We start from the raw sequence: 144,179 nt of genomic DNA on the forward strand, positions 1-144,179 counted from the left end.
GGAGGCTGCCCCAGGAAGAGTGTGACCCCAACTCGACACTAAGGGGGGACCCTGAAAAAGGCCCAGCTTAAGGCTGTCAGCTCCCCACTCCTTGCAGCTGGGCAGACAGCCGTTTCTCAAAGGCAGGTCTGGCGCAAGAGTCACCCATATAATAAAGAAGAAAGAGAGAAACTTGCACTTCCTAGTATGGAACAGTCTCCGGGATGTATTGTTAAGTGAGAAATAATAAAGAGCGAAAGAGAACACAGTGTTTTGGAACTAGACAGAGGCCTTGGTTGCACACCAATGTTGTCACTGAATTGTATACTTTAAAATGGTTAATTCTGTTATGTGAACTTCACCTCAATGTTTTTTTTAAAAAGAGAGAGAACACAGTGTGCTACTATTGTGTTAATAAAAAGGGAAATGCATTTATGTGCACAGATAAGTGTGGACAATCTCTGGAAGGAGCCGCAAAACACTGGTGCTGAGAAGAGAGACTTAATTTTCACTGAACATCCTTGATGCTGCTTAAATTTTTTGCCATGTGCGTGTAATTACACCCCCTCTAAAAAGAACAGCATTAAAGGGGTTGTTTGATTGTTCTGATGAATGAATAAATTACTTGCCATCAGGAAAAACCAATAAAAAATTCCCCACAAGATTATTATTAGCAAGACACCATTACACTGATCTTTCCATTTCAGAAATTGCAGCCTCTGTCCAGATGCAGGGCCATCACAGGTTCAGTGCTGTCCTTTCTCTCGGGGTCAGAGGACTCCAGGAACACAGACACAGTACATTTCTGAACCACATGGCAAGTATCGATACTTGCTAGAAAAGGAGAAAAATTATATCTTGATGAAAAGTGTTCACCAGCTGCTATCCCACTCAGCCTGAGCAAATTAGCATGTCGTCATGGACTTCATTATTTTAAAGATGGTGAAACGGCCGAGCCACTGACATTTCCCCTTTAATCACCATGTAAAGGACTGGCTGCCCCTGGGTCTCTCCACCAATTGCCCAAGTGTGTCTTTTGAACCCATTTGATGGTGTCACTCAATAAGGGCACTTTTTTCATCTTGGCTGCCTCTTTTTGACCCAAAATAATTTCAACCATTTCTACAGCTCCAGGCTCCACTAGGTTTTCTATTATCACATGTACCTTTCACAGCGATTCTAAACTGACCTTGAATGAAGAGACAATTTTTTTATCTGTTTGTTTGACTGTACTCCTCATTGTACTGCTCCAAGCCAAGACTTTTCTTTTCAGTTACAAAAAACACGAGTGCTTGCTTTGCCTCCAAAGTCACACAAGTGGTTTTTCAATGTCTCTGCTAGCGTTTTGTTTCATGCAATCAGTTCTCAGACTTTTCTCGACGGAGACATATGGTTTGGGCCCATTTTAGCAACTCCATAATATAACCAATTATAAAAATAAGCATCTAAGAATATCTCATGTTTCTAAGATTGACACCAGCGCTCACTACTCGATTGCTGATTGTGGCTGGCGGTGCACTCAGCGTCTTTGTGGTCAAGTTCACTAGCAAACTCAGAAGCAAAGTCATATCCCAGGTCAGAAACAAACTTTGGGTTGTGTGGACATCCATCCTTCCATGTTACAAGTCACTGATTTTGAGATTTTGCTTCAAACTCTTATACGTTCTAGCTGCAAGTATAACTTTAAAATATTGCTGTTTAAGAAAGTAAATGAAAAATGATACTGAAATCCAAAAGCTAGAATTGTCAGCAATCCTACCTATCTTTGTTCATTCATTCATTTATTCAACAAATATTTATCGAGTGCCTCTTTACGTGCCAGGCACTGCCTGGGGTCCTGGAAATAAAATCAATGCTGGGCAATAAGAACAAGGCCCTGATCCTATGGAGCTTATGATCTAATAGGGAGATACAGATGTTAAACAAATCATCACAAAAAACAAATAATTACATATTGTGAAAAGTGTTCTGAGAAGAATATACCACTCTTACATGAGAATAGGAGGCCTGCTTTAATTTGGAAAGTTAGAGAAGTGATATTTTAAGGTGAGAGTGAGACCATGTCTTAGTCTGTTTGGGTTGATAAAATACCAGACATTGGCTTATAAACAACAGAAATTTATTTCTCATAGTTCTGGAGGCTGGAAATCCAAGATCAGGGTACCAGCACAGTTGAGTTCTCATGAGGGTCCTCTTCTGGGTTATGGATGGCTGACTTCTCGTTGTGTCCTCACACGGCAGAGAGCAGGGAGAGAGAGCAAGCTCTCTTGTGACACTTATAGGGCCACTAATGCCATTCATGAGGACTCCACCCTCCTGACCTCATCTAATTCTAGTTACCTCCCAAAGGCCCCACCTCCTTATATCCTCACATTAGAGGGTAAGGTCTCATATGAATTTGGGGGGGACACAGACATTTAGTCCACAACAGACCTGAAAGATAAGTCATTTCACTGGTCCAAAGTGGAAGGAAAAGTGTTGAAGCAGAAGGAAACACTTTTGGAAACACATGGTTGGCAGGGACCAGACCATGCTGGGCTTTACAGGCCACGATTAGAGTCTGGGATTTTACGGTAATGTTAAGGGAGCCTTTGATGGTTAAAATGAAGGGAATCACTTTAGCAGATATGTATTTGTTTGAGGTTTCTCTGGCTTTTGTTGAAAGAACAGCCCAGGCAGGAGACAAAATAGAAAGTGGAGGGATCAGGTGAGAGGCTGCTGCCATGGACAGTTGAGACATGATGGTAGCCTGGAGTGATGACAGAGGAGACAGAAAGAAGTGGGTGAATTAAAGGTAGGTTTTGAAGGGACAATAGACAATACTTGGAAAGACAGCGTCTGTTCAGAAGCAGAGGAGTGAGAGAGGCAGAGTGTCGTGAACGAAAGCAGAGCATATGACGCATCCCCTTTGGAAACCAGTCTTCCCGACCCTCTCCAACAGCATATCCAAGCCTCAGTTTCCTCCTCTATGAAACGAGGACACCACTACTTACCTCTTCAGGTGGTCATGCTGATTGAAGAGGATAATGCATGGAGAGCATCAATGGGCAATGCTCGAAAATGGTCTTCTTATGATTATCCCCTTTTTGCCCCATATCGTCAACTTTGCCCTTTGTAATATTGCTATTCTTCAAGTGAGCTAGATTTTGTCCTCTCTTTGCCCGTCCACTCACCTCCACCCAAACCTCCTCTCTCTATTCCATTTGTGCAATAATGAGGTTACCCCTTCTCGGTCCATAAGTGCCCCCATCATCAACGTCCACATGCAAGGCAATTTCTTCTGGGATGCTGAGCAAAGAGCTGGGTTCTCCTCTACCATCAGCAGGTCCTTTAGGTTCTATGATCTATTTAACAGTCCTTCATCTCTCATTATTTTTTATGGCAAGTGGGTCAGCTAGACTTGTCCCCATCATGGTTGCAAGAGCATTTACTCAAGAAAATGAAGAATAAAATATCCCCCAACAAGGTATTCTGGATATGCTCATGGCCCACACACAGTTCTCAAGGAAGAGTCCTCTCTGCCTCTTGAGGAAAATCATATCGGCTCCCTCACGACAAGGGGATGTCATCACGGAAATTTCTAACATGTAAGTTGTTGGCTGTTCTCATAGAGCTTAATTGCAACTCCTTGGGCCAGGAGTTACAGAGTTTGTGGTAGCTGCTTCTGGACAATACCCCAATTAAGTCAGTTAAGTAATTAATAAATAAATAAAGCTTAAAATCAGTTGGAATAGTATTATGCCAACATCAATTTCTTGTTTTTGACAATGTAATTGGATTACATAAGTATCATTGGGGAAGCTGGGTGACGAGTATTCAGAACATCTGTAACTCTTGTACATCTTACATTATTTTAAAAGAAGAGGTTATAATTTTAAAAATCAAATGCAACTTAAAAAATTAATTATGGCAATCTGGTTTTGAAACAGTCTGCCATTGTACTTCTGCATGCTCTGAGGAGGAACAAAATGCGTCACAGATCATCAAAGCTGCAAAAGCAGAATGGAAAGGCACATAAAAAATCAGGCAGACACAAGGCAACAAAAATACCTCACTGACAGAGTCTGAGTTTCAAGCCGATTATCACAGAAGCCTGAGTGGTAGCAGCGGTCCCCAGGTCTTGTGGCAAAGTTTATCTCCTATCCTGGGGCTCTCAGGACCCCAACGCAAGAGCCCTCCACCAAGCCAGCCAGCCCCAGGGTCGTCCCCACCTTCCTCAGCCTAAATCCTGAGAAGTTCACTGGGCTGAAAGGTCCACCACAAATTCGTTCTCCCATAACCCTTGGTACAAATGTCCCCAAATATGCCCGGTAAACTCACATGCGGGACTGAGAATAACAACAGTAGCTAACGCTGGGCACATCCATCATCTTAATTCCCATAACACAACCAAGAGTTAGATAAAAGAATCCACTGTTAAACCAGCAATCCTAAACCAGTGGCTCTTCCACATGGTTTCCAACTCCCTTGGTAATTAGGGCCTGTCTCCCCACCCCACCTTCATTTCTAACCCTTCTGGAAACCTTTGCCTCCTCCTCTGAGGTCAGAGAACTTATAAGTAAAAAAGCCCCATCTTTTGAGATGTGGAGGGAGGGGAACAATCACTCTTGCTTTAAACCAAGATTATGAAAAATAAACTCGAGAGAAATTTTAAATGCCTTTGAAAAGATTTATAAATTAAATAGCACTTGTCCATCTCTCTGCTCTTTAAAATTATCACGCATGCACCTGAAGTTTAAGCAAAGAAATCCATTAAACAAACAAGCCCCAAATCATACAACACAGATTTAGAGGTGTATCCCTTCACTCTAATGAATGTCCAGTTCAGAAAACCATTTTGTCTTCAAAGAGCCCTGAAGGTTCTTATCTTTGCTATCTTTCTGTATTGTTAGCAGAAATATTACATCTTTGAAAAGAAGAAAAACATTATTCCCAGAGCTAAAACAGAAAAGGCTTTGAACTATTTAGGGATAAATCAACTCATAGTTACCAATAAGCTGAAAAGAATGAAAGAGACTATTTCAAACCGAGTAGGCCCCTCTTACATATACAGTATTCAAGTGTTAATTTCCAAATCAGCCTTAGAATATGCACATATACATTCAAATTCTGCTGAAATGTCACACAAGCCCTGGTTCAATCAGATAAACAATTTAATTCTTTCTCTAAGGAAGGAAAACTCAAGTAAATCTTCTAGACCCTGATTCAGGTAGATATTACCGGTCCCATCTAACCTCGTTCACCAGGATGGCATTCCTTATAACTTATACACAAATTTACCTTAACTTCATTTAAATTTTAAAATGCTTCTCTCAGCTGAGTGGCTGAATTTTGTCATGAAGAGGAATAGAAGGTACCCGCCAGACCTTCAAGCACAGTTGGACTGTGTGTGCACTTCACAAAGGCACCTGACCAAGGTGATGAATGAGGTCAGAAGTCAAATCCTCCCTCGGATCACTTGTTAAGCCATCTGGCTTGGTCCAAAGAGTTTCAGCCAAAGAAAGGGATGCCTTTTGGTAACTGGTCCACTACACCCAGAGGAGGAACTTCTTTTAATTCACCTGTACAGAAGTGGCACCTCTCTGTAATTCACCTAAAGAACCATAGGTGCCAGGTGTGGCCCTGGGCTCCACACACTTGTAGTCTGCCACCCCCAGGTGATGCACATTCTACTGTAGGGAGAACCAGTCTTTTGTCCACAGCCCTCCCCAGATCCAGCCCTTCCCTGCTACTGTCTCTCAGCCTTCACCCTTATTTTAAACTTTGAACTTCCAGGTTCCACGTATTTCAAGACCCATTCTTTCTGATTCTTATTTTACCTAGAAATTCAAGCACAGCTATTTCCTGGAATACTCAGCCCTTGACATGTACAGACACATACAGTACAGGGCACCATACAATTATTTCAGAGATGAAGAAAATGTCACATTACAGATGAACACACAGAGTAGTCTGGTGCCCAGATGAACACCAAAGAACCCCAGTATCTGGAATTTAAGATTAAGTTTCTGTCTTCTAGGATCATATGAAAATAGCTGGACAGATTGCCAGCAAAGTTAGGGGCTATGTTTGTGATAGGTTCGATTTAAAATATAGGACACAGGGCACATGGGGAATTCACCTCAGGGGCTGCTGGAGAATCTCAAAGAGATAGATTGTTATGCTCTAGAGTTTTATGACAGGCCTCTCTGATCAGGAGACACATGCATATACATCAAGATGCTGTCAATACAGAAAATGAGCAGGGTTTCAAATAGAAGCCCCAATCTGTTGACTCGTCAGCCACTCTTTTTTTTTTCCTTTTTTTGTAAAACTTTTTTCCAGCTTTATTAGGGTATAAATGGCAAATAAAAATTGTATGTATTTAAGGTGTACAACGCGATGTTTTCATAGATGTACACACTGTGAAATGGTTACCACGATCAAGCTAGTTAACATATCCAGCTCCCCATATAGTCATCTTTTTTGTAGTGAAAACACTCAAGATCTACTCTCAGCAAATTTCAAATATACAATACAGTATTATTAACTGCAGCCATCATGCTGTCCATTAGATCCCCAGGACTTACTCATCATACATAACTGAAACTTTGAACCCTTTGACTAACATCTCCCTATTTTCCCCAACCCTTAGCCCCTGGAAACCACATTTCTACTCTCTGGTTCTGTAAGTTTACCTTTTTCAGATTCCACATATGTGAGATCATACAGTATTTGTCTTTCTGTGTTTGGTTTACTTCACTTAGCATAATACCCTCCAGGTTCATCCATGTTGTTGCAAACAGCAGGATTTCCTTAATTTTTTTAAATTGAATATTATTCCATTGTATGTATATACCATATTTTCTTTTTTTTAATTTATTTATTTTTGGCTACGTTGGGTCTTCATTGTGGTATGCGGTCTTCTCATTGCGGTGGCTTCTCTTGTCGTGGAGCACAGGCTCTAGACACACGGGCTTCAGTAGTGGCATGCGGGCTCACTAGTTGTGGCTCACGGGCTCTAGAGCGCAGGCTCAGTAGTTGTGGCACATGGGCTTAGTTGCTCCGCGGCATGTGAGATCTTCCCGGACCAGGGCTCGAACCCATGCCCCCTGCATTGGCAGGCAGATTCTTAACCACTGAGCCACCAGGGAAGCCCTGTATATACCATATTTTCTTTATCCATTCATCCATCAGTGGACACTTAGCTTGTTTCCATATCTTGCCTCTTGCAAATAATGCTGCAATGAACATGGGAGTGCAGATCTCTTCAAGATACTGATTTCATTTCCTTTGGATATATATATACCCAGAAGTGGGATTGTTGGATCATATGGTCGTTCTATTTTTAAACTTTTGAGAAATATCCATACTGTTTTCCGTAGTAGCTGAACTAATTTCCATTCCCACCAACAGTGAACTAGGGTTCCCTTTTCTCCACAGTCTCACCAGCATTTGTTATCTCTTGTCTTTTTGATAATAGCCATTCTGACAGGTGTGAGCTGATATTTCACTGTGGGTTTTTTTTTTTTTTTTTTTTTATTTATTTTTGTCTGTATTGGGTCTTCGGTTCGTGCGAGGGCTTTCTCCAGTTGCGGCAAGCGGGGGCCACTCTTCATCGCGGTGCGGGGACCGCTCTTCATCGCGGTGCGCGGGCCTTTCTCCATCGCGGCCCCTCCCGTTGCGGGGGCACAGGCTCCAGACGCGCAGGCTCAGCAATTGTGGCTCACGGGCCCAGCTGCTCCGTGGCATGTGGGATCTTCCCAGACCAGGGCTCGAACCCGTGTCCCCTGCATTAGCAGGCAGATTCTCAACCACTGCGCCACCAGGGAAGCCCCTCACTGTGGTTTTGATCTGCATTTCCCTGATGATCAGTGATGTTGAGCACCTTTTCATGTACCTGTTGGTCATTTGTGTCTCCTTTTGAGAAATGTCCTTCCAGGTCCTTAGGACAGCCACTCTTAATTGCAGGTGCTGATTTGGGATTTAGCTGCTTCTCACATGGGCAACTATTCCTGGGAGAAGAATAGCAAAGATTCACTTCTTAAATGATATCTAATGATTCTCCAGGCAATTGCCTGAGAGCTAGAGTGAAAAATAAGGGGATTTGGAAGCAACCTGAATGTCCATCAACAGAGGAATGGATAAAGAAGATGTGGTACATATATACAATGGAATATTAGCCATAAAAAAGAACAAAATAATGCCATTTGCAGCAATATGGATGGACCTAGAGATTGTCATACTGAGTGAAGTAAGTCAGACAGAGGAGGACAAATATCATATGGTATCACTTATGTGTGGAATCTAAAAAAAGGGTACAAATGAACTTACCTACAAAACAGAAATGGAGTTACAGGTGTAGAAAACAAACTTATGGTTACCAAGGGGGAAAGCAGGGGAGGGATAAATTGGGAGATTGGGACTGACATATACACACTACTATATATAAAATAGACAACTAATAAGAACCTACTGTATAACACAGGAAACTCTATTCAATACTCTGTAATGACCTATATTGGAAAAGAATCTAAAAAAGAGTGGATATATGTAACTGTATAAGTGATTCACTTTGTTGTACAGCAGAAACTAACACAACATTGTAAATCAACTATAATCCAATAAAAATTTTTAAATAACTGAATAATTTTTTTAAAAAAATAAAATACAAAAAGAATTTTAAAAATTTTTTTAAAAAAAGAAAGAAAAATAAAGGGAAATTGTACAAATAAGGGGATGTTTGCCTTTATATGTGTAAGTTACCCTCAAGAGTCTGCAATTTTAGAACACTTTAACCAATTCAGCAACTTGTGTGGCATCTCCCTGTATTCTTTGTAGGATGCTGGGGTCTCCTTACCAGCTGCTATTTTCCTGTGAACATACAATGAGTTCTTGAACACATGGTAGCATTCCATTCCTTCATTCAACAAAATTTATTAAGTACCTACTACATGCCACACTCTGTTTAAGGTCTTGAGGATACTGCAGTTAGCAAAACAGACAAAAATCCCTGCCTGGGGGAATTCCCTGGCGGCCTAGTGGTTAGGACTCCGTGCTTCCACTGCACGGGGCACAGGTTTGATTTCTGGTAGGGAACTAAGACTCTGCATGCCACGTGGAGTGGCAAAAAAAAAAAAAAAAAAAATCCCTGTCCCATAGAGCTTAGATTCTGGAGTAGGCATGGGGAGACAGACAGCAAACCCACACACAAGTAAACGTGTAATAGGTCAGATGTGCTACAGAGAAGAATGAAGCATGGAAGAGACGCTGAAAATGTCAGCAGTGTGCTTTTATATGGGCTGGTCACAGAGGTGGCCAAGCGGTGACATTTAAGCAAGTGAACAAGCATAGAGGCGGTGGTGTAAGCCCCTTGCTGGTAGGAGAACAGCCAGTACAAAGCCTTGAGGCAGGAGCGGGTCTGGAATTGGAGAGACCAAGAGGAAGCTGGAGTGGCAAAAGGAAGGACGGGGAGCTCAGACAAGTCGGGGGTGGGAGACCGCCCTGTGCCTTGTAGACAATATTAAGAACTTTAGTTTTGCCTTACATGGAAAGACATTGGAAGGTTTTGAGCAGAGGAATGTCTTCATCTGACTTACTTTTTTTTTCATACCTCCCTGAAACAACATCCTTTTGACCCTATTAGGCTCTCTGTCTTTGGAAAGGCTATGATGCATTGCTGGGTGTTGAGAATTGTTTATTCTTCAATGTACAGTCGCCAAACTGAATTTATTCTTACTCAAGACTGGACAGGGCCAGGCTAATTAAGGGCTCTCCAAAATTCAAGTTTTTCATACATGTCTTCTTTTTTCAACAACTGTCATTGAGATGTAATTCATATACGAGTTCTTTTTTTGTGATATCTTTTTTCTGGTTTTGGTATCAGGATGATGGTGGCTTTGTAGAATGAATTTGGGACTGTTCCTCCCTCTGCAATTTTTTGGAAGCGTTTGAGAAGAATGGGTAAGGATGGGTATATCATCTATAACCCATACTGCTCCCCAAAAAAGACGGGCTGTGTTGACAGAGAGGACGTTGTTCTGCTGGACACCTGGAGGAGTTTGTCAACGAGTTTGGGAGTAGATGTTAGTAAGAACTAAAAGTCTCTACAAAGTGGACAGAGAAAGAATTGAAAACCCTAAGGAAGATAATAGCCAATGAAGCGGGACACTGCCAAGTTGAAGAGTGCTATCAAGAGAGAGCAAGACAGAGGATTCCGCAGCACTGATGGGCCTGAGGATGCAGAGAAATGCCTGCTGGATGGGTTAGTTAGTCATTCATTGCGAGATGTGCAATACAAATCCGACTTTGGTCTCTCCATTGCAATCATCAGTAAAGTTTAGATTACTGTATTAGCTACATATCGCTGCATAACAAATCACCCCAAGACTTAATAGCTTAAGACAACACATCTTTATTATCTCACAGTTTCTGTGGGTCAGGAATTTGAGCCTGGCTTAACAGGGCCCTCCGCTTCAGGGTCTCTCACATGTTACAATAAAGGTGTCAGCCAGGTTTCATCTTAAGGCTACACTGGGGGACACGTTGTTGGCTGAATGCAGCTTCTCATGAGATTTTGGCAGAGGCTGCCCTCAGATCCTTGCCGTGGGGCCTCTCCCTAGGGCTACTTAAAACATGGTGGCTGGATGTATCAGAGTGAGCAAGAGAGAGCATGTCAGAAAGAAGGAAGTCCCAGTCTTTTGTAACATTATCTCAAGGACAACATCTTGCTACATTCTACTGATTAAAAACAAGTCACTGGACCCAGCCCACACTCAGGGAAGGGTGTTACACAAGGGTATGAATACCAGGAGGCAGGGATCATTGAGGGCCACCCTAGAAGCTGCCCACCACATTTATCCACTAGTGCTTTTGTGTGAATGGGTTATTTGAGATGATTCACACCTGGGCCAATGAAGTGCATAAATAGTATACAATTTAGGAGGATCCCAGAGGCAGTGATTCACCAGGAATTCACAGAAACCCAGGTGGGGCTTTGGTTTTTCCTTGGTCATGAAATTGGGGGGGCTCCTATAGCTGATTCATGTTGTTATAAAGCAGAAACTAACACACCATTGTAAAGCAATTATACTCCAATAAAGATGTTTAAAAAAAAATTTAAACCAAAAAAAAAAAAAAAGGAACTGGGGGGCTCCTCACAGGCTAGATAGGTTCAGCTGACCCTAGATTAATTTGAGAATTGTATCCAGGGTCATTAACGACAGGTGCAGTGCCCAGCTAGCTATTCCTGAGCCAGAAGTAAAAGGAATGCATCTTCGTGACATCAATAACAAACTTGATCAGATAAAATAGGGCAGCATTAATTGACCTGATTCATCCATGCTGGAGGTGGGCAACCACCCCAAATCAGAGGGACACTGGAGAAACTTCTTTGGGACTCCCTTTGCAGCCTTTGGAGAGTGCGTTCTTTGGCACTGCATGTTCTCAATGGATCAGTCTGGTCCTGGCGGGAGAAGGAAGGCACACTCAGATGAGGTATTTGAAGAGAGTTTAATGAAAAGAGTATTGCAGAGGTACAGGCAGGGTTAAGAGAAAATAAGGAACGCGAATTACCCTGGAATGGTCAGCAGTGGCAAGCCCTTACCCCCAGGCTAAAAGAGAAAGGGATAGAGAGGCTTCTGGAACCCAGAGAGCACTGTAGCTGTCAGAAAGAGCCGCCCAAAGGAACTGTGGCCTTCATGGAGGACGCGACCCTCAGGCTGGCAGAAGGGGAGTCAGGACCCTCCAGTCTCCTGCTTGGCCCCATTGCCCAATCCCAGCTGCAAGCCAGAGGCAATGGTACGAGTGGAGAGTGGATCTGGAGGTACACACAGAAAAATATCCAAACATAAACAAAACACCTGGCAGCTTGATCTGAGCTTCTAAAAAGTGCAGAAGTCATAGCAATTCTCCTAGGAAAGAGCAGACATCGGTAAGCTCTCCAAAGCTGCCATTCCAACCAGCATGAAGAAACACAAAATAGCTTTTAAAATAAAGCTACGACTGCCCAGGACTAGGGGCTTTATTGGGAAGTGTGATACAGGTTTTTGAGCCTGCCTCGGGATGCTGTAAGCGTGTCAGTCCTTGGGGAGGGTGGGAAGTGAGGAACCATAATATCGTATTCACAGAGATCCAGGCAGCATTCTATCAAGCTCCGTTCTTTCATTGCTTTAGCCAAGTACTTGACAAGACTGGTATGGGTGTTTGACTATGGGAACAGTGATGAACTATACACAACAAAGAGAAAAGCCTCCCACCCCATCTGTGCAAAGACCAGGGAGGCCTTTACCAGAAGTCATACAACAAGATGCTGCTGGCTGCCAGTTAGAAAATCGGACTCGCTAAGAGCAGGTTGCTGGGCCAGCAGAGCCAGGCTGTACAGGAGGACTAAAGGCCCCTGCCCTGCACCCCAGAATGCGTGCCCTGAATGATGCTAAATCAGGAGGGAGAAAAGCAGGAGATGGTATTGGCTGCCGTGGGGGGACAGGAGGCACCACCCCATTGGACAAGCAGATCCAAACTTGAGTACTTGGAGTCAGCCGGATATGACGCAGCCACCTGAGGCCAAATTCCCAACTAGGAAGGCCCCCGGAGGGTGAGAGGAGCAAATCTCCCACCTCCGATGAGTGTCATCTCCAGAATAAGCCTAGGGCTCAAGGCAAAAACCTTGACCATTAAATAGCTACTTCATCATCTGTGTAAAGATAGTTTTTAAAACCAGGGTCCCTGTAACCCATCAGACATTCAGGTGCATCTGAGCCAAATTCAGGCAAAAACAGTGTTGTTAGGGGCCCTGGGAAGCCAAGATATCCATAAACTATTTGTTAGAGAGAAAATGACACTTTGTGATCAGCTGCACCCACAATAAAAAACAATCTGCAGACATCCAAAAATTAAGAAAAAGGAAGGCAAGAGAAGCCATTCCAATGAGTTGTGAGCATCGGAAAATCCAACCCAATTTTGTTCATGTAACTGAATGATCCACAGGCAGGTATGGTTTGATCCAGGCTCCAGAAACTAGTACCAGAACCTGGGTTTTCTCACGTCATCCCTTAACTCCATTCTTCTCATTCCATTTCTTAATTCCATTCCTTCATACAACTTCTCACAATTTCAAGATGGCTGAACAGTTCAAGTTCAGAAGGAAAGAGAATCTCTCTCTCTCTCTCTGGCTCTCATTGGCCCATCCCTGATCAATCACTGTGGACTGGGGAATGAGAAATGCTGACTGGTTTCAGTGAATCAGAGCCCAGCACTGGAGCTGAAGGTGGGATTGATCCCACCTAATCCACGTGAGCAAAAGTCCCAGAGGAATGTTCCCAAAGGAAATTCACAGTATTGTGGGGAAGGAGGAACTGATGCTAAGTCACTATAAATGACAAATGCAAAAGATAAATAAAGATATCAGGCCTCCCTCCTGCCAAGAAGCAAAAGATCCTAGAGGGAGAGACAGAAAAGGAGTAGGATGCCCACCCAAGGAGACTTTGGTGGGGTGGAGGGAGGCGGCAGGGGGCGCTCATGTTCATGGACACATTTCCAGGCTAAGCTTAAATTCCAGAGCGGGTCTATGTCAACCAAAAATGGCCACCCAGCTCTCAGCTCCTTGTACACCTCAGTCACTGCCTCCCCTGCATTTGTTTCCCCTTATTCTGTGTCTTAGTTTTCTATTGCTGCATAATAAATGGACAGAAACGTAGCAGCTTAAATAACACACATTTATCATCTCACAGTTCTGTAGGTCAGAAGGCTCAGCATGGCTCAACTGGGTTCTCTGCTCAGAATCTCACTGGGCTGAAATTATGGTGTCACTGGAGCTGGGGGTCTCATCCAGGGCTGGGGTCCTCCTCCAGGATGGCTGGTTGTCTGCAGACTTCAGTTCCTTCTGATTGCATGGCCGAGGTCTCTGTTTTCTTGCTGGCCATCAGCCAGGGACCTCCCTCTCCTCCTAAAGTCCACCCTGGGTCCTTGCCCTGTGGCCCCCCCCCCATAGGCTGTCACATTCTGAACAATTCTGTCATCAGGAAGGTCCTGGCTCCTTTTAAGGGTGCACCTGATCAAGTCAGGCCCACCCAGACAATTGCCCTTTTGATTAACTCCGAGTCAACTCATTAGTAACCCATTCATGGCAGTGACATCCCCTCACATACACAGGTTCTGCCTGCCCTTGGGGGCAAGAGGTTACACGGGCCGTGCACACCAGGGAGTTTGGGGCCAGCTTAGAATTCTGTCTACACAGTTTGGTAATTGAACTCTTCTGGAATCAGCCCTTTCCTGTTCAGTCAGTGTGATTTGGGGTAGAATTTGGGGTAATCTCCTAACCTAGCCTCAGCCAACTGGTGTACTCCACCATCCCAGCCACAGTGGTCAGTTCAGAGATGTCACCTGCCCCCAAGCAGGCCCAATCAAAGTGAATCCAGGAACTTTTGCTGACATGACCAGGAAGGACCAAGTTCTCTCTCTCTCTCAATAATGCTAAAGTGTTAGGCTATGAGTCTAAAGCTGATGGTGGCCACCATGAAAGTAGAGCCTGCCTAGGAAAGAAGCCAAATCTAAAGTCAGAGTCAAAAGATAGCAAGAGGGAAGCCAACTCCTGGGGATGTTGTTGGAGCTCCTGGATCCAGCTAGGCCTGAATCCAGACCCTTTCCCAGCTCTCAGCAGGGATATAAGTCAAGAGGTTCCAGATACACCACCTACAGGTGACGTGGAAGGGCTCCTGCTAGGCTGACTGCTCACCCAGCTGTGTGGGGAGGAGGAGATGCCATCAGGAATCAGCAGCATGGAGGTGAGGGTAAGTTCTCCCCCCGTGTCTGGGATACAGGGAGGGGCCTGGAAACAAAATCCTAAGTTAAATCTTCTAAGATAATGTTCACCAAACTGAACTGGTACAAAGACCCCTTTTCAAGGAAGCAGCAGGATGGAAACCAAGGGAAGCCCAACAATATGTAGAGGATACAAGACGGGACCCAGAGGAGTTCTGGGAGCAAGAGCCACTTCTTCAAAGTGGCCCTGGTGTCACGGGAAGAGGGCGAAGATCCGTGGGGTTCCTCCTCTCGCCACTTTCGTTTCATTCAAAGCCACGAGACCAAGCCCTGTGATGCCTGCGAGGCCCTGCCTGCTCTGGCCCATGACCTCTCCAACCTCATCTCCTGCCTCTCCCCAGACACCACCCCTGCGTCACCTTGCTGGTCCTCAGACAACTGGAGCTTCAGGCCTGCCTCTGGGACTTTGCACTTGCTCAGCCTCGTTATCCTGTCTGGATGTAGATATAGATGTTGATATAGATGTAGATGTAGACGTAAGTATAGGCATAGGTGTAGGTGTATGCATGCTGCCCCACACCTCCTTCAAGTCTTTGCTCTGTCACCATCTTCTCCATGAGGTTTCCCCTGACCACCCAGTTTCTACCTAAAGCTTGTTCTCTGCCCCCACTCCCACCACCACCCAGAGTTCCCAATTCTTCCTCCAGATTTACTTCTCCCCATAGTATTTATCACTATCTGATTCGTGCGTGTGTTTATCATGTGCCTCTCCCAGCTCCCGGCAGAACGTGAGCTGCACAAGAACCGTCTTGTGTGTACTCTGAGTCTGTGGTGCCCAGCATGGGGGCTGGCAAAAAGTGGGTTCTCAATAAGTTTTTGTTAAATGAGTATATTCTTATCATTATCTCCCCAGCTCCCCTGGAGCTGAAGTTTCCCAATATTTGCCTGATCAAAGGTCCTACTGAGTTCAGTTTGGTGTGAGGAGGAAAATGAAACATTTACATATTCAACAAATATGTCATGAACACCAGCCATGACCCAGCCCACTGGGGACTCCTGAACAGGAGGAATATGGCAGTGAACAAGACGGTCAAGGTTTCTGCTCACAGGGGCTAAATGCTGGTGAGTTATCATGCCCATTCCTCCAATCCCAAATCCTTCCTGGTGTGAGAGGTCCTGGAGCTGACTGGACACTAATGGGAACCCTCCAGCCCGCCCATCAGTCTCAGCTTCCCTGACCCAAGATGTCATGGTGGAGAGTGGGGTATCAATGGGCCTGACATGACAAGGAGCAGATGAAGATGATGGGGGAGATCCGCAAGGGAGGGTAGCTCAAGGCCAGACTTGTTGACCTCGGTCACTTCAAAGTGTCTTCCAGCTTCCGGTGTGAATGGAGGAGATGACACACACCTGGGGGAGAGCTAGATGGCTTCTTCAACTGGGGCATTCTCCCCTGAGGATAGGCCGATGCACCTATGCCATGTGCTATTACTTGACCTGAAAATCCTTCTGGGAGACTCCAGTTTACACAGTCTTGACAGTACCAGGGAGTGTAGCTAAGCCGTAGGTTGGAGGGAATGATGTTGGATCAGTGAGTGCTCAAGGGGAAATAGTTCAATAAGTCATTAGATATGAAAGCTGCATGGCAGAGCAGGTAGAACAACCATGTTATGGGCATAGGCTCTGATCCCTGAGCATCTGGGACCTGATTTCTATGACCCCTGATCTTGAAAATGGGAAATAAGTGGAAGTTAGGGGCCATGACGATGTATCAAGTAGCACAGCACTTGACAAAGAGCTTCACAAATGGGCATGGGTACATGGTAAATGATGGGAATGTGAAGAAAGGGACAGAGTGCATCACCTTCCTATCCCCAGCATGGGACCAGCACTGTGCAAGGAAGGCATGTTGAAGACATGGAGTATAAGTCAGCTTTGGCTGCAGTAACAAATAACCCCCAAATCTCAATGGCTTCCCTTAACAAATATTTATTTCTTGCATATGAGTATTCAGGTTGGCTGTGGCTCTCCTGGGCTTGGCTGAGCTCACCTGGGTTCTGCTGATCTCAGCTTGGCTCCAAGCTGTGGTTTGGGCTCAGGTCTGCTCCTTATGTCTCCTCACCCACAGGTCTCCTCACATGAGGAAGCAATTGCCAAGAGGTCAAGCCAAATCACACAAGCACGGGTAAGACTGCTGCTGGAGGACTGTGTCATGTCTGCTCAACGGCCAAAGCCCAAAGTTAGCAGGTAGGGAATCAGACTCTACCTATTGAATTGCATGACAAAGCCACACAGCAAAGGCTTGGATGTTCCCTCCTAACAGAGGGAGTGAGCAGAAGATTTGAGAACAATCGTCTAGTCCTCCCACCCACCCACCCCGCAGCCAACAGGAGTGTTCCGGAGGGTCTCAGAGACTGGAAGGAATTCCTCAGGGCCAGAGTCCTCCTGGGAAAGGACAGCCCCTCCCTCCAGATTTCATCAGCATGTATCTGATCTGGCTCATAAAAAGCCAGGATGAAAGTGAAGGCAAACAAGGTAGGTTGCAGATGTCTCCAAGGATCAGACAAGCTATGTCCCTTCCTGAAACAATCAGTACCTGGGGCAGTGGAGGCTGAGAAGTGTAAAATGACCCTCCTGTGGCTGAGAATCCCAAGAATCGCTGCACGTCCTGGATGGATTTGCAGAGAGGACACTCACTTCTAGAAGGCTTCAAGACATGCACTTTGTAGACGTCCCACTTAGACACTGTGTGGTCTGGAATTCTGCCGGGCTTAACTGTTTGTTATATACATGTTTTATAGGGAGGCAATATAGATGTTTTAAAGGACCTCAGGAGGCAAGGGTGGGCAAAGAAACTTTAAGGACAAATAAATAAGGAATATTTAATATTAAGTTGTTTACTGTCTCTTCCATGACAGCATTTCTTCAGTAAAGCCAGGTAAACACACACACACACACACACACATTTGCACACACACCCACACACACAGCCACCTCTCCTTGGCAGTGGAGCCCATCCCAGCAGCTGTGGCTGAAGCCCTGGGTTCCAGGACTAGAGAGAATAGCTTAATTCTAAGCCCCACTGGATGGTAGGCTGAAGTTGCAGAAAGACTCCCACTCTCGTCAAGCCTAAAGGTGGGGTTCTGTAAAAGGATATAGCTGAGAGATATTCAAACATTTTAATAACCAGTACAGCACAGGTCCTGACCGATCAGAGCCATGGCCAGCACACTGTGACCTGCATGCCAGTGTCCGTGATCTCTGCAAACAGCTGGGAGAAGTTGCAGAAGGTGGAGGCCGGGAATCCAGTGGTACGGCTGACATTGAAAGGTGAACGGGAGTGGTACCTGCGCTGTGACCCGCTGCTTTCCTGTGTGCAGAGGACTAAGCATTTCAACCGTAGACCCCAGGGGTCCTGCAGGGCATAAGCTGGATTTGTCTTCCTGCCTGAGGCAACCACCAATTATATGTGCTGTGAGGCAAGCTGGCCTCCTGCCAGAGGAGGAGAGGATGGGATCTACAGAAGCTCTCTCTGATCTAACTCATTAGAGAAGTTCAAGAATACCCATCCAGGAGGCAGCACAGGGCAAGGTAAAAAGTCAGGATTTAAATCCTCACTACCTGAGAGGCCTCAGACAAGGGTTTCTTACCTCTCTCGGGCTCTGTCCCCTCATCTGGAAAAAGGGAACCAACAGCATCCACCTGGCAGGATCGTGATGACGATGACATGAGCTAACGACACAGCTAAAGCCCTCAGATGCAGACTTAGCCTCCAAAACAGGAGCTGTTATTGACATCCACGATGGGAGGAACAATCCAGGAATTAAACCAAAAACAAATGATCAGAAGGGAAAGTGAGACGCAAAGACTACATGATATTGGCAGTGTGAAGTCCGACTCAAAGGAGATTGTTGTGATTGTTCCTGCCCAGGATAATCCAAGGCTGGAAGAAAGAGGGAATACTGAGCGAGGTCCAAGGCCCCTCTGATGGGAATCTGGGCAGACACATTCTCACCCAGCGTCCCTCTCCAAGCAGCTGGTTCAGCCCAACTAAACTGGAGCTCGAGTTTGTAACAAGACAAACGATCTGTGCTAGAGAAGCAGCATTAGTTGCCACTTCCGTGCCAGGATGAAAGAAAACCAGATCAGACCCCAAGTAACACCCGCAGGGCCACACTCTCCACACCCCAGTCTTTTAATTTTCTGTAATAATCACATGTAACATCTGAAAACACACCAGCCTCCATAACATCTACCTATGATGCTGTTTAAGACCCACCCACCTCTGATGGAACACCAGAGATTTTTGGAAACTCAAGCAGGCTCTTCTTGTCTCCAGATGAGACGTCTACCGTGGATGTGACCAGGAAAAGGGCCCAGAACGTGCTGGTGGCAGCACAGAAGTACTCAGGATGCCTAAATTGCCACCTAAGTGATGTGGTGCGAAACAACTTTGTTGGCTGAATTTGAGAAGGCATAACACCTGGGAGGCAGCAAAGCACCCCTTCCTGAACTCTGCCTTCCTGAGCCAAAGGCCAAGAGCATCCTGCGAATTTCCAGAGGTAACTCCATCCCGGCCTCCAAAAGGACTGGGCCAGTGGGTGCGTTTGTTTTGCTGTACCATAATCACAGGAGTGACTGGCTTGCACAGTTTACTTTCTTTTATTTCAACCCATCCCCAAAGCCCAGAGCAACTTAAAACAAGAAGAGCCACCACCTCCATCAAGAAAGGAGTATTTTGAAAGTTTAACTGATAATTCCACAGCCATTCATTCAGCTGCCTCCCAAGGAAATGGAAGGCATCTGGAAAATGTATTTAAAAATTGATTTAACGTTGAGCCATGTTACCTGTTTTAATTTCCAAACAATGCAATGCCCGAAAAAATATCAATTAGTCCCAGCAATCAGGCAGGAATATTGGCGTCTGCTGCGGGATTCATTTATTTCAGCTCTGCGAAGTATCTAAGAAGGAGAAATCCAATGTGCCCCGTAGCTCCAAGGAAGGGAAATTAAGCCAGAATTGAAGCCAAATCAGGCCCTGGCGAAAACGACGCTTTTGCCTGCACCCACTCCTCTCCAGCGTCTCCCTCTGGAGGGAGGGCAGTCACTTGTACTAAGGTCTTCATGCTTTGACAGGAAACACCCCTCCCTCCCCAGCTTCTCTGTCTCCAAGCTGGAAAACTAGGGAGACTGAAATGAGGCTGAGAATGCCTCCCTGCTGAGGACACAAGCCAGGTTAAGAACGTGCGAGATCATTTTCAACAATTATTCTTCCTTTTAGCGCCTCTTCAATTCCAAGGCCCCGGGGTCTCCCTGCCCCCACTGAGGCTCTGAGTCGGGGTGCGGGACTCCCACCGTCTGCAGCGCCCTCGGTCTCCACGTGCCCTGGGCAGCTGCCTGGGCCCCAGGGCAATGCGCAAATGCCGCTCACCACACGAGCCTGGGCATCAGGACCAGCAGAGGGCAGCCCAGCCCAAGACCCTGGGAGACCCAGGCTCCTAAAAGGAAACAAGACAAGACAAGAGTGCAGAGGAGGTCTCAGCAGCCCGCGGAGGGTGGACGCACCACGCCAGCTCCCCGCGCCTCTCCCTGAACCACTCACTAGATCTCGCCCAACCTTGGTTTGCTCAACTCCTAAACGGGAATAATGACCCCAAATTGCAAGGGACGGAAATGCGAATTAAATGAGATTGTGTGAATCAGCGACTACCAGAGCTGCCTTAATCATAAGAATCACCTGGGGAGAATGCTAAAAATGCAAATTCTGATTCAGCAAGTCTGGTACCAGGCCCAGGAATTTGGATTTTTAAGTATCACTCCCAGATGATTCGGATAATGAAGCAAATTTAAGAAACGAGAGATTAAGTGCCTGGCCCACAGGAAGGGTTCACCCAGCTGCCAGCACCAGCTCAGGCCTGTGGGGTGAACGGAAGGAGAAGGAATCTAGGCTTCTCCTGCCTGCCTGAGTATCCATCAAAATTACAAATGCACAAACCCTCTGACCCAGCAATGCCACTTGGAAGAGTTTACCCTGCAGGTACACTTGAACGGATGCAAAGTATATAAGGTCATCCGCCGCAGCATTGTTCATAACAATATAAAAATAGAAACAACTGAATTGTCGTCTACAGAGGTCTAGTTAAATACAGTTATGCCGTAGCCAGAAAAACAACAATTGCACGGCTCCTAGGTACGGATATGAAACTACCTCCAAGGCATACTGTCAGGTGAAAAATGCAAGGCACAGAACAAAGTGTATAACAAGTTTTGTAAAAGTGCAGGGATAAACTATGGATATGCATAGAGTATCTCTGGACAGATACACAAGCTGGTAACATTGGTTGCCTCTGGGGAGGGGAATTGGGCGACTAAGGAACAGGGGATGGGGGAGATGGTTCACTGCACACCTTTTCAGACCTTTCATATTTTAAACCAGGTGCGTTGCCTACTGTGTGCATTATATAACACACAAAACACTGTAACATTTTAAAATAACTTTTAAATGTATGCGTATTATATTTCAATGAAAAGGCTTTAAGATAATAGTAAGTCAAAGGGCATGGCTCCGGTTTGCAGCTGCCATGTCTGGCCACTTGTGGCTGCAGAAATTGGGAATCCCCCAATTTGCTATTTCCCCAAGGGACGCTGGGGCGGACCTGGAGACAGCGAAGCACCAAGCTTCGCTCTCTGGGTTTTTGCACTCACTCTTCCCTCTACCTGGGACACTCTCCACCTGGCTGAGTCCATCTTCTCTTCTCTTGGTCTGCAGCTTAGGAATCACTGTCTTCTGGAGGCTTCCATGGCCGCTCCCCGTTTTCCCAAGCCTAGGTAGCTGCCTCTCCCGAGCATTCCCTGGGGGCCTGTGTCCCCCCTCACAGCACCCCTCGTACTGCCTCATGGTCGCCGGAGTGCAGCAGTTTCCCTCACCCCCACGCTGGACTGGGAGTTCAGAGAGGACAGAGGACACGCCTGGCTGGTTCACAGTTGCCTCCCCAGAGCCCAGCACCAGCTTAGCCCAAAGACGGTGCTCACTAAAGACAGAAAGGCACAAAGAAGTGGGAGAGTGAGGGGAAGGGGAGAGTAAGACAGGCAGGGAGGAAAGACGGGAAGGAAAGCCACACTCCCGGCTCCTCTGTCTCAGCTCAGCCCTTAGTCACCACCACCATCCTCTGCTGCTTTCCTCCCCTGGTCTTACCAGATTAGAAATCTTCTTTATTTATGAGAAAGCCTTACCTGCCTTACTCACCTCTGTATTCCCTGCTCCTACTGCAGGCTTGGCACATAGTATTAATAGGTGCCCAGTATACGTCAATTGAATTTATTAATTAATACTGGACGGTGAGGAGGGAGAAGCAAAGGAACCACCGACAGGACTTAAGTCCTAAGAAATTCTGATTCAGTGGGTTCTGGGTGGGGTCCACGGGACTGGCAGTTTTTAAAAGCTCCCCGGTGGGGTTTCCCTGGTGGCACAGTGGTTAAGAATCCGCCTGCCAATGCAGGGAACATGGGTTCCAGCCCTGGTCCGGGAAGATCCCACAGGCAGCGGAGCAACTAAGCCCGAGCGCCACAACTACTGAAGCCCGCGCTGTAGAGCCCGCGAGCCACAACTACTGAGCCCACGTGCCACAACTACTGAAGTCCACGCGCCTGGAGCCCGTGCCCCGCAACAAGCAATGAGAAGCCCGCGCACTGCAACAAAGAGTAGCCCCGCTCGCCGCAACTAGAGAAAGCCCATGCCCAACAACGAAGACCCAACGCAGCCAAAAATAAATAAGTTTTTAAAAAAAAAGCTCCCCCCTGACTTTAAAGTGCTCTGGAGTTGAGAATCATTTCCATGTGCTCGGTAGGGACTTTGGATTTTTCTGGGAATGCAGGATCTCCAAGGACTGTCAGAGAGCCCACCCTGAATTTTAGGAACCGTCCCGCTGCCCCAGGTCTGGCAGGGCGGACCAAGAGACTAGGAAAGGGATTAGGAGTGGGGGACCGGGCTGGGTCTGTCCGGCTCACCTGGAGGAGAAAGAGAGGAGGGGGTCCGGGTGGGGCTGGCGCTCGGAGGCTCGTCCAGCCAGGAGCGAGTTTTGGCGCCATCTAGCGTCCGCTGGAGGCTCTGCAGCTGCAACATGCTGAGCTGCCGGCGCTGGGCTGGGGTCACGGCCGCGGCGTTTTCCGGGCCCAGGGAGGCGATCTGCTCCGCGGACAGCTCCTGCAGGGGAGAGGGGCCAGCGCCCTCAGAGGCGCCCCTCCGCGGCTTTCCCAAACATTGGCCATCCGCCCAGGACCCGCACACCTTCGTCGTACCCATGTACCTTTGTGCTCCTCTTTAGGATTTTTACTTAAAATCAGATCACTCTTTCACTACTAAAATAAACTTATTTTAAAATGAAAAGAGTTTAATGGAAATTTCCAAAAATGGAAAATTGGAATGACTCGCAAAAGTACTCATTTAAAATATGCCATAATAAATAAAACAACACTGTTGAATTGTAGCTATATGTGTTGGCCAACAATGTCTGAGCCTGAGGCCTCTTTAAAAACAGATAAAAGAGGGGATTTTAAGTGTTACAGAGGTGTTAAATACATTTTAGCTCCAAATCGAGACTTCCTCCTTCAAGTAATCAGTAGTAAAGGAGAGGTGAAAAGGTGACAATGTTGTTTAATGCAGTGCAAGGTACCCACCCTACCCCACCCCCAATGCTTCAAGTCCCCCACCTGAGAAACACTGATGTGGAGGAGAAAACACACACCTAAAAGGCAAAGACCTGAATCTGTGTCCCAGCTCTGTCACATAATAGCTGTGTGACCTTGGGCAAGTTTCATAGCCTCTCTGGGCTTTTGGACTAGATGTGGGATGGCACAGATAACTCGTCTCCTAAGTGATTCTCACCCTTGCTGGTGAGTCCTGTGAGGGCTCAGCGAAGGGGAAGTACAGTAATCTATTAGTGATGTCTGCCATGGACACCGGAAATGGGAAATTCTGCCGAGAGCAGAAGTCCTTTGAGGGCCCTGAACAAGATGTTTTCTGAAGTCGCTTCCATCCTAGAGAGGGCTTGGTGACTAGTTCCAGTGGGTGTGGAATGAGATGGGATGGCAGGGGCCTCTAAAGTCATCCTGCTTATTTTCTAAGGGCCCCAAAGATTCTGAGAAAGGGGGTTCTGCTCCTTCACCCCATCTTCTTCTCTCCTTCACCTTCTTTCCCATCCAGGTTGATGCTTCTCTGGAATCATGTCATGCCCCTGCTTAGAACCCTTCCCTGCCACCTCTCCAGGCCACAGCTCAAGCTCCTGAACATGGTAATGAGGGCTTCAAGCTCTGGGTCTTGCCCACCTCTCCAGCGTCCTCTGCGCTGGCACACTTCACTCCTGGAGAATGGAGGTCCATATCTGCAGCCCCCAGAAGGCAGCACTTCCTTCTGCCTGGAACACTGTTCCTCCCTCTCCACCTAGCTAACCTGTCCTGCAAAATTCAGCATCACCTCCCCCCTCTCACCACAAACACACACACACACGCAAACACACACACACACACACACACACACAGAGGACATGTTCTTCTGGCTTACACCTTACATCTACCATTAATATAGAGTCTGCATTATAAAAATTATCTATTTTTCCAATGTTGCTGCTTGCAACCCACAGGCCAGATTGAATCTCTAGGCCTATTGCACTGTGTTTTAAAATATAGATTCAAAGTGGTTGCCAACATTTAATTATCAGGAGATTTCATATGAAAATGAGATTTCTGGATTCTTAAATAAAAAGGAAGATCCAGCAATACTTGGCCCACATTGTCACACTGCATCAATGTGCCAGAGATGAGAAGCAGCTTCCCCAGATTTAGACAGGGCTCTCCAGTTCACTTCAGTCCCTACCCAGGCGACTGCACCCCCTTATGTTACCTTTCAAGCCCCTGAAGGCACTGTGTTATACCCCTTCACCAGTGCATCCCCGGTGCACCAGCCTGGAGCCTACATCCTAGCGCCTAGGCTGGAGCCTACCACAATGTAAGTGGCCACTAGGAATTTTTGGAGTAGGTAAGCTACAGACTGCATTCCAGACAAGACCAGGAGAAAGTGCTCAGCAACATGCCAGCATCAAGAACCAAGCTGCCTACCCCATGCAGAGCCCCCAGAGTCCTTAATGCACAATGGCATTAAGGACTATGACTTACTTATTTCCCCTAAACAGCTGCCACACCTCTTCTGTGCTGGGAACTGTCCTGGGTGCTGAAGTGGTTCAAGGTCCGCTCTCTTTCTTAAAATGAACCAATGATGTTGCATCATGGGAGTCTGTCTAGCCTCCTGTGTGTGCCTTATCCAGTTTTTATGGACAGAATGTGTTTCCAAGTTACACAGCAGGCAAGAACACCAGCGTCACTCCTCATCAGAGCAGACTGTCCCCACCAAACCCTCTCCTAATCTTGTACATGACAGAAAGGAAGGACCTCTCACTGGATACCCTGCTTCCCTAACCTCAGTTGATCCAATTCAACCCTCTCAATTTCTTCCATAGCTGTTTGTCACCTGTCCTACTGTGACTTCCTTAACACTTTTCTTAAAATCAATTAAAATATTTTACTTAAATTTATTTTAAAAGGAAATGTTATACAGGAAATGTTATCCCTCATCTGCAATTCTGAAGTCCAAAAAAGTCAGAAAACAAAGTTTTTTCCAAAGTTTAAGACAAACTTATTTGCCAGCAAAATCTGACCTAAATTGATGTGAGACCATTTATAGTCTCTATTTATTCCAATTAGTGTGATTTGTCACAGATTTCTTCACGGGAATATTAATGCATTTGCTTACAAGGTGCTTCCCCAGACACTGCTGAAGGTATTAAGTTACCATACTGTAGATTCACAGAGTGATCTTCCTAAAATCTGGAAAATTCCAAATTCTGAAATATATATATGCCCCCAAGGGTTTTGGATAAGGGAATATGCACCTGTCATACCATCATAAATAGAAAATCAGTACCAGTGGCGATGAAGAGAAGGAAACCGTAAAAATAGATACAATTAAAAGATAAATTTAAACTGAAGAAAAAAATACTTAAAAAACAAAAACACCTAAAATTATCTTGTGATCCATCCACTGTTGGCACACAGCTCTCCTCTGGCCCTATTAGCAGAAGGCTGGTTGCAGGTCCCTAGAATCCAAGGCCCACCATCTGCCTCCCTGTGTGATTTGAAATAGGGTCAAGCTCCCATTCTCCTTGAGGAACTGAGTACCTACTTTGAATATCTCATCAGGAAGGCATTTGATTGCTGATGGCTGGAAATATGGCATCAAATCCTTGTCAAGCATTCGGAGTTCTTCCTTACTTAATCCAGCTGGGGTGAAAAAGGAATCATGAGTGTTTAGTTCAAGCCATCAGAACTCCATTTGTTTTATTAATGGTGCTGCATAATGTACAGATCTGCGTGTTCTAGGCAAACATCTTTCCTTACAAAAGTCCCTGAAAATCACACCGGGGAATTAGGTTCCTTAATCAACTCAGGGAAAAAAGTGTGGGTCACATTAACCCTGATTGGTCTCCTACAAGGAAATGTATGCCCAGAAGGAGCTTCACTTTACACAAATTTCAAATTGTGTATAAATCTATTTTGGAGCCAATTAAATAACATTCTAAACCACTTTAGCTACACAAAAATTACCAAGAGAGCTTGTTTAAGAAGCAGACTTGCAGACCCCACCCTCTGCAACTTCAAGTCATGAAATCTAGGTTCAACCATAACTCTATAGATAGTCACTACACGTGGTCAAGGATTCTTTTTTTTTTTCAACACTATATTATTTAACCTTTATTTTTTTAACATCTTTATTAGAGTATAATTGCTTTACAATGGTGTGTTAGTTTCTGCTGTATAACAAAGTGAATCATCTATACATATACATATATCCCCATATCCCATCCCTCTTGCATCTCCCTCCCACACTCCCCATCCCACTCCTCTAGGTGGTCACAAAGCACCGAGCTGATCTCCCTGTGCTATGCGGCTGCTTCCCACTAGCTATCTATTTTACATTTGGTAGTGTATGTATGTCCATGCCACTCTCTCACTTCGTCCCAGCTTACCCTTCCCTCTCCCCATGTCCTCAAGTCCATTCTCTACGTCTGCATCTTTATTTCTGTCCTGTGTCTTTTATTATTTTGTTTGTTTTTGTCCCCAGATTTAAGGTTGGAAAAGGAGAGAAAGGCATGCTCATGGTGTCTCTTACCTGCAATGGTCCCAAGCTCCTGCAGGACAGAGCTGGACCACTCGGTGGGCCCCCCAAACACAACTTCTGCCTTCCTCTTAAACTCTGCCAAGACGTGGGTGCTGCAGAGCAGGGTCCCAATTCTGGCCACCACCACCCTGGTTATGAGGGAGGATGTAGTGTGAGCCTGGGAGACGCTCCGGCCAAAAAAAGATATGCAGAAGGTTTCAGCACCAAAAAAGGATCCAGCTAATCTCACTCCCTATTTTAGCCCAGAAAGGTTGCAAAGCATGAGGAAGCAGAGAACATCTTGCTGAATGAATGAATGAACGAACCAATCAATCATTTGCTACTTTGCACACTAGTGTTTTGGTTACCTGAATTCTGAGATCTTTATAAGTGAGATTTCGGTGATGTTCATGGCACACAGGGTTGCACCAAGTCCTACTAAGTGGAAGCTCTTCAGATCCTGGACACTATAGCCTGAATCCTCCAGGAACCCTTGCAGAATGGATTTAGCCTATAAAAATGCGGGAGGATAGGAAATGAACTATCCAGGGATGATCAAGACCCCAAGGTCTGAGGGGATACTGGAGCCAGCCTCCTGACTGATCGCCCACCCTGCTCCTCTGAACATACTGCCCACCCCAAATCATCCAGCCACTCATCCAGGTTAACCTCCTGAAGGTGCTGCTTCTATGGAGTACGTCCCCTGATCTATGGAGGCATCTTTAGGCCGTGAAGCTCTGTATCCTTCACCGATATTAAAGACACCTATGGGCTTCCCTGGTGGCGCAGTGGTTGAGAATCTGCATGCCAATGCAGGGGACACGGGTTCGAGCCCTGGTCTGGGAGGATCCCACACGCCACGGAGCAACTAGGCCCGTGAGCCACAACTACTGAGCCTGCGTGTCTGGAGCCTGTGCTCCGCAACAAGAGAGGCCGCGATAGTGAGAGGCCCGCGCACCGCGATGAAGAGTGACCCCCGCTCGCCGCAACTAGAGAAAGCCCTCACACAGAAACGAAGACCCAACACAGCCAAAAATAAATAAATAAATAAATGAAAAAATAAAAAAGACACCTATACCTTGTGTCTGTGTCTGCTGGCTTATTCCCTTCATCACTCATGACCTTCACACAGTTTGGTCATTTAAGTTCTTCTGCATCAGGATCCAGACTTTTCCAGCATCTGTTTTCACAACTTTCTGACAAAACCTTGTAATTTTCTGCCTTTGCACCTTTACTCAAGTCAGTGCCTCCATCTGAAATGCCCTTCCTGCATTCCCAACTGTTAAAATCCGACCATCCTTTTATTTGGGAGTTCAAGTCAAATGTTACCTTCGTGAAATCTACCCTGAAATAGGTTTGCCTCTCACTCTTCAATTCCAGGGAGTAGTACGTTAAATCCTTTGGCATTAAAAAACCACACAGGAATCTCTTCAATGAGCTTTGATTTAGGGGCTGATGTGTAGTGTAGTGTCCCTGTAATTTTAGTATAGTGACCATTCATTATTCACGACTTTCCCTGGAGAGCCAGACCTCCTACACTCTCACTTCATGTGGTTCAACTGGAGCTAACTGCATTCTGAGTTCCAGAGGTGATGCTATGGCCTAGTCCTGGCCAGTCAGTTTGTCTCTTAGCCTGGCTGCAGTGACTGGTTCTAGATTCGGCATGTGATCCAGTCAAAACCAACCAGGACTTTAGTTGGAGCAATTAGAAGAGAAGAGCTTTCTTTACTGTGGACTGGACCTTGGAAGGACAAACACCTGAATCTGCTAGAACTCAGCACGTGGAAAGAAACTGCCTCTGGGGACTTCCCTGGTGGCGCAGTGGTTAAGAATCTGCCTGCCAATGCAGGGGACACGGGTTCAATTCCTGGTCCGGGAAGATCCCACATGCTGCAGAGCAACTAAGCCTGTGTGCCACAACTACTGAGCCCGCGTGCCACAACTACTGAAGCCCGTGCGCCTAGAGCCCGTGCTCAGCAAGAAGAGAAGCCACCACAATGAGAAGCCCGTGCACCGCAATAAAGAGCAGCCCCCACTCACTGCAACTAGAGAAAGCCCACGCACAGCAACGAAGACCCATTGCAGCCAAAAATAAAATAAATAATTTAAAAAAAAAAAACAAAGAAAGAAAGAAACTGACTCTGAACAAAGCCCACACAAAGGAAAGCAGGGTCAAAAATTGGTGAGAGGGCTTCCCTGGTGGCGCAGTGGTTGAGAATCTGCCTGCCAATGCAGGGGACACGGGTTCGAGCCCTGGTCTGGGAAGATCCCACATGCCACGGAGCGACTGGGCCCGTGAGCCACAATTGCTGAGCCTGCGCGTCTGGAGCCTGTGCTCCGCAACAAGAGAGGCCGCGACAGTGAGAGGCCCGCGCACTGCGATGAAGAGTGGCCCCCGCATGCCGCAACTAGAGAAAGCCCTCGCACAGAAACGAAGACCCAACACAGCCATAAATAAATACATACATAAATAATAAGTAAATAAATAAATAAATAAATAAAAATTTTTTAAAAAATAAAAAAATATATAAAAAATTTTAAAAAAGTGAAAATATTAAAAAAAAAAAAAATTGGTGAGAAATGGATTCCTGACAATAGTGTTGAAGCCCCTGGATCCAGCCATACCTTAATTCCACCCTTGACCTTCTCAGTTATGGGAGTCAATTCCATTCTTGTTCAAGCCACTTTGAGTTGGGTTTTCTGTCACTTGTAACTGGATTAACCCTGATTAATTTGATCCAGATATGCTGGACCTGAGGAAGGACCCAAGTCAATCTCCGGAAGATGAGCCGTATAATTGTCTGGCTCCTCAGGGCTCATGGAGGCAGATGCAGAAGATTACACAAGGGCCAGAGCTCACAAGGCAAAGATAGGGAGGAGACCTCCAAGGACGAACATCTCCTGAATGGAAGTGAGGGTCACAGGGATACAGTGAATCTTCCCATCGCCCTTTAATGTCAGTCCATCCCATCACACACTATAGATCACTCCAGTGTTAAGAAAAGTATTGGGGGCTTCCCTGGTGGCGCAGTGGTTGAGAATCTGCCTGCCAATGCAGGGGACACGGGTTCGAGCCCTGGTCTGGGAAGATCCCACATGCCGCGGAGCAACTAAGCCCGTGAGCCACAATTACTGAGCCTGCGCGTCTGGAGCCTGTGCTCCGCAACAAGAGAGGCCGCGACAGTGAGAGGCCCGCGCACCGCGATGAAGAGTGGCCCCTGCTTGCCGCAACTGGAGAAAGCCCTCGCACAGAAACGAAGACCCAACACAGCCATAAATAAATAAATAAATAAATAAATAAAATTAAAAAAAAAAAAAAAAAAGTATTGGCAAAGATTGTGAAATGCTGCAATGGGATTCCACTTTTCACGTGGCTGTTGTCTTTCTATCCCTCAGGTCTGTTAAAATGCTACCTGCTCAGAGAAGACTTCCTGGATTCCCCCATCCCAAGTAGCTTCCCTCCGCACTACTTCCATGAGCACCTTGTCCATTTTCTGCTTATCACTTATCAAAATTTATTAAATGTTTCACCTTGATCACTCAACTTTTTGTCTGTATCACCCAGTAGAATCTCCAAAGACAAAGACCATATCCAGCTAGTTCACTCCTGCATCCCTAGTACCTGATACAATGCCTGGCCCACATTAGGGTACTTTCGGAATAAGTACTTTTTGAATGAATGAATGAACATCTGAGTGAGTGAGCTATAGAAGTTGTAGGCAATATATACTCCTTTGAAATGGCATCAGATTATTGCCGTCATGTGATGGATTGGCTTCAGAGAGACTTCCCACGTCTCTGCAAATTGGACTGGTCAGTGTCTTCATGAAGATTCCCCTCAATGATTACAAAGCTCATAGGTACTGTAAGCGAATTTCAGTAACACAGTGTTTAGATTTAAATGTCTTTGAATGGCAATGTGCATCCAAAATAATAATAGCTAATATTTATTGAATGCTTACGGTATGCCAACACTGTTTTGACCATTTATACATACTATCTCATCTAATCCTCACAACAACCCTAGGAAGTAAATATTAATATTATCTCTATTTCACAGATGAGGAAACTGAGGCACAGAGAGGTTAAGTAACTAGGCCAAGGTTACACAGCTAGTAGATAATGGTTCTAGGATTACAACCTGGGCAGTCTGACTTCAGAGCCAGTGAAGATGTTTGGGGATGAAGGAAAGATGGAGATTCAAGTTAGCTTTTGAACTTTTCTTATTAAGTCTTCATAATCAGGTTTCACTCATTGACTCATAGCAATCTGTGCCCCCCAACCATCAGGCATGCCCATTTTAAAATGAAAGTGCAAAAATACAATTCAAATAAAATTACTTTGAAGATGTGATATTAAATTGTCCTTGCCACTGGTACCTGGAAAATGCAAGCTCAGCCTGCAAGGTGATAAGCCAAAATATATTTCCTTGAGTGACTGGAGCACTGTATCTGTAATGATTCCAAGACAATTAATACCAACACTTTTAGGCAATATTAACCACTGGAAAGTGAATAGCTGTAAGACTTCAATCTCTCTGTTCATCCCTCTGGCTTCTATAATAGTTTTTTTTCCTTTATATTGGTTTTTAAGCTGAACTATCTGTTAATGTAGTTTCACCGGGTCTGACTATTAATCTAGAAACATGCATTTAAGCGTCTGATTGGGAGCTAAAGTTGAGGAACTGACTGCAAATGATATATGCAAATGTTGGTTTTCATATCCTCTTCAAACATATTGATAAATCTCACTGCCATCCATGGGAATTGAAAATTGATAAAAAGGGAAAGAGATACTCTAGTTTCTAAGTTGGATATATTTTTCTGTTTTCTCCCAGACTGCGAATAGAATGATTTTAATATTGCAAGTGTGACGTGGCACTTCTCAAACCAGTCAAAACCAGTTTTAGTGTCACGGAACCCCAGGATTGTAGAATGTCAGAGTGGAAGGAACTGCGGACTTGGGGGTCCAACCCCCTCACCTTGCAAATGAGGAAGGTGTTAAACTGCCAGAGAGAAGAAGTGTGAGGATGACAATATGCTGATGACAACAGTGAAGACAACTAATTTTTGTTGACTACTATGTCGCAGGCGTTGTTCGCCATATTTAACATGTATTAACTCACTTAATCCTTATGGCCAGGACCTCCATGTTACCTAACTCCAGGGGGGCACAATTCACACCATGTTCTATTTGAATGATGCCACCCAGAGTCATGTGACATGGCAATCCTGATCACAAAAAGCTCATGAGAGTAGGGGACATGCCTTGGTTCTGCTTGCCCAGCATCCATTCTCCCTTTGATAACACCATGCTTTTCCTTTGCTGAACCACCTGTGCTCATTTCCTCTTGCTGCTGTAACAAATGACCACAAACTCAGTGGCCTGAAACAACACGGATATATTCTTTTACAGTTCTGGGGGTCTTAAGTCCTAAAATGGGTCAGCAAGATGTGTTCGTTCCGGAGGCTCTAGAGAGAATGCATTTCCCTGTCTGCTTTAGCTTCTAGAGGCTGCCTGAATTCCTTGACTCGGAGTCCCATCTTCCATCTTCAAAACCAGCAGCACTGCATCTTCAGATCTCTCAGTGTGTCCCTTGTCCCTCTGCTTCCACTGTCACATTGCCTTCTGTATCTGTGGTCCTTTCTAAGGACCCTTGTGATTATGTTGGGCCCACCAGGATAACCTCCCATCTCAAGATCCTTAACCTAATCACATCTGCAAAGTCCCTTTTGCCACATAAGGTAACATAGTCACAGGTTCCAGGGATGAGGATGTGGACATCTTTGGGGATCGTTACGACACACGCGTTCCCCATCCTCAGTTCATATGGCCCTGGTGAGATGGATTCCACTCCCTGGTGCATGCCAGGCCAACCCACATATTCTAATCCTGACCAGATAGTTTAGGGCCGGGCAATTGCATGATTGGAGTCAATGCTGGGACTGTTTCAAAAATTAATGAGAGAGGGGCACTTTTTTCTGGGGTTGCTAATTACATGATACGTAAGCCTAGTGCTGAAAACAACAGCTGAGGGAGGGCTGCCTGAGAATGAAGTTAACACAGAGCAGCTAAGACTCCCCTTTCTAGCAATACAGTGGATTAACTTCCCTCCCAATTGAAACAATTAAATTCTGGACGGAACTACTTCTTTAGCCTGTGAAGAATTAACTGACACAGGAATCACCCTCTCACCATAAAGTGAACAAAGTATATGAAACAACTGTATTTAGACACCGGACAACAGGGAGCACAGGCCTATAATCCTGGAAGAAGGAAAACAAATCAGGTGAGCCCCCACAATTGCCCTTGCTCTCTGCCCAGAGGCAGTTTCCAGGCTATGGAGCAAGAAAGGGAACCAAAAAAAACCCAGCGGTCAGGCTGAGTTGAGGATACAGAGATCCAAGTTCAGAGAGGCCAGGGATCCTATAATTTGTTGGGCAAAGTACTGGAGAGGAAGAAACTGCACGGAGAGAGAGAGAGAGCTCCAGAAATCTGCAAAGAGGTCTTCTCAAGTCTGGCTGAGTGCTGATCACATGCAAGGAATGAAACTCCACATAAATATCAAAAAAGGCATCAGAAAGCGGTAGGCTGAACAATTCTCAGAGCTCACATGGAGCTGGAAAGAGTTCACATTCCCACCAGCCAGAGAGAAGAGGTCTTGAAATACACAGAGCATTGGATAGAGTCCTCAGAAGAATCATGTCTCAGTGATGGGGATAAATTAACCACAGAATAAAGCTCAGTCTAGACTCACCCTTATAATGCTCAAAGGGAAACCTCAAAATGATCATACTGATCTAAAAGTAATTTAAGTGTATGCCAGAACAAAGCCCAATACTCTTTAAAGGAGTACCACTAAATTGGGTGGGTGCTCAAAGATGTAAAATTTACAATGCCCATCAGCCCGTCAAAATTACTAGACTTGCAAATAAGAAAATATGACCCATAACTACGGGAAAAATTAGCTAACAGAAAGAGTCTCAGACATGACAATTATGATGGAATTAGCAGGAAAGGTTTTTAAAGCTACTATTATAAATACTATTAAGTATGTTCTAGGATATAAAGGAAAATATATACAAAATTAAGACAGAAGTAGAATATTTGAAAGATCCAGCAATATCTACTTACCTGCCCTGGGGTCCACTCTGTCTGCTGGCTGAGGGAAGCCACAGTGTCGATGGAGCTGAGATCCAGCTGTTCAAGCTCACTCTCAGTAAGAGCCAGAACAATGCGCCCCAGGGAGGCGAGATGGTACTCTCTCCAGTAAGAAGGCGTGTCCCAAACCTTCAGGTGAAAAAAAAAAGCCAGATTAGACAAGCCAGATTAGACTGACCATTAACTGACAGCATTTGAAACAGACACAGGGTACATTTCTTTAATATATAAACTTCTCTTATAAATCAAGAAGAAAACGATGACTACGTCTATTATTTCTTTAATAGACAAAAGACATGAATAGGAAATTCACAAAAGAAGAAATAAACATACAGGAAAAGTTCAGTCTCAGTCATAATTAAAGAAATGTATGTTAACAACAATCAAAGAATACTAAATTGGCTGAGCATATGGACGAGGAGTAAAAAGAATTGGAAAGATATGGGGTACAGGATACCCTCATTTGTTGGTGTTGAGAATGTAAATCGGTACATGCTTTTTAGAGGGGAATCTGGCTACATGCATCAAAAGCTTTTAAAATATTTATACTCTTTGACTCAGAAATTCCATCTCTGGGAATTTAGCCTAAGTAAATAATAAGACAAGTGGCCAAAGAAATATGTATAAATATGCACCTTGAGGCCTTAAAAAAATAAACAATCTAAAAGTCTACCAACTGGTTAAATAAATAAAAACCAGCCATAAAGTGAAATATTATATAGCTATTTAAAATACTGATATAGATTTATATTTCTGATATATAAAAATATGCACTATACACTGTTGGTGTGGACAGCACGCTATTGAATAGTATGTGACTGTGATGCTATATTTTGTAGCATATATACGTATCTATGAAATACATGTATGAAATATATAAATATATTTTACACACATACACAGAAGTCTGGGAAGCTTCAGATGAACATACCAAAACATTAGCAAGTGCTTACCTCTGGGTAAAAGATTATGACTGATTTTCTTCTTTATTATTTTCTGACTTTTCTACAATAAACTTGGATTACTCATATAAAAAATAGAGTTATGGGCTTCCCTGGTGGCGCAGCGGTTGAGAATCTGCCTGCCAATGCAGGGCACACGGGTTCGAGCCCTGGTCTGGGAGGATCACACATGCCGCAGAGCAACTAAGCCCGTGAGCCACAACTACTGAGCCTGCGCTCTAGAGCCCGCGAGCCACAACTACTGAGCCTGCGCGTCTGGAGCCTGTGCCCCGCAACAAGAGAGGCCGCGACAGTGAAAGGCCCGCGCACCGCGATGAAGAGTGGCCCCCACTCGCCGCAGCTAGAGAAAGCCCTCGCACAGAAACGAAGACCCAACACAGCCAAAAAATTAATTAATTAATTAATTAATTTTTTAAAAAAATAGAGTTATCATTTTAAGGAATTTAATGTCTTAACCCCACGAGGGTAACTATATAGTCCGCAACCATCCTAATAGCTGAAACAAGCCACTCAAAGTGATCTTTATAAAGATGGCAAATTACTTCTAGTCTTCTTTTTATTACTTTCTGCTCTGTTTTCAGGTGAATTTGCAACAGATTCTGAGAAAACCTCCTGCAAGCAGCAGTGGGGTTCTCCGAGTGGAGAAAGAAAAGGCACAATTCCTGGAAACCACCTCAGTCAGAGGCACCAGAGCACCCACGGAATTTGATTTACTGAGCGTACCTTAGATGCCGACACATCTCATTCCCGGCCAGGACACATCTCATTCCCTGAGAGGGAGGAGCTAGAAATCTCTCCTGTGCGGAGATCACAACTATGGCTCTGAACTGATGCAGTGAGATTTCAACAAGATGACCCAAGTGAAAGTGAAAGAGAGGGGTCTGTGCACGGCAGGGCTGGGTTTCCCTCTGTGAGTGCTTCCTCCCTGAGATGGGCTTCACCTGTACTGCCTTCTCCTTCAGGGTCCTCAGCTGAGCTGGGCTGAAGCTCCTGACGGCGCCCAGCAGCTCCACGCTCCTGAGGAACGCATCCTCCCCCAGGCAGAGCAGGCCCTCGGGGGCCCAGCAGGCGTTGGCTTCCCCCAGCTTGATGATGTCATTGGAGGAGGGAGCCGAGACTCCATGGCAACCTGAGGAATGGGCGACATGGGGAAGGAACAGAGGAAAGAATTTCAGGAAATGTGTCTGTTTCTTATTGAAATGAGTAATGCTGTTCTCCAATCAGATTTATCCATGAGAAATAGTGTAGGGTAGAAACTGAGCTCAGGGACTCAGGGACCAGTTTGAATCCCACTTGTGCCATTTCTTCCTAACAAAATCATGGAAATGCCAACTTTTTGCAAAGCCACAAGCACACACACAGTAGGAGCTTTGCATCATTATCACTGGACTGCTAATTGCCTTGAGGGCAATAGGAGGTGGTGGTGAACAGTTCTGGCTTTAGATTCAAATCCAAAGCTATTTAACCCCTCTGTGCCTCAGATTCCTAGTCTATAAAATGAGTATAAAATTACCTCATAGAATTTTTGCGAGGACTAAATGTGTTACTATTTATAAAGCACTTAGAACAGTGCCAGGTATACAGTAAGTACTCAATACGTGTTAGCCATTTTTATTATGCTACCTGCCATAGCCACCCCATGCATTTGAGTTTGCAACCCAGAGTTAAGGCTTCCAGAATTATAAGGAAGGGGCGTTCCTATCTAAGTGTGGAAAGGGAAGATGATTTGCCCTCCATAAAAATCTTGGTGGAGGCTATGGCCTTCCCATCCCAAGACAGAGGAGAAATGGGTCTGTTACATTTTCCTTGGCAACAGGAGAAACCCATCCATATCAGTCCTGAGTAAGCTGAACCATGCCTAGTCAAACCACTTTCTCAGCAACACACAAATGAGATACTGTCTTTGCTGGCCCAGATGTGCCCAACCTGAGAGAAAACCTTCGCCTTAAGAGCAATCCTGGGTTTCTCATCTCAGGAGCTGACGACCCCTGATGCTGACAGACTCACCAGCGCCACCCGGGGCTGGGCATTTCCCAGGCCTTGTGGCCACGACCCTTTCACTGCATCTTAAATGGAAATTCACTGGACTCTAATCAAGAGGCAAAACTGGACCAGGTCAAGGGTACATGTCTGGTCCTCAAACATCTTTATCACAACCCACTTGGAGGAGACAAAAGACCCATCTCTCCTAGACTCCCTTTGCCCCACTTTCCAATGAAAGCAGGATTCAGTGAAAGTACAGAATTAGAGAACAGAATGGTTTAAAAGTACAGCAGGGACTTGGTCTTATCACTCTGTATTCCTGGGGCTTAGAATAGGGCCTGACACATAGTAGGTGTTCAGGAAATATTCGTTGAATGAATCAACACACACAAAAATTAACTAAATTGGAACCAAGTAGTAATTCTGCTAATCCATTAATGACTATAAGCACAGCAGTAATTAATACCCAGAACCAACTAAAGAAAACTCCAATTAAGCACTGGAGCTAAGCGCACCCTCCCCCAAGGGTGGAAAGTCTTACTTTCATGTATCCACAGGCAGAGAGTGGGAGCACAGCTATATGACAACCGGACCGCTAGGCGGCGAGGACCGTACGGGCTAGTGGTGAACATCACCTGCTTTGGGTTCAATTCCAAGAGCTGCCATTGACTGACTCTGAGACTTTGGCCAAATCTCTCAATCCCTCTAAACCTCATTCTCCTTTGCTAAATGGGAGAAAGCATACTGCCCACCCCATAGACAGAGGTGAGGACGAGACAATGCACAGAGAGGCGACGACCCAAGGTGAACATCAGTCCGATCATGACATTTCCGTGCTCGATGCCGCCATGAAACCCCACCTTAGGGTCTCCTTTACAAGGAGATAAGACCCCACTCCAGCCACACTGCCCCTCATTCCTCCTTCCTCCCCCACTCCTGTCACACTCCTTCTGCCCAGAAGACTCTAACTCCAGGCACCCACTGGGCCCACTGCCACACTGCCTTGGGTCTTTCCTCAAACGTCACCTTAGTGAGCCCTTCCTTAACCGTGTTCTCCTTTCAAATTACAGCCCCACATCCCACACTCCCTGACTCCTGTCCTTTGCTTTATTTTCCTTCTTGATACTCATCACACAACATACTACGTACTTCACTTATGTCTGTAATTTATTGTCTGGCTACCCCCAGCCCCATCTGAAAGTAAGCTCTATGAGGGCAGGCGTTTTTGTTTTGTTCACACAGTCAGTGCTCAAAAATTATTTGTTGCAGGAAAGAAAGTGAGCACAGATTACTTTTATTATTACAATTATTCTTGGGTCTGGTTAACTTTGTCCCCTCCAGCCTGGCACAAGTCTGCACACAGTAGGTGCACAATAATACTTGTAATCATATCTAATACTTACTGAGCATTTCCTACGTGCCAGGCACTGTTGTGCACATGTTTATAGGTTTAAAACCCACCAACCTTCACGATAATCTAATGAGGTAGGGATTTTCATTATCCCCATCTTACGGAGGATAAGACCCAAGGCACAGAGAGGTTAAAGAGCTTACCCAAAGTCACACAGCCCATAAGTGGCAGCCCTGGGATCCAAATCTAGTCAGCCTGGCCCCAGCACGGCAATTCATAGCCACACAGCCATTTTGGTCCTTAAATCAATTGTTTTGAAATGTTTGTTGCACATGTTCACCCATTAAACCTACTGGCCTGGGTAAGGAGTGCAAGATGTGATTCCAAATCACTTTACAAAGATGTAATTCTGGGCTTCCCTGGTGGCTCAGTGGTTAAGAATCCGCCTGCCAATTCAGGGGACACGGGTTCGAGCCCTGGTCTGGGAAGATCCCACATGCCCCCCGGAGCAACTAAGCCCGTGCGCCACAACTACTGAGCCTGTGCTCTGGAGCCCGTGCTCTGCAGCAAGAGAAGCCACGACAATGAGAAGCCCGCGCACCGCAAGAAGAGTAGCCCCTGCTTGCCTCAACTAGAGAAAGCCCATGTGCGGCAATGAAGACCCAACACAGCCAAAAAAAAAAAAAAAGAATAAATAAATTTATTTTAAAAAAAAAAAAAGATGTAATTCTATGCCCTGTGGATTTTTGCTACTCTACTGCTTTGCAAACATTGCATCCAGTTCCCTGGACAAGGAATCCTCTTGAAGCCAGGGACTTAGCCAAAACACTGCTTCCACGACACGGGCTCAGATACCCCCAGAAACACTCACCAGGGCTGCGGTCAGAGCTGGGACTCTCCTCACTGCTGTTCCGAACAGATTCAAAGACAGCCTGGAGGAATTCTTTGGGGGGCAAAGTCCCAGCCATCTTGGAAGCTGTCTGTTGAAGGATGTCAGGAAACTGTGCAGGGCAGCAAAGATGAAAGAGGAGGAATGAATAATAATTAAAGCACATGAAACACAGACTTAGAGTGTAAACTGGAACACTGCTTCACTGCCTCCATTGCTTTTTTTTCTTTATACAGGCATACGTCATTTCATTGCACTTCGCTTTACTGCACTTGCAGATACTGCATTTTTTATATATTGAAGGTTTGTGGCGACTCTGTGATAAGCAAATCTATTGGCACCATTTTGCCAACAACATTTGCTCATTTCATGTCTCTGTGTCACATTTTGGTAATTCTCACAATATTTCAAACTTTTTCATTATTACTATATTTGTTATGGTGATCTGTGATCTGTGATCCTTGATCCTTGACATGACTATCGTAATTGGGGCACCACAAACCGTGCCCATATAAGACAGTGAACTTGATCAATAAATGTAGTGTGTATTCTGACTGCTCTACCAATAGGCTGTTCCCATCTCTCTCCCTCTCCTCATGGCTTACTATTCTGAGACACAACTATATTAAAATTAGGTCAATTAATACCCCTACAATGGCCTTTAAGTGTTCAAGTGAAAGGAAGAGTCACAAGGCTCCCACTTGAAATTAAAATTAAAATGACCAGGCTTAGTGGGAAAGCTTGTCAAAAGCTGAGACAGGCTGAAAGCTAGGCCTCTTGCACCAAACAGTTAGCCAAACTGTGCATGCAAATGAAAAGTTCTTGAAGGAAATTAAAAGTGCTACTCCAGTGAACACACAAATGATAAGAAAGCGAAACAGCCTTATTGATGATATGGAGAAAGATTTAGTGGTCTGGATAGAAGATCAAACCAATCACAACCTTCCCTTAAGCCAAAGCCTAATCCAGAGCAAAACCCAACTCTCTGCAATTCTATGAAGGCTGAGAGAGATGAGAAAGCTGCAGGAAAAAAGTTTGAAGCTAGCAGAAGTTGTTTCGTGAGGCTTAAGAAAAGAAGCCATCTCTATAACATAAAAGTTCAAGATGAAGCAGCAAGTGCTGATGTAGAAGCTGCAGCAAGTTATCCAGAAGATATAACTCAGATAATTAACAAAGATGGCTACACTAAACAGCCTTATATTGGAAAAAGATACCATCTAGGACTTTCATAGCTAGAGAGGAGAAGTCAATGCCTGGCTTCAAAGCTTCAAAGGACTGGTTGATTCTCTCATTAGAGGCTAATCCAGTTGGTGACTTTAAGTTGAAGGCAATGCTCATTTACCATCCCAAAAATCCTAGGGCCCTTAAGAGTTATGCTAAATCTACTCTGCCTGTGCTCTATAACTGGAACAGTAAAGCCTGGATGACAGGATATCTGTTTACAACATGGTTTACTGAATATTTTAAGCCCACTATTGAGACCTACTGCTCAGACAAAAAAGATTCTTTTCAAAATATTACTGCTCATTGACAATGCACCTGGTCACCCAAGAGCTCTGATGGAGATGTCCAATGAGATTGATGTTGTTTTCACGCCTTCTAACGCAATATCCATTCTGTAGCCCATGGATCAAGGAATAATTTTCACTTTCAAGTCTTATTATTTAAGAAATACATTTCTTAAGACTACAGCTGCCACAGGTAATGATTCCTCTGATGGATCTGGGCAAAGTAAATTGAAAACCTCTTGGAAAGGATTAACCATTCTAGATGCCATTAAGAACATCTGTGATTCATGGGAAGCGGTCAAAACATCAATATTAACAGAAGTTTGGAAGAAGTTGATTTCAACCCCCATGGATGACTTTGAGGGGTTCAAGACATCAGTGGAGGAAGTAACTGCAGATGTGGTGGAAACAGCAAGAGAACTAGAAACAGAAGTGAAGCCTAAAGATGTGACTGAATTTCTGCAATCTCATAAAATTTTAATGGGTAAGGAGTTGCTTCTTATGGATGAGCAAAGAAAGTGGTTTCTTGAGATGGAACTACTCCTGGTGAAGATGGTTGAAATGAGAACAAATGATTTAGAATATTACATAATCATAACTTAGTTGATAAAGCAGCAGCGGGGTTTGAGAGGACTGACTCCAGTTGTGAAAGCAGTTCTTCTGTGGGTAAAATGCTATCAAACAGCACTGCATGCTGCAGAGGAATCATTAGTGAAAGGAAGAGTCACTTGATGCATCAAACGTCATTGTCTTATCTTAGGAAATTGACACAGCCACCCCAGCAAGCACCACCCTGATCAGACAGCAGCCATCAACATCGAGACAAGAGCCTCCACTGGCAAAAGATTACACCTCACTGAAGGCTCAGATGATGGTTAGCATTTTTTTAGTAATAAAGTATTTTTTAATTAATGTATTTACATTGTTTTTTTAGACATAATGCTATTGCACACTAATAGACTACAGTATAGTGTAAACATAACTTTCATATGCACTTGGAAACCAAAAAAACTCATGTGATTTGATTTATTGCAATATTCACTTTATTGTGGTGGTCGGTAGCCCAACCCATAATATCTCCGAGGTATGCTTGTAGCAGTTTCTCATATAAATTTAATCCCTAGCCCAACTAGTCTCTACAAAGAATCATATAAAATAATACCCAATCTCAGTACTAACCCAATATGTGTTCAATAACATAAGTATATATTGTTTTTCACCCATCAGATTGTCAATAATAAAATAAAGTGATAATACCTAATGCTGGCCAAGATGTAGGAAATATGCATACTTATTTCTTTGTGGGACTGTTAGATGGTGCATCATTACCATCTGATAATATCTATAAAATGTATGTATGCCTATGTCTTTCGGGGTTGGTACTGTTTGTTCATTTTTGTTAAAATTTATATGTATAAAAGGAGGAGGAGAGAGTTATCTCTGAGTTCTAGGTGAAGACTAGCAACGAGGGGGCTTCTGATTGCCCTGGAGAAGGCGCCATTTCTCATCTAGAGCTGATGCACTTTGTCAAGCTCAGGATATTATTGGTAATCTATCCAAGAGCCTAGAGAATTCATCAAACGCTTCCCTCTAGCTGTGTGTCTCTGTGTCCCAGTCACCAAAAGAGTATGTCTCAAAAGTCGCTGGGTTTTATAGTTCCTCCTTCTATTCTAATCTTCAGAATCAGAGTCACAGTCTAAGCCAGTAGTTCCCAGCCCAGGCTGTAGGTGAGAAGCACCTGGGAAATCCACAGACACCCGGGCCCTGCCCGAGAGATCCTGAGACCATTGGTCTGGGGTGGGGTCCGTGTGTCTGTCCCTTTTAGAATTTCCCCGGTGATTCCCATGTGCAGCTAAGGTCACGAGCAAAACTGCTCTAAGATAAATAGTTAACTTCTAAAGAGCAAATTGCACAGCAGAGTATTTTCCATTTTGTATTTTTAAAGGGAGAACATGTAAAGGCAGGAGGAAGATTTTCCAGAAAGGATGCAGAAGAATCTGGGGACAGCAACTGCTGCTGAGGAGAGAAGCTAGGAACCTAGAAATGTGGGGTGAGAAACTTCTCATCCTATAGCCTTTGGTATAGTTGGGATTTTCTAACCAGGAGGATGTATTACTTTCTATTAAACATTTCAGGCATTAAAACAAAAAGTAGAGAGAATAATACAACAAAGCACCCATGTGCCCAGAACCCAGCTTAAGAAATAAAACATCACAAATATAACTGATAGCTCCCTCCCTCACCCTTGGCCTCCCTCCTTCCCCAGAAGTTAACTGTCACCCTGAATTTGATATTTGATAATTACCCATTCTCATGTACTTTTAAAGTTCTCTTACATATGGCATTGTTTTGCATGTGTTTAAAATTAACTAGTATTTATTTACTTCGTATCCTACTGTACATATTTTTTTGCAACTTCCGTACACTGTTTCTGAGATTTAACCATGTTGATACAAGACTTTTTCGATTTCAAAAGCTGATTTTTTTAAAAAGATTAGATAAGCATTTAAGATATATGCAGCTGCTGCTTATGACTCTAGGTTTGGACACCCCAGGAGATGATTTTACCATGACCGGACACTGGAATGTTGCTCTGCATGTGTGAACCTGGGTGACATGCCAGGTGTTCAGGTCCCCTGAGCGTGTATGACAACATACATCTTGCGTGTGTGAGTACAGGGGTGAGGGTGTATGGATGTGCTTTGTGGTTGATCTAATTCTTGTTCAGCAAACATCCCCTCCTACCCCACCCTCCACCTGCAAGGAGGAGACTTCCTGCCCCACTGAGGTGGGCTTGCTCATGTGACTCGCTTTGGCCGATAGAAAGTGACAGCCGGCCATTTTCCAGCCCAGGCCTTAAGGAGAACTGCACTTTGCACTCCCTTTTCTAGAGTTTCAGACTTTCACTGTGAGAAGAATAAGCTCCAGGTAGCCTAGCCCTAGAGGCAAACTCAGTGTCGCAGATCCACAGACCAGTCAGCAAGAAATAAATGCTTCTTGTTGCATGCCGGTGAGATTGTGTGGCTTTGTTACGCAGCAGAAGCTGACTAGTACGTGCTCATCTGGCATGCCTCTTAGCCTTGTCTAACTCTTGGACAGTTACTCCAAGTAGAGTGTTATGCCCAAAGGCAGTGCTCAGTAAAGATTTGGTTTTGGATTAAATATGTTTGCCCATGTGATTGCACACATTGGACACACATATGCATGTGCATATGGCGCTGGTGGGTGTAACCCCTCGAACAGGCATGCATGTGGGAAGCACACAGATAGCAGAGTGGCAGCTAAATGACAGCTCCTAGCCTGTGCACATCTGCCTGGAGGCCAAGTGAAAGACCCTGAGCTCGTTTAGCGACTGCCTCACTCCCTTTCCCTGAACCTTGGGCATCCTGGAGTGGAGCTGGAAACACCTGAGCTCTTTGAGGCAGGGAGGAAGTTTCCAGAAAAACAAACTGGCAGCAAACCCAAGAGAATATAACTAACCACACTTTCTCTCCCCTTCAAACTCCCTCAGCCTTCTAAAGATAGAACACAGAGGTACCTTTGTGGCAACAGAGCTTAATTCATCTCCTGAGAAAAGTACTAGAAAGGGTCCCAAATCCTTTGTAGTCTCAGCTGTCCAGTTCTGGGGGAGTCTAAGGAGAGATAATAAGCAGTAAATGGAAATATCACGCTCTTGTCCTTGTCCCCCAGCATCTTTTTCTTTTAGGAAAAGATTATCTTTGTACCTGGAGAGGCTGTCAATCCCTTGGTCCCACGTCCCTAACCAAGAAAATAGACATGTGATGCAAGCTGACCAATCAGAGTCATCCCTGGCAATTGTGATGGAACTACTAGAGAGGCTCTCTCTTTCTTCTGGCATCTCTAGCAGTAAACGGGATATTGGAGGGCTTCCCTGGTGGCGCAGTGGTTGAGAATCTGCCTGCCAATGCAGGGGACACGGGTTTGAGCCCTGGTCTGGGACGATCCCACATGCCGCGGAGCGGCTGGGCCCGTGAGCCACAATTACTGAGCCTGCGTGTCTGCAGCCTGTGCTCCGCAACAGGAGAGCCTGCGATGGTGAGAGGCCCGCGCACCGCGATGAAGAGTGGCCCCCACTTGCCGCAACTAGAGAAAGCCCTCGCACAGAAACGAAGACCCAACACAGCCATAAATTAATTAATTAATTAATTAATTTTAAAAAAAAAAGAGTTCTCATCACAAAGGAAAAAACTTAAAAAAAAAAAAAAAAAAGGATATTGGAGGCCATTCCTCTCACCAAATGGAGAAAATAAAGGCCACAACCAAGAATACAGAGCTGAGAGATGGGAGGAACATATTCCTGATGACATCATTTGAGCCCCTGGATCCAGCCATGCCTGAAGTCCCATCCATTTCTAAACTCAGTAAACTCCCATGTTTTAGTGTGAATTGAGCTACTGAATTTCTGTCATTTGCATCAGAGTGTTTCCTTCCTCCCTTTTCTCAACAGAACAGTAATGATATATTTGCTCCTTTTAAATTACCATAATGGTCTCCTCCTATAGCAAGATGAAATTTCCTCTTGAGCCTGGCAGAATAATAACAGCACTGACCCAGGATCCAGTGTTGTTCTTATGGCGACCTCAAATGTCTACAGGGAAGTGCCTCACACTAGGATATCTCTAAAGGAGATCTGCCCAATTAGCAATGATAACCCTTCTCCTAGGACCAAGGCAAACCACCCCTGGCCAAAAAGCCTCCCCTTAACTCTTTGATTAACGATATTATCCAAATAGACTGTAAGTTCCATGAGGGCAGGAGCCACACTTAATAATAACCACTGTATCTTCATTCCTAGTCATAATGCAGTTGTCACATACTCAGTACTACATGCCAGGCACTGTTGTAAGTGCTTTAACACTTAATGCATTAACTCAGCTAATCATCACAACAGCCCTATGGGGACTCTCACTGTTCCCATCCAAGAGATGCAAAAATAAAGTGCAAAAGACTGAGTATCTTTTCCCAGATCACACAGACAGTAGACGGTAGAAAACTTTAACCCAAGGAGTCAAGCTCCCAAGTCCCAGCTCTTAAACTCTATATAATAGTAAGTGTCTGGGACACAGTAATTACTCCAAAAACATTTGTTGTTTAACCATTGACCGATATCTAGGCCCTACTCAAATATCTGACCCAACTTCAGAAAACTCTGCATGGGAAAGAACAGCTCTGTTTTCCCCCGGGGAGTTCTCACTCACCTAGAGCTGACAGTGCCTCAATTATTTGCATTATTATTATTGGTGGTGTTGTTTCACAACAAAAATAATAATAACACCTCCATGCATTTGTAAAGTGCCATCTTTCTGAAACTCTTTCCCTTTCCACAAGCCAAGATGTATCGGTGACAACGACATGAGGCCTGTAGAACAGCTATCATTCTCACTTTACAGGGAATCTGAGGCCAAAAGAAAAAAGGTCATGTTTCCAGAATAAATCTAAGTGTCTAACCTTGTCCTAAGTTAGAGCCTCTGCTCGGAGGCAGGAGAGCCAGGGCTGGGTGCCCCTTCGCCAGCACCCTTACCCCAGCCCTGGAGCCGAGCCCGGGCCCTCCTCACCCGTGCTGTTCCAAGAGCCTGAGCCTCACGGCCACCTTCTGCTGGGGGCTGAGGTCCAGGCAGTCTCTGAGGCTGTGCAGGGCAGTGGCCCAGGCCCTGGGGGACACCCCACGGCGGATGACGGCCGCTGGCAAGTGACACAGCAAGTTTCCCAGGATGTCCACGGTGTACTCATCGGCAACGGAGTCATTCTGAAACCAACAAGCGGAGCTGGTGGAAAGATCCAGTGGGGCTCAAGATCGTGAGCCCGTAAAACACTTCCTAATCCCAAACCTCGTAAAGGTTCCAGGATCTGAATCGCCTACCCTGCCATGGACTTGTAGAGAAGGCACGGGGCCTAATTTTACCCCAGGGGTGCCGGCCTCAGAAGTCTGGGGGACCCCACGGCGGGTGGGTGTGGGTGGAAGACTTGTACATCGTGAGCATTCACTCAGTGAGGCTGTGGTCAGCGTCACTGTGATTGCTCTGAGGATACCTCAGTGTTCAGTAACCACTATAATGATAGTACTGCAATAATCAAAACAGCACTTCAAAGTTCGTACGGCCCTTGAAAGCCTCCAGAGCTCTTTCTCAAAATGACAAAAATAGCTAACATTTATCGAGTGCTTACTATGTGCCAGGCACTGTTCTGAGTGTTTCCATGCCTTAATCCATTCATCTTCAAAGTAACCTTAAGAGGTAAGTACTAATATCATCCACTTTTTCAAGATAAAGAAACTGTCACCTCTGCCCTTTGGGCCTTTGCATTAAACAATATATTACCTGTTTCATGTCCTCAGTACTTCATGAATAAAGTGCTATTGTACCCATCTTACAGATGAGGAGACTGAGGCTCGGGAAGGGGAAGTGACATGTCCAAAGCCACATAACCAAGCGCTGGCAGAGGTGAGTCTGGAACCCAGACTCTGTGTACTGTGCTCCTTCCAGTCCTCCAGAGCGGCCTCCCAACATTCAGGCCCCAGAATGGCAGTCCCCAGAACCAGTAGCCAAGAGGGTTCCACCCAGTGGTTTCAGAGCCAGCTTTAAGACCCACAAGTCAGACTTCTGGCCATCACGTCAGACTTGAGAGCCCAGCCAGATCCCCTGAGGGCTCCCCAGGATGGCCACAGATACCTGGAGGGGAAGGGACACCAGTGAAAGTGTCACCCAGGAAGAGTTTCCTTACCAGGCACTGCTGTACTTTCTTGAGGACTGAATTCTTTTTGTGGGAATCTAAAACCAAGGAGTCCAACTGACTCTTCCCCAGGCTGATCAGAAAGGGCACACACTGGGAGTCTGGGACAGAAGCCAGGTAGCGAGCCCTGGAGAGAGATGGAGAGAATGAGGGAAGGAAAACAGTGGCTGCTCTGTATTTGCCCCTGAAATCAGGGTCTGTATGCCCAAGAGCTTATCACAGGGGTGTTCCTTAAATGCTGGTTCTCCCCAGAGATGTTCTGTCTCCTTTGGGCAGGTAGCAAGCCTCCCACCCATCATTTTCCTAATTTGTGGGTGGGAAACAAGCTTCCCATCATACTCTTCTTCCATGACCCAGCAGCACTGATCAGAGAATAGGATCTCCATAGACAGAGGCTGGCTGGTGGACTGGTTGAGGGGAGATGAGGAGAAAGGAAATGAAAAAGTAGAAGAAGAAGGAGACAAAGAGAAGAGAGAATAAAACAGAAAGTGGAGGGGAAAAGACGAGAAGGAGAGAGTGGAGAAAGTAAGAGAAATGACTGCCAGTTCTGTCAACCCCAGTCCAGAACTCTCCTCCAAGCTCTTGACCGTATATTCTCAACAGGAGCGATATCACCCCCGTGGGGAGAAACTGGTTCAGGGAGAGGGAGGGATGGGGGCAGGGAATCTTAGTTATTACAATGATTTGTGATCCGCCAAAGCTCAACCCTACTCAACAAAATCTTACTCCTTGTAATTTCTCTCATTAGGGAGAGATTAAGTTTTTCTCCTTTGGGAGGCAATAATGAAATAAAAGTTGAGAAAGACTGCTTGGACCCATGTGGCATCATGGCCACCTGACTGTTCCCAAAGCAAATTCAACCTCCTCCCCCAAACATGTTCTGCCTCCTCTCTGCCATCCCAGACTCCTTTGTCTCTTTATCCCCAAATCTGTCCTTGCTAGCATCTTAATATTACTCAAATCTGTTCTCGCCTCTCTAGTCCTAGTATCACCATCTTATTTATTTCTTCATTCATTCATTCGGCAGATATATACAGAGCATCTGCTGCATGCCAACCACTGTGCTGGGCACCAGCTACCACCATGAACAAGACATGAGGGGAAGGTCCCTACCTTTGGGATACTGTAGGGGAAAGAAACACAGAAACCAGTTAATAAAACAGATCATTTCAGCTAGTGATGAATGTAAGGAAGAGAATTAAATGGCTCTGTAATGGAGAATGATATGGGAACAGCCAGGAGAGCCCCTTTGAAGGCAGTACTATTTGAGCTGAGACATGGATGTGTGGAAGAAGACAGCCATGCCAAGGTCAAGTTTACAGAAATAAGCTTCCACTGTCTCTCTCCTTCCAGCCAGGCCCCTTGCACTCCATCCTCTATATGGACAGTGGTGATGATCTCTCCCAGAATACAAGTAAAACACCCCAAGGCGTCACACAAGCCCTCCCTGACCTTTCTGCCCTTCTCATTTGAGCCCCTGGATCCAGCCATGCCTGAAGTCCATCCCTGAACTTTCCTGAATCCAAAATTACCTTTTATTGCCTAAACCAGTTTGAGTCAAGGTTCTGTCACTTTCAACCAAATATCAACTTGGTATTACAATTGGCTTCATGCTTGTCTGTTTTTCCTCCATGAGATTGTAAGCTCTTATAAGGGGAAAATTTACTTATCTCTGAGAGCTTAGTATGTAGTAAGCACTCAACAAATATTTTTAATTCAATGAAGACAATGGCAGCAAGAGAAGGGAGAGGGAAATAAAGAGGAAAAGAGAGGAACAGTGTCCAGACCATATTTAAAAAGCAGGGCTGACCCCCATGCCTGAACACCCACACATACCAGGAGAAATCCCCACTGCTCCCATCAGCCCTGATTCCCCTGGAGCCTGGACACAGCTGTGAGGCCAGCCCAGATGTGACCTGCTTCACTGGCACTTACTCATTCAGGCTCAGGTTGCTTTGGCTTTGGTTTTTAAATAACAAGAAAAAGCAAGAGAGTCTGTCTAAAATATCAACGTGAGGCTCAGAATTTAAATCCTGATTCTCAAGGACTTAACTGTCGAAGGCACTGTCCACTTGCCCCTGTTTCCTCACCAACACCCAGGGAGAGAGAATCACTTTGGCTTTGGTGACACCTGCCAATCTTATTGCTGAGCCAGAAAGGGAGACTGATGTTCACTTACGGGAGTGTAGCCAAGAGGAAGGGTGGCATAGAGGACCTGGAAACTTCCCAGTATTTCCACGCCAAACAATTAATCTAAAAGATTAAAGCAGTTCCAGGAATTTAGTCCAATAATAACAAGGGCAAACACAGATTGTGCTTTCGGTGTGTCAGGCACTGTTCTAAGTGCTTTACATATGTTCACTTATTAAACAGAACACCCTACAGTGTAGGTAACACTACTGCACCCAGTTTATGGATGAGGAAACTGAGGCAATAACAAGATGCACACAAAAATTTAAGTCTGAGAATGCTCACCACAGTTTTATTTATAACTGCAAGCAAGTGAGATGTAACCTTAATATACATCAGTAGGGGACTGGTTAAGTAAATTATGGTATAGCCATACAATGGAATACTATGCAACTACTTTGTTTCCATACGGTAGATTTAGGTGTGGGCGTGTGTGTGTGTGTGCAGGCGCGTGTTATATACATTTAAACAGAACATTGTGTATGGTATGAGCTCATTTGTGTGTCTTAAATTACATGTAGATATGTTCTATATATACAAAAAATTCTCCAAGTCAATAGCAAACTTTCTCTGTAGTTACTTCTGGAGCAGGGATTCTCAGCCTCAGCACTACTGACATTTTGGACAGGATAACTCTGCGTTGCAGGAACAGTCCTCCGCATTACGGGATGTTAAGTAGTATCCCTGGCCTCTACCTGCTAGGTGCCAGTACCATCTCCCCCAGGTGTGACAACCAAAGGTGTCTCCAGATATGGCCAAATGGTCCCCTGTTGAAAACCATGCTCTAGGAGAAACTTTACATTCTCTCTATTGTTTTGTTTTATAATAATGTGCTTTCAGCAAAAAGATAAACAATAAAGGCAAATTTTCTGATTAACTGGTATTTGAAGGTTCTGAGAACTGGGCAAAATCAGGTAAGGAGCTTTATTGGGACAACTCTTCCTGTTTGAACATGTAGGTCTTCCTCAAAGCTGGCCTGAACTCCATCCATTGCATCAGTTTGATGAGTGGAAGGAGACAGCCATGCCAAGGTCCAGGTTTCAGAAATAACCTGCTTCCTACCCTACCTGGGCAAGGCTTTTAATATAGTTCAGTGGTTCTCACCAGGGAACCATTAGAAATGAAAAGTATCAGGCTTCACCCCAGAAACCCCAGGGAAACTCTGCAAGTGGGGCTCTGCAATCTCTCTTTTTTTAACAGTTTTATTGAGGTATAATCAATATACAAAGAACTGCACATATTTAATGCGTACACTTTGATGAGCTGGGCATATGCAAACATCAGTCAAGGTAACAGGCATGGCCAACAGCTCCCAAAGTGTCCTCCTGTCCCTTTGTTTTGGTTTTTGTGGACAGAGCACATAACTTGAGAGCAACCCTCTTAGCGAATTGTGAAATGCAGATACCATATTGTTAACTGCAGGTGTTGTGTTGTACAGCACATCTCCACAACTTATTCATCCGCCAAAACTGAAACGTTATACCCAGTGGACAAGCCTTCCAGGCAATGCTGGTGCAAGCTCGAGTTTGAGAACCACTGACAGAATGAACAATCTGAGGGAAATGACAGGCTTCATTAAAAATTTGCATGTTCCTCTAATGATCTCAAAGGATTATACACCCGGCTTTTCCCTTCCTGGCTCTTAGGAAGAAAAGTCATTGTTTGGAAACTTTTCATTCAGATCTGAAATGCACCAGGCCACCTGCTCACCCTCTTAGACTCTGTACTGCCGACCGTTTGCACTCCAAGTCCAAAAGCTGCCCCCCAAGGCCCGCTTTTACTTACTTAGATACAGTGAAAGTCAGTCACTGCCTCTGGACTCCCCAAAGGGTTAAACAGTCTCCTTAACTATTTGGAAAATGAAGTTTTAAATGAAAAATTAAATTCTCCCAGAGTACTGTTTCCATTCTAGGCTACCTCTGGAAGGGGTATGAAAGTTAGATGAGGGTATGACCTGCAGGCCCAGGAAAGCATAATTGTGAACATGCAAAACGGTATCCCTTCCACCTGAATTTTGGGGTTCAAATCTGGGTATAGAATACCCAATCTGCTGAAACTCTGGCTGTAGAGACATAGGTATGTGGAGCTTTTAAAAAAGAAATTGGAGAAAACCTGGCTCAGTATTTGGCCCCATATCACTTGCATCAGTATGATCCTGGCACAAGTATCTTAAGACACCACAGTTAATCCACCCAGCGACCAGGTAGGGAGAGAGAATTAGAAACAAGGAAGTGCTTCAAGGGTACCTGATACGGTGAAAGCAGAGAGAAGTTGTTCTCAAAATACTGGAAATGAGCCAGAAAGGAGTCCACGCTCATGGCCTCAATGTGGGAGCACATCACACCTTTGACCAGCTGCCCTGCGCTACAAAACAAAACAGGGACCCAGGAGAAAAGGGGAGTAGGGAAGAGGAAAGAAGGAGCAAGCAAAGGCAGATCTGATCTGACACCAGCTGCAGGCAGGACTGTCCAACTCTCCCTCCTGGGAAATAGGCTCCTCGGGAGGGAGACTCCAGAGGGCTGGTCAGCCCCAGGCTTACCTCAAGAGCTCCTCGGGCCTCCTGGCTGTCTTTGACAGAAGCTCAAACAGGAACAAGGCCTGAGGGAAGAGAATGATTGCCACGGGGATGGAGCACTCACCTACCGTGACGAGTCCTATGCGCCCATTTTACAGATGGGAAAATGGAGGCTTTGTTACTTACCCAGAACCACACAATTGCTAAGCAGCAGAGCTGGGACTTGAGCTGGTGTCAGGTAATTGCAGAGTCCATGCTCTCACACCCTAGGTGATCCAGTGCTCCAGGAGGTGAATGAGGAGCAAAGCCAGGGCAGCAAGCCTAGAAGTTTACTTCATGTCCTCTAAGAAGCCACTGCCCAGTTGAGGACCCCCTAGAGCCCCTATTTTCATGCCCACCTGCTGTTTCTGAACACACGGCATCCCAGGAAACAAAACGGATGGATGAATAGACCAGGATGGGCTAGAAAGTTCCATCAGTAAAGTAAGTCCTGCTCACAATAGCGCTCCCCTCAAGCCCTCCCAGGTGGGCCCCCAGGGGAGCAAGGCCTAGTAGGCAGGGGGGTCATTTGTTTCAAGGAATGTAATTTTACAGAACACCTAACGTGCATGTACGATCAAATACGACATTCATCTATTTTATAGACTCTGAAACTTTGAACATAATTCCCTAAACAGAATAAATTATGAGCTGGCATTAGGCGGAGGCATCGGTGACATGACAGCTGAGCCCAGGAGAAAGGAGCAGCAGGGGAGGTAAGTTCCAGGCACTCTGTGTGTGGCCCCAGAGATTTCCTCAGGCACAGGATCAAGTTCCAGGGTCCCCCCATCATCTCCACCATCTCAGGAAATGGCACCTCCATCAGCTCAGTTGCTGAGACAAAAATATCTTGAAAGCATACGTGGCAGGCCATATTTTCCAAAGTGATCACATTTTTTCTGCCTAATATGCTCTTCTAGAAGCTTCCGGAACCACTCCCCCATCAAGAGATGGAGTCTGCTTGTAGCTGGAGGTGGGTGGCATGGTGGGGGGCTTTGCGACAGCCTCAACAGACAGAGAGCAGCAGAAGTGATGCTATTTGACTTCCAAGGTCGCCAGAGATGACAGCTTCTCACAGCTCTCTCTCGGGACACACACCTTGGGAGCCCTCAACCACCCCTATAAAGCCAGCTGCCCAAAGCCAGCATTCTGGACAGTATTCGACACCTAGAAAGGCCGTAACAAATTACCACAAACCTGGTGGCCTAAAACAATAGAAATTTATTCTCTGGAGGCCAGAGGTCCAAAATCAAGGTGTTGGCAGACTAGGTTTCTTCTGAAGGCTCTTGGGGAGAATCTTCCCCCACCTCCTCCAGCTTCTGCTGGCTTCTGCTTGGCTTGTGGTTGCACACCTCCAGTCTCTGACTCCGTCTTCACGTGCCCTTCTCCTCTGTGTGTTTCAAGTCTGTCTTCTCTTCTGCTGTCTGCGTTTTCCGCTCTCATAAGGACACTTGTCATTGGATTTAGGGCCCATTCAGATAATCAAGAAGGATCTCATCTTGAGACCTTAATTAAATCTTCAAAGACCCTTTTTTCCAAATAAGGTCACATTCTCACCCACAGGTTTTGGGTGGACATAACTTTTGGGGGGTACCGTTCAACCCACTACATGGGGAGACCACACCCAAACAGACAGAGACACCCCCAGCTGTTTGAGTCTCCCCAGCCCAGATGTCAGACACATGAATGAGACGCCAGGCCCAGCCACCAGCTGAATCCAACTTTGTGAAGAACCCTAAGCAAGAGCCTTGGGAACCACGGGAGTAAATAATAAAATAATTGCTACCCCACTGAACCTGGAGCTGGTGGGTAACCAGCAACAGATCATGGGCACATAAGGCCTGATGCCTCCCCTCTGTCACACCCGCATCCAATCTGACAGCCAATTCTGTCACTGTTGACTTTCAAAATGTATCCAGAATCTGACCATTGGTCACCACCTGCATTGCTACCACCTGGTCCAGGCCACTGTACGCAGTAGCCTCTTAACTGGTCCCTTTGTTTCCTCCCTGCTCCCCTCAACACAGTCCCCAAGCAGCAGCCAGAGTGATTCTTCGAAAACCAAAGTCAGATCCTGTCCCTTCTTAGACGCCCCTCAGCTCCCTTTCTTGCCCTGGGTAGAAGGCGGTCCTCACAGCGGCCACTCCACAACCTCTCTGAGCTCAGCGAGGTCACCTGTCTAAACAGCTCACTCCCCACCCCCTAAAAGGCCTGGCCCTCCCCCTGGTTTACTTCCTCCTTAGCACTCATCAGCATCATCTACCACCTAACAGGGCACACGTTTAATTGCTGACCTTCTGCACTGTCTCCCTCGCTAGGATGGAAGCCCCCTGAGGGCAGGGATTTCCCTCTGTTTTGTTCGCTTCTGTGTCCCCAGCACCACGCACAGTGCCTGGCACCCGGGGGGGCAGTGGCTCCACAAACACTGATGAGTGAGGGAATGAAAAGCAAGTCAGGGGAAGTTCCGAGGCCGCAAGTCGGCCTCCACAGCACAACCCTCCCCAGGAGGCCCCAGTAATAACTGCTCTTATGTACAGTGCACTGCCCAGCATGATTCTCATGAGAAATGATCCCCGTTTTGCACATGAGCAAACTGAGGCCGTGGGAGGAGAAGCAGTGACCCCAAAGTTAATAAACAGCAGCCCCGGAATTCACACTCGGGTCTCGTCTAACTTAACACTACGCTATTCTATCTCCTGAGTTTAATCACAAGAAATAAGTTTCTTTTACCAACTTAACCTTAGAACAGACCCTTCCCACAAGACAGTCAGAAACCCAGGCACCACCTCTGGGAGTCACAGTCGTACCTGACTCCGCCGGAGCTCCTTCTCTTTCAGGACTGTGGGGTTGAATCCAGGTTCCCTCCATAAATCAAAGAGAGACACTTCCTTAAAGAAAGCCCCTTGTATTTCCACAATGTCCGAGGTGGTATCTCCAGCTTCCATCACCTGTCAAAAGTGAGAAGAAACATAATAACGACCTTGTAGAAGGTACATGGAGCATTGCGTGAGGGCCAGGCACTCTGTCTAGTGCTTCACTGGCAATAAAATCCATCAGGTCTGCTCAGCAACCCAGTGAGGTGGAGACGATACTTATCCCCATTCTACAGGTAAGAAAACCGAGGCTTAACGAGTAAGGCTGAAAAGTCGATACATGAGATTTAAGCCCAAGTCTGTCTCATTCCAAAACCCACACTCTTTAATTTAACCATAGGCGTGACAGCTATCTACAAGGTGTTGGTTAAAATTAGGCTGAACCCTTTGGGTTGGTTTCTTAACAGATTGTAGGATTGGACCTGGCAGGTCTGATAGAATAGGATGCCCAGAAGACCCACTGCACGTGAGAAAGAGGAATATGGACGTGGTTTCAGAGCATGAAAGGAGGGGCGTTCAGAAGCCCTAGGGGGATTCAGGATTCATTTTCACATTTGAAAACCAAACTCCTAAAACATTATTACAGCAAGAAATCTAACTGAAGAAAAGTCTTCCAGATTCGACTGGCTGGGGAGAGCACCAGGGTCTGGAGAGAATAAGGCACAACCCCCAGAGGCTCCTTCTGGAAAGGAGAGAAGGTGGGCATCAGGAGAAGGCGTTCTCCAGGTTCAGAACAACCCCACCTAAAGACACAGCCCACTCACAAAGCCCCAAAACCACACACTCTGTGAGCCCCGGGGCTGCGGACCAGACATTTCCCTCTCACCTTGCTCAAGACACCGTGCTGCTGGGCAGGTGACAAGTCGGACACGTGCAGGGAGACGGCACTTCTCAGGAGCTGCACGAGGTCCCTGCGGTCCATGGCTTGGAAGGCCTGGGTGCCCACCCCAGCCAGGAGCACGCCCATCTGGCTGACGTTGTAGAAGGACAGCACCTGGGGGCACCGGCCAGCGAGGATGAGGCCCAGCTCCGGGTCTCCACCCCTCGGACGTTTACTAGGCCCTACTGCAGGCCAGGTATCCGGATGGGTGCTGGGGCACCACCGTGACCAAGACACAAGCTGCCCTCCCAGATCCTCCTTCCTTCCATCAGGAAAGAGAGTTAAGTATCAAAACACGAGACACCAGTAACTGTACCACTGGGGGAATTACTATGCCACCTGAGGCCACAGCACAACTAGCAATGTGCCACCCAGGTGCCCCAGCTGACCAGGCAACGGGCTTTTCTGTGTGTAATCTGAGCTAGCTGACAAGATTTAAATATTGGAGGAATCTTACAAAATTCCATATTAGAGTTTCTGCTTTATAAAAAAAAAAATCTGAACATCAGGCGATACTGGGCCCACGTTGGCAACAATGGGCAAGAACCTTCGGGCAGGTCGTGGGACTCTCAGTTTACCCAGACCACCCCCTCTCATGGGACCTTGAGAAAGCCCAATGGCCTCAGTATTGGCCTCAATATGTCACCGGCAGGCATCTGACACGGCAAAGCCCCACGCTCATCTACCTTCATGTGGAAGCTTTGAGTTGAAGTGAAGAAGTGTTTCAGGACATGAGTCTGATATTTTATGACAAATACAACTATAGCTGGCCACTCTAACAGGAATCACGCTTGGTTTTTCCCCCACTCCTTTGGAGTGAAGACGCTAGATGTAAAATAATCAGAGACATTCCTTGGTTCTGCAAAAAACCGTTGAGTGGTTTCCTGTAGTTATTCCCTGTAGAATGGACAGTCTCTTACTGTCCCCAAAGAAGGCAAGACCTTTTGAGCTCTTGGCTTCTTAGCAAAAGTCACCTCACCCCGCTGTAGGAAGAGCTGGACACAGGAATGAGACAAGCCTCTTGGTCCAGGGCTGTGAGGAACAAGACAGTCTCCCTCAACTCCCTAAAATCAGATTCACAGAGTGGACCCACGTGGCCCCAGTCAAAACAGAAGGTCTGCAAAGCCTTCAAACGAAAGTCACCAGAAGTCCTGAAGGGACAAGATGAATGGTCTATCCTCGGTCTTGAGTCAGAATGGGTGGGCATTGGTCATGGCGCCATGATGGACGTAGTCAGCATGGGAGTGAAGCAAGCAGGCTCTGAAGCCAGATGCCCTGGGTTCAATCCCAGCATGGGAGTGAAGCAAGCAGGCTCTGAAGCCAGATGCCCTGGGTTCAGTCCCAGCTCTGTCCCTTTCATGTGGCCTTGGCAATTCCCTTTTACACTCTGTGCCTCGTATGAATGACCTGGTAAATGGAGGTTATAACACTACTGACCTCAGACGGTTGTTGGGAAGCTTAAATGATTAACTCAGAGATAGCTAACACTCATTGAGCGCATGCTCTAGGTCACGTGTTGTTCTAATCTCTTCCTGTGCGCTGACTCACATAATCCTATGGAACAGGTGCTACTGTATCCCCGTCTTACAAACTGGGACACTGAGGCCAAGAGAAGTTAAGCCAGTTCTCCAGTGTCACACAGCTAATAAGTGGCAGACCAAGGATTCGAACCCAGGGAGTCCCCCTTGGCACCATCTTCTTACTGATTGGCTGCCCCTGTTGTGTGTGTATAACTGGCCCTTGGGTCTCAGGGCATTAAAATAGAGTTCAAGCTCCAACTGACCTTCTCATGGGCCAGGTATTTGGCAGACAAGATGACGACCTGGCTCTTGGCCCAGCCCGAGACCTGGTTGAGGGTCGAGATGGCACTGTGCACAGCCTCAGGGCAGAGGGATTCCAGCTGACTGTGGGTCAAGCCCACGACTGCATCCGACAAAGAGCCCAGGGTCTCGTTGAGGGTCTGGTTCTCTGTGGCAATTTCCAGGAGGTCGGCTTTGAGCTAGAAGGGGAGCAAGCTGGGATGAGGGTCGATAGCAAGCAAGGTGGTGGTTCCTTCTGACTACACCCTGGGATGCACCCTCGACCCACCCTTCCCTGTCAAAAGGAGAGGGACTCCTGCTAAGCCCAGACCGTGAGTCGCCCCACTGAGAACACCACCTCCTCTGGCCTTGACTTTCGTATGCTACAAATTCACTTTATGCTTCATTTAAATATTAATTTGTTATTAAATCAACCTTAAAGCATGGCAGAAGGAAATTTTGTTCACTTCACCCGTAACTCAGCCGCACTCCCGTAGCAACTATTTTATTTTTATGACCTTGAACTCTATATCCTGTCTATATGGCTGCTTTTCTTTCATGAAATAGCTGGGGGAGGGTTCATAATAATATATAATCTATGTAAAAATAATTCTTAACAGTAACAAGAAAGTGAAAGTCTCCTGAAAATCTTACCTCAAAAAAAATTACTATGATTAGCAATTGGGTGTGTATGTTTCCAAAACTTCTTATGCCTTTATAAATAAACTGTGGCATGTAGTCTTTACATAGTTGTAACAGGAACACAAGTGCAATTTTCTGCTCTATATTTTTCATTTAAAATCATGTGTTACAGGTTTTCATATTTCTGTGATCCACTTCATTATTTTTTGTAACATGCCTGTCTAGTTATAGTCAAGTGTGTTTCCCAACTGCTTCCAGTACAGAAGGTGATAAACTCATCTATTGCAACGTGACCTCTGTACAAAAAAATGAGAAGGGTTCACGTTTTAACACCTGAACTTGCATGAACCGTATCTTCATGTCAGACGAACGTACGCAAGTGTTCTAGATGGCCACTTGGGGGCAGCAGAGTAAAGTGAAAGAAACAGCTGTCACAGTTCCTGGCTCTCTCCAAATTCAGCAGCTCCCCTTCCGTAAAGCTCAGCTCCCACATCTGCAAAAGGCCTAAAGCAGTGGTTCTCGAAGTGTGGTCCTTGACCAGTAGTATCAGCATCACCTGGGAAGTTGTTAGAAATGCAGGTTCTCAGGCTCCGCCCCAGACCTCCTGAATCAGAGGCTCTGGATGTGGGTATGTTTTCAAGCTGTTTTTAACAAGCCCTCCAGGTGATTCTGATGCATCCTCAGGTTTGAGTACTGACCTAGATGATCCAAAGGGTTCTCTCATATCTCATTGTATCTGACTTTCTTCTTGGTCACAGCTACCCCTGTGACCTTAAAATACATTTATTTTCTTATTTTTGCTCAAGCTTGCTTGGGAAGGATGCTTTTCCTGGAAAACAAAAATATGCACTGACCAAGACAATGCCTACTATGTAAAATTCCAAATGCGACTGAGGGCTTTGTGATGTGTGAGAAACTGCTATGGAATTATTGACGATGTTATCAAATTTTCTTGAATACTGCTCTCATGTCATCTTTTCAATTAAAACAATGAGAAAGACAAAAAGAAGTGAGAGAAGCCGGGCAGAATTAAGACTTGAAGGGAAGAAAGGAAAGAGAGATGGAGTGAGGAGGGAAATGAGACAGTCCCCATGTGCCTATTGGTCCAAAACCTTGGTCTAGGAGCGCAGTAAATACATTCCATTCCAGTGCTCTCCACCCTGGCTGCACTGGAATCACCTGAGGCCACAGCCCAGACCAATGACACGAGAATCTCTGGGGGATACAGCCTGGGGGAGGGGTGTGTCACTAACGTAGAACCAGGTTCGAGAACCGCTGCTGTATCTCCTCACTATGCCGCTCATGGTCACCAGCCCAGCAGCTTCAGCATCGCCTGGAAGCTTGTCAGAAATGCAGAGCCTCGGGTCCCACCCAGACCTTAAATCTGCATTTAAGATCCCCAAGCAACCTTATGCACGTTTAAGTTTGAAGTGGCCGCTCTGATTGAATTTTGATCTATTCAAGCTTTTCCTACCGTTTTTTGTTGTTTCTTCCCATTTTAAGCTCATCCCAGTGTTTGAGATACCACCTGCGAGGCTAGACCTAGATCTTGATAAACCCTACATGTTTTCTCTCAAAGGCCAGGCAAGACTGTTCTTCCCATTTCTCTGGCTGGTGAAACTGATGCTGAGGCTCCAGGGCCCTGTAGCCCTTCTGCACCTTCTGAACACCAGCCTGGAAGCCCCTCAGGTGGCTGCACTTGATCATCTGGTGAAGGAGGACTTGGGCCACAGCGGCGTCCAGCAGCTCCAGGTCATCGTAGAAACAAACCAGCAGCCCCAGCCTGTGTGAGAAGATAAGGGATGCTGGTGGAGGGCGCAGAGCTGGGGGCCGCAGCCCCAGCCCCACCCCAGTTAGAACCAAGAGGTCACGATCATAGCAGCTGCCGGGTACCAGATACTGTGCTGAGCCCCTTACCTGGATTATCTCATCACAACCCTGCAGGGTAGGTGCTCTCATTAGCCCCATTTCACAGAAGGGTCAAATGAGACTCAGAGAGATCAAGTGACTTGCCCAAGGCAAGTAGTGGTGCAGGGCCTTAAATCTAGATCCATCCAACTCTGCCATCTCTCCTCCTGAGGCAATAAGGGGCACAAGGAAAGCATGTGCTCAATTAGCCACAGAAAAACCCCAATTTTCCACTCAGAGATAAGGGGTTTGTCCACCCTGAGGGATTCTCTGAGGCAGAGGTTTATTTCCAGGGTGCTTTATAACCAACATCACCAGATGATGGTGACTTCAAAAGGGAAAAAACACAAGAGGCACTTTGTTATAAAGCAGAAACACACCACTGTAAAGCAATTATACTCCAATAAAGATGTTAAAAAAATTTTTTTAATAAATTCTTAATGAAAAAAAAATCTATTGAATTGAATAAAATAATTTAAAGTTTAAAAAAAAAACACAAGAGGCAGAACAACGTAGGAGCAGAGATGGGATTTGAATCCTGGTCTAACGGGGAGCACTGTATCTAGTGGTTAAGAACATAGCTTCAGGCCAACTGGAGTTTGAAGCCCAGCTCTACGAGACATCTGACCTGTAGCAAGTTGCTTAACTTCTCTGAAAGCCTGCAGCACATGGTTGTGCAGTGCATACTCTGTACTACTGCACAGGGTAGCCCTGCCTCTCTAAGCTTTTAATGGGGAGGTTTCCTTAAATACGATGAATGAAGGAATGAGGAATACCGTGAGAGTTAAATGAGAAAAGGCATACCAACTAATTAGCATACTTCCTGGTGGATACTAAGCACTTCATTAGTGGATGCTCTTAGCATTAGTATGAAATCTACTTAACTTAGCATGGCTGGACCACCTGCATGATCATGCAGACACTGACACTCTCAGACATGTCCACCGGAAAGCAACCTGGCCAGGGAAAGGATCTGAAAGTGTATCTGATGAAAAAAGAAGACTCAGAAGAAGTGAAGACTGAATATTAATAACCATGTTAAGGATAACTAATATTTCTTGACCACTTACTATTTGCAGATGTTCTTTATTTTTTTAACATCTTTATTGGCGTATAATTGCTTTACAATGGCGTGTTAGTTTCTGCTGTATAACAAAGTGAATCAGCTATACATATACATATATCCCCATATTGTGCAGATGTTCTTAATCTTTACAAGGGTCTTAATGAGGTAGGCAGCTTAGTAGCTCCCATTTTACAGATGGGAAAATGGAGGCACAGAGAGGTGCAGTAACATGGCCAAGATCACACAACTTGTAAGTGGCAGAGCCAGGATTAAACCCAGGAAGTCTGGTTCCAGGTCCCATATTCTTAATCGCTAAGCTATTTTTGGTGTAACTATAAAAAAAAAAATGGGAGCCATGCTAATGGTGAAAATTACTAAGGATAGGGCAAGAAGGTGTAAGAGTTTTATATGAGAACATTCTCTGCAAGTGCTTTGAAAAACGTAAGGTCATGTGGTAATGTCAGAGGAAGCACTGTGACAGTAAGGCCCTGGGAGATGGAGAGAAGATGGGTGAACAGTGCCCGTCACCCCTCCCCACTGCACACACGCCCCCAACATTCAAACCCTTTCTGGGGTCACCAGGTGTACAGCTCCTGGTCCTCCCCTGCTGGAAATGGTTCTGGGGGATCATGTTACAATCACTAAATTCTAGAGCTGATCTCATCCCAGGGCTCCCCACCTGAGAGTCTGGATAACAAGGGGTTCACAAATATGGGGACCCATGAGCTATTTCCAATACTCAACCCAACCTCTTGGAAATTATACATTTACCTTGGAATGGATGGAGTACTATTTAAAATGTTCCATTTTCGTGCCCAGAGCTGGAATCTTAGCACTTGATAAGGTTGTATAAAATGACTGGCACATAGGAGATGCTTAAAAAGCATTTGTTTTCTTCCCCACTTCACAACCTCTTGAAAGGGGTCTCTTTGGGGAAACACCTCCCTCACATGCACAAAGACATGGAACTATCCAAAGACATGGACCAGCCACCTCCCTTTCCTCCCCGGGTCTTTTGCTGCTCAGAGGAAGCTGATGCTTAGATGGCATCTTGAGAAACAGCTCCAAGGGCCCAACGCCCACGCCCCTTGCCTGTGGATGGTAGAGGTATTCCTCACATCAAAGTTGGAGGAGCTGATTCTCTCCAGAAATGCCTGGGCCAGTTCAGGTGTGATGTCATAAACCGTGTCCAGCTGCTTGGTGGCATTGTCATAGCTGATAAACAGCCCAATCTGGGGGACAAGGACAGGAAGATCAGCAAGGCGGGATGCAGGGGCCCCGTGCAGCCCCGCCCTGGTGGTCCGTGCTGTGCCCTACTCTTGGCACTTGGAGGTGCCCATTTCTCATTTTCATTGATTTCTCTTTTTCCCTATAATAGTTTATTACAAGACATTGAATACAGTTCCCTGTGCTATACAGTAGGACCTTGTGGTTTATCTATTTTACATATAGTAACTTGTATCTGCTAATCCCAAACTCCTAATTTATGCCTCCCACCCCCTCTCCCCTTTGGTAACCATAAGTGTCATTGATTTCTTAATGGTCTGTCACTGCTGCTTTAGTTTCCTCTTCAACCCAACTGTTATTTAGGAAAGTTTTTTGTTTGTTTGTTTGTTTGTTTGTTTTTACTATCTGAGCAGTTGAACTTTTTTAAAGCTAATATTTGCACATTTATTTCTAGATTTGCTTTATTGAGGTCAGAGACTATGGTCCATAAATTGTTTGCTTTGGGGAATCGGAATTTTTTTAATAGATGAGTCAGTTTATAAATGACCCTCAGGTGATAAAAAAGAGTGTGTGTTCTCTTTGTAAGATACAAAGTTGAATATATGTATATAATATATATGTAAATGTATGTTTACATAATATATAACACACTTATATTATGCAAATATATATAATATATTCAACTTTATTAAATATGCTATTCAGATTCTTTCTATTCTTGTTCACTTTTTCGCATTGAAGTCTCCTATACTTCAACGCATGGTTACTCTGCGCTTAAAGGTCTCACAAAGTTGTCTCTCCCTCAAGAATTGTACTCTTCGTCCACATGAAATTCCCTCTTAGTGTTGGCACTCTGTGGCTTCACCTCCCTTCTCTACATTTTTAGAAGATGAAGAAATGGTGCAAATGGCATCTGGATCTCAGAAATTCCCCGCTAGGGGCCCAGTTTCCTAAGAATTTAACCTCTATCGACTTCCAGAAATTCACTCAACTTCTTTTGGAGAGTAAAATGGAAGTTTAATCCATTTTATAGCTGGGAATTATAAAATTGAGAGACATTTGAAATATTTCCAGCCTCCCAGGTAAAAAGAGAAACCTCGTTCTGCCTCTGGTTTCACAATAACCAGATATTGCTGGGTCAGTCGGTCCTTGAACAAGCCAGTCATCTGATGCAAACACTTCTCTCACTGGCCAGCAGGAAGTCAGGGCACACAGGATAAAAACTGGTGGCAAGCCCCAAACTGCTTACGAATGCCTCCCTGTGGGCAGCATTCTTTGGAGGCTGCATTCTAAAATCATGCTGCCCCAGGGATTTTAGTGTCATCGGGCCAACATCAGAAGGAGAAAGACACCTGACCGGTGAGTTAAGTAACCTCGAATATGTGTATTTCTCCACTGTAAACTCTAGAGTTAAAATCCAATCATCACACACGCTGAAGTAGCTATCAATAGAAGTAACCATAAATAGAAGTAGCTATTAATCCACGTCGCTTTTCATTTGCATTCGTGCTTCCAAGGACCGGAAACTACAGCTATTGTCCTCGGCCTTTCTTGAGTACAAAAATACCCTTAAATGATTTTTGGTGCGCAGCCAACATTTATAGATCATGTTTTTTCACATCAGAGCTATCTTAATTGTCCACAATTCTTTTTCTTTTCTTAGCTTTTCTACACTAGAACACAATCCAATGACTGACTGCTTGAGGTCTTATTCCAGGAATTTTCTTTAGATGCTCAAGTTATGTTGAGCTGCGGTGGGTGTTCATTTCCCAGGGCACCTTGACTGGCTGGCTGAACGTGAGAGGTTCAGAATACACCTTACCCCAGAAGTATTAGTGATGGGAACATGTAAATGCACTTTTCCAACTTACTTCTATAGGACTAATTTTCGTAATTTCTTCAAAGGATAGGTGAACCATATATCTGCCCAAAATCCATAAGTTTTCTGCACTGACCCATGAAACAGAGTCATCTGCAAAAAATAAATAAGTGGACAAATAAGTAAAAATTAATAAAAGACTGTGCACTGGTATATGATAGTCAAAAGATCTTTGATGTCAGGACCTCCTTTCTGCATTTATTCATTCATTCCACAACCATCTTTTGAGAGCCCCCTACTTAGGAGATGCTACACTACACACAGGCAATGACAGAGTCCACCACCTCGTTACTCAATAGAGTGGCCCTTGAACCAGCAGCCTCAGTATCACCTGGGAACTTGTTAGAAATGCAGATTATTTTTTTAATACTTAAGACCACAAAATACAGTTTTATTTTTAGTTAGTTACTAACTTGAAATATATTTGACTCTTTTATTACTACCAGTAACAATCCTTATCTTCCTTATTGATTATCACCATGTACGTGAGCCAAACCTTCCTCATATGCACCCCAAATGGTCTCCAAATCTTTACTCTCTTGGGCCCTTCTCATCAGCTAGAATGCCTTTCCCCTAACGCTTCAGCTTCCAAACCCAAACCCTACCTTAGAAAACAAGCTCAAGTGTTTCCTTTCTTAAAGCCTTCTCTCATCTCCTCAGCCAGCAGCAGTGTTCTCCCTTCTCTGAATTCCCAGAGGACTCGGTCATTCCATTCAGGCATTTGAAATTCCCCATCAGCAAAAGTCAGTGGGGCTTTAAGAACAATCGTGGCCAGGATCCAACTTCAAGTTTCAGTGAACTAGAATTGGCTGCCATTGCCCCTAATCCTCCAGTAAAAGATTTACACAGAACACCATTGCGTTGGTAGCATTTTGGGGAAATGAAAAAAGCAGAGAAGTCGCTATAGGGTGCAGTGAATCAGTCACCAAGAGCTGTTGCAGCAAGCCGTGGGCAATGGCTGATGCCCAGAGGAGACAGTGAAGTCAGCTGATGCCTGGGCCAAGTCACCAGGACAAGAGGGTGCCCTCCCCCAGCCCAGGAATCAGACCTGTTGTGGTGAGCACAGGTAAACACCTGTGATCCTTTCAATGGGGACTCTGGACACTTGACTTGGTTATTAGAAGAAAGGGTGGCCCTGGAAGCCTAGAGAATTCTGGGGGGATACCACTAAATTCACCAAGAACCAAGCTGAGCTGTTCATTTCTAATTAATTTTTTTTTTTTTTTTTGCTGCGTTGGGTCTTCGTTGCCACACGCGGGCTTTCTCTAGTTGCAGCGAGCGGGGGCTACTCTGTTGCGGTGCACGGGCTTCTCATTGCGGTGGCTTCTCTTGTTGCAGAGTACAGGCTCTAGGCGCATGGGCTTCAGTAGTTGTGGCTCGTGGGCTCAGTAGTTGCGGCATGCGGGCTCAGTAGCTCCGTGGAACATGGGATCTTCCCAGACCAGGGCTCGAACCCACGTCCCCTGCATTGGCAGGCGGATTCTTAACCACTGTGCCACCAGGGAAGTCCCTCTAATTAATTATTAAGCATGAACTGTATTTCTGCAGACCAATGATCCCCAAACTTGGGATAGTTTTGACACCCAAAGTATTTCCAGTTACCTCAAGGAACTTCATGAAGAAAAAAGTTTAAAGTCCAAATAGAATTCATTTCAATTCACTTAGTTTAATAATGAAACGTATCATATAGGAATTTTAGGAGAGTCTGTCTCCAACTAAATTCTGGCAACAAGGACTTAAGGGACGTCTAGAGTCTGGAGGGTGAGTTGAGTGAATTTCTCAGGGTCACTTAGTGTGAGATTCAGTTTTCTGGAGGCCACCACTATGCATCAGGCAGAGGGAATTCTGCTGCGCATGGAAGACATTGATTATTCCATTGTTTGATGCTTCTTATATACAAATTTCAGAGCTGAATTCCAGGAAAAGGATTGATTGGCACTCCCTACACTTCACCGCCACCGGCTTTCTCTGTTTCCCACACATACGCAGCTCATTCCCACCTCGGGGCCTTTGTATTTGCTGCTTCCCCTGCCTGGAATGCTCTTCCTCCAGAGCCTCGCATGTCTGATCCCATTTCTCATTTTGGTCTCAATCCAAATGTCACCTGCCCAGAGAGCTCTGCTCTGCCTCCTTAGTCCAGCAGTCAGAAACTACAGCCCATGGACCAAACCCAGCCCAACACCTGATTTTGTACAGCCTTCGAGCTTGGTTTTCCCTTTTTTTTTAAATATTTATTTTATTTATTTATTTGGCTGTGCCGGGTCTTAGTTGTGGCTCGTGGGCTCCTTAGTTGAGGCTCGCCAGCTCCTCAGTTGCAGCATTCGAACTCCTAGCTGCGGCATGCATGCGGGATCCAGCTCCCCGATCAGGGATCGAACCCGGGCCCCCGGCATTGGAAGCGTGGAGTCCCAGCCACTGCATCACCAGGAAAGTTCCCGGTTTTTACATTTTTTAATGATTGAGGGAAAATCAAAAGAAGACGAATATTTTCTGACACATGAAAATCACATGAAATTCAAATGTCAGTGTCCATAAATAAGGTTTTCTTGGGACACAGCCATGCCTATTTATCTGCTGTCTTAGAGCTGCTTTTGTGCTACAACATCAGAGTCGGATAGTTGAGACAGAGACTGTAGGGCCACAAAGCCTATAAATTTACTCTGGCCCTTTACAGAAAACACTTGCCAAGCCCTGTTCTAGGCTAAAGCAGTAACCCTTTCCATGGCATTGATCCCTTTTATTTTCTGCAGAGCAGTTACCGGTATTTGTGTCCTCTCTCTCTCTCTCTTTATTTACTTGCTTACAAGTTTTCTCCACCTACTCTCCCACAATAAAATTATAGCTCCATGAGAACAAAGACTTGGTCTTCTTTTCCTTTGTATCTCCAGTGGCTGACACATAGTAGGCTCTTTTTAGGTGTTTAAACAGTTATTCTCTTTACATCACTAACATTAAAGATTCAACAAGTTGAAGCTACCTGTGAAATTGTTTGCGTTACTAATCTACATAACCATTCTCTCTCCTTTTTTTCCAATTGTAGTAAAATACACGTAACATAAAATTTACCATCTTAACCACTTTTAAGTGTACAGTTCGGTGGCATTAAGTACATTGACTTTGCTGTGCAACCAGCACCACCATCCATTTCCAGAACTTTGCAAAACTGGAATTCTGTACTCATTAAATAGTAATTCCCCACTCCTTCCTCCCTCTGGCCCCTGGCAACCACCACTCTACTTTCTGTCTCTATGAATTTCACTACTCCAGAAAATAGTAGGTTTTTAACAAACATCTGCCAAATAAATTACTCCTGACCTATTGCTGCTTCGGTTGCAGAAAGCTTAGCACTAAATTTCTGTGCTTTATTGCCTATATTTTCTTTTAAAAGAACTATTTTGTCCCACTTTGATACAGATTTTTAACACAGATTTTGAACTTGTAACCTTATTCTAAAAGTTTTCATTGAGGGACTTCCCTGGCGGTCCAGTGGTTAAGACTCCTCGCTTCCACTACAGGGTTCGATCCCTGGGAACTAAGATCCCGCATGCTGCGCAGTGCAGCAGAAGTTTTCATGGAATCTAAGATGCCATCATTATTTACGTTCCACTAAGAAACTAAACTTGGACACGGCGTTGATTGTAAGATACAGACGATGCTGACTTCAGAGACTTCAGCGTGTGAAAAATGCACTGATGAAATGGGGTATGTGATTTTTCCATAAACCACATCAAACACTTTTTGGAAGCTGAGGGAGCTAAAAATCTTAAGTGACAATGAAATCAAATCCCTATCTTCAGAGATGAAGCATCACTTGTAAGGATGGACTCCCCCTAAAAAGTGTTCCCACCTCAAAGCCTGGGCTCACCAGTGCCATTGGAGGACGTCTGCAAAATCCCAGTCATCCAGGAGTAGAGAGCCCTCTGGGAATGGGCCGAGGTTTGGTCGTAGAGATCTTTGAACACCACAGACCTACATGACATAAACATGGGTGTCAATTAAGGAACCAATATGAAGGCCTTCAGGCAGGGTCCAAACAACAAAAGTATACAAAGCTATCTTTGGTTAAAAGCCCTTCCCACTCCCTTGCTATATGTAGCTATTTTCCTGTTTCTCCTCTTCCCATCACAGTTAAATACCTTCCAAAGACTGGTCTCCACTTCCTCACCACCAGGTCCTTTTTCTTTTTGGTAACAGTTTTATTCAGATATAACTTATACCATACAAAGTATACAACTCAATGATTTCAGTATATTCACAGACTTGTACAACCATCACCACAATCAATTTTAGAACCCTTTAAGTACCTCAAAAAGAAACCTCCTACCTTTTAGCTATCACCCCAGAACTTCTAGTCATCCCAACTCCTAGAAACCACTAATCTACTTTCTATCTTTATAGATTTACGTCTTCTGGATATTTCGGATAAATGCAATCATATAATATGTCACTTTTGTATCTGGCCTCTTTCACTTGGCATGATGTTTTCAACATTCATGCATGTTGGAACATGTATCAGTAATTCATTTTTTTTTTAAATATTTTTTTTGTGCTAATGGGCAAGTATTCATTTATTACTATGACTTCATTTATTTATTTATTTATGGCTGTGTTGGGTCTTCGTTTCTGTGCGAGGGCTTTCTCTAGTTGTGGCAAGTGGGGGCCACTCTTCATCGCAGTGCGCGGGCCTCTCACTATCGCGGCCTCTCTTGTTGCGGAGCACAGGCTCCAGACACGCAGGCTCAGTAATTGTGGCTCACGGGCCCAGCTGCTCCGCGGCATGTGGGATCTTCCCAGACCAGGGCTCGAACCCGTGTCCCCTGCACTGGCAGGCAGATTCTTAACCACTGCACCACCAGGGAAGCCCAGTAATTCATTTTTTATGGCCAAATTCTATTCCGTTGTACAAATATACCACATTTTGTTTATCTGTTCATCAGTTGATGGACACTTGGGTTGTTTCCCCCTTTTGTCTATTATAAATAATGTTGCTGTAAACATTCATGTATAAGTGTTTGTGCGACACATTTCATTTTTCTTGGGAATAGACCCAGGAGTGGAATTGCTGGGTTAAACGGCAAATCTATGCTTAGACTTTTGAGGAACTCCAGACTATTTTCCAAAGTAGCTGTACCACTTTACTTTCTCACCAACAGTGTCTGAGGGTTCTGATTTCTCCACGTCATTGTCAACACTTGTTATTATCTGACATTTTGATTACAGAGATCCTGATGGGTGTAAAGTGTCTTGGTCACTTTTTAAGCCACTGACATCTTGTTTCTTCATCACCACACCACTCCTTGTGGCCCAAGTCCTGAATGACCTCCTTGTCACCATACCCAGCAGTCCCATTTGGTCCACGTATGACTTGACCTTTCACAGTATTTGGCACTGATCACCCCTCCAGTTCATACCTGCAAAATAGCTGAGTCTCCTCATCCTGGAAGACTTCCCTCACCTCCACCCACCACCACTGAAAATCAATTCACCAAATGACCCATCTGCCCTTTTCTAAGCTTAAAGTTTATCCTCACCACTCTCCCAGTCATTTCATATGTGAAGAGGCAAACTTTCCCTTAAATCTATTTTAATATCTTCTCGCTGTATCTTTCTTCTTCTTCTCCTCTTCCTTTCTCCTCTTCCTCCTTCTTCTCAGTTTTTTTTTTTCCTCTTTCTCCTCTTCTTCTGGTTCTTATTCTTCCTCTTCTTCTTTCTCTCTCTTTCTCTCTGTCTTTTTTGGGTTGTTGTTTTGTTTTGGGTTGTTGTTGTTTCGTTTTGGGTTGTTGTTGTTTTGTACCAGCACAATACGTGAAAGGGACAGGAGATAGATATAATTCTGAAAAAACGATGTTTACATTATTTAAGGGAAAGCTTGCCCATTTGTAAAAATGCTGGCTCTATCATTCCCTAGCAGTCTGACCTAGGGCAAGTTATACAATCTCTCTGTGCCTCAGTTTCCTCATTTGAAGAATGGGGGGTGGGCTTAATGACATCATCCTCACAAGGAGAAGGGGATGGGAGGGTAGAGTAGGAAAAGGTCAAAACTGAGGTTCAGAAGAACTGGCTTGAGTTCAAATTAAGTCAAGCCCCAGGGGGTCACTTCAAGGGATGCTGTCCCCTCTTTGGGCTTCAGCTTCTTCATCTGTGAAAGAAGAGGTTGGATTAAATGATGCTCATCAGGAAACGGGAAATGGGGCCATATTCTGGACTCCCACCTCATGATGAGAATCTGGTGTCGGGCAATGTTATCTCTGTATTGATCTGTTGTCTTTCTCTCTGTAAGGCTTGTAACCTTCTCCCAAGCTCTTGTCAGGGTTTACATAAAGTTTTGTGCTGGCCAGCTGTGAGTTTTGACTGACAAGTGTCCACTCCTCCCTCTTGTCATAATACCACCTCAGTTTTTCTTGGGGAAATGACATTTCTCCCCTCTTGATCCATGTCGTTTGGGTGGGACTGTGACCCACATCTAAGCCATTCAGCATATAAGATCCCATTGGCCACGGTGACCGGCTCAAGAATGGGCACATGGGGACTTCGCTGGCGGCCCAGTGGTTGGGACTCCACGCTTCCACTGCAGGGGGCGTGGGTTCGATCCCTCCTGGTTGAGGAACTAAGATCCCATATGCTGAGTGACACAGCCAAAAAAAAAAAAAAAAAAATAGAATGGGCACATGACCCAGTGTGGACCAATGAGAATCAGGTCTAGGACTCTACTTGGAACTGTTGGAAAAGTCCTCTGGACCAAGCACTCTGAGGAGGGGACCTGGAACTGCCCATGCTCCCTCATGGAGAGAGCCCGCCTGGGAGTGAGGCCAACACAGAGGAGGGCAGAGCTGAGAGATAAAAAGCCAGAGATGTTCCTGATGATGGAATTTGAGCTTCTGGATCCAACTGTGTTCTGTCAGCCCTGCTGACTCTCAAGGTGGAAGTCTCACTTTAGTGCTAGAGAGTCTTCAACACACACTCAGCTCCTTTTTTAACCAAGGGAATAGGTCCTAGGCTCAGAACAACATATCTAGCTAGGATTTAATGACACTGGTTTGTTTTTTTTTATTTTATTTATTTTTATGATTACTTAAGACAAATGATACTGGTTTCCCATTTACAGTAATTATACCATATTTACTTTTTAAAATTTATTTACTTATTTTTTATGAAGTATAGTTGACTTACAATGTTGTGTTAGTTTCAGGTGTACAGCAAAGTGATTCAGTTATACATACATATGTACCTATTTTTTTCAGATTCTTTTCCCTTATAGGTTGTTACAAAATATTGAGTATAGTACCCTCTGCTATACAGTAAGTCCTTGTTGGTTATCTTTTTTACATGCAGTAGTGTGTATCATATTTAGTTTTTTTTAAATAAATTCATTTATTTATTTTTGGCTGCATTGGGTCTTCGTTGCTGTGTGCGGGCTTTCTCTAGTTGCAGCGAGCAGGGGCTACTCCTTGCTGCGGTGCACAGGATTCTCATTGCAGTGGCTTCTCTTGTTGCAGAGCACAGGCTCTAGGCACGTGGGCTTCAGTAGTTGTGGCACGTGGACTCAGTAGTTGTGGCTCGCGGGCTCTAGAGCGCAGGCCCAGTAGTTGTGGGACACAGGCTTAGCTGCTCCGCGGCATGTGGGATCTTCCCGGACCAGGGATCGGACTCATGTCCCCTGTATTGGCAGGCGGATTCTTAACCACTGCGCCACTAGGGAAGTCCCATATTTACTTTTAAAATAGATATTTTTAAGTAAATAGAATGAATCTATTTTTTAAAAACACAAACTAAATAATAATACAGGTGGTATATAGGTATGGAAAAATTGTGAGGATGATACCAGAATGACTAAAATTTGGGAGACTCTGTTTTAATCAAACCATCTCTAAATTAACCTGTCCCCACCTGCCTTCTCCCCTCCCTCATGTGTTACCTCCTTGACTTCTCAGGACAGACTCTGAGGGGCAGGGGGACACTCACAGGTTCTTGAAGGCGTCTTCATGCAGGTCCCGGGGGAGCCTCTCCGTGATATCCGGCTGGAGAAAGTGGCCTGAGGAGCCCCTTAGCACCCTGCCCAGGATCTCCACACACTCCAGGGGGTTCAGCACCTGGAAACACCTCTCCAGTGTGATGAGAAACAGGCTGCGGTTCACGCCCGGGCTCTGCAAGGCTTGTTTCCGAATCTCTCCCAAGTCAACAGTGATGTCATCCAGCTCCTACAGGAATGACAGAAGTTAGGCTTGTCTTGAGAGCTGCCTCTTGATTTGGAAACCCTGGGAGAGACCACACTTAGCAGCAGTGGTGAAATCCAGGGCCACTATTAAACACCATGCTGCTATGTCAAATCTTCTAGACCTTTCCATCACCTAAAGAACAAAGTCAAGGCCTTCACCTGCTTCACCCACACTAGGCACCTTGTCATTCTCCAGATACACCATGACTGTCACACCTCAGGCCCTTGCTCTAACTGGCATCCCCTCTCCACCTCCTTCTCCCAGAGAAATCCAGCTGATCCTTTAAGGCCAAGCTCAGTTGTCATTTCATTGGTGAAGTCTTTTCTGATGTCCTACTTAAGTCAAATCAAATCTCCCTCCACTCGGGGCTCCCAACAGCATCTTGAACCAAACTCCATGATGCATTAGAGATGCTTATGGGCCTATCTTTCCTCCAAGCTAGTGGATCTCAATCTTGGCTGCACATCAGAATCACTAGGGAGGTGATCCCCAGCACCACTATATAGAGTCTGGTTTAACTGGTCTCTGGTGGAGCCCTGGCATCTGATTCCAGTGTGTAGATGAGGTTGAGCCAGGAAAGTGCTGGGGCCCAAGCCATGTGCCTAGTGGGATGCCTGGTACCTAGAAGACATTGAGAAATAGCCTGTTAGAATGAACGAATGAATGAATCTTTTGAACCACAGACCCCAGGAATGCTGACAGGGTGTAGGTACAATCAGACTGGACACGACTCTGTCCTTCACCCAACACACCCTCCAAAAATAACAACCACAATTTACTGAGTATGGACTACACTCCAGGCACTGTGTCAAGCACGGAGCAAGCGTGCATCACCTCCTGTAATTCTCACAACAGTCCTATAGGTTAAGCCCCATAGGTCTGCGGGTCAGACATTCCTAGGTTCAAATGCCAGGCCCTCCACTTACATGTGTGTCCTTGAGCAAATCACTTATCTTTTTTAAGTCTCAGTTTCTTCCTCCTGAATGAAGATAATATCAGTGCCTACCTCCTAGATTTATATAAGAATTGAAGAAGATAATGGAGAGTGCCCAGTACCTAGTGAACACTCAGCAAACATTACATGCTATAATTAACTCAGTATTACAGGTGGCAAGAACAAAAGAGAGACTAGTTAACCAGCCCAAACCTGCACGAAGCTGGGATCTGAAACAAGTGTACTCAGTCCAAGCCCACACCTCTCACCACGCCCATGTGTTTCCTAACTTTCGTCACTCCCGGTTGGGGCCAAACAGTGCAGCGGCTAAGAGTGTAACTTAGGGGTTATTGGACAAGGGTCTGCAGATAGTATTAGGGCATCTGTGAACACTGGGGGAAAACTGCATCCTCCTTTTCACTGCCATGGAATTGGTCCCTGGCATCTCCTTCAGGGATGAACGTAGGCAGCAAGCCAGCAAGGTGGCAGGAGAACCTTTGATGTGTCATCACTAGAAATCACAAACACTTTCATAACTCACTACCATTGTTGCAAATGTCTTGAAGTCTCGCTTACACTCAACACTTCCTCAAAATTACAGAAACTATTAGACCCGCCACTAAATCTTATTATTGGATGTGTTAAAGAAGCACATAAATTACTGTACCCTTAACTTTGTCTTATGTATTTTGATAAATGTATTTCAATAGAATCAGCTTCCTTTGCCATCCATTGTTATTTCATTTTATACATTTTAACACATTATTCTGAGATGGAGCCCACGAGCTTCACCAGATGCCAGAGGGCTCACAGCTAGAGTCAGGAGCCCAGGTTCCCACCTCAGATTTGCCGCTTTCAAGCTGTGTAACCGGAGGTTACTTACTCAACCTCTCCAAGCCTGTTTCCTCATCTGAATATTGACATGGTAAGAGTCTATTTATCCTTATTTCAGAAGGTCCTGGAGACAATTCAACAGGTCCAGGTTTGTTAAACCCTTAGAACGGTGCTGGCAAATATGGCCCACAGGTCAAATCTGACCCACTGCCTGTTTTTGCAAATAAAGTTTAATTGGAACACATCCACACCCATGCATTGACCTGCCATCTACGGCTGCTTTGATGCTACAACGGCAGAGTTGAGTAGTTGTGACAGAGATTGTATGGCCTGCAAAGCCTAAAATATTTACTGTCGGGCCCTTTACAGAAACAGCTTGCTGACCATTCCCTCAGAATAATACCCGACACACAGTAAACATTGATCAGCATCATTTTCAAAGACCACCATCCTCATTTTTGCCATATCTTTTGCATTGCCTTTACTATTATTTAGTTCATATTTTTACTTTAAACTGACTCTTTTTAAAACTTAAATTCATTTCAAAAGGAAACACTACATCTCCACCAAACTCACAGTTTTGATGTGTATTTTAATAACAGACATTAAAATAAGTTTATGATTATTAAAATGTTTAAATGGTTCAATTCCCTTTGGAAAACACTGCTCCACACTCAACTGTCTCTGAAAAAAAAACCACCTCTACACCTCACCTTTCTGATTCCAAGGGTTCTCTGGGTCTCGGAGTCCTTTTCTTTGCTATTACATTACCAACCTCATTTTGTGGAAATTTTCTGTTCCTGTTTTTTGTCTCCCTGGACCATAAGCTCCTTGAGGACAGAGACAGTCTTTCATCTCTGAATCCAGTGTCCCCTGGTGCACAGTAATCATTCATGGATGTTGATGAAGCCAAACTACTGGGACTCCTCAGTACACCCCATTTCTTAGTACTCATAAGAATATGACTTATAAGGCTCTTCATTTGAACTTTGGAGAAAGTAAGAGAGGAAACCTAGGTCCCAGGGAGTTTGCAGAAGGAGAAGGAGGGAGGAAGAGATAAAGAAGGGCCCAGGCCTGAGTGAGGCTCAATTCCATTCAACTCGACAAACACCAACTGGCCCTGGATTTCCTCTGCTTCCAGGATGCCAAGAGAGCCTCACCAAGCGGTCCTTCTTGTCTTCTAAGAGACATTTCATGGCAGTGCGGAATTGCTGAGCATCAGTTCCCCTCAGGTCCTCCAGCAGTTTCCAGGGCTGGTACAAACATTGTTCCAGGTGGTTTTCCATGGCTGCCTGGATATGGAACGTTGGGAGAGTCAGTGAGGACAGGACAGGAGCACATGGTCAGCACCACGGCCAGCAGCCCAGCCAGGCCACCTAATTCCCCTCAGAGACCGCAAGCTGGCAGCCTGCACACGTTTGGTTGAGTTGGCTCCAAAATTTTTTATGAGCTGCTAACATTTAAAATTCAGGGAATGCCTCACAAAAATCCAAATTTCCAACTTCTCTTGGAAACCACAAAGATGTGGCAACGCTGGGCACACACCCCCTTCTGTGTAATAATCAACAGGCAGAGGGACAGCCGCTCGCTGTAATCACCCTTCCTGCTCTAGGTAGCTGATTCCCCCATGGCCTGCCTGGTCCCTGCAGGTGACTGAGGTTTCAAGTCCAGGGCAGCTGGCCTCTACCCGGAAAGTTTACTACTTCCAGATGTGCACTGCTCAAACCCTCTCCCATGCTCCAAGCCCCCAGCACAGGAGCAAAATTCAGGCAGCATGAACTCCCCGTGGCAACCCCTCCAGGGTGAGAAGCAGAGGCCAACAGCCTCTCCTGAAAGAGATTTCCTCTGCTATCTGGGGAATTCTTTTCTAAATCTTCCTTAAATAGAGGTGCTCTAGAAAGGCAGCATAGTGTGACATCATGGACCAAAGGTGAGCTCTAGCACCAGATAACCTATGTGCAAATCCCCACCTTGCCACTTACTAGTTGTACGGCCTCGGGCAAGTTCCTTAACTAGGATTGTTAGATAAAATACAAGATGCCCAGTTAGATATGACTTGCAGATAAACGAATAATTTTTTAGCAGAAGTATATCCCAAATATTGCATGGGACATACTTACACTAAAAAATGTATTCGTTGATCATCTGCAAGTCAAATTTAACTGGGAAACCAGTATTTTTATTTGATAAATGGGCAACAGTATCTCTGGGTCTCAGTTTTCTCAGCTGAAAGGTAGGGACAATAGTCAAACTTACTGCGTAAGTAAGAATTAATCCTAGGTCATGAGGAGTAAATGATTATGTAAAGTGTTCTCAATAAGTGCCAGCCATTATTCTCTGCCCTGAATGAGTTGAATAATTGTTTACTCAATGTCTCTCCCCTTAGAATGAAAGGCCCACGTGGGTAGTAATGTGACTGCCTGTTCTCCTGAGTCTCCAGTGTCTAGAACTGTGCCTGGCAGAGAACAGAGGCTGGATAAGTAGATACTAAGTGAATATACAAATAGGAAAAGAGGTAGTATAGCTCCTAATCAGGTTAAATTATACACATTTTATGAGAAACCCTACTGCTAGAGAGAAAGAGGCAGGCATCACTTCTCTTTAGATTGCACAGATGAACAGGGCGAAGAAAGCAGATGCCATGAGGCCACCAGCCACCTCCACCTAGTGGGTGTCCTGGTAAATGGATAACAACCAGGCTTCTGAGTGTCATTCTCACATGAATGTTGATTGACACTATCATCTTCATTATAAAGTAAGTAAAAACCGAAACAACAAAGATGTATGTCAGAATTTCATTCATCAATGACATGACTTCTTTGACTTCTTTGCTGAATCAAATAATAGTCTTTGAAATCTGAAAGAATGTTGTCTCAATTTTCTGTGTTATTCACAGTGTATTGGTAAAGGCAAAACAAAACGCCCTGGGCTACTGATTATGCTAATGAGGCACGTGCTGGCCAATTCACCGCAGTCCCCACCATGCCCTATTGTTCCCCAAGGCAAATATCCACTGCCATCCATTTACATGTTTGTGCTACTGTTTTTCTTCTAGTAGAGTTAAAAGGGAAGAAAAGTATTTCTTGGACCCATGATTGAGAGACTGATAATTATACCCAAAGGTCCACTCTCTTGTAATTATTTTAGGAACAGAATCCCATAAGTTTTAGCTGGCTGGGTACATGGTCTCTCATCTTGCTCCTCTGCAGTAAGATGTGACTGTGGACTGTGAGCCAATGAAACGTGAGCAGGAAGAAGTGTGCAACTTGCAGGTCACATCCTTAAAGAGAAGCTGTTCAGCCTTCACTTCCTCTTTCCCACCACACCCTCCCTGGGTTGGAGAATGGATGTGCTATTTCAATCATGTGGGCAACCACTCCCTAGATGATGACAAAGCAACAAGACAGAAGGAACCCAGGCCCCTCGATGGCCTTTTGAAGTAGAGCTGTCTCTCCTCTCTGGACCTCCCACCTAGCCCTGGACTATTATATGAGATAGAAATAAACTAAACTGTTTGAGCTGCTGTAATCTATGGTCTCTTTGTTAGAGTAGCTCAGCCTATACTCTAATACCAGTCCGTGACCTTGGACCACTACCGGTCTGTGGCCTGACAGGAACCAGGCCGCACAGCAGGAGGTGAGCGGCGGGCAAGCATGCAAAGCTTCATCTGTATTTACAGCCGCTCTCCATCACTCGCATTACCGCCTGAGCTCCCTCTCCTGTCAGCATTATGGTGAGTTATATACTTATTTCATTATATATTACAATGTAATAATAACAGAAATAAAGTGCACGATAAATGTAATGCACTTGAATCATCCCGAAACCATCCCCCCGATCCCAATCCATGGAAAAACTGTCTTCCATGAAACCGGTCCCTGGTGCCAAAAAGGCTGGGGACCGTTGCTCTAATACGCCATGTCTCCATCAAAAGTGGAAGAATGAAAGAGACAAAGGAGCTTATATCATGTTTCAAAAAACACTGGACAGACACGTTTCTTTGTGGAAGTGAAGACTAGCTCTCCACTTAGCCCGCTTCTCTGACTTACCTGGCCCCTGAGTTTGCAACCCCTGAGCACTGAAAGGGGAACATAGGGACGGGTCTCAGATACACACCTGCAGGCTGGGGATGGTGAAGGCAACGTTCCGTGAATTCAGATAGGCCAGGACTCTGCGGGACAGGTCTGCCGTCCACACGTGGGAGCTTCAGTCGAAGACAGACGGGAGAAGGTCATGGTGACAGGCCCGCCTAGGATGAGCAGTCCCCCTACTGGCTGAGTGCTCAGGGGACCGAGGTTCAGAAAGGACAATGAACATGGGCCGGGATGCTAGGCACTCTGTGCTTAGAGGTAGGAGATGTGATTCCTTGGCACAGTGAGAGGCAGTTTCCAATTCTAGGAATCAGCCTGCATACCAGTCTCTCAAAGACAATGATCAATTTGGAGCTGTGTGCTATATTCTAAATCCCATAACAATCCACTCAGATTAATAATCCAAACAGACTGACTTGGAAAGGTGTCCTGACTATATTAAGTTTAACAAACAGATGCTTTGTATACCATGAGAGGCTGGAATAGCATAGTTAGGACTGTAGGCTCGAAACCTGGGTTTGAATCCTGGCTCTACCACTGAACGGTATGGCCTTAGGCAGTTTACTGAATTTTCCTGTGCCTCAGTTTCCCTTTCTATGTAATACAGCTAACAACTGTGAGAATTAAACTTGTCCACAGATGTAAAGCGCTTAAAACATTGCCCAACACATAGAAAATGCACAACTTCATTCATAACAGCCAAAAATTGGAAACAACTCAAATACCCAACAACAGGTGAAATGTTAAACAGATGGTATAGCCATTCAATGGAATGCCACTCATCCAGACAAAGGGAATGAGTTGGACTTTTGCTTTCAGCTGTGATGGAATAACTGGCAGTAGGTAAATCTTCCTGCCTTAAACAATTAGAAGGCCTTTTATAATCACATTTTTTATAGATACATAGATAGATGGATAGACGGATAGATAGATAAAAAATTTTAGCCTGAAAGAATATATCCAAAGCTATCAACTGGAGTTACCTTAGGGAAAAGACTGTTTATGGGGATCTTGTACTTTAATATAACTGAGTGCCCCTGTCATGGGGCCCCAAGGCTCCCATTTCTCCATCATAGTACTTGTTATATTAGAATTATCTGTTAATATTTGTCTTTCCACAAGACTACCTAGTGCCCTGCTCCACATCCCTGGTATCTAACACCAGCCTGTACACAGAATATAAAGTGACAGTGAGAGCAAAGTAACAGTGAGCCTTGGAGCCAGGCTGCTGGATACTCACCCCAGCTCCACCATTTCCCAGCTCTGTGACCTTAAATCACCTCCCTGGGCCTCAGTTTCATTATTCTGTCCAATGGGGTAACAATAGGGCCTACTTGGGTGGGAGGAGGGGGAGGCTTGGGAAGATTACATGTGTTTCTATGCATAAAAGCACTTAGAATAGTATCTGCTACATAGTAAGCAGTCAGTAAATGTTAGCTCTTATGCTAGAGCAGAGGGGGCCAAAATTGTGTTGAACAAATGTATCTATTCTAAAACACTTGTGCATTGGGTGATATTTTTTGTAATGAGTACATTTTACTTTTTATAGTTAAGAGACTTCCATTAAGAATTTTTACTAAAAATCTATTCCATCCCTTCCCCTCCCCTTTAGGATGAGTTACCTTTGAAACTGTATGAGATCCAGCAATGCTACAATGGAAATAAAATGAAAAGACAACTTAAAAAGGAATCATTCCGGAGAGATCACAGGCGCATTGTGTTTGAAATTCTTAGAAGCAACAAGCAGGGACAGTGGGGACATTACCATTTAGGTAGCTTCCGTCTATTATTTCTTCCTAAAAGGCAAAGAGATAACGTCGAGTATAACATCCGAAAGTTGGCAGCTCCAGTACAGAGGATGTTGTTTAAAATAAAATAGATACTCACCGCCATTTTTTGCAACAATGGAGGCAAATCTGCAACAAAGCCATTGAATGTATAAATAGAATTGAACTGGATGACCCTCAAAAATACAAATGTCTATTAAGAAAAGAGCCCCCGTAAAGGTTACTCGTGAAGGAAATTTTTAGTGAATTTTAATTATACTTGTGCCCGTATGTGCCAGTGTGAAAAAACCTTGGTTTGAAAAACCCTTTCAGAGTGTTCCTGAAAATTCTACACTTACGTGGGTATACACACACACACAGGCACGCACACATCCCAAAACACTTTGCGGCATCATGTACCTAAATTGATCTAACCCCACTCCGTTCCCTAAGATGTGTGGAAACCATGACAGATGATTCCTCCCTCAGGACTTACCCTGCCGGGAATCTGGAACTCCATGACTTGCCACTCCATGGCTCAGAAAAAGGAACAGCAAAAGAGAGTATGTCCTAGGTTCCTGAGACATTCTCCTGTAGTTAATTCAAGCATAGAAAAATTCAGGTTTGATTCCGGTTGTATCTGTAAATATATTTAGGAACATTCAGAAGACAAAAGGGGAAAAAATAGACCCAGACTTCCTTGAGGTGTTTGTTTTTTTTTAATTTTAAATTCCATCCACTTTGCTTAATCTAAACCCTATGCTAGTATAAGACACAATCATCTCTCTCCTCAATCTACAATGGCCTGTTTATATTCTGACATCCACCTCTCATTCCCCTCAATCAAACAAAGAGCAGCGGTTAAAAGCATGGATTCTGTTATATCTGACAAAGGACTTATATCTAGAATATGAAAAGAACTCTAACAATTCAGTAAGCAGAAGATAAACAAGCCAATAGGGAAAAAATATAAACTTAAACTTCATTTAAAAAAAAATACATTTATGGCCAATAAGCACATAAAAGCTTATCAACATCATTAGTTACCAGGAACGTGCAAACTGAACCCTTATGAGGTACTGTAACTGAGCCAGACCGTATGGAGGCTTCCCAGAACAGACCCACACTCCCCTCCGCCTGCCGCCTCTTGTCTATAGAAAGACTTTAGCCTCCTAGGCCTTCCCCAAGTTCCAAAGAATAAATTTAACCAGGGAAGTGAGAAAACGCATAAAAAGGAAAACAGTCAAGCAAGACAAAATAATAATACTTTAGCCATTAAAGTCAAGGACCTTTAGCTCCTCCTCCAGGACTGTGGAAAATATTCTGAGCCACGCCCTTTGAGCTGTTTTGCAGATACTGAAACCCCCACCAGGTGGAAGAAGTAAACTTCTGCTGCCCACAAGCACGTGGGCCACAGACCGGTTATAACCAGAAGGTTAATGATGTTGACTCCCAGTTACCACCAACCAATCAGAAGAATGTCCATGAGCTGATCACACACCCCAAACCCCCCTCCTTCACCCTGTCTTGAAAAACCTTTCCCTGAAAGACTTTGGGGATTGGGGGGCCTTTTGAGCACTAGCTCCCTGGACTCCTTGCTTGGTGCCCTGCAATAAATGCTGCACTTTCCTTCATCAAAACCCAGGGTCAATAGATTGGCTTTACTGCATGTGGGCAAGCGGACCCCAGTTTGACGTGGTAACAAGTTCACTACATACACACTAGAATGGCTAAAAGTTAAAAAGACTAACAACACCAAGTGTTGACGATGATGGGGGCAGCAGGAACTCTTATACATTGCTGATACGGCCACTCTGGAAAACCATTTGGCCACGTCTTATAAAGTTAAGTATACAATACTCTATGATCCAGGAATTCTGCCCCTAGGTATTTACCTAAGAGAAATTAAAACATACGTCCATACAAAGATTTGTAGAGTTCCATTCCAAAAATTGGAAACAACTCAAATGTTCAACAACAGATGAAAAGTTAAACAAATACGGTATATCCATTCAATGGACTACCACTCATCAATAAATAAGGAATGAGTTGGACTTCTGCTTCCAGCTATGACGGAGTAATTGGCAGTAGATAAACTCTCTTGCCTTAAATAATTAGAAAACAAACAAAACATGAAACAAAGGTTTTCAGACATTGGACAACAGGTAGGACAAGACTGAGATCCCTGAGAGAAGGGAAACTGTGAGATAATAGAAAATATATATTGGTTTCTGCCCCCAGTTCCTGGAACAGGGCCCCTAAGTCCCTTGTAATTTCCTAAATGATAAGAGTGCTAGGAGGATCTCTTGTTCTAATATTTGGTTTTTGACTCATCCCTGACACAGGGCTCCTAAACCCTTGTAAATTCTTAAGTGATAAGAGTACTAGGAGCGGTACAGCCACTCTGGAGAACAGTATGGAGCTTCCTTAAAAAACTAAAAATAGAGCTACTATATGATCCAGCAATCCCACTCCTGGGCATATATCCAGAGAAAAACCATAATTTGAAAATATACATGCACCCCAATGTTCCTAGCAGCACTCTTCACAATAGCCAAGACATGGACGCAACCTAAATGTCCATCAACAGAGAAATGGATAAAGAAGATGTGGTACATACATACAATGGAATATTACTCAGCCATAAAAAAGAATGAAATAATGCCATTTGGAGCAACATGGATGGACCTAGAGATTGTCATACTGAGTGAAGTAAGTCAGAGAGAGAAAGACAAATATCATATGATATCGCTTATATGTGGGCTCTAAAAAAAAGGCTACAAATGAACTTATCTACAAAACAGAAATAGAGGGACTTCCCTGGTGGTGCAGTGGTTAAGAATCTGCCTGCCAACGCAGGGGACACGGGTTCGAGCCCTGGTCCAGGAAGATCCCACATGCCGCAGAGCAACTAAGCCCGTGAGCCACAACTACTGAGCCTGCCCTCTAAAGCCCATGAGACACAACTACTGAGCCCACGTGCCACAACTACTGAAGCAAGCGCACCTAGAGCCCGTGCTCCACAGTGAAAGAAGTCACCGCAATAAAAAGCCCGCACACCACAACAAAGAGTAGCCCCCGCTTGCTAGAGAAAGCCCGCACGCAGCAACGAAGACCCAACGCAGCCAAAAATGAATAAAATAAACAAATAAAAAAAACAAAACAAAACAGAAATAGCGTTACAGATGTAGAACATAAACTTATGGTTACCAGGGGATAAGGTGAGGGAGGGATAAATTGGAAGACTGGGACTGACAGGTACACACTACTATATATAAAATAGATAACTAATAAGGACCTACTGTATAGCACAGGGAGTTCCACTCAATACTCTGTAATGGCCTACATGGGAAAAGAATCTAAAAAAGAGTGGATACATGTATGTGTATAACAAATTCACTTTGCTATACACCTGAAACTAACACAACATTATAAATCAACTATACCCCAATAAAAAATTTTTAAAAAAAGAGCACTAGGAGTATCTCTTGTTCTAATGAGGCAACTCTGGGTGGGTTCTTGGATGGAGACCGGTCACCAGAGAGACCAAGCCATGATTAGAAGCTTGGGATTTTCAGCCCCACCCTCCCATCTTCCAGAGAGGGGAGAGGGCTGAAAATGGAGTTAATAACTAATTATGCCTATGTGAGGAAGCCTCCAATAATAGGGGTTTCAGAGAGCTTCCAGGTTGACGAACACATTCACATCAGGGGGGTGACACACCCCAACTCCTTGGGGACAGACACTCCTGCACCTGAGGCCCTCCCAGACCTCATCTTAGTGTCTCCTCATCTGGCTATTCATCTGCATCTTTTATTATATCCTTTAATAAACTGGTAAATGTAAGTAAGTGTTTCCCTGAGTTCTGTGAGCTGCTCTAGCAAATTAATTGAACCTGAGGAGGTGGTCATGGGAACCTCTGATTTGTAGCCAAATCAGACAGAAGTTGTGGGTAACTTGGAGACCTTCTACCTGAGATTGGTGTCTGAAGTGGGATGGGAGAAGTCTTGAGGGACTGAGCCCTTAACCTGTGGGACCTGAGGCTACCTCCAGGTAGACAGTGTCAGAGTTAAGTTGAATTGTAGGACACCCAGCTGGTGTCACAGAATCACTTGGTATAAGGAAAATCCTCCACACGTTTGGTGACCAGGAGGGTCAGAAGTGATGTGTTCTGTGTTGAGTGTCTCAAGTGAGTAGTAAAGGAGACACGCAGGTAAAAGGCTTATAGGAAGAGAACAAAGAAGGAGGGGGAGAACTGGGGTTTTCCTTAGGAGGGAAAGCTGAGCTTTTTCTGTAAGTGCCCCTGCTCGCTGCCTGGGGTCTCTAGACCACAGCACCAGAAGGAGAATCCCAACAGAGCTGAGGAGACAGAGTAGGAGTTTAGGGAAATCAAGGCAACTAGAATCCACAGGGAAGATTACTTGAGGAGGGAGTTGCACGGAGAGAAAGTTCTAGAGATTTGAACAAGGGTCCCTTGAGTCTTGGGCTGAATATTGGTCTGTCTATGCCTATACATGTAAGAAACCACCTGAAGCTGAAGAAAGAGCCACCAGTAATAAGCAGAGCAATCCCTGGAGTTCACACAGGGTGGAGAATAATTCCCAACTACCAGTGGAAAACCTCCAAATACATGGCGCATTAAGGACAGTTCTCAGTGAAGTATTGCCTCAGTAATGGGCTGAATTAGCCCTAAAGTCTGCCCTGGACCTACCCTAACAAAGCTTAAAAGCAAGCCTTGAAAGAATCAAGTTGATTCTAAATAACTAGACTGCATCCTAGAACAAAACCCAACAATATTTAAAGGAGTGTCACAAAATCCAGAAATGTAAATCCAAAATGTCCAGCATCCAATTAAAAATTGAATATATGGCTGGTTACCATAGAAAAAATCCCAGTCCACAGAAATAGATCCAGAAATGACACAGAAGATCAAATTAGTAGACCAGATGACTATTATAAATATATTCTGTAAGTTCAAGAAGGTAGAGAAAAGCATAAATATGTAAAAGAGAGACATGGAAGATAAAAAAAAAAAAAACTCAGGAAAAGGAATAAACTGATTTATGCAACAACATGGATGAACCTCAAAAACATTATGCCAAACAAAAGAAGCCAATCACAAAAGAGTACATTTTGTATGATTTCATATATATGAAACTCCATGATAGGCAAAATAATCTACAGTGACAGAAAACAAGTAAGTTGCCTGGGACTCTGCTGGGTGCAGCGGGAGGAATTTATTGTAAAAGAACACAAGGGAACTTTGGGGGCGACATTTCTATACCTTGATTTTGGTGGTTGTTACACAGGTACATATGTTTATTGAATCTCATCAAACTCTACACTTTAAATGGTTGCATTTTATTGTAATGTAAATTATACCTCACAGAAGTTGATTTCAAAAGAGAAAGGAAAAGCATGGACTGTGGAGCAGGACTGCCTGGATTGAATCTCATCTCTGCTACTTAGTAGCTGTGTGATGTTGGACAAGTTACTGAATCTCTCTGTGCTTCCATTTCCTTATCTGTAAGATGCGGTTAATAAATGGTACCTACCTCATAGTGTCATATGAGGATAAAATGAGTTAATGAAGTAAATCATTTAGGACAATGCTTGGCATGAAGAAAGCTCTACATATGGGTCTATTAAATAAACAAATAAGCCAGACTGATGTTTTCAAAATTCAACTCATGGGAGAGTCTGGAGAAAGAATGTTCCAGAAAAAGGGAATCAGAAGTGCAAAGGCCTTGACATTAGGAATGCAATTTACATGTGCAATAAATCACATGAGGATGAGAGCAGTAGATGAGGTTAGGTCATCATTAGCAACTTGACTTTTACTTGGAGGGAGATGGGAGCCACTGAAGAGATATTAATTAGCACAAGAGTAAGAGCCGTGCTCTGACTTTTAAAAAACTGGCTCCATAACACCAACTGCTGTGTTGAGAATAACCTGCAGGGGGACAACGGCTAAAGCAGAGAGAGCAGTAAGAGATGATAATGATGACTTAGTCACTGATGGCAATGAGGGTGGTGACATGTGGTTGGGGGTATTTTGAAGGTGCAGCCAATAGACCGAATGTGAGGAATAAAAGAAAGAGAAGTCACAGACACCTCCAAGGATTTGGGCCTGAGCATCTAGAGAGGTGGGAAATGGGAAAAACCCTAGGAGTTGCAGGTTTGGGGGCGAGGCCCTGGAGCTCAGATGTGGACAAGCTAAGCTTGAGAAGACTATTAATTGTCCGAGTGGAGAAAGCAAGTAGGCAGTTTGGTGTTTGAGCCTGCAGTTAGCGGAGAGCTCCAGACTGGAGCTATCTATGCAGAGCAGTCAGCATATACTTGAACCCAGGACACTGGATGAGATCACCAAGAAAGTGAGCGTAGGGAGACGTGGGTAAGTTTTAAGGACTGAGACCCAAGCATTCCTTTGTTAAAATGTTAGGTAGACCAGGTGCAATCAGCAAACTCAAGACTGTAGGAAACTCCCCAGAATAAACAACCTAGTTTCTTCAGCAAATATACTGCAAAGAGACAGACAGAAATAGACACAGACACACACACACACACAGAGGAAGGAACTACTAACTTAAAAAACTTAAGAGATATAACAATTCCTTGTAGCATACAGACTTTATTTGGATCCTGATTCAAGCAAACTGTAAAAAACAAAGACTGTGGGACAACTGGGGAAATTTGCACCTCGACTGGTTATCTCAAGATTTTAAAGAAATACTGTTGATAACAGAAATGTGGTTATATTTTTAAAGGAGTACTTATCTTTTAAAGGAGGGATGTTGGTTCACAAACTGGCCCCCGTACAGGGAGGGTAAGGGGAGACTGAGGCAGATTGGTAGGGGTCAGGTGTAATAAGCAAGGAAACTTACTTACAATGCCTGTCTTTGTTGTTGTCGTTACATATTTTAATGAGGGATTTTTTTGTTTTGTTTTGTTAATTTAATTTTTATTTTATATTGTAGAGTTGATTTACAATGTTGTGTTAGTTTCAGGTGTACAGCAAAGTGATTCAGTTATACATACACATATACCCACTCTTTTTCAGATTCTTTTCTCATATAGGTTATTACAGAATACTGAGTAGAGTTCCCTGTGCTATACAGTAAGCTTGTCTTGAGGGGCCGCAAGATCTCCACCCCCGCCCCCCAGAATCTAGAACGTTTATAGAGGCCTTAATGGAGCTCAGTCATGTATACTGTCCAGAGGGTCTCAACAACACACTGCTCTCTCAAGGCTGCGTCCTTGAAAACGCTCCCACTGTGGGAATAGTGGGCAGAATGTACATTCCAAGGATGGGGGAGGGATGAGGAGGCTCTGATTCCCAAGTCTAGCTCCAGGGTCAACAGGCGGTCACATCCTTTCGATGACCTCCTACAAGGGGCTAGCAAACTACAACCCAAGGGCCAAATTCAAAGGTACCTGGTTTTGTGTGACTCCTGAGCTAAAAATGGTTTTTACATTTTTAAACAGTTTCAAAAAATCAAAAGAACGGTATTTCTTGACATGTGAAAATTTCACATTTGAAATTTAAACGTTAGTGTCCATAAATACAGTTTTATTGGACTACAGCCATTTCATTCATTTAAGTATCGTCTATGGCTGCTTGCACACTACAACGGCAGAGCTGGGAAGTTGTAACAGGGGCTGTGTGGCCCACAAAGCCGAAAATATTTACTTTCTGTTCCTTTACTGAATAAGTTTGCCAAGCCCACTTTTAGAGCTACACTCTTATATATTTACAGAAGAAATGTGATGTTTGAGATGGCTTCAAAATAATACAGGAGGGAGGAAATAAGGATGGATGAAACAAGTTGACAACTGAACCTGGGCGATGGGTACATGAGGCCCCTTATATTCCTGTGTCTACCTTTGTATGGGTTTGAAATTTTCCACATAAATGACTTTTTAAAAGAAAAAGCAAAACAAAAAAGACTGTGTTTTTTGGGGCTTCCCTGGTGGCGCAGTGGTTAAGAATCCACCTGCCAATGCCGGGGACACAGGTTTGAGCCCTGGTCCGGGAAGATCCCACATGCGGCGGAGCAACTAAGCCCACGCACAACTACTGAGCCTGTGCTCTAGAACCCGCGAGCCACAACTACTGAGCCCAAGTGCTGCAACTACTGAAGCCTGTGTGCCTACAGCCCGTGCTCCGCAACAAGAGAAGCCACCGCAGTGAGAAGCCCGCACACCACAATGAAGAGTAACCCCCGCGCTCGCCGCAACTAGAGAAAAGCCCGCGCACATCAACAAAGACCCAACACAACCAAAAATAAATAAATAAATAAATTTTAAAAATTAAAAAAAAGAGAGAGACACTGTGTTTTTTCATAAAAGAAAGTGGAGAGATAAGGAGGAACTGGGAAAGGGGTGAGAGGAGTGGCCAGAGGACTGGTAGGAAAACAGGTGAGGATGGTGCCTGAGTCCCAGGCTCACTTCAGTCACAGGATGCCACCCTCTTGGGAACTTGAAGGGAACACCATAATGCACACCCATGGTTTCTTGAGATTATAGGCGCCCCAGGACCCTCTAATACAGATTCCCCTGCTATTGCCTGGCTTGTTATGCAAATAGATTCTTTATCCCCCAAGGGGACTTCCCAACCAGCTTTGGAAACAAGTATGCTCATTTGACCGCCCAGGGCAAAAACAAACTGAAACTTTTGAAACCTCCAGACACCAAAAGCAGCGCATTCTAACAGGTTTTGAGCGAACCTGATCCCAAAGCACTTTGTAGACACATTCTGCTCCCTCCATTCCACCCCGCAGGCTGGTATGTTCAACTCTCATAATAACTCTTACTGGTTTGGGGGCTTTGGGGAACCTTTGGCCCTTTTTTCTCCCTTCCCTTTGGTCAGCTGCCCTGGGGCATTGGCCTCATTCAAAATTCTCCAGTTTCCCAGACAATGAGGCTTCTTGTGCTTATTGCCACAGTCTCCCTATTAACTATACAAGGGGTTTACAATTACTGAAACAGATGCCCCACTTTCTGCTGCACATGAAGTCTTCGTTCCAACGAAACCCCAGCCCATCGCCAGGATGCGATTTGGTTTTAATTAAAAGCCCTTCGGGTCACTCTCTTTCAGGAGCTCGGCCAAGAGGATTAAAAGGAATGAGCTGGGCGATGACGATTAGGGGGTCGATAGTTTTCTCCACGCACCCCGCCCCTCTTCCCACCTAAAGGCCCTCTCCCAGCAGATGGGTGAAAATCAGGCAAGCAAGGACTGCTTTGAAGGAACTCAAAATGAAACCAGCAACAATAACCACAAACCTGAAATGAACATGGTTTCCTAAAAAACTTCGTGCTTTTGGATGAGCAGGGAGGATTCAGCTTTAAGACCCAGAAATGTGCAGGCAATACAGGATGAGCTGGTCACCCAAGGGATGAGAGACATTTCATCTTCCATGAAACTTGCAAAGATGCTGGGAGGTTCCCCCAATGCTGGGGCATCCCATCCCAGACACAAACCAACAATTCAAAATTACATGAAGTTTTACTGTCTGCAAAGCAGCTCCATTTAAGGTCTGTATCATGCATACATACATACGGACCTACAGATACTAACTTGGAGATTTTCTCCCAAAAACAAAAATCAAAAGAACACAATTTTCATTACTACGAATGCAAAGTGGGCTAACTTGTCTGGTGTGTAGAATACCAGGCTATTTGAACTGGATTTGGATTTTATTTCAAACCGTGGTGTTAGAACTGCCCGGCTCACAAGGGTTGTAGAACTCAAGGGAATAGGAGCTCTCTGGACTGGAGGCATCAGGCCTAAGTGCCGGTCCCAGCTCTGTCCCTGATAGTGAGACTAGGGACAGTCATTCCCCTTCCTCTCTTTTAGTCTCAGGAGAGCAAAATGGAAGGCCTGGGATTCTGTGATAAAAGAAGAGACAGGAGGATGCTGGTCTCACTGGCCATCTTCCATCTGCCGGACCAATTCATTTACTCAATCCACCAGCCCTGAAGGTTTACTTTACTTGGTCTCGCAGATGAGTTCCGTGGACACGCAGAGGTCACAGAGCAAGCAAATGGCAGGACTCCCTAGTAATCATAATTGTAGCAACCGCTGAATGAGACAGAACAAAGCACGTGCCCCTCTATGCACATTGCCTCTCTTAGTCCTTGCAGAATCTTTGAGGCAAATATTACTGTTATTTCTATTTCACAGACGAGGAAACGGGTTCTAAAACGTCCAGTGATCTGCCCGAGGTCACACAGCTAGTAGGTGGCAGGGCCAGGTCCCAAACCCAGAGCTAAATGATTCCAAACACATACTAGCTCTGCTCTCCAGCCTCTGCTCAGTAACCCTGAACCTAAAACTCCAGGTGGCAGATGCCACCTCAGGGATAGAAGCCCCCGTTTTCATTTAAACCACCCATTACTAGCTGTGTGTCCTTCAACAAATTCCTTGACCTCTCTGAGCTTGCATTTCCTCCTCTGTCCCATGGGGATGGCAATAGTACCTCCCTCCGAAAGACTGTTAAAAACATTTTTAAAGTTCATCAATTTATGCAATGCAGAGTCGGTACTATGCTCTACCTGAATACTCTCATTTCTTGCTCGCAACAGCCATGAGATAAAATATGTAAACTATGCAAAGAACTTTCCTTATATGTAAAATATGTAAAAAAAAAAACTGAGCCCAGCGTGGGACATATAAACACTCGATGAATAGTAGCTATTATTATTACTGATGCTATTGTTGTTGCTCCTGGTATTATCATGACAAACTTGTTGCCGTCACTGCTGTTCTTTTTTTCTTCTTATTATTATTATTACTATTATTAAGCGGCTTCGGATCCCTTTCTTGGAAATTTCCTCCCCACCCCCTCCCATGACGCCCTCGCCCCCGCGAGCCCTTAAAGCCGCTGAATCCGCCATTTGTCCCCTCTCCTTTGTCTGTCACCCGCCGCCCCACGCACACCTTGTGCCCCTTCCCTGCACCAGCCCCGCGGCGACCTCCTGGCCCCCGCGCGACCCCAGCGCCTGAGCTGCGCCCGCCCGCGTCCCTGCGCCTGGCCCCGCGGGGTCCTCCCCGGCCGCCCGCGCCTCACCTGCGGTGCCCGGCTTGGCTGCTCTGAGTCCAGCGTGCGGGCGGTGGGAACCGTGCCCACCTCCCGGCGGCGGCGGCCCGAGCGGAAACCCGGGCACCGAGCGCCGCGGGGGTCACAATCCCGAAGCGTGCAAGACGCAGGCTAAAACGCGCTCTCCCTCGCCCCTCTCCGAGACAGCAGCGAGGAAAGAGACTGAAGGGCTCTCCAAACACATCCACCAATTACAATGTAGCGACTTTATTTGGATCTGAATTCAAACAAACTATTTTAAAAATGATAGGAGAACTGGAGCAATGTAGTCGCTGGGTTTAATGGTTAGGTTTTTTAGGTGTGACAATTGCAGTATGGCTCTTCTTAAAGAGTCCTTATCTTTTGCAGATGTATATTTGCAAACCTGAAATATGATGTCTGGGATTTACGTGGAAATAACGGGGACCAAGGAGTGGCAGGAATCTGGGTGAAACAAACCGGTCATGTGTTGATACTTGCTGCAGCCTGAGCAGGGGTTATTATTAACTGTTTTCTTCTTTTTCGTGAGCTTGGAATTTTCTGTAATAAAAAGGTTTTTAAAAGAAGAAGATGAAAAGGAAGAAGAGGAAGGGAAAGGGGAAGAAGAACTGTAAAGATATTCAGACCCCTAGGTCAGTAAACGTGGCCAAATTTATATAAGGAGAAAAAAATCCTCAGAAGTAAAAAAGTTTGTGCACCAAAATATTTACTGCAGCAGCATTACATATAAATACAGAAAGAAGGGGGGGGGGGGGGTGGCAGTAGGAAAAGATCCAACTTGAGTTCACCATTAAGGAAATGGTTACATGAACTATGCTACATCAATTTCGTGGGTTATACAGCTATTTAAATGGGTATTAATAAAGACTGTACAATAGAAACACAAGGAAATCATTTTATACCCAAAAAAAGCCAAATATGAAGGAATATATGTACATGCATTTGTATTAAAACAGAAAGGAAATACATTGAAGTGTTAGGTTTTCATGGTGAAATTATGAATAACTGTCTTTTCTAATGAAAATATAATTGTGAACTCTAGAGATTTCCTTGCAATCCTTTACATTTAATGAAATACATCTCAATGCCTGAAATTGTTTTTTAAAATAACTTTTTTTAAAAATGTGTAATGCAAAATTACTTTGTGCAATGCAAAATTACTTTGTCAGTGGCAAAATTAGACATTCTCTTCAGAAATGGCCAACTGTACTGCTCTGTTGCTCATCTGATGGTTTTAATATAATATTTATATTATTTATAAATAGTTGTGGGACTTCCCTGGTGGCGCAGTGATTAAGAATCTGCCTGCCAATGCAGGGGACACAGGTTCGATCCCTGATCGGGGAAGATCCCACATGCCGCGGAGCAAATAAGCCCGTGCGCCACAACTACTGAGCCTGCGCTCTAGAGCCGGAGAGCCACAACTACTGAAGCCTGCGTGCCTAGTGCCCATGCCCCGCAACAAGAGAAGCCACCGCCATGAGAAGCCCACACACCGCGTCGTAGAGTAGACCCCGCTTGCCGCAACTAGAGAAAGCCCGCGCACAGCAACGGAGACTCAAGGCAGCCAAAAATGATAAAATAAATAAATGTATTTTAAAAATAGCCATAATATTTATCAGCACCCTCAAAAACATCCTTTTGTCCCCAGGCTCCTGGTTTAATCCTTTAAACAAGAAGCTTACTCTCAAGCACTAAATGATAGAAAATGTCTTCCATCCTTTGTCAATTTTTGATTTAGAAAATAGGTGTCTATGAGTTTCACATGATTTATCTTGGAAGAATAAAAGTATCTTTTTATTGTCAAAAATTTTAATGTTAATTTGTAAATGTGTATGTGTGGGTACATATATGGATGTAAAAAAGTCTAGAAGGGCATATACCAAAATGTTAATAGTGGTGCTCTAAGATTATGATACAGGTAAAACCTACTTGCATTTTCTTCTTTACACCTGTCTGTATTTTCTACTTTTTCTATAACAAACATGCCAAAACCAGTAGGGCTTTATGATTAGTCACAGCCACCTTATAAATAATAAATAATAAAAACAAGGTGGCAAAATCAAGTGCAGGGAAAACTTTTTTGGTCTGCTGAGTATAAAAAGGACTGCCAATGTATTTTCCAAATACCTCAACTCTACATTTGAAAAGTGTTGAGGGTTCAAAGGCATTTAAAACCCATATTCTGTGTTGACTCCTGAACAGGATATAAGAAAACAGCATTTGGGCATTCTACCTGTTCTTAATTATTTTCCAGAATTTAAGAAATGCAGGTCTGTAAGACATTCCAATTTCATATGGTCATTTATTTGGGGGTGGAGAAAGGGGATCTTTACTTTTCATTTTACACTTATTGAAAGTAATTTTTAAATGGCTTTGCATCAAAAATACACTAGTATTTAATTCATGTGAATACAGCATATTGACTCTAAAATCCAGAGGGAAATCTTAAGTTCTAGTTACGTAATAATATTCTCCTAATTTTCCGAAAGTATGAAATTTCATAACTAAAAAGAAGTACTTTGGTATCAGTGGACACTGATTCCAATTCATTGATATCAATATAGATAGCAAGCTACAAAGTGCAAGTTACTAGTAAATGAAACCCAATGCTGTACAAATTGTACTATAAAAACAAATCAAAAAAACCCCCAAATCATCAAGGAAATGCAAAACCACTAGATACCACCTCATATCCATTGAATGGCTACTATCAAGACCAATACAAAATAACAAGTGTTAGGGAGGATATGGAGAAATTGGAACCCTTGTGCACTGTTGGTGGGAATGTAAAATGGTGCAGCCACTGTGGAAAACAATATGGCAATTCCTCAAAAAATTAAACATAGAATTACCATCTGATCCAGCAATTCCACTTCTGGGTATATACCTGAAAGAAGTGAAAACAGTGACTCAGATTATTTGTACACCCATGTTCATAGCAGCATTTTGTTATTAGTCTCAATAACAAAAAGGTGGAAGTAACCCAGGTGTCCATTGACAGATGAATGGATAAGCAAAATACATACAATGGAATATTATTCAACTTTAAAAAGGGAAGAGGGACTTCCCTGGTGGTCCAGCAATTAAGACTCCATGCTTCCACTGCAGGCGCTGTGGGTTCGATCCCTGGTCAGGGAACTAAGATCCCACATGCCGCGCAGCACAGCCAAAAAAAAAAAAAGGGAAGAAATTCTGACACATGCTACAATATGGATGAACCTTCAGATCATTGTGCTAAGTGAAATAAGCCAGTCACGAAAGGACAAATATTGTATGATTCTACTTACATGAATTACCTAGTCAAATTCATAGAAAGTAGAACAGTGATTGTCAGGGGCTGGGGGCGAAGAGGGAATGGGGAGTTAGTGTTTAATGGGTACAGAGTTTCAGTTTTGCAGAATGAAAAGAGTAAAAATGGATAGTGGTGATGGTTGCACAATATGAATGTACGGAATACCACTGAACTGAACACCTAAAAATGGTTAAGATGGTAAATTTCATGTGATTTTTTTTTTTTTGCTGCCCCGTGCAGCATGTGGGATCCTAGTTCCCTGACCAGGGATCGAACACGTGCCCCCTGCACTGGAAGCACAGTGTGGTAACCACTGGACCGCCAGTCCCCTCATGTGATTTTTACAATAAAAAATTGGAAGGAAAAGATAAATAATGGTACTGTGTCAGTAAACACTAACAATTTAAAAAGTAAGCAACTAAATAGCATGTGGTATGCTGAATTGGCTCCTAGAACAGAAAAAAGGTCATTAATGGAAAAATGGGCAAAATTGCAATAGTCAGTAGCTTACTTAATAGTAGTGTACCGATGTTAATTTCTTAGTTTAGACAAACATACCATGGCTGCTATGCAAGATAACGTTAGGGGGTTAATGGTATACAGGAACTCTCTGTACTATCTTTGCAAGGTTTCTCCAAATCTAACATTATTCCAAAATAAAAGTTCATTTTAAAATAAAATTTTAAAAAGCAAGTGACAACTAAAATGAAGTTAGAATCAACTCCTACATAGAAGACAAAGACAATACAAATATATTAGAATTGATAAAGTAAGCAGCAAAACATATGAACACCTATATAGATAGCTACGGTAGATATGAAATTGTTTTTCTTGTGCTGTTCACTGTTGCCCAGCTATTGTCTCATCATCCACTAATTGCAAAAAGGCAGGCTGTTGAATTTTATATTGCGGTAATATCTCCTTAATGATCCTGGGTGCATTTTTTCACTTAGATCTTAGCATGGATACAGTGTGAACTTCCTTCTGCCAATTCATGATTTTCTATCTTTGGTAAGTTGTGACTTAGTGAGCATCCTGGTTGTTTCAAGTCAATTACGAGCCCAGTGTTGTGCTCAGTGGACTCCTAGGCAGTACAACTCAGCCTGGACAACCCTGGCTCAGTCCACCAGCTTCCAGCTGCAACATGGGTGCACTGGATACAAGTTTATTTGGAGGGGTACTTAGGCATCTGCACAAACATGGTAGGTCACTTTAGCCACTAGAAGCTCCTGTTGAAGGTGCTGTAGCTTTTAGAGAAAAAAGATCATGAAATACTTTTATCAGTAACCAAGCAGCAGGAAGCCATTGATGAAAGCATCTTGCTTCATTATGAGTCTATTTAAATACTATACTCAGAACTAAGTGAAAACAAAGCTTTACTCAGAAAGACGACTTGAAGCAGCTAAGTTTTACTTTATTTCCCAGCCCAGCTTCTTTTCTGTTAAAGGTCAACCGTGTAAAAACTGATGCGATATTGAGAAGGGTAGAAAATACACTGTCTCTCTTAACAACTCTGCTCAAGGGAGAAATGACTAAGGCTATTGTGTCTTCTTCCCTTCCTTTCCCTTCCCTTCCCTGAAATCAGTAGTCTAAACACTCAAGGGGCTTACAACTGCAGGTGCAAAGAGCTTTGACTCACAGGTGCAGCTTGCATTTCCTTTCTCTGTGACCTTTAAGGTCAACTGGTTAGCTTGCTTTGACCGCAAATAGAGCTCTTCTTAATTCCTCTAGTACAGCCTTAACTTGATATGAAGCACTTACACAGGAATGGTGTAGACAAGAAGGCAGTTTATTGTACTTTGGGGAGAAAAAAGAAAAAACATGACTCCATTTAGGGGAAAAAAACAGCCATTGACACTCAGTAAGCAACACTGCCATCTAGTGGAATGGTGACACACCATCAAGACTTTCAAGACAAGGCATGAAATGTGAGCGGATTTGCTGGTTTAAATTTTCACCAAAAAACCCTGCACTTTTGAGAAGCTGGCTTTCAGAGAACCTCAGATTTTAAGAAAGTATTTTTACCTTTGAAATAAATTAATGTATGTGCTTTCTCTGATTTGGGAGCTAAAGAATGAGGTGTGTGTTTTTCAAATAGGCTCTCAAATTAATTCTGGATTTCAAAGTTATGAAACACTTTGGAGCAGCCTGCCTCTTTGAACATCCGTCACTCTTGCACTCTTGTTCAGCAGTCTAAATAGCAACCCCTGATGATGACAGTTTAGAAAGAAGCAAAACTCAACTACACAAGAACTACATTAAGTTTACTCATTTCCTCTATTTTTACAATCTAAGGTGCTAAGTATTTGCACTTCACTTATTTGAATTCCTGGAAAAAAGCATTAGAACACACCAATAACACTTTTGCATAAATCACATAACCCAACTCTTATGACTACACAGTAACAGTGGAAGATATTGGTGTGAGGACGTGGGAATGCTGTTCTCAATGAATAATAAAGTCATTCTTCTCAAGGATTTAATTCTCCTTTATACCCAGGTGTTGCAGTAAATGTGTTGATCTGATAACTTCTATGAGCATATAAATGAGAATATTTAATGAAACACCTGGCTGACAAAAGAAATAAAGTTGTGAGAATAACATACTGTTAATAGCCACGATCTCAAATTGGCATCTCTGTTATTACTGAGATTTTAGATTCCGGGTTAAGTGCTCTGCTCTTTGTAACATGCATAACGGTTATTGATCTTGCTAATGAGTTCCTCGTTGCAACATTTCTGGATATATAGTTGGAGGCACTTGCTGATTCTAGAATGCATGAGTCTGACATGGTTTCCTCAAACCATACTCTTGGCAAACTCTAAACTCAGTTAAGGATTTCGATAAACTCAGTTAAGGATTTCGAAAGAGCCGAGTTCTGGGAAAGAGGTATACAAGTACAGAGTAAGAAGCTGAATTAAAACATTTTTAGGTTGCATTTTTGTCAGAAGACAAAACTGAATGTTTCAATGCTGAGAACCTGAGACTGTACAGAAAAAACAAAATTCTGAATGTAGGACACAAGCTACCACAAAGTCAGAATCCAGTGTTCCGTATTTCCGAAAACAACATGAGTTAGGGAGTGAGAGTGGTCCCTGAAGTACTGTATCTGAATGAGGTTGTTCTTCTGTGGGTTCGTCTGGATTCCTGTGTTCACCACACCTTGCAGTAACCACCCCACCCCCGTCTCAAGCCTTCCTTCACCACACATCCAAGTCGACTGCATCCTTCACATACTGCTACTATTTGGGTAGCCCTGAAGCCAAAGCAATGAAAGATGCTAGGGAAGCCTTATATTAACTCAAACATGATGCCAAAGTCATCTCCAAAAAAGTTTATTAGCATGATTAAAAACATTTTCTTGAATAATGATAGAATTTCTAAACATGAAAGAGTATCAGTGGCTATATCCTATAACCAATATTTGCAACTGGATGGACAGCTTTATTGCCAGTCTTCATTTTATTAAAAACAATCCATATTTATGGGTTCCATGTGAAGTCATGACTATTGCTTTGCCTGGGAATGAGTCCCTACTGCAATTAAGTATAAAAAATATCTTCCATAATCGGAGTGTGACCTGCATTACTGAGTAAAGAGTTAATAAAAATCCTCAAAGAGTTGGGTTTTTGTTTTTTAAAAACATTCCTTTTACACACTACAAAGAAATAATTAGTATTTTGGCTTTTAAAATTCCTACATGATATTTAGAATGGCAGTCCCCAAAGGTCCTCCCTTCACGTAACTGAGAACGCAGACCCTCTTCCGGAGCATACATTCCTGGGGTGGACTGGGAAGACTTCAACCTCCGCGTGTTTATACTGGTTTGAGAACAAAGACAGCGTCATCCAGAACGTAGTAGTCATTGTACATGTCACCTTCACACAGGTATGGCAGTCTAGTGAAAGCTTCGATAACAAAACCAGCTTTTCTGAAAACTTCAGGCAGACTATTCACTTGTTCTTCCCAATTCTGTCCCTTGATTTCCAAAATTTCTGATGGTTTATCCCACTTGCCACCTACTAGAACAAATGAAAACATTAAGTTAAATTCTTGAACAAACAAGTTATTTAAAGAGGGAAGAGGGGAAGAACAATATTTGCTAAGGGCTTGGTATGTGCCAAGCACTGGGTGCTTTGATGAATTATCTCCCAGGTGACCCAGCAGGAGGACAAAGAGAGGAAGTACAGACTTAGGAGAACTGAAGAACATGCCCCAGCCTACAAGGTTAATGAACACTGGGGCAGAAACGTAATCCCTGGTTTAACTGGACCCAAAGCCCACACTACTATTTTCTCTGACAGTTTTGGACATCACCCTCCCTCAGACTGACTGGTGTGTAATGGTTAATAGGTTTGGAAAACTGCTGATTAAATACTGGAATATTGAAGCAGAGAGTAACACGTAAAATTTGAAAGACGGTTTTGGATAAATGCTAGAAAATGCCACTAGTGTAGTAAAATTATGCAACATATTAACTAGAGAGGTTTATCAGGCCGAAAATAAAAATAGGCTAATGAAGGGTTTTAATTTATAAAAACAGATCATTCAGTATGTTTTTCAAGGGAGGTCAATCCACTCTCTAACTTTTCAGAACAATTTCATAAAAGTTAAGCTCCAGAACCAGAGAGAGGTTAACACACTAGAATGGATGAATCAATCCAGCACTTCTTGGAATAGTGACTGAAGTCTATGTTATGTTAGTCATTTCCAAACCCATGAGCATCAGATGCCCAGGTACTGGGGGGCTAGAAAAGGTCTTCAAGTTCACACACATACCAAGCACTGACTACAGACACACAAACACACACACACAAAAGTATATATAAATCTGGGGGTGCTTTTAGATGCTATGATGATGGAAAAAATACACAATAATACTAAAAGTGTTACTAAATTCAGATTGAGAATAACTTTCCGTAAATGACAAAATATAATCAACAGGTGCCAAGAGTACAAACAGTACAGTGGGAAGATTTTTCACTCTTTTCGGTGGCCCAGCACCCTCTTCCTGGTAGAAGACAAAGCCTGGGGAAGCAGCTTTCCCTGCCTTTCTTGCAGCTAAGGCACTGGCACATGACCTAAGCTCAGAAACACTCGCCTGAGACCTGGAAGGAGGAGCTAGTGACCCAGAGAAGTGGGGACATGAGGCTCGTTCTCTGGGGAGGCGGAGCAGTGGCGTGAGACCAAGCAGCTGGGGCAGCGTTGAGCGGTACCACCGACAGGCTTTGGTCCAGCCGCAGCATCTAGTGCTTGGCGGCAGCAGTGTGCTCTTTGGATCAGTTTTATACTATGTTTTAGGGCATGTGTCTTGTGTGTAGACCCCCATACACGATTCTCCAGTCCTCCCAGGGACTCGCTGAGCTACCCCAAATCCTTTCAATAAATTACCCTTTGCTTAAGTCAGCCCAAGTCATTTTCCATTGCTTACAAAGAACCTGACTGACAAGCCCCCAAGGGGCTGGGGATGAGAGAGATTCCACACATTTGTTTCACAGTACAATAAAAGGGGTCACACAAAACTGGGGCACAACTAGTTAAGGGTACACAATTTATTTCTTCGTTGTACTCTGATGTACTGTTCACTAATTCTGCTCTTGTCTCTACGTGAAGACACTTCCTTCTGCTTCTCCTCCATTTCCAGAAGTTACTGGCCCAGCACTAAGCACAAATTAGATGCCCCAAGACCAGCGACTGAACTGCTCTAGAAATTTAAAGTACGAATTATCCGTCAAAGAATACATCCTGGGAATATGCACCACATGTAAATCAAAATCTCACTCAAAATATCTAACACTTTCGAGGATTTGTAAAATCCAAGAAAAATGTGAACATATGAACATTTAGAAATGTGCTCTAGGCTAAAATCTCAACTTTAAATGGTGAAACTGGATTACAAACAATCTTTACACAATCTCAAAAAGTTCCCGATTATGGTTCCTTAATAAGAGTTCCTCTCTTTGGTTCTTCCTTTCTTTAAAAAAAAAAAAAAAAAAAAGCCAACTCTCTTCAAATACACAATCCCACCAACCACCTCACACATACACACAGAAATGGAGACTGTGAACAGAGGCAAAATCATTCTCGGTCTGGAACTCAATCTGATTCTATTTCATGTCGGTAAGGTTCTTTTATTTTTCCCTCCATTTTATTTAAATCAATTGCTACTTCTCACCTAATTCATTTATATTTTAAACCCCTACAGATTAATTTTTAAATGTATAACATTATAGAAATTGTCTAAGGTGATAAATTTCCTTTTTTCTCAGAGAAATAGGTAATAAAAGAATAGCTGAGAAAAAATTTCATATTAACACTGAAAATTTCCTTTGCTATTATGCAGCTTTAGAGAAGAGCACCTCACCAAACAAAGGCTTGAAAATATTCATAAAATCACATGTTAGTAATCAACAATTCAGTTCCCATACAGGCGAACTCACTCTGCACTAAACAACACTTGAATATTTTTAAAGAACAGTGCTTCAGAAAAGCTGAATTTCTATAAATTAAAGTACTTGTCATTTAAAAAAACAACTGCAATGGCTCCTTCCTTGAAGAATCATCATCTCATAATATATGGATGCCTATACCTGTTTTTTTCTCTACGAAAGAGTTTCCTACATCACAGTTCTAATAATCTCACCATAGTTCTAATAAATCTAATAATCTCAGATTTGCCCACAATCTTTGGGTCACAGGGCAGGAAAGGGAGCAAAAGCTCTTAAAATTATTTTTTTTCTCATCTGTCAAGAAATATATTAAAATGTTAACAGTGATTTTGGTGGGGGTGGTGAAAGGACTATGGGTGATTTTTTTGCTTCTACTTTCAGTAATAGTCTTTTTTCCCCTAATATGTATATATTACTTTTTTTTTTTAATACTGTATATCAAGTGCTTGTGGAATGAGTCTTTATTCATTTTTTTAAAATCTTTTTTTATTTATTTATGGCTGTGTTGGGTCTTTGTTTCTGTGCGAGGGCTTTCTCCAGTTGTGGCAAGCGGGGGCCACTCTTCATCGCGGTGCGCGGGCCTCTCACTGTCGCGGCCTCTCTTGTTGCGGGGCACAGGCTCCAGACGCGCAGGCTCAGTAGTTGTGGCGCACGGGTCTAGTTGCTCCGCGGCATGCGGGATCCTCCCAGACCAGGGCTCGAACCCGTGTCCCCTGCATTGGCAGGCAGACTCTCAACCACTGCGCCACCAGGGAAGCCCTATATTACTTTTAATATATTTTAATTAGTATTATTTTAAAGAATTCTTATATTTTAAAGATATATTCTGAAAGATGTGCAGATAAAATATCTGGAATTTGCCCTAAAATAACACAGGAGTGAAGGAACAAGTAGGGAGAAGAGCTGGAACAACACTGGGTTGAAGTCAGGTGATGGCACAGAAGTCACTGTGCTGGTCGACTACTTCTGCATATGTTCAAAATTTTCGAAAAAGGCTTTTTTTATAAAGTGTCAAAAAATTAATTTTCTATGTATTTTCTAGCTTGGTCTTCAAAAATGGTAATCTTTTTTTATTCCCTCCACTAAGAAGATAAACTTTCAACCTTTACAGAGGGTTCTGTATTTAAAAAAAAAATCCTACAGCATGTGGGAGTTCTTAAAGAGAAATTTTTCACAGGAGTGGGCTGCGGTGTGACATATCATCCAAACTTCCCTGTTTCACTAAGATGTTGCTTCACAGGCATGGGGGAGGGGGCAAGCAGTGTCCTCACAGCCTGCGCTCTCACAGGAAACCACTGCAACTGGTTTTCTCCCTTCTCAGGCAGTAGTCGGAAAGGAGCGGAGATATGAAACTCCAAAGTTGCAAATATTTATTTTACCCTGGAGCACTAGCTCTCCAAGAGAAATGTTAAAAGGCAGCTTCCCTGTTAAAAACTCTATGTGACAGAGGACCTGACACTGGGACACTGCTGGTTAACTTTGTGGCTCTGGTAGGCCCACTTCCATTTCAAGTTTCCATACATAATGATCACTGTACCTTGTAAAGCTTTTCTTTACTTCTAAGGTGACTGAGTCTGGGTAGGAGACCTGTGTTTATAGTTATCAGACTTAGGAGTGAAGCTAAGTCCCTCAGCTGAAGAAGTAGGAAGCCTGGTCTTCTCCAAGTGACTTTACCCTCTCATCTGGTTTACATTTATCAGGTTGCTAAAAAGCTCCCAGCTCATCTTCAATTGTACAAATACTAAAATTAAAACATGGTGAGAACAGATTTGCATCACAGATACAATGATTCTAGTTTTAATTCTTCTGTTCTGGGTCAGGACCTATAACAAAAATGTTAGGTGACAAAAAGCTCGTCTGAAACTTACATCAGACCACTTGGATTACTTTTCAATTTTGTTTACAGTAGCAAAGGACAAAGTCAGACAAATAAGGCCACATGGAAACATATAACCAGGCAAAGTCAGACTAAAAACATGCAGAAATTCCAATTTGTCTCTACCAATACTATTTCACATAGAGCCTCCCCCTTGATCCCAAAAGGGTTGAGGGGAGGTCTTCCCATTTATAAACACCTGAGCGGCTTTCCAGCTTCACATGCCTGGGATTAGATAGAAGGCCAAAGTAGGGACCCAACCTCTATGACATGAAAGCAGCAGGACGTGGTGGAGAGAGCACTGGACTGGGTATCGAATCCCGGCCCTGCTAACACGTTGCTGAGATGTCCACAATTATCTCTAAAATGGGCATATGACACTGCCCATTAATGGAATCATGGTGGCAGCAGAAATAGCTACCTTTTATTAAATACTTACTAAGACTTAGGTAAGTAAATACTCCTTATGCACCGATGGCCTCTCTTAAACTTCCCGCTAAACTCATGAGGTGCACGGTACTATCCCCATTTTGCTAATGAGGAAACAGACCAGAGAACTAGGACTGGCAGAGCTAGGATCCCAGCTAAAGTGTGTGCTCCATGAGCTATACTCTCATCAAATAGACGAAAGCTACGAGAGACCACAAAGCAATGTACAAGTGCCAGGAAGAAATCCAATTTGCTGGGCTGTGGCACGGCCAGCTCATTAGGCCTCCGCTCAGTAATCAAAGACACTGTAGGCTAAGCCAGGGCTACATTTTGCCCGATGTACATCTTGCCTTTTATAATGTTTCCCACTGGGACAACTAGACTCATAAAAGAACAACTGTAAACTGTCATGAATTCCTAGCAATCACAACTGCCACAAGGCCCCCCTCCAAAATCCCTACTGCCCATGTGCTCAATCAGTGGGCATGACATTTGCATGAAGGGCTTTGATACCTATTACCACATTGAATACAACACTCCTGTGAGGCCAGGGGGTACAGATGAGGAAACAGGCCCCAAGAGAGTAAGTGATCTGCGTAGGGAGATCAGAGGAAAGCTTGTACGTACACCACGAGTGTACATGTGGACCCCGAACTTCTAACTCTGGATCTGCTGTCACCTCTGCTCATGATAATGCAGATTCCCGGGACCTCTCTGGGGCTGCCCTCAAGTACCAGACATCACTGCACAACAGCAGGCTGAGGTCAGGAAACTCGGAGAGCTAGGAAAAGTGAGGAATACCAGTGTCTACTTTTTTTTTTTAGTCTCATATTTTTTTAATTGAAGTAAAGTTGATGTGCAATGTTATATAAGTTACAGGTGTACAACCTCACAATTTTTAAAGGTTATACCCCATTTATAGTTATTATAAAATATTGGCACCAATGTCTACTTTTACAGTCTTGTCTGTGCTGGGAGTGAGGGAAGAAAAAGAAAGCAATGGCTTTCAAAGATTCTTCACCCCAAAATGTCAATAAGACGGAAGCACAGACAAAGGGAGGTGAGAGGTCCACTCAACAGGCTCGCCTGCTTCCTCCTGCAGGTGCCGCGGGCAACTGCACCGTCTCGGTGGTTCAACCACCTTCCCTTGAAGTGGACTACACTCAGAAAGCTGTGACCATGCACTGCTCCTTCTCCACAGCGGGGTGCCCTGCAGAGCAACCAACAAGCCTGTGGTTTCGCTACGGCGCTCTCCAGCCCGAGAACCTGTGCTTGGATGGATGCAGAAATGAGACAGACAAATTCACACTTGTGAATCTGGCACAAAACCAAGTTTCCCTCACTGTAAACAGGCTGACTTTCAATGACAGTGCAATCTACATCTGTGGAATAGCCTTTCCCAGTTCAAAGGAACCGAGAGCTAAGCAGACGGGAGGAGGGACTGTGCTGGTGGTAAGAGGTTAGTCAAGACTTTATTCCCAAATACTGCGTTCTGCTCTGCCCCCTAAATGCATCACAATACTTATATGCAGAGAGTATGAGGTAAATTTGGTAACTTAGTACCCGAGCCGGTGAAGAGTGTGACCTGCACACAAGCTAACATGAAGTTTGGATTCAAGAACTCCTCCGACACCATCTCCCAGCCTCCGCAGACACAGGGTCAGGGTTATGTGGGTGCTATATTCTCTTTCCATGTCCAGACTTTACTGGCAAAGGCTGACCAACTATGTCCTCCTTTTGTATGTTACACTGATTGAAATGTGACGATTAACTGACAGCCTTGCCAGGATCTAGTCTGGTATTGCACCATCTAGAACAAGACACTGGAGAAGCGTAAGCGATCAATAAATCGGACCCAGAAAAAAAATATGCATTATGGAGAATAAACACAAATTTTAGGTGAAGTCACTGGGGGATCCTTGACCCTACCCCTTCTGCATAGATAATGAACAGAAAGAAGGTCGGTGTGGCTCTGGCTTCTTGAGATTTACTAAAATCCATGACAATTTCCTCATGCAAGTGAGGACACCGAGCCTAGCTAAGTTCTATAAATTAAGAAATTTCAGAGGAAAAGCTTCACATGATTCTGGGGGAAGGAAGAGAAGGGCAGTAACTCCATGCTTTTTTTCAGACCTCTCGCCTTTAAAGAAACTCTGGTATGATGAGCGCTGAGATCATTAAAATGAAAACCCAAATTAACCAGCCTTTTGGTGTTAAAACAGGACTTTGAGGAGCCCAGATTGTCCTGTATTTTAATCCCTGCTTTGGTGCTCTAATGGACTTTTGATATTCCCCTGTCATTTAACCTTAGTTTATTCTCACCTGTAAGGTAAATTATAAATGCGTTAATGCACATAAAGCACTTTTAATGGTGCCTGGCTCATAGCAAGTGCTCAATAAATGTTAGCTATAGATATTAAAACAAACACACAACAGCTTTGGAGATTTGTGTATCTCACTGCATGCATTCGTCTTCTATAAAAAATATTAGACAGAAGAAAAATGGTTTGTAAAGAGATGAAGGTTTCAAACCTGCAAGCTTATGTGAAGAAACATTCTTCTTGAGGAGCAGGAATGAAAGTACCACTAAGATAGACATGGCAATTTCCTTTTCTACAGAGCTTCTAATTTCACACTTGAAACTTTTTTTTTTAAAGTTTTACAGATATGGTTGATTTGTTAGTTTCACAAGAAAAATGTATGTTGTATAAACTGAGTTCACAGGATAAGCATCTATGGGATATTTAGTTGAAAAGTACAAGTTATTCAGATAACAATTATAAATCTAAATGGATTTTGTATTTCAAATACTCAGGTACTTGAAGACATGGTGTGTTTCTTCATCACTACCTAGAGCACAGGACACTTCCTGCAAGGAGGGAGAAATTCAGAATGTGCAAATGGATTCAGTAATTCCACTTCCAGAACTTTATTAGAAATAAGGGGCACATATAACAATGCCTGTCTTTTAAGCATGCCGTAAGCACTAAAATCTCAATGTACGGCCTTCTCAGGTTCTTAGAGAACTGCATTGTTCAGCTATGTGTACTAAACAGTTCAAGGTTATAAATACACGTGGGAAAGTATCTTAACTCCATAAACAGACTCTTGGTGACACTTGTACATCATATCTACTAAAAGAAACTTTAAACACCCTTGAACAAACCCTTAATGTTTATCTAACTTTAAGCAAAACTTTATATAAAAAGTGATTCTTAGCATTATGACAAGTAATTAATTGAACTTTTAAAAATTTTAAGTTTTAAAAATGAATAACATGTTGGGCATAATACATTTAAAGAACTAATGAACTGGCTTTAACTATATCATATACTTGAGTACTTTCTGAATCGAGACCCTGAATAAATTTTTATACGAATAGCCAAAGAGAATAAGTTCATGTTTCACCTCTAACATGTAGTTTCGATTATACTTTATACATATATTTGCAATAATATGCTTCAATAGTGACTGTGGTTCTTTCTGTATCTGTAATTAACAAAGAGACAAAGGTTCTCAGCAAGGAACTGCAGAGTCTCCTGGCGGCCCTCTTATCACTGCTCTCTATGTACGTTACTGGTGTATTCGTGTTCTTCATCGTCCTCACCAAAGTAAGTCAAATTTCTTGCATTAGATGTCCCTATGGCCTTGAATATTATCATAAGGAAATAATTTCCATCTCTCCACATGCTGGGAGCCTCAGAAATAGCTCATCTAATTAATATCTTCCTTTGCATTTGCAGGAAATACCACCTGCAGAAGAGGTCTGTAGAAGAAAGCAAAAATTTTCATCACTGAAATTATTAACCAGAGTACACAATTTACAGGGTTTTCTTTTTAAAACCCAGTAATATGGGAATAAGAGACCCTTCTTTATAACCATCATACACATGCTACTTTCCGCCGGTGGGGGAGGTATGAAAGGGCTAAGAACAATCTTTAAGAGCAAAAAAAGGTTAAAAGAGATTAGAAACTGCCTTTAAATATCTTTAAAAGGCCTAAAGATTTTGAGAAAGACTATCTTCTGGTTGTTCACATGCTACAAGAGGGGGTATGAATATGTTATATTAGGATTACTATAAATCCTACAATCAATATCAGTTTGAGCTATTTTATTAATAAATCATCTCAGAAATGACATGAAAATTATTAACTCTTACTGCATTACCATTTAAATATTAAGTTAGTTTAACCTTATTATGGTATGAGATCTCTGCCACAACTGTTTTGAGTATATAAAATGTCTTATAAGACTCTCCTTTTCTTCTTGACAGTCAAAATCTAACACTCTAAGAAAGAAAGAAACAGAAGATTCACAAAAGGTACAGACCAATGCTTGTAAAATATCTTTCGAATCGTGGTTGTAACTACTTCAAATCCAAAATAATTTAAGAAACTCAGAACTTCATCACAGAACAACTTTCAACCACAGATACTGTTTCCTATTGTTGAGAAAAATGATAAGCTCAAGTGGTAACATATGTGGTAAACTGATAGTTCTCAATCATAAATTCTACTTATTATACTCAAAATACAAGAGTTAGCTGTAGGTACAGATGTGTTGGGCGGGGTAGTTTCTGAGACTGGTGGCAATAAAGAAAGAAAAGGCTCAGATGATGTGCAATAATCATTGCTTTTAGTCCTGAGAGAGATACATTTTTTTCTTATTTGTATTTATAGAAAAAGAGTGCTCGGCGTATTTTCCAGGAAATTGCTCAAGAACTATATAATAAGAGACACATGGAAACAAGCCAACAACCTGTAAGTGTAAAATATCAAAAAAGATATAAAGCATGTTTAACTAAAAAAGACGAAGCTGCCAACAACCTATCGATAATCAAGTTTTCCTTTACAAATGTCTGGAAGAGGACTTTCACAAAATGCATTTTTATATAGAACTTGTTTTGATAAATACATAACAAAGGTCATCTGATGCAATATTCAATAGACACCAGGCTGGCATCTTAGTGACATGAAATCTTTCAGAAACACATTGGATACAAGCAATGTTTTCAGTACAGACAAGGATGCTTTTGTGGGTTGAAAGCTACTTTGTACTGTATCTTGCATGCAGTAGTGAGCATTAAGTAGATGTTGCAAACATTTGTGGATCAAGTTATATAGAAAACTTACTAGTTCACATTAAAAAAGACACAGCTAATAAAAATAAGAAATGAGTATTTCTTCAGTCTTTGGGGTTGTAGTCATAGGAAGAATACATCTATATTGACTACAGTACATTCTGATAGTTTTTCTTTAAAGTCCTATATAAACAGGTTTTTCAAACAAGACATTGTTTTAGAGCCAGTAGAGCAGATCGTTTCCATGATGCATGATCAAACTGCTCAGATTTAAATTAAAATGTATACAAAATAATGAACTTATATACTAGTAAAGATATTTTCCTCTTAAACAGCAGCCATGAGGTCAAATGAAACAGAATTCTGATATGAGGTGCGGGGTTTTTTTGCTTTGTTTTGTTTTTAATTTATTTATTTATTTATTTATTTTTGGCTGCACGGGGTCTTTGTTGCTGCGCGCGGGCGTTCTCTAGCTGCGGCGAGCGGGGGCTACTCTTCGTGGCGATGCCCAGGCTTCTCATTGGGTGGCTTCTCTTGTTGCGGAGCATGGGCTCTAGGCACACAGGCTTCAGTAGTTGCGGCACGCAGGCTCAGTAGTTGTGGTTCGTGGGCTCTAGAGTGCAGGCTCAGTAGTTACGGCGCACGGGCTTAGTTGCTCCGTGACATGTGGGATCTTCCCGGACCAAGGCTCGAACCCGTGTCCCCTGCATTGGCAGGCGGATTCTTGACCACTGCGCCACCAGGGAAACCCCCTGAGGTGTGTTTTATAAAATCCGATTTCTGAAAAGGGTTTTCATCCAGGAAAGAATATCATCTATGTAGTCACTTCATCCTTCAATGTATACACAAATACATAAAGAAGTGGTCTAATTACCTAAGATGTCACTCTGAATAATTATAAATGCCTGTTCATACTCTTTTCTTATTGATGCTGGGGCATCTTTTTCAGCAAAGAGACCAAGTTAAATGGCCTGAAGACAGGCCTGGAAGTAGGAATTTTAAAGCTCTAAGCCAGGGCTTTGACAATGGCATCTGAACAAGAAAATTATTCTTCAGTTCCCACATCTTACTCCAAATAAAGGGAAAATGGTAACTGGACCTTTAAGGTTACTGGAAGGGTATTTAGGACCCAGAATGCAAGATGGTACTGTAGTTTATATGTTGCTTGTAGTGTGGCGTTATTGGTTACATAACTTAAAATATGGCTTATTATTTACTATTGCAGCAGGAGAAAGACAACACTTATGAAAATAGAAGAGCACTTTCTAACTATGAAAGACCATAGAAATCTTCTGATTTTCAATTAAGTCACTGAAAATCCAACTCCAGAAGTTATGGAAGTGGTAATGGACATACACTGATCAGGGTTTTTTAAAAACCAATTTAAAGTAAACGGAAAAGTCAACTGGCTACAAGAAGGATGCCAGAGTATAAGGAAACTATTACTAAGAGTAATTATCACAATACTAAAACCCAACAAAATGCAACTGAAAAATACTTTCCTAATTTGCTAGGAGAATTCTAAGCAGTCAAACATCCTCAAAAACTTTCAATTATAGCATATATCCTATATTTGTTTCATTCAACATATGAGGTGCACCACATGATGACTGTTACCCTGAAGAAGATTTGAAGACACACCATGTGCCTCAGTCTTGCGTGGAAGAATTGTCTTTACGGTGTGTAGAAGTGATGGGCCAATTAGACTAAGTTGGCAGGGAAGGAGGATGGAGGCAGGAAAGAGAGTGGCAAAATTTGAGTCAGAAAAAATCATCTTGAAAAGTATTTTGTAGCAAAAATTATTTCCTCTGGTATTGCAATGGGGCAATGGTACAGTGCACGTTTTCCTACCAGGGTATGCAAAGTAACTTACATCATGCTACCAACAAAAAGTGAGACCAGAATAGAATATAGAGTAAGAATACAATAACTAAGATACAGAAAATCCAAAGCAGAAGGTTCAACCAGAAAAAAACCTCAGAACAAATAAGCCACATCCGACTCTAGATGTCAGTCTCGTGCCAAACAACAGCACCAGGGAAGGATTCGGCAATGCACTGTTCCTGACAATGCCCTTGCAATACTGATTTTTTTTCCTCTTTTAATAAGTCATTGTATTACACACACACACACACACACACACACGCACACAAATATACATATGTGCACACACATACACACTTATACAAACCTACACTTCACACATAGTTGGGATCATACTAAGTATATAGTTTTGTATTGTACATTGCAATGTTGATTTTTAACCAACTTAGGAGGGAAATGTTAGGTAAGGGACTGGGTATACAGCAAGGATGTTCATGGCACTCATTACCGTCTCACTAAGAAAACATGTTATGAATTGTTCTCTGAAAGTTACTTCTGTGTAAAAAAAATCTATTTAAAGTAACTACAAGTATATGTTCATTACTAAACATGAATTACAACCTAACGTTTATTTCATTAAAGTGCTTTTCTTAAGCTGGTATAAAATGAGATGTATTCTTATTTTTAAAACCCAGATCAAATTTTAGAATATTTTAAGATCCCTTGAAAGCGTTTTGTACTAATGGTTTAAATCAGTAATCTCTAACCTTTCTAATCACATGTGCCAGGAAAAATAGGAAGGGGAGAGAGGGGAGCGCATAACCTCACTTTATTTGTGTGTAGGATGTATATACGTGTGAGTGCATGTGTGTGATTTATATAGTGTATGCATATACACTTATGTGTGTATATGTGTATACACAAAAATAGAAATTAAACAATGGGCATTAAAAGTAATATAAATAAAAATGTTAATATTTTCTTCCTATATTCCCAAAATAAATTGTCTTGTGTACTCCCTCCACTTTGAGACCACTGGCCTGGCTGAAATAAATGAACTTCTAAACCAGATGGCAAAAAAGGTAACCACTAACACCATCTAGGTGAATAGAAGAAGTGTTGGATTCGATCATTTCCTTTTCATTTCTGAGAGTCATTACTTGGTACTTTCAGGGCTGAAAATATGCTGTTCTTTGTGTAACTAACAAGGAAACAAAATCCCTAAGACAAATTCATAGTTGATTCAGATTAAATCTTTGCCAATACAACCAAAGACTGTATTTCAAAGATTGATTTTTAAGCTAAAATTTGGAATACACTTTTCCAAGTAGTTATATTCCCTGAGGTCATATATGAGCGCCTGATGTATATATAATATTCATTCTTTTATCCATCCATGCAGCCAACAATATTTACTGAGTGCTATACTTATTATGCAACCAAAGGCCTCTTTTGCATGCTATCCTTGGGTCTCACTGAACTTGTCCTCACCTGTGAACCCCACCTTGTTCACATCTTCATGCTTTTGCACATGCCATTCCCTCTGCCTGGTAAAATGCTCCACAGATACAAACAGGTCAAATGTCACCTACATCAAAACTTCCCTAGCAGTTAATGGGTCTTTCCTTCTCTAAACCGATAATACATTGTCATGTTTCTTATCAGACTATCCTGCCATTGTCTGTTTACATCTTCTGAACTATTCTGTAAGTATTTTAAAACTAGAAGCACATGTCTCATTTCTCTTTATTTCTACTGCCTAGCACTGCCTGGTACATAGTAGGCTCTTAAATGCCCTTATATGAATGCAACTGAACGATGTTTCTAAAGGAAAATATTTTTTCAGCATTTCACCTGAGATATGAAGCACACTTCACTCCCTAGCCATTGATCCTCACCCCCTTCATAAGGACTGTTCACTGAATCCCTAACATTAATTTTCCTGCTATCTGAGCATCCAGAATTTTCACTGGAAAGGATTAAGCTATAGCTTTCTGTTTAGATTTATATTTCCCAATACAATGAAAAGAAAGTAATATTAAAACAACTTGAAGACGAAAATGGACAGACATGGTTCTAGTGTCTATACACCCTACCCTCTAGACAAGAGCACTTAAACCCACATACCAAAAGGTGTAAACGAGATTTTCAGAATAAGTCATTTCTTTCTCTCTGCTATATAAGACCTGAGAGAGTTTGAAGCCCTGGGCTAATAGGCATATAGTTAAGTGTCTGTGGAGTCGAGTCACATAAACCGATGGAAAAGGTACAGATTCTGAGACCAAGTTAAAATGCAAAAACATTGACAAATACTTCAAAGTGAAGAACTGTGAACAAATCTGATCAATGAAGCTACAAATAAAAGCAAAGTAACAGAATAGGATGGAATGAAAAAATCTAACATGTATCAAATACCAATACTGAGATAGACAAGGTTGGGCACTATCCTTTAAATTACGTTATTTAATCTTCACAACAAACCTCAAGGTAGGTATTAGCCCCATTTTTACAGATGAAACACTAAGCTTAATGAGAGGCTCAGGTAATAAGGGCTGACCCCTATTTCAAAACAGGTCAGCCCTCAAAGCCCATGCTCTTTCAACAAAGCAGTCCGGCCAGAGTCTTGCTTATTTCTATTTAGACTGATGGGAACTTTAAGACTTAACATGTCTAATTTAATCTGAACAATGACCCTGAAAGAAAGTGAGAAAGTTGCCAATGGCTACCTCTCAAAACCCACAGGCTTAGCTGGTTTCACAGGAGAATTCTACCAAATTTCCAAAAGCGGATAAACATAATGCTATTTAAACTGTTCCAGAGCATTAGAAAGAACTTAGAAATTATTTTTTACAAAACCAGCAGAACATTGATACCAAAACATGACAAAGATAACATCCTCCAAATAAAAGATCAGATCAGACCAACTATCATTTTTCAATAATATTAATGCTAATATTTTTATTTAGAGTTTTTGTAAATACAATCTAGTGGTGCATACAAGACTATTCTGCCTAAGCCCAGAGATGCAAGAGTGGATATGTATTAGAAAAGTACTATTAATTTAATAAGCCGATGGAGAAAAAACCCTATCTCCATAGATGTTGAAAACACAGGTGGCAAATTCAACATTGATTCCTGATTTTTTTTAAGCTCTTAATAAAACAGGATTTTTAAAAAATATGTATCTCAAGCCAAACAGCAATCTCAAGCCAAAAGACAGAATCATATTTAAAGTATTTTTTCATTAAAGTAAAAAACAAAGCAAAAATTTCCACCATGTTTTTCTTTAACATTTTCTGGAAATAACTACAAATTCACTTGCACCAAAAAAAAAAAAGTCTAAAAATGAGGAGGAAGTATTAAAACCATCTGCAGATGCTATAACTGTATTAAAAAACCCCAAGAGAATCAATGCTGAAAACTATTGGACACACTAAAATAACCCAATAAGGTAAATGGTTACAAAACTGGTACACACACACACAGACACACACACACACACACACAAAACAATTGCTTGTCTGTGTATGCATAATATCCACTCTATGATGGGAGAGCCATTTGAGACAACATGGATGAACCTGTAGGACATTATGCTAAGTGAAATAAACTAGACACAGAAGGACAAATACTATATGATCTCACTTATATGTGGAACTGAAACAAGTCAAACTTGCAGAACCAGATAAGAGAATGTTGGTTGCCAGGAGCTGGTGGGTGGGGGAAATAAGAAGATGTTGGTCAGAGGATACAAACTTTCAGTTATAAGATGAATAAGTTCTGGGGATCTAATGTACGGCCTGGTGACCACAGTTAATAATACTGAACTATATACTTTAAATTTGCGAAAAGAATAGATCTTAAGCGTTCTCATCACACACACACACACACACACACACACACACACACAAAAGGTAACTATGTGAGGTAATGGATGTGCTAATTAACTTGACTGCAGTAATCATTTCACAATGTATACGTATACTAAATCATCATGTTGAACACCTTAAATACAAAAAATGTTTGTCAACTATATAAAGCTGGGAAAATTTTTTATTTTTTTAACCATGAAGGAAGAAAAATTCCTATTTATTATATCTCACACACACACCATTAGAATAAATCTAACAAAACTTGTACAGGACCTTTATGAAGAAAATTTTGTTACTAATGAACATAACTGAGTAAATTGAAAGACATCCTATTATTAGCTAAGAAGACTCAATACTCCCTAAATTAACCGATAAATTAAATATAGGGGAACTAGGCAAGTTAGTGCTTAAGTTGATCTGTTAAATAAGCCAAGAAAAATCTAAGAGAAACTGATTAAGAAAGACTAGTGCTATGATACTAACAAGTATGATAAAGCTACAGTAATTAAAGTAGTTTGGTATTGGCACACATATAGAAGGATAAATCTTAAGAGAACAGAACCAAACACATATAGGACTTTAGTCTATGATTTAGGTGGCATTTCAAAGCATTGGGGAAAAGATGATTACTCAATAAATGGTGTTAGGATCACAGTGTAGCTATTTGGAAAACTCACTCTTTAACAAGCAGTTCCACTCCTAGAAATGCATCATCCAGATAACCATAAACCTTACTTCCTTCAGCCTTTTCCCTACATCACCCTCTAAGAGAGGCCCTTCCCTGAGCACCCTCTTTAAAATTATAGCGCCCAAACCCAGCCCCCAATTCCAAGACGCCCCTGTTTTGCTTTTATTGCTTATTTTTCTCCATAACTTTTATCACCAACAACATGCCATGTGTTTACGGTCTGTCTTCCTCATTAGAACATAAGCTCCATGAGGACAAGGATATTTGTATGTTTCTTGCTCATTTATCTCCAGCATCACTCAGTAAACACTTTTTAAATGATAAAGATATTCTGTGGCATAAGAGTATCCCTTCCACCTTCACTGCAAGCTCAGTCTCACAGTGTAAATATGCTCAGGGCAGACTCCCTCCCCAGACCTGCATCACAATTGCCCTGACCTGCCTGCCAGCTGCTGGTTGGGCAGGGCATGTGCCCCCATCCTTGCCGATGGGAAAAAGTGAGATGTGCCAGGGAGATTTCTGGAAAAGTTTTCCATCACTTTAGAAAAAAAAAAAAAGTATGGGAGAAAATGCCTCTTTCTTTCCAAGGCTCTGTCATGCCTACACATGATGCTTGGCGCTGCATCAGCCATTTTGTAATTGCGAGGGGAATGTCAACACACTGAAGATGAAGAAATGAAAGCAAGTTCTGAACTTCAGTGGACACTTCCATCACTGAATTAACCAACCTTGGGATCACTTTTCTAAAACAAACTCTTAATTTTTAAAAGCTACTTTTAGTTGCTCCTTCTGTTTCTTGAAGCAGAAAACATCCTGATACCTACTCACACGTGTGCAAAAAGACTTGCCTAAGAATGTTCATTTCACTTGTAAATATTTATAAAGCAAACTGCTGGTATCTAAAAGTAATAAGTCAACACAGGCCTCCTCTAGTAAAGTTACCAAATGCCCAGCAGTGTGCTGGTAAAGGTTTACCAATCAGCTAGAAGAAGGGAGAGACTATTTGTAGAGTTTGCCAATTTCCATGGTGTAAGTACTCCCATTGAGGTCAATTTCAATAATGGCCCAGTTTAACAACCAGTTCACTAAATTCCTGCCAAGGTAACAATCAGCTCTCCTGAGCCAGTAAAACCAGCTCCAGCACACCACTGCTTACACGTAGACAAGGACGCAGATACTTACGTGCTAGTAAGGAATAATTTCCTAGACATACTTAAGTGGAAAAGGGCAATGAAACTATTTATAATGGGCTTTAATTATAGAATCAATTTTTTCATGTTCACACATATTTGCATAGACTATCTTTAGAAAAATATTCAAGAAACCTGAACAAGATTGTGTAACGAGTGGATGAGAAACCTCATTTTATACTCTCTTGCAAGCTGCTTGAACTTTTTTACCATGAATTACCTTTTCATAAAAATTACAATTTTGAAAAATTAAACATCACTAAATTTTCATTTTTGCAAAACAAGTCTCCTTTTCTTGATTACATACTTTGCCCCTTTTTGATGCTTAAAACAATTCTCACTAGATTTAATAACCCCCAACCAGAACTGGGTCAGTAAACCAAACAAACTGAAATTAGAAAGATACATTTTGCATTTTTTCCCCTAAATTAACCTAAGCAACAAAATTGCTGTGGTTCAACTTCAAGACAAATCAAAAAAATTACACAAGTAATCATTTCATCTACAACTGCTTTTGTTAAAAAATAAATTGAGCCAAGTGTGAAAAGTACACTCACATATCCTCAAACCAGCCCCATATACATGAACTCACAGCAAGATCACTTTGCACCTCCTGGGTCTTCACACAGTGTCACATGGAAATCATCAGGATCTAATTAGTGACTTAGAGAAAGGAAGCAATAATAGAGTGCCACAAGCAGTCTACAAAACTTATAGGTCACTAAAGGTCACCCACAGCAACAAGGCTCCGCCTCTCAGGTTTGCTATGTGTCACACACCAGACTCCTTGGATTCAACAGGCAACTGTGCAACCACAATCAAGGAGCTTGTTTTCAGTCCTTACTAGAGACTGCCCTCTTGTCCAGCTTAACTTCTTTTCAATTTTTAGTGTCAGAAACACAAGGAAATAAAATTCATGGTGAGATTGATGTTTTTTCCCTTGCTCTTCCACCTCCTGCTATGCCAGGAAGTAGCATTAAAGTTCCATCGTGTGGTTGCCCAACAGGACACAGGAAGCCTGGACCTTACAACCTGATGACTAGTGATTGCAATGCAGTGAGATGGAGCGGAGGTTTAGTTACACAGGGAACAGCGCTGAAACAAGGTCAGGCTGCTAAATTATCAAGGACAACATTTACCAGGTTTTCCCCTATACAACACATATATGCGCTATATGGGCACTCACACGTTAAAGCAGTTTTTTTCTTTACCATGACAAAAGGATTCAACACAGGAATGTAAAAATGGAGAAGTTAGATGGGGGAGGGGACATCTATTCTATCTATTCTCCTTCCCACCCTCCTATGTCTAAAGAATTCTCCAGGGCTTCCCTGGTGGCGCAGTGGTTGAGAATCTGCCTGCCAATGCAGGGGACACGGGTTCGAGCCCTGGTCTGGGAGGATCCCGCGTTCCGCAGAGCAGCTGGGCCCGTGAGCCACAACTACTGAGCCTGCGCGTCTGGAGCCTGTGCTCCGCAACGGGAGAGGCCGCGATGGTGAGAGGCCCGCGCACCGCGATGAGGAGTGGCCCCCGCTCGCCGCAACTGGAGAGGGCCCTCGCACAGAGGCAAAGACCCAACACAGCCAAAAATAATAAATAAATTAATTAATTAATTAAAAAAAAAAAACAACTCAATTCGTAAAAAAAAAAAAAAAAAAAGAATTCTCCATTTTCCCCACCATCAACACAAACCTAAAACCATTTGGCAAACGTTAAGACAAGCATTAAATCAGAAGGGACTAAGACCTGAGGGAGAAAAAATAAGAAGAAGAAAAGAAGGAGCAAGTGAATGGCAACACAAATCCACAGTTATAAGCAAACTTCAGTGTCATTCCTTAAGACACAGATTTTCACAGGTATTTGATAACTACGATGCTTACAAAATACTAATGGATTTCTTAAAAATGTCTACAAGCTCTTAGAGTTTTTGAACCCAAAGCTGAACAAGGCAGTAAAAGAGAAAAAGTAAAGATTTAAAAATATTAACATGTATTACTTATATAATAAATAATTTTTACATTACTGTACAATTAACTTATGAAAATTCAAAAGAGGTTTAAAGTCATAACTTTCAACATGATCTAAAATGCAAACCACATAAGCTACAACCAAGTATGAATTAATGTCTCTGGCCAAAAGTAAATATGAAGCAATATGAAATCAAACCATTTCTTCTGAGATATTCTTCATTCAGTATTGCTGAAGAGCAAGACCATGCAATCAAAAAACCAAAGGTCAAAGAAATGATACATGCTGGGACACAAATGGTCTTCAAAAGGAAAAAATGGATAACAACAGCATTTATCATTATTAGAGTCTGGGACAAGAGATGTAAAATACGAAACAGCTGTAACATTTGGCAGGTATATTCAGGTAGATTAAAAGGCATCATTTATTGCTTGACTCAGCTCATAAGCTAATAAATTAGTGGTTAAGGCTCCATTTAAAAGCATTTTAGGCTTTCAATCTTGAGCAGGCAGATCCATCTATTAATTCTTACCACAGCAAAGGGAGTACTAGAGTTCTATAAAATCCACATTAAGACGAACATTAACCAAGGTGGTATTTTACATGGGTTAACTGTACTCTGTTAAATTCCAGGCTATTCTGAGAAATACCAGTCCATGTCTAATTGTGCACAGCACAGAATCACAAATACCAATAAACACCAGTTCTGGATAACAGGCCGGTAAGTGGGTGACCACACTTACCGTTTTCCACATAGGGATGAAAAGGTAAGACCAGAGCAAGGATGACCCTGCCTCGAGTTGGCTCCAAGACACTTCTGATATCTTTTAACAAAGTCAGGGGCTGATCACAGCGGTCCAGCAAATTCAAGCAGCTGATGACATCATACTGGAACCCTGTATTCTGCCATTCATTTATACCAAGCACTCTGCAAAAATCAGAAAGATACAAACCCTCTTAAAGACATCTTTAAAAATACTTAGATGCCAGTAAAGACTTTAATTTTAATTTTGTTTTCCAAATCAAAGTAAGTTCAAAAATCTTCATTTATAATTTATATTTGCAATAATAAAATGGCCATACAAAAGTAAACAACCATATTTCTTTAAATTTAGCAATTCTCCTATTTCCAAATCTCAAAACATGCAAAATTTCCTTTATAAGAACTAGTATGTTTAATAAGTATGAAGATATAAGATGATAAAAATGGTTATGAAACTAGGGCATCCAATTCTTGAACATCAGTTAATGAACAAAGAATCCTACTTTTACATTCACTGGAATGTAATCGTAGAATACATCATATATTCATGTTTTCTATTCCTAAGGTCCCTCCTATTTTTAAGAATGGCTAGGAGTGGTATAAGATAATTTCCATTTACGTCTTTTGAGCACATCTCTATTCCCAGGAGAGAGATACTATTTCATACTCTAGAATCTTCATATCTAAATAACTATATAGAAAAAGATAAAGCACAGGACATCCTATTAAAATGGTAAGTGAATAACATAGTTAACACACCACTCTCAGCCCTCAGTATCTCATGAACACACAATCAGTCTCTCCCTCCCTCTCTCTCATCCCTGTCTTCTCTCACCCTAAAAACATTTCTAGTCCTTTACAATGTTTTACTCACAGAGAGGAGGAGTCCTTATATCAAGAGGCTTTGTTAGCCACACCATTAAGGCAATTCTATAAATTACTCACTCCTGCTTGGTTATACCAATCAGAATGTGGTAGGTGAGGCATGTTATGATAGAGACAGGAGGAAAAGGAAACAGGAAAAAAGACCTTTGGTAAACAAGTCTTTGATCACGCTCAGCAGATAGAGATATCTTAAGAAAATTCTAGAAGCATAATGAGGACTGTTTAGGAAAACTCATAGTATAATGACATTTTAGAGCATTTTTTAATAGCAGAATAAAAAGAAACACTAACTACTCAGGTGCATCTTCTTTTCAATCTAGATTTTTTTAAAAACTAAAGCCTCCTCCCAAACAAAACTGACAAACTTCAAGGAGCTAAGCAGATTTCTTTGTTACTTGAAATTAGGGCATTAGAGCTCCAAAATCACTTTGTTGTACCGAAATTGTGACTGCAATGATGATTTTAGGAGCTGTATTTAGCTCATTTAAACTAGAGAGAAGACTCTACTTTCAGGATAAAAATGTCATCAATTCCCATTTTAAAAGCTGAAATGAACAATTAAAAAGAAAGACTTTATATATTAATACCTTAGCCAAACAGCCAATTTAAATTCATAAACTTGCAAAAGACAAATTATATATTTGATTTAAAAAACCAAAAAAAAAATTTAGGCCTGATCTGAAACGAAGCAGAACCCAACATCATCAGCATGTTTTAACCTAGAATAATCTGGGCTTCCCTTGTGGTGCAGTGGTTAAGAATCCGCCTGCCAATGCAGGGCACATGGGTTCAAGCCCCGGTCTAGGAAGATCCCACATGCCGCGGAGCAACTGGGCCCGTGTGTCACAGCTGCTGGACCTGCGCTCTGGAGTCGGCGAGGCACAACTACTGAAGCCCATGCGCCTAGAGCTCGTGCTCCGCAACGGGAGAAACCACCGCAATGAGAGGTCAGCGCACCACAATGAGGAGGGGCCCCTGCTCACCACAACTGGAGAAAGCCGCACGCATCAGCGAAGACCCAATGCAGCCAAAAATAAATAATAAATAAATAAATAAATAAAATTTTTAAAAAAGTCTAGAATAATCTCACTAAATCCATCTCAGAATTATTTGAGGATAGGTAGTTTCCATGTTGGTAATTTTGAAAGACAGAAACACATGCTCATAACAGAAAATTATAGGCTTAATACCGGGACAGTTAAAACTATACCTATAGAAGTCCAACTTCATCTTTACTTCTGTTTTGTGATTTCTACTTGTAAACTCAGTTCCACTGATGAAGACAAATTTATCAGCCCCACTCAAACTGCATATTAACCCAGGAATCCTAACAAGTTGTTAGAATTTTCCTCTTCTTATGAGAAAAATGAAAGAAGTGACTTGTCCAAGGTCACACTGTAAATCTCTAGCAGAGTAGAAATTACAACTTGCAAACTCTCCTAGTATGTTATTCAGGTCAATGAACCTGCTCTCTCCATATAAGGTGAGAAAGAACCTAACAATCAGTCCTTGAATAAATGCTTCCAGGGTGGTGGGTTTAGAGTGAATGGCCATCCCTTCAGTCTCCAGTATCATTTTGTTAAAAAAAGAAAATAAAGAGGATATGAACACGAGAAATAGAATTAAACACAATATTTTCTTTTCCTTTCAAGAAAGATCCCTAACCTATAGATAATGGATTAAAGTCAAGCATCTTTCAAATTTACATTAAAGATCTTTGTTCTCTGGTGTCAAAAATGTATACACAACTCCTTCTGAACTACCCACACGTGAACTGCACACGCGGACTTAATTCCAAACCCGTCCACATTACCAGTCCGCAACTTGCCACACACTTGTTTCCTCCAACATCTACAAACCACCATTCAGATCATGTCAACAAATTTTCACGTTGACTTTTGGTAAAGCAGACTGAGGAAGGTAACCATGCTGCCAAAATTTCCTTCCTGCCAAACAACGGTTTTTATTTATGGTCATTTGAATTGTGGAATTGTTCATTAGCACACACAATCAAAAAGTAATTGTATAATCCCTTCCTAAGTGTCTATGGCTCTTCCAAAACAGCATTTCTAACCCTAGAAGAAAGGCGTCTGTTCAGGGGGTTATTATTTTCAAGAAAGTGAGTTAAGTAATAGTTTACCTTCTGGGGGATTTAAAATACATTTTCCTTAGAGAAGTAACAAAGCAATCAGTATTTTGATAAATCCTAAATAAAAACCACCAGCAATGTAGAGAAAAGTTATTGTTTTGTTTTAAAAATCAAAGCCACATCCTTAAATTTTACAATCAGGTTTTCTGGCATAAACAGTAATATCTTGGCAAAACAGAGGGAAAACCTGGCCATTTTCTGTTTTATGGTTTTATTTCAAAAATGACATCAAGAATCTTTATTAAAAAGCCAGTTTTTCATGAGCCCAGATATTGAAGAGAAACAAAAAACAGCTACCTCCCAAAAAGAAGCCAAAAAAAACCATGGAAGCTAAAAGTCTGCCCTGCCATCATGGATTACGCGAACCCTAAACTTAGTAAGATACCACTTGCCCGTTAAAATGTCAAACTGTACCAAAAGTTGCCACTTTTGTGAATACGCTTCTATTTCATACTAATAATATTATGAAGGGAGTGTCAACCAGTATAAATTCCCTATCTAGGTCAAACTGCAAACAGATTTTTGCATATGAACTATTTATTAGGGAAAAAAAAATAAGTTGTTTTGTTTTGTTTTGGCTGCTCCACGCAGCTTGCAGAATCTTAGTTCCCCAACCAGGGATTGAACCTGGGCCACAGCAGTGAAAGTGCCGAGTCCTAAGCACTGGACTGCCAGGGAATTCCCAATAACTAAGTATTTTTTATATGGTGTACAAGTTTATCAGGTAACATAACATGTAAACTCTACATGTATTGAATCACTAATTCAAACATCTGAAGTCTCACTGAAAATTCCTTTTGGGCACTTAGTCTCAGAAGGGTTTGAATGTCAGGCAAACAAGCAAGGCCATGGCCCAGGGTAGGTGGGCCTCCTTCCATATAAATCCCTTTAAATACCTGTTTACAGTAATCTTCCCTTCCCCTCCTTCCTACTTGGTCTTCTCTTCCCCAGGCTAAAAATGTCCATGTTTTGCCAAAGTTTAAATCTAATCCTGCTCCAAGAGCTATGCTAATGCTCTGTCTCTAGGGTTAGTCTGTTCCTAAGATAGTCTCCTACTTAGGAACTTAGGTGGGTAGGAAAGTGAGGGAGTACAAAATTCTCTCCTTTCTTTCTAAGCCTAAGCCCAGCTTCAAAAATATCTGAGAAGGAGGCAGGCTCTACCTCCACCTCCCCCATTCTATACTCAGCACCGTCTTCTCCCATTCAATAGAATCCATACTGAATAAAGAATAACCTTCTTCCTAAGTCTCTCAAGCAGCAGATGGTCTAAAAGCCAAGATTTGACACTTCACATCCATTTGGATGGATATTATCAAAAAAACAGAAAACAACAAGTATTGGTGAAGATGTAGAGAAACTGGAACACTTGTGCATTGCAAGTGGTATGTAAAATGGTGCAGCTGCTGTGGAAAAGGTATGGCAATGCATCAAAAAATTAAACACAGACTTACCATTTGATCCAGCAATTCCACTTCCGGGTATATACCCAAAAGAAGGGAAAGCAGTGACTCAAACAGATATCTGTACACCCATGTTCATAGCAGCATTATTCACAATAGCTAAAAGGTAGAAGCAACCCAAGTGTCCATCGACAAATGAATGGATAAACAAAATGTGGCATATACATACAATGGAATATTATTCAGCCTTAAAAAGAAAGGAGATTTTGGCACATGCTACCACATGGATGAACCTTAAAGACATTATGCTAAATGAAATAAGCCCAACACGAAAGGACAAATATTGTACAATTCCTCTTATTCGAGGTTCCTAGAATAGTCAAATTCACAAAGACAGCAAGTAGAATGGTGGCTGCCAGGAGCCAGGGGGACGGAGGACTGGGCAATCAGTGTTTAACGGGTACAAAGTTTTAGTTGGGAAAGATAAAAAGGTTCTGGAGATGAATGGTGATGATGGTTACACCACAACGCAAACATACTTATTACTACTGAACTGTATGCTTAAAAACGGTTAACCTGGTAAATTTTATGTTATGTATTTTTACCACAATTTTTTAAAAGTTTTTTTAATTAAAAAAAAATAAACAAACAAAAAACAAGATTTGAGAATGCCAGATTCAAATTAGGGAGCAAGTCCCTACATCTGATCTCTCTTCTCCAAGCTGTCTCTCACCCACCCTTTTCCTTCCTACAGTGCCAAAACCTCTAGATCAGAATAATACTGCCAAGGAAAGATGATTTCTCTCTCAATTTCCACTTACTTGTACAGCTGACCCTTGAACAATGCAGGTTTGAACTGCCTGGGTCCACTTATACACTGCCCATATTTCTCAAAGGTAAATACTACAATACTACACGGTCCATGGTTGGTTAAATCCGCAGATGTGCAGGAACTGCAGATACAGAGGGCTGACTATAATTATACGTGAAATAACCCCTGCATTGTTCAAGGGTCAACTGTAATATGGAAAGATTTTTTTTTAATTCCTCATCATGGAAATTGTTTCTGATTTATATTCTTTAAATAATATAATCTCAAGAAGAAATACATCTAAAACCAAGAAGTATACTCTAAACCATGTCTAAAAATTATACCTGTATTTCTTCTTCTGAAGTTGCCATATCATAGTTTCAGACAGCTCAGTGGCATAAATTTCTTCAAAATGAGGGCTCATTATTTTTGTGACTTCTCCATCTCCAGCACCTAAATCAAGAAGTCTATGCGTTTTCCAGTCTGGATTAATTTTAAGCAGTCTCTGAAACTGATCTGGTGAAAAGACAAACATTGAGCCTCTTCCTAGCAACCTGGAAAAGAAAAAAGGACAAAAATGGATGACTCTATACAAAATAAGCACTTCCACCCAACATCCACACAAAGTAGTGACTCAACACCAACAGCCTTTTGAACTTACAAAATGTTTATTTTAGAAGATTATATGATTAAAATATATATCTTTTATATGATTTATGATTAAAAAGCAAAGTTAATAAAATAAGAAAACACCTCTAGATATCATCATCTGTCTCTGAGACTGCAAACAATACACCAAAAAGAGTGGGGAAAGGAGAGGAATAAAAGGTGGGAAGGGAAGAAGAAATATATAAGAAATTAAAAGATGAATGTGAAGAATTTAAGTCAAAATAGGAAAGATGGAAGGAGTAATAGAAAACATGTATATCGGTTTAAAAAAATGACAGGCCAACAGGATCAGACCACAACACTAGCCAATAACACTAAGCAGAAAAAGCAAATAGGGGAAAAGAGCCATTTAGAATATGAAACTGAACAATGAGTATAAAAAATAGCTCTAGATATTCGATTTTTAAGAGACACTAGAGAAAAGAGGAAGAGTGGTCCTTGTGGTATCAGTTAATTTGCATTTAAAAAGTAGATTCATACTTGTGTCAGTTTGTATGTTATACAATTGGCTGGGTCCTATTATTTCTAAAAATCCTAAAAAACATCTAAAACATAGTAATGCCTTTGAAAAAAGAGGAGTTAAAATGGAGATCAAAGAGAGCTCTCATAAAAGCAGCTACAGATCAAACCAAGTCTTGAGGAAGCATCATCTTGGGAAATAAAATGCACTCCCTATTTAGAACTTGCTTTCTAGCTCTCAAATCCCAGTCTGTCTAGGGCAGGGATTCTCAAACTTCCTTTAAGCAGCAGAACCCTTTCTTTAAATGAAGCAGATGTTACTCATGGACAATGTAAAATGTAACAGGAGAACTGCTGCTGAAATGAGGTTGAGAGCCTCAGCACTGCTGCCAGCCCACTTCTAGGCCTTTCTCTGCAGCCTGAAGCAGCTCCTGAGGCGCTTCCCCTTCAGACCCTGGAAAAGTCTGAAAACCACTGGTCTAGGAAATGGCAGGGAAATCTGTACCATCCTGCTGCTTTCTGGAAATAATCCTAAGGTGCAATATGTTTGTTACACAGTGACTGGAAGGACGTGTGCAACTGGGTGTTCCTGGTAAGACCAGTTTCAGGAAAAAATTAAAATTATGGAGCTCATATAACAAACTCCTCCTCCCCTTTCCCTTAGAAGAGGTCAACCAAATCTAACTATATTTGCAGTAAATCCTCTGCCCTATAGAAATGCTAAAAAATGGGAGGGGGGGGACCCTCAGAGACTTGCACCCAATACAACTAGCTCCCAGACAAAACATCTCCTAAAAGACAAGTTGTTTTTAATCCTCAATTGTTCCTATCTTCTAATGGGAAAACAGGCTGAAAAAGAAATCTGAGAAAAGGAGCTGAACTTACTGAAATAGCTATACAAAATTTCACACGGGAGCCAGAGTCAGAACAACAAGAGCTAAGAGAGGTCACAGGCTTGGGGGTACGTGTTTCAAATGCTGGTGCTAACTTGCCATAGGACCAAAAGTAAGTTGCAAAATAGTTACATGGCTTAAACTTTCCCAATTTTAAAATAACATGCTTCCCTAGCCATCTCTTTGGAATCTAAGGACCCTTAACATGATCATCATAAAATTCTAGAGCTAGAGGTCATCTGAGGTCAGAGCTCAGGTTGAAAGGCACCAGAGAGAGAAGCACTGTCCTATTTCCAAAGATCATGAGTAACAGAGGCTACACAAAAAGATTTAAACTGCCAAAAGAAAAAAAAAAAAAAATCTAAATTCATCGAGCCCAGATGAATTTTGGCCTCTAGGGAGCACTGGGAGTAGGTGGGAAGAGTTTGGGGTGGTCACAATTACTTGAGGGTGCTACTGTCACTTAGAGGGCAAGGTCAGAAAAGTCAGACTTCCTGCAATGTGTGGGACAGTCCCACACAATGAAGAATTATCCCACTTAAAATACCAAGACACTGACTTTGCTCAATACAAGGTTTCCAGCAAACACATACCACAGAGAGGTATGGCTCTCTAATTTGTCTTTAACTCCCAAAGTTAGTGATGTCGATGTATTTTTTTGGTGTGTGTGTGTGTGTGTGTGTGTGTGTGTGTGTGTAAAAACCATCCTACGTTCTCTGGCCTAAGTTCTCTCTAGATTTAGAGTCTACAGAGGAGATATACCTCCTTACAAATATCTTCCTTATAAAATAAACTCTGAAAACAGCTATCAAGTCTCTCCTTACTTGGTCTTCGCCTTCCCAATAAAGGACGTCCGATAAGTACCTTATCTTTTTAATTCAAGAAGGTTACCATAGGGACTTCCCCGGTGGTCCAGTGGTAAAGAATCTGCCTTCCAATGCAGGGGACACGGCTCGATCCCTGGTTACCATAGGGACTTCCCCGGTGGTCCAGTGGTAAAGAATCTGCCTTCCAATGCAGGGGACACGGCTCGATCCCTGGTCGGGGAACTAAGATCTCACATGTCGCGGGGCAACTAAGCCCACGAGACACAACTACTGAGCTCGCACGCCTTAACGAGAGAGCCTGGGTGCCAGAACCTACAGTGCCCACGGCCTCTGGAGCCCACGTGCCACGGCCAGAGAGAGAAAACCCGCACGCCGCAACTACAGAGAAGCCCGCAAGCCTCAACAAAGAGCCCACGTGCTGCATGGAAAAGATCTCACATTCCGCAACAAAGATCCCGCATGCCGCAAATAAGACCCAACACAGTCAAAAAAAAAACCACAAAATAAATAAAATAAATAAATAAATAAATAAAATATTTTTAAAATGGTTACCATAGTAATTATTTCTATAAGAGACAGCCACTCGTGGTAATAAGCTCCCATTGCCATAGATGGAAATTCCCAATGGGCTCAAAGTTAAGCTTCCAGCTGAGAATAGGACACAGGGCAAGAGATGTTTTTGTTTTTCTGGGGGAGAGGGGTGCCAAGGGGGGATGGAGGGGTGGGGATGAGGGTTATTTAAAAAAGAAAAGCAGGGGGCTTCCCTGGCTTCCCTGGTGGCACAGTGGTTGAGAATCTGTCTGCCAATGCAGGGGACGCGGGTTCGAGCCCTGGTCTGGGAAGATCCCACATGCCGCGGAGCAACTAGGCCCGTGAGCCACAACTACTGAGCCTGCACATCTGGAGCCTGTGGTCCGCAACAAGAGAGGCCGCGACGGTGAGAGGCCCGCGCACTGCGATGACGAGTGGCCCCCGCTTGCCGCAACTAGAGAAAGCCCTAGCACAGAAACGAAGACCCAACACAGCCATAAATGAATGAATAAATAAATAAATAAATAAACAAATAAACAAATAAATAAATAAGAGTTAACTGTCCTGGAAAGATATCTACATCCCCATGTTCATTGCAATCTTATAAAAAAAAAAAGAAAGAAAGAAAAGAAAAGCAGAAGAGCTGTGGATAAGATAAGCCAAACCGGATTTATTAATCTTATTGCCCCTTTGACCAAATTGTGAAATCCCAGAGCAGAGAATTTTAACCAGGGGCGAACAGGGTAGAGGTAGGGGGAAGCGGTTTACAGTTTGAAATCTTCCTAAATTATATGCAAAATGCTGAATGTAAGGACTATTTGAAGAGAGAATTTCTACTTTATATCACTTTCAAAGAGGTACAGGGCCCCAAAAAGGTTAAAAATCACTGCTGCAGTGACTTGTCTGCTTTCCCAACGAAAAAATAAATGGTACAGAACAGAAATTCAATGCCGTGAATTTTAGAAACAAAATGTCAGACCAAGTTGTTTACGCTCAACTACCAATACAAAAATAACAACTGTTTGCTAAAGCAAAACTTAAGGCAATTTCATATAAACAATGAAGAAAATCAAGTAAGAAATCTTGAGAAATGGCTCATGGTTCCTGAAAACATATTTAAGGACCAGATGATAGACTGGGGATCCAGACATTCAGTAGAAGCTGGCTCCAAACCTCAAGGGAAGAAAAAGTGGGCCCAGCCAGTGGCTTCAAGTGGTCCAACAAGCTTTTCAAGCACTGAGCCCTGCTGCTTTTCTCTTTGGAGTTCTGGATTCTTAGGCTTTGCAGTGTCTGAAAATTTGGCCAAGAAAGGATAAAAATATTCCTAAAGCTTTTTCCATAGATTTATATGAGAGAACCACTCTAGGGATAGAGAATTCCACAATGTTTACAAAATTCTGGTGAGTCTAAACATTATGCAAGAATAGATGGAGGGACTTCCCTGGTGGCACAATGGTTAAGACTCCACACTCCCAATGCAGGGGGCCTGGGTTCGATCCCTGGTCAGGGAACTAGATCCCACATGCATGCCGCAACTAAGAGCCCACATGCTACAACTAAGAAGCTCATGTGCCACAACTAAGGAGCCCGCCTGCCACAACTAAGACCTACCACAACCAAATAAATAAATAAATATTTTAAAAAATAAATAAAGAAAGAACAGATGGAGAACCCTTCACTCAAACAAGCCACCATCCACTGCTTGGCTGAATTAGATCCTTCTCAAAAAAACTTGTTCCTGGGAAGTGTGCTTAAGGCAAAGATCTTACTTTTCAGCCTATGTTAAGGGCCTGGTTCCAACCATCTTGCTCCTCTCTAATAGATCAGCATAGACATCACCTGGAACATGTTAAAAATGCAGAATCTCTGGTCCCACCCCAGACCTACTGACTCAGAATCTGCATTTTAACCAGATACCCAGGTGATTCCTGTGCACATCAAAGTTGGGAAGCACTGTGGTTCCCATCACAGAAATACAGACCAATGAGGCTGTTTATCAAGTTAAAGTGAATTTTAAAAGCATAATTGCAGAGGCTGAGACACTGGGCCAAGGATTCTGACTAGAAGTGTTGTAGCTGTAGAGGTGGTCAACATCTCAACAAGGTAACTTTTCTTTTTCCTTTTCTTTTTTTAGACCTAAGGATAAAGAAAAAAGTATCCAAGATTCACTTACCCATTGATAGATGTTCTAGACATAAACAGGCTAAAAACAGATGACACAAAAGAGTGATATAATTGGATAAATAGCCAGCCCGATTTCTCAATGCTGTTGTTTAAGAAGATCTGTGTTCCTTGATCAAGGTAACTCTGAACAAAGACAGCCTGGAGTGATTCGCATAATTTCTCTCTGTTGCACGCATACCACTAAAAAGAAAGAAGAAAAAAAATGAAAACATACAACTGAAGCGTCATCTAAGAAGTCCAAAAACAAAAAATAGAAGACTAAATTAAATCTAAGATTTCCAAATGTTATAATCTCATGGCACTTTAAGAATAATCATCATCTCTTATATGACCTATAAGGTATAAAGTATTTCCTCATACATAATTTCTGGTTTAATTCTCATTACCTTCAGGGTACGTAGAGAGAGTGGGGGAAGGGTGAAGAGGCTTCTGAGTCATGCAGCTCAGTAAGTGACAGAGCCAGGCCACGGTCCAAGTGCTCTGACTCCTGGCCCAAAACTTCTGTCACTATACCCCCCTGTACCCCAAGATTAGGAAAACTCTGTTGGCCTCTCCTTCACTGAGATTCAACATAAGGCAATAACTACCAACATTAACCTTGTTTTTAGGTAAGAAAACAGTCACTCAATGCAATGATTTAACTCGAAACCACCAGACAAATCAAGTAAGCAGAGTAAGCAGCAGAATTTAACATTCCAGTGACCAGATGAAGCTGCCCTTCTTCTTGTGGGCTAAATAGGGACCTTTAGAAATACTGACGTGTGCTTTACCAGGTCATATAACATTCTAAGAGACAGGAGCCAAGTATGCTTGAGAAAGATTAAGAAGTTACTTAAGGTCACATGCAACCAATGAGAAGACAAAGTAATGACATGCTAAGAACCAGATTTCTAGGAACAGGCTCTAACCAGAACACACTTTTAGAACAAAATTCAAGAACCTCAACTGTGGATGAAATGTAATCTTCCGTAATAAATGTGTCCCATTTTCATTAGGGTTAGTGTACCAGAGAAGGGGGTAAGCAGCCTGCAGGGCGCAGCAGCTTCAGAGTGAGCCCATCATCAAGTCCTGGCTCAGCCATTCCTGTGTACGAGCTCACACAAGTCACTTAATCTCTGAGCCTCTGTAAATTCGTCTGTAGACTAGAGATGTCACTGGTTTCTATCTATCCTGGTAGGTTATTTAGAGGATTAAGCAAGTTAATGCAGGCCAATCCTCAATATAGGACCAGACACATGAGACTACTGTAATAATAATAGCAATGAGATAAAGTCCTCTGACATGGCCTGATAAATAAAAGTAAGTCCATTAAGTACCACGATGAAACTGCAGAGTAGACCAGTTACTATTAATCCGTTATCCACTAAGAAACAATCAATTTCTCCCAATGAGTAGCCAAAAGTAACCTGCTTCCCCCTGACAAATACGACCATTCATCAGCAGTAGGTGTCCCGTAACTGCTTGCACAATTGATGGACCAATTTTACAGTCATCCTAAGCTTGCTAAATATTGAATGAAATCTTGGGTAATATTCCCGACACTAACATTGAAAGGAACCAGTTATAAACCAATACAAAGAAGCAGACAGGCACATTAAGATTTCAAAGATAACTAATCTTTTTACAAACTCTGTGCCCTGACTTGATAAACCAAATCTTTCGAATTGTTGACTGATGTGTGTTAATTTACCATTAAACACTTTTACCAAAACTGCTTCAGCTTGATACTATTTTTATTTTTCCCACTCTACATGACAAGCTATGAAGCTTCTTACATTCACTGCCTACACTTTTTTCCTTGGTCTGAAAATGTTCATGCTTAATCATTAACTAATTCTTAATACTCATTGTGCCTGAAGTTATGCCCCAGTGCAGGTCATAAACCATTTTTTATTATATGCCTGACCTCCTGGTTCATATTCTGAACTCTGTAATACTGAGGCCATTCTAACTTTTATTTTCTCTTAATTCTCTGAAATGACTAATCAAGACGAAAGCCATCACCTTGGTAATAGGCAATCAGGTACATTCTATTAACGTGAACAAGAAGTCATTCAAGCGGAACAGAGGAGCTAAGAATTCTTCGGCATCCACTTGTAAACGGACAACCAGAACAATAACAGACTCTGACTTCCAGAACTAGGCAAGAACTGGCACCATTAACTGCAAATAATGCTTTCAAGTGCCCCAAAACACTCAAGTTTTTAACAGCATTTCTCTCAATTCATCAACACTAACACATTAACACATGTGGTTGAACCTTTACTGCCATACAAATCTTTCAGAAAAGAAAATGCTTACTGAAAAGAATGTGCTACAGAATAAAAAGGACTAATGCCCTTCTCTTTAAAGATGAAGGTTGAATTCCACGTTCCTCCTGACCATTTGTATGATACTAATGTCAACTCCATAGCATCATTATTCATAACTACCAAAAAAGTGGAAACAACCCCAATGTCCATCAACTGATGAATGGATAAACAACATGTGATTGATCCATACAACAGAATATTATTTCAGCCATAAAAAGGAATGAGGTACTGATTCATGAGACAACATGAACTATGAATATTATGCTAAGTGAAATAAGCCAGTCACCAAAGGCCACAAATTACATGACATGAATTGTCCAGAATAGGCAGGTCCAGAGACAGGAAGTAGAAAGTAGATCACGGTTACCAAGGGTCTGGGGAGAGGAGGCAATGGGGAGTGTCTGCTAATGAATATGGGGTTTCTTTATCGAGGGATGAAAATGTTCTAAAATTAGAGAGTGGGGATGGTTGTACACCTTTGTGAATATACTAATAACCACTGAATTGTACACTTTAAAAAGATGAATTTTATGGTCATGAATTATATCTGGACAAAGCTGTTATTCAAAAAAAAAAAAAATACACACACGTCTAAATGTAGGTGGCATTTTGATCTTCCAGAAACTAAAAATGGTTTGAAAACTTAAGCGGTCAAGCATATCTCTTTAAAAATGCAAATTTTAAATGCAAATCTAATCATGTCAACACCCTGCTTCAGAGAAGTCTTAAGATAATATCCAAAATACTTAATATGGCTTCCAAGGCCCTACAGGATTTGTCCATTCTGTGTCCACAGCCTCGTCTCACGACACTCCCTACCGATCCATAACACCCAGCCACTCACTACGTCACAACACTGTACCAGTCTTTCTTGTTCTGGAAGGCTCCTTTCCCAAGGCTGTTTCGCATGGTATTTGCTGTCTCCTACATTTCCCACCACCCCAACTGACCTAAGCCTAAATATTTCTTCAAGTAAGTTTCCCTTGAACTTCCAGACTAGGATGGATCCCCTGTTCTAATACTCTCTCATATCTCCCAAGTCTCCTCAGTAACACTTATAACCACTGAACTGAACACCTGTATATAATTGCATGTTCAGTGTCTATCTTCCCAGGTAGACAGAAAGCTCCATAAAAGGTCAAGGGCAATGACTGACTTCAGTGACTGGCACAGATACAGATGAACAATAAATGTTCATCTGTTTAACAATCATTGTGAAAAATCACAGGCAGTCCAACAGATAAAATTTAGAGTTTCTAGTAAAATCCTGGAGAGAACGCAAGGATAACCATGGAGACAGGTGTCACTGGGTTTCATCAATTTCTAAAACTTCAAGGTTTTTGCAAGGCCTTGCTGAAACCCAATTCTGCAAATAGTGGTTAAGCTACCCACCCACCACAAAACTGCATTAGCAGAGCAAGCCATGAAGGAACACACTGAGTGCCTACCTTGTACCAGGCACCTGGCAAAGCACTTCACCTTTCATTTCCCACCTTATAGCTCCTGAATAAATAGGAAGCCTGAGGTTTCTGAGCACTCCCAGCTGATTCAAGCTCCTGTTCTAGGTGCATGTGGTTTTTTTATGAGTTTCTTTCAAAGAAGCTTCTCTTTGCTTCAGTCTACCCAGTGTATCTGTCTGAGAAAGTAGAACTATTCTGCCCAGTTAGACTGACTAAATGTGTCTAAAGATAATCTGATCTAGATAGCAACTAAATTACACCAGGCCAGGGTTTCTCAACCTCAGCACTACTGACATTTGGAGCTGGACAATCCTTGTTATGGGGGCTGCCTTGTGCACTGTAGCATGTTTGCAGCATCCTTAGCCAGTACCCATCAAATGCCAGTAGCACCCTCCAGTCATCACAACCCAAAATGTCCCAGACATTGCCAAGTGTCCCTGAAGGTACAAAATCACCACTGCTTAAGAACCCCTAAATGGGCTTACCCAGAAAATCTCATTAGCATTGCCTAACCATCCCAGCTCAAAAGTGGTCTAGGGAAAATTAAAGACGGACTCAGTGGTCTCCAGGAACTTACATTCCAGAGGAGGGAAAAAAATCAGAAACCCAGAGAAACAAGTAATGTCATCGTGATCTTGGCCAGGACCTTCAGGCCTTAAATACGTAGTCACCTTGCCCTTAAGATGTTGACAGAAAGTCAGTGCAGGAGCCCATGCAACCATGTGGCAGTCCCCCTGGAGTTACCTCTCTCCAGACAACCCAGCTTAAATGAAAAGCTGTAATGAGCTCTCACTAAGTGGCCTGTCTGTAGGCTTCTGCACATGTTCAAGCAGGTGAGTTCTTTGAATGTGTGCTCCTCAAAGACTACAGAGACAAATGTGCACAGGCAAGAACAAAGTATCATGCCCGTTAAAGGTTCACATTGGAAGGACTGTGCCCCAGCCCTACTGTAGGGCTGTACTCCTCAGCTGGAGAACACAGCGTCTGAAAAAGCATCTTATGAGCTAGCATCTTCCTTTAAAGTTTGCTTGAATTTTGTTCAATGGAAATAAGTAAGGAAATCTTTGAAATAACAAAGTCTAATCAAGCCAGAGTTATGCCATGCAGTCATCTGCTGATGCCAAGTGTGAAATAGGATGTGATAAACATAACGTCTTCTAAAAGAGGTTACAGTAAATAGCAATGTCCTCCCTACTAGCAACAAGACTGTAGAGATACTAATAATTAGCCAAACAAGAAATAGCCAAATCAGGTAGACATGACAAAGTACCAGCTAATCAACATAATGAAGTATTAAGTCATGTCTTAAAGATTTCATTAAGGCCATGGAAATCTCCTCATCTTTATATAACCTTGTTTGATGAATCATTCCTTTAAAGTAGAAACGCAATTTTCCTATAAAATTATATTTGCTTATCAGACTGAGGGATACAGTTAAAAGTTTTTCTGAAATTATTTTTTTGAGTTCCTCAACTAGTCAAACACGTGGTATATGATATAATAGTCTTTTCTTCCAAAATACAAAGGACTTGAGCACATTAGTAAAATTAGAAAGTTATTTTTAAAAACCAACTTCCTGATTTTAATAAAAAATAAATATTTGGTCTTTATCACCAGTTCCCAGCACAGAGCTCCTAGAAACCTTAGAGAAACTCAGGAGTGATAAAAACACCTTTTGTATGCTCATGAGATGACCAGGAGGGCAGGGTGGAACTTTCAGCCCCACCACTAACATCCAGGGAGGGGAGAGAAGCTAGATTTGGAGTTCAATCACCAAAGGCCAAAGATTTCATCAGTCATGCCTTGGTAATGAAACCTCCATAAAACTCCTAAAAGACAGGGTTCTGGGTGCTTCCAGGTGGCTGAACACATTGATCTGCTGGGACGGTGGCTCACCTGGACGAGGCACTGAGGCTCTGTGCCACCCTCTCCACCCCTAACCCCTTGCCCCATGCATCTGTTCCACTTGGCTGTTCCTGAGTTGTATCCTCTATAATAAACCTTAAGCAGAAGTAAAGTGTTTTCCTGAGCCCTGTGAGTCATTCCAGCAAGTTATCTAACCTGATGGGGGTTGTGGAAACCACAGAGTTTATAAACAAGTCGGACAGAAGCATGGGTAGACTGTGGACCCTCAACTTGTAGCTGGCATGTGAAGTGAGGACAGTCTTGCAGGAGGGAGCCCTTAAGTCTCTGGGCTGTTAACTCCGGGTAGTGTCAAACAGGAGTGAATTGTAGAACACCTAGTTAGTGTTAGAGAATTGGCTGGTGTCACAAGAAAGACACCACATGTAAGATTTTTTTTTTTCAATGTTAAACTTGACCTAAGCATGCACAAACTGGATGAAAGCCATAACTTCAAGCACCTGTCCCATCTTTATCTAACTCACAAACTACAAGAACAACTTGTGTTTTTGCACACAGCTACATAATTTCAATGTCTACACAGACGTCCACTAGAATGGGGACAGTCTGCCATTAAGAGGGCAATCTACTTTCACAGCCCCTCAGACAACAAGGATTCCTAGGAGAGACACCATGAAACAGTGGGAAAAGCCTGGGCCTTGAAACCAGACAGAGCGGGGTTTCAAAATCCAACTCTGCCATCTATTAACTGTGCTCTTGGGCAAGTTTCATTGCTCAGCCTCAATCTTCTGTCTGTAAAATGGGGATGTACCACATCCAAGAGTTGTTATGAGGATTAGAGAGGACAATATATTTAAAGTACCTGACACTTAATAGAAGCACAATAACTTGATTTTTTCCCTTCCTGTCCAAGGTCCACAAAAACCAGTCAGAGAACTGAAGTTCAAGGGAATGCCCAAAAACCACACTGTAGGTCTGGGCACCCAGCCATTCTCAAAAGAAATGAGTAACCAAAGACCTGAGATATTCAGTACCACTAAAAACAACCAGAAAGGCTCCACTGACGGGGTCCAGCAGAATCTTTTCTACTACAGCAGGTGGCAAGACCAAGCCTGACGACATTGACCTTGACAGCTAAGGATTCAAAAATCACATTCTAAGTACTACAATGCAATCACATCAGTCCAGACATTTAATCATTGACACCTTGTGTATAAGTACAGCTTAGGAGTAGATATTCAAATCATTCATTCTTTTTCTACAAATGATACAAACCTAAACCAACAACCTCTTTATGCAAGATTTCAAAGTGCAGAGTAACAAGGCACCTTCACGTCCATGGAGGGAAACAACTTATACAGATTAGATTAAATTGCTTCAGCTCTGATTTAATGAATAAATTACTGGCAATCTTTATTTCAAATACTCACTCACTGTTTGTATTTTACAATCCTAAGATTTTAACAACGCTTCAGAGGGTCTAAAAAACTCTTTTACTGGAAGTACCAGGGTCCCCTAGGGCACCTTCAGAGGGGAACATAAAGGCCTCTGGTATATCCAGAAGAACAGAGCATCCCCGTGTTCTGTAAAACTGAAGCAAACACTTGTTTAGGGTTTCAACACAGGTTATAAGGAAGGAAAGAAATCCTTTTCAAAATCTCTTTGGTATTCGGCTGCAAAGGCCTCCAGGCTTTCAAAGGCAGTTCAGAGGAGGGCACGAACCTATCCATCAGTGTCTGTCTGGCCAGCTGACTGACCCCTCTGAGCACTGATAACTCATGCCTGACTTGGGTCCACCTCCATAAGGTAACTGGGGAGTGAGGGGCAGCAGACAGAATCTGTCCTTTAGCATAACCTTTGATCTTTGGCTGTGATGTCCAAGTATTTTTTTTCATTTGGAAAAAAATCCAAATCACTTCAATTCTATCTTAAATCCACCACTGCTTATGGCAAAGCACAGTTCAAGTTTGTATAAGAAGGTGAAAAAATAAAATGTCAGATATACACATATTTGCAATTTTAAGTTACACCTTCTTAACTCCAGATAATGTTATCTGTGCTTTTTAAAAAACCTTGCAGTATGTCACCTGCAGAAATAGTCCTGGCCTGGTTCCAGGGAGTTTGATGAAAATTCTTTTTTCACTCCATCAATTGAGAAGCTGCTGAGTAACTGTTAGTATCAAGAACCTAGTTAGTGGGGCCTAAGAGTCCTTTAAGAGTTTCAATAGCTCTTTAATAGTTGCATTAACTTTAAGTACTAGGTGCCATGCCTCAAAAAGACTAGATCCAAAGTTTTTGTTGTTGTCATCTTCTTTGTAAGTTCCGGGTCAGCCAATATGGAAAAGTCACATATCTAGTTTCTCACTGTCTGCCTCAATTTCTTCCCAGTAAGTCAAACTACCTACCTTGCAATCTGTGATTAAGAATGTGTTGCTTAAAAAAAAAAAAAAAGAATGTGCTGCTGATTAAGGAAGCTGGAAATTTTCTCTGGAGGAAACTCTTTTTTCTGTAAAGGGCCAGAGAGTAAATATTCTAGGCTTGCAGGGCATAAAGTAGCAACCGTGCAACTGCGCCATTGTATCTGGAAGCTCTCACACGTGATAGGTAAACAAATTTGGTGGCTCTGTTCTAACACAACTTTATTTGTGGATACTGAAATTTTAATTTCATGTAAGAAGACTTTCACATATTACAAAAGATTATATATTTTTTGCAACCATTTAAAAGTATAAAACTACTCTTACTTCACAGTCTGTACAAAAAAAGTCAGTGAGCCCAATTTGGCATGCAAGCCATATCCATCCCTTCTCTGAGAGAAGCCCTCCCTTGCTTCTCGATTTCCCAGAGTGAAACATAAATCCCAGTTTCGAAGCTAGCACGCCAAACCGAGTTATTAAAATGGTGCTGCGACTATAGTTTTAGAGCTGCTTTAGCTCAAAGGAGCCTTGCCTCTCAAGGCTATAGTAACTAAATAGCTATTTTTAAAGAACAAACATTGCCCAATGTCTCTCTTAAACACAGAATCCACCACCATAACTTATTAATCAAAATAACCATAAGGAAAACTTGTGCTAAGTATGGTTCAATCAAATCCATAACCCCACTTTCATGCAACTGCAAAAGAACCAGATGTGGCTGGCTATGGAAGCCACATACCCAAATGAACACCAGAAGACCCAGTATGAACTATTAATTTGAAGGGAGGAAAAGCGTTTAGGGTTAAGTTACTTCACAAGCAACTAAGTTTATAAGGCAAACACAGGATCCTGGAATATAAAGCAGATAACAAATCATCAACTCAGCCATGTTGCAGAGAGAACAGTCTCCTATTTCACTGTGGTTTCTATATATGTTTCTTTTGTTCATTTTAACCTTTATTCATGGACAATATTTTCATAATGTGAATGTATCAACTCAAAATAATGTCTGGATTGATTGTTCTAAGGAAAAGAGCCAATCTCCCCCTGCCCACCTAATATTCAGAAACCACCAGATTAGTCTTCACTTCAGAGAAATTAGCTGCCAAGCTGTCAGGTGCAACTGATTAGAACACACACATGTACACATGTACACACATACTTTAGTATCTCAGAAGCCTAATGAAGTAAATGAGGTATTACTTTTCCTTAGAACCTGGCAGATTCAACTTGATAAAGGTACACAGTTATAAGACATTCAGAGTTATCTTGTTAGGGCATATTCTGAGGCTATGTCTACAGCTATAATTCTACCTAGGCCCCATTAAAACTCAAGTTACTTAGACAGTTTTTCAGTTTTATGTCTATTTCTTTTATGAGCACTGAAAACATCAAGTGTACTGCAGTAGAGGTAATCACAAGTGTTGTAATAAACACCTACAGCCAAGAGACTCTACCATAATTCCATGTCAATGGAAATAAGCCTCCTTTTTATCCTACCCAGAAACTTATTTCTACCAACTGTTAAAAATGACATTTCTATTCATTGTTTTACACCATTATCCATGTTCCTTACGGATATATGACATTTTGGTAACTACATTATCACTACAGTACAACTCTAAAAATGACTGATCAATCGGTAGCAAACAATGTGGTTTTACAAGTTAAGATCACCTACTAACTTTACGTGCACTCCTAACAATATCATAGGAGTGATTACCTAACAAAGTACAACAGCTGTGGGATTATAAATTTAAAATTTTTTATGGAAATTTATGATTTCCTTTAAAAATAGAAAAAGGCCACTATAAATATTTTTTAAATAAAAACTAAATACTACTTCTCTGAATGAATAGCTTTATCTCCTTAGATAATTCTTTAGTTTCATTAGAACACATGAAATCAACTTCGGTGTAAACTCTGAACACCTGGCATAACAAGAAAAATAACATAGGAAAATGAGAACACTATGAAAATTATGAGACACAAGATGGGGAGTAATTAGCTACTGCTCTCTGGGAAGGCAAAATGTACTATAAATGCTAGCTATTATAAACGAACACTCTGGCAGAGTTCAAAAGCCTCCTTGCAATGAATGTCACGTTAACCGCCAACTGCATTATGGTCAAATATGAAATATCTCACTCTTAATTCTACAAATGCACATATTTAAGTGGCACAAAACTAAGCTAATGAAAAGACTACCCAACGTGCCACACCGCCATCGTTCACAGTGCACAACTACAACTTTTTAAAGAATTCACTCCTGCCCAGTTCTAATAACCCTTCCAGTAGAAGCTTGCATCATCTTTCTTATTATCACATCTCTGCGGTCAGATACCAAAATCAAAGTTTAAAGGCGATCTCTCTTTAGTAGCAGGGGAAGGTTCGATAGGATGAGAGTGACGACCTGTCAAACACATTTTTAAGTGCTTAGGGAAAATGTCACCGGAACGAGCCCAGAGAGTTAAATGGCTCACGAAGCACGGTTAAATTTCTTTATGACCTTTTGTACGTTCAGAAATTCAACCACGCAAAAAGAGGCACCGGCTTTTCGGTGTGATTCTCGGAGCTGATGAAGGTTGTCCGGGGTAATGGGTTTGGTCCGGTCATCTAGCTCTCAGGCCCCGGTGTCAGATGGGTCTCCGTCGCCACGCGCCGACCCTAAAGTTCCTCCGTCCCGCCGCCGGGAGCGGACGCCGAGGTGGCCGAGCGCCTGCAATCACCGCCGGGGACCCAGGAACAATGCGGGGCTCCGGGCCGCCCACGCCGGGGCCGGGGAGGGATAGGGGAGGCCGTCCTCCGCCCGCGCTGCGGAACAAAAGGAGTCGCCGGGCCGGGACCGAGCGCCCGGCCGGGAAGACGGGGGGAAACTTTGCGAGGGGCCGGGGCGGTGGGGCGAGGCCCGGGGGGGCCTCTCGCCGCGACGCCCCGCACAATAGCCAGGCTGAGCGCGGGAAGGTCGGCCGCCACGGCCCCGCCCCGCCGGGCCCGGGTTCGGCCCAGTACCTGGTGGTTCTCCTTCCTGCCGCCCGCGGCGGCCGCCGCCGGCCCGCCGGGGCCGCTCGTCATGTTCACGTACAGGGAGCGGGTGAGCGGGCTCCGCAGGGTCCACATCCTCCGCGCCAGCCACACGGACGCCAGGCTCAGACACAGCCAGCCCGCGAGCAGTCTCATCGGGGGCCGCGGCCACTCGCTCGGATCACCGCCGGCGCCGGGGCAAGGAGGAGGACGCGCCACCGCCTCCAGCCGCCACCGCCGCCGCCGCCGCCGCCGCCCAGGATCGAGCCATCGCGCCCAACTCGCCCATCCAGCCCCTTCAGGGCCGAGGCGGGGGGTGGGGAGGAGCGGGCGGCGCGCAGCCTTCCCGCCTCCCCCTTCCTCTCCGCCCCCGGAACGCCGCCGCCGCCGGCTCCAGTTTCCACCCGGAGCACATACGCACGGCTGCGGCGCGTTCTCTCCGAAGCGCGCTCCCTCCTCCCAAATGAGCGGGCCGGCCAGGAGGTGGGACAAAGGGAGCGCGCATCCGCGTGGCGCGCGTCCCCGCCTCCTGTTTGGTCGCGGCTCCTTATAATGGCGGAAACGATTTTAAGACCTTTGGGCCAGTGGAGATAATTTCCAAGGCGGTACCTGAAGCTTCCCCGTCCCTCCAAGGTAGTGTCCGCGGTTCTTCTGGTCTTTCCTCGCCTTAGTCTTTGCCTCTGGGCCCCTCATTCACCCTCCCGGAGTGCGTTTCACCAGGTTGTGCAGATTGACCCGGGGGTGACCCTCATCCCTTTCGTACTTTCGGACACTTGGGCCAAGTCCTTGCCAGAGATGGAGACTGCCATTTCTTAACTGTTACTTGCTGAGCTGCGTGGCTTCCTATTTACATTTAGAGCCGACCAGCCAGACCCCCACCCCAAGGACCTCCACCCTGCTTCACAGGAGCTGCAAAGCGGACATGAATCTAGGGGGAAAAAGTTACCACCAACCCCTCCCCACCTCCCCTCCCAGTTCCCCAAGCCTGGCAGGTTGCTGGCTCCCTGTTTCTAAGAGGCATCGGTGAAAGCTCTGCCTTTGTTGGAAGTTGCTGCACCTGGGGCACCTGCAAGTAATGTTTTGGTGTGTTGATGACCCTGTCCAAGAATGAGACCCCAAATTAGAGTCCCTGGCTGCTTGTTTCCTTGAACTAACAAACGGAAGTTGGACCCAGCACTCTTAAAGCCAACTAAGGTTTGGGAGCAGTATTTACCCAAATGTTTCTTTGATCATTTATAGAACGGGAAGACCTAGCAGCGTTTCAAAACTGAAAGGTTACACTGTGTTCCTGTGTCTGAAGTTCTTCCTGCTGCCACCAAAGCTACAACTAAGGAGTAACATATTTCATGGGTCCTCTAGCTTCACACCTTCCTAGGCTTGTTTAGAAAATGCTTTTAACTTCACTAGAAATAATGTAATACATTGTATTTTAGTTCAAAACAAAAGAAACCTTTCCGTTAACTCCATTAGTGCACTTCAGAGACTTATTTAATAGTGTCGTGGTGATCCGCTGCTGAGGAACAAAACCGTTGCTTTATCCACAAACATTTTTATTAGCTTCTAAGACTCTCAGCTTGGCACCTTTCGCTAACAGGAGCATCTTGTTGCCTAATGTCACACAGGCTATAACAAACAAACAAACAAACAAAAAGGCAGGGAGGGGAAAGGGAAAGGGTACTTTGTGTTCTCTTTCCAGTATATTCCCTGACTGCTTCCTGCCAAACCCCAAAGAGCCTGCACCTTACTAAATCTAGTTCAAACCTCTAGTGGTCCTGACTCAAATCATCAAAAAGGAACTATAGTAACAAGCTCAGATAATTCAGTTTGTTTGCCATGTCACCTCTCTCCACTGTCTCTTGGGATCAGTGTCACAGATAAAGCAGCTCTGTGCCAAAGAAAGCCTTCATCTTTTTAGAGGGGGTGAGTGGGGTGGGGGAGTGTAAAAGCAGCATGAACATATAAAATTACATATTTCATTTCTGCAAACAAAGGAGACCAAAAGATAAGCCCGGCAACTATAGAGTAAGCCTGATGAGCTGAGAAGAAGCAACTAGGTGGCTGCTGTCGTCTAAAGGATTTGGGGTCAGTTGAGCACCACGAAGCCTAGCATCTCAAAGGAGCAGATTTTCACTTTAGACCTGAGCAGGCAGCCTGGAAAAGTAAATCACTCACGCATTTAAAATACTCTATAATCATCACAAAATATTCAAGTACATGTTATTTACTCTTAGCAAGCACAGGAAGAAACCAAAGCACAGCGTGAACAAATGATGTGCCCAAAGGTAGCAGAACAAATTCAATAGCAGACCTTTTCATAGAACCCGGTATCCCAGCTTGTCGTCCTTTGATCCATCTAAGAAGCCTTGCTGTCTCTCTCTTCTCAGAGAGCCTCCTGAATTACAAATGAGGAGGAAGGAAAACAGCAAGAGTAAATATACTAAGCAGAAGTTCAGATTGCCCTTGGGGACTGCCCCCTTCCTTCATCTACTAGAATGTCACTACTGTATATTAAAACCTCAGTTATCCATCGCGGAGAGGGGAAGAGGCACAGGTAACACAAAAAGCCAAACAGCAGCCAGTATTCTTTCTAATGTGGCTTTGAAATGCAGTGATATTCAAAAGCTGGGCTCTGCTCAGTGCCCTCCTGACCAAGGCTCAGGTGTGTAGCTTGGGTCACAGCTCTGTGCACAGGCCCAAAATCTTGACTGGATGGATCACTTTCCTATCTAGAACTCTAGGCAGGGCACTTTTTGTTGTAATTGTTCTTATCAGCTACAAATTATGACACTGTCGTGTTCTCTTTTCAATTACAAGGAGAACCTATGGGGAGAGAGAGCTGGATCTGTAGAGGACACAGAACGTGCCACCACTGTTGACCATTGTCATCTCTTTGAAGAGGTAATGGACTAAAAAGAACTCATATAATCACATATTTTCACGGACTTAGATTCTTTTTATGCTTCTTAATATTTTGTAGAGTGTCAGAGAAAGGTGCAAGTTTTCACCAATGTAGTCAATAGATGTTCCTTGTGGTTATTAAGCAATGAGCACCTCTAAAAAATAAAATTAGTAAATATATTCAACAATTATTTTTAATTAGTAAATGTAAGGGATTTTTATCTGAACTTGGTTGATATAATCTCAGGCATGTGCAATGACATCACTATGGTCTCTGATAAAGTCTAAGCTAAGGTGAAACTGCAAACAGGTTTTAAAAAAAAATGGCAGCATAAAGTAGCAGAATTGAACCAAGGGTCTGAAGACCTGGTTAGCAAATACAAATAACACAATGTACTCTACTGGAAATCTCCTAATGCTACTCATTAGCATAGTGGTTTATCCTCTGAGCTCTGAAAGAGACCCCCCTGGGTTTGAAGCCTGGCTCTACATTT

The 144,179-nt window shown here is 43.0% G+C and overlaps 3 protein-coding genes and 1 pseudogene across 5 annotated transcripts; 2 read left to right on the forward strand and 2 right to left on the reverse strand.

Annotated features, from left to right (window-relative positions):
• Positions 1-19,713: 19,713 nt before the first annotated feature.
• OTOA (otoancorin) lies at positions 19,714-80,976 on the reverse strand. The gene is made up of 28 exons (XM_007198288.2): positions 80,886-80,976; positions 80,511-80,539; positions 80,389-80,419; positions 80,246-80,273; positions 78,649-78,736; positions 75,693-75,824; positions 72,511-72,746; positions 68,414-68,517; positions 64,541-64,641; positions 62,535-62,674; positions 60,128-60,251; positions 57,811-58,026; positions 55,974-56,141; positions 55,082-55,222; positions 52,260-52,318; positions 51,967-52,084; positions 49,710-49,783; positions 47,522-47,657; positions 46,357-46,547; positions 44,319-44,412; positions 39,255-39,384; positions 35,991-36,178; positions 34,061-34,216; positions 27,295-27,437; positions 26,939-27,075; positions 25,952-26,049; positions 22,726-22,921; positions 19,714-20,216 (listed from the first exon to the last, which is right to left on the reverse strand). The coding sequence occupies exons 1-28, from the start codon at positions 80,974-80,976 to the stop codon at positions 20,146-20,148; spliced, it is 3,420 nt and encodes a 1,139-aa protein (XP_007198350.1). The 3' UTR covers positions 19,714-20,145.
• Positions 40,020-42,619, forward strand: LOC130704842 (tigger transposable element-derived protein 1-like; annotated as a pseudogene).
• Positions 80,977-98,082: 17,106 nt separating the features above from the next.
• On the reverse strand, positions 98,083-141,100 carry METTL9 (methyltransferase 9, His-X-His N1(pi)-histidine). 3 transcript variants are annotated; one of them, XM_057530167.1, is made up of 5 exons: positions 140,776-141,097; positions 129,701-129,891; positions 124,493-124,702; positions 118,884-119,068; positions 98,083-98,782 (listed from the first exon to the last, which is right to left on the reverse strand). In XM_057530167.1, the coding sequence occupies exons 1-5, from the start codon at positions 140,941-140,943 to the stop codon at positions 98,580-98,582; spliced, it is 957 nt and encodes a 318-aa protein (XP_057386150.1). In that variant the 5' UTR covers positions 140,944-141,097; the 3' UTR covers positions 98,083-98,579. The 3 variants fall into 3 exon arrangements, with proteins under 3 accessions (XP_057386150.1, XP_057386149.1, XP_057386151.1); XM_057530166.1 differs by having other exon boundaries at positions 98,083-98,785; positions 140,776-141,095; XM_057530168.1 differs by lacking the exon at positions 98,083-98,782 and adding an exon at positions 106,478-107,283 and having other exon boundaries at positions 140,776-141,100.
• On the forward strand, positions 100,817-110,156 carry IGSF6 (immunoglobulin superfamily member 6). The gene is made up of 6 exons (XM_007198296.2): positions 100,817-100,883; positions 104,620-104,976; positions 107,022-107,128; positions 107,792-107,839; positions 108,198-108,278; positions 109,824-110,156. The coding sequence occupies exons 1-6, from the start codon at positions 100,817-100,819 to the stop codon at positions 109,881-109,883; spliced, it is 720 nt and encodes a 239-aa protein (XP_007198358.1). The 3' UTR covers positions 109,884-110,156.
• Positions 141,101-144,179: the final 3,079 nt, after the last annotated feature.

Source organism: Balaenoptera acutorostrata, chromosome 15 (assembly GCF_949987535.1).
Source record: "Balaenoptera acutorostrata chromosome 15, mBalAcu1.1, whole genome shotgun sequence".
NCBI lineage: Eukaryota > Metazoa > Chordata > Mammalia > Artiodactyla > Balaenopteridae > Balaenoptera > Balaenoptera acutorostrata.

Bases quoted from the DNA above. Each gene is read 5' to 3' on its own strand.
- METTL9 (XM_057530166.1), bottom strand. From the start codon at position 140,943: ATGAGACTGCTCGCGGGCTGGCTGTGTCTGAGCCTGGCGTCCGTGTGG. The intron at 119,069-124,492 runs GTATAATTTTTA...TGATTTTTGCAG, and splicing joins CTTCAGAAGAAGAAATACAG to AGTGCTTGGTATAAATGAAT. The intron at 98,786-118,883 runs GTAAGTGTGGTC...CATTTGTTCTAG, and splicing joins TCATCCCTATGTGGAAAACG to TAGGTGGCAAGTGGGATAAA.
- IGSF6 (XM_007198296.2), top strand. From the start codon at position 100,817: ATGGAGACTGTGAACAGAGGCAAAATCATTCTCGGTCTGGAACTCAAT. The intron at 104,977-107,021 runs GTTAGTCAAGAC...TAATTAACAAAG, and splicing joins GACTGTGCTGGTGGTAAGAG to AGACAAAGGTTCTCAGCAAG. The intron at 107,840-108,197 runs GTACAGACCAAT...TTGTATTTATAG, and splicing joins AAACAGAAGATTCACAAAAG to AAAAAGAGTGCTCGGCGTAT.
- OTOA (XM_007198288.2), bottom strand. From the start codon at position 80,976: ATGTCTCAGGAACCTAGGACATACTCTCTTTTGCTGTTCCTTTTTCTG. The intron at 44,413-46,356 runs GTGAGGAGGGCC...ATCTCTCCTTAG, and splicing joins AGGCTCTTGGAACAGCACGG to ACTCCCCCAGAACTGGACAG. The intron at 36,179-39,254 runs GTGAGTGTTTCT...CCCATTCCTCAG, and splicing joins CAGCTCTGACCGCAGCCCTG to GTTGCCATGGAGTCTCGGCT.